Source organism: Rousettus aegyptiacus, unplaced genomic scaffold (genome assembly GCF_014176215.1).
Source record: "Rousettus aegyptiacus isolate mRouAeg1 unplaced genomic scaffold, mRouAeg1.p scaffold_m13_p_15, whole genome shotgun sequence".
Lineage (NCBI taxonomy): Eukaryota > Metazoa > Chordata > Mammalia > Chiroptera > Pteropodidae > Rousettus > Rousettus aegyptiacus.
In genome coordinates, this window is record NW_023416290.1 from 17,818,446 (window position 1) to 17,962,624 (window position 144,179).

The window sequence follows — 144,179 nt, forward strand, 5'->3', positions numbered from 1 at the left end:
GCGTGCTGTGCTCCCGTCTCTTGAGATCTTAACAAACTATCCTTCCAGTAACAGTGGTCTCCTCAACTGTCGGCCTCACAATACCTGAGTAATAGTAAAATCTACGTTTTAAAACACACTGCTGCCCAGCCTCATCCTCTGGACTCTGGATGACACGCCATCTTAGCTCTGCCTTAGCAACCCTCCTTTGTCTTCTTTGCTGTCTCAGCTTTCTCTTTCCTGAGCATAGATCTTCCTTATTTTTCTGCCTTCCACAATTTTCTCTTTCGTCACCCACTCCTATCACCCACTCGTCTGCTGCATTAATTTGCTATGGATGCTGTAACTGAGCGCCACAGACGAGGCGGTTCATGCAACAGAAATCCACCGTCCCACAGTTCCGGAGGCTCGATGTCTGAGAGCGAGATGTCGGCAGAGTTGGTCTCTTCTGGGGGCTGCGAGGGAAGGGCTGTTCCAGGCCTCCGTCGCGGCTGGTAGATGGCCGCCTTCCCCCTGGGTGTCCTCATGCTCTTCCCGGTGTGTGTGTTCTACCTCCCCCATGCTGTTCTTTTCAGGAGGGTGCCAGTTACATTATTAGGAGCCTAGCCACAGTGTCATCTTAGCTTAACTAGTTATATCTGTATCAACACCTCTATTTACAAATAAGGGCACATTCTGATACACTGAAAGTTAGGACTTCAACACGCCAATTTTGGTGGACACAATTCAACCCATAACAACTGCCAACTCTAAAATCTAATTCTCTAGTCGAATTTCTCAGGGTTATAATTTGAATACTTAAATCAGTATCACAAATACAGAGGTTGTTTCACACACACACACACACACACACACACACACACAATTTTTGCACCCCAGCCCAAATCCAGAGAAACCCAGTCTCGGTGTGGGGTCTGTGGCTAGTGTCTCCCACAGCAGGCCTGAGTGCAGTTCGGGAGTTTCTCTTTCCTCTGTCGGATGGCCACTAGCCTCTCGTTGGTTTTCCTGTGCATCACAATCCGACATCATTATGTGCTTTGCGAACATTGCGTTTCATCTAACATCTTGATCAACAAACATCTTAATTTCACATCTTTATTTTACAAACATATTGACTTAACTATGCGCATGGCTCATAATGAGATACCACTGCCTTTCTTCTTCATGACAACTGTAGGAGGTGAGTACTAGTCTCAGCGCCTGGTGAGCAGGACCGGGTGGGGAGCCAGGCAGGCTTCGCAGTCTCTGCGCCGGGCAGGGCTCTGCGCCCGGCTCTCGCAGGTGAGACTCTCGCATGGGCGGTGCCGCCTCCGGTATGGCCTAGTGAAGCCCACATGCCTCCCCTGGGGCCCACGTCTTCTCCAGGAGTGGCTCCCCCAGCTTCACCGGGATCCCCTGTTGCTGTGGCCTGTGCATCTATCTGGTGGGTCTCAAAGGGTGGCCCAGGGTCAGGAAGGCCAATGCTCATTTTCTAGTCCTTTCCCAGACTTACTACCCCAGAACCAGACACTCTGGGGGTAGGAGTGGGGGGCGGGGAGGAGGACGAGGAGGGCGGTGAGCTGTTATAACGAGCCTTCTGGGCGATTCTGGATTCTGGTGCGCATCCCAGCTTGAGAAGCGCAGCCCCAATGCCGCGGGTCTCGGCGGCTCTGTCCTTCCGTGCTGCCCGTACTCTGCGTCCCCCGCGTCCCCCGCGTCCCCCGCTTCCTGCCTTGTTGCGTCCTTTCTCCAAAACTTCTCCCCACAGTCTCCTTTTTGGCCGCCAGCTACCTGTACCCCTTCAAAGCCAATCCCTAATGTCACTTATTCATGAAATCTTGCTTCTTTACCTCCATGCCGGTTCTCGTAATCACCTCTGTGATCTCACCTCAGAATGATCTTCACGGTTTTTCCTTTTCTTGCTCTACCTACATAACCTCTGTACTTGTCCCTTTAAAGCAGGCAATTTGAGACAAAACGATCATATCCCTCACACATCTAGCATAGTTCCTGTATTCAGGGAAGTGTTCGACAAAGCACCGTATTGAATGATTAACCCACAGAGCATCTCATTTAAGTCACATACGTGGACAAAAGAGATTGAGTGATAGTCCACTTTGGAAAAAAAAAAAAAGTCTTACAAAAAAGATTCAAAATATAATTCTTTGACAGACAGGTGTTTTTAAATGCTTTCATTTATCTCTGCCTGTGGTGTGGCTTCCACGGACCGCCCCGACTCCCACGTGGATATGCTCCCAATCCTTCCATGCGCGCCCTATTGCCCATATCAAAGGGACTTTTCAAAGCAGTTAAGATGTGAGCATCTGCCCTCAAGCATTCAGAATTGAATGTAATACTCTCTCATGGTCTGACTTCGTGTTATGAAAGAGCATCTCTTTTTGCTTGTGGCCTTTTTGAGCTGCTAATGTAGCCTACTACTGTATCCCTTAACTATTTTAGTAGTCACAGCTTGCTGGCAGTTCTCGTGGTCAGCTAAAACCACAAGAAACCTTTCCCAACTTGAACTGCTCAGTATCACACCTGCCTCAGGTGTACATGATCAGAGGTTATATTAATGACTCTGTAGTTTTAAAGAGGCACATTAATATTTTGTATCTTGGAATATGCTTCATAATATGGGTTTCAAGTAAGCACAATCCCAAAGTCCTCCGTTTGAATCAGATACCCCGCTGACATGAAAAGTTCTTGCACGTTCTTTTAGCATTTTGAGTCTGTCCCCTAATCCACAATTCCAAAGTCCACAAAACTCTGAAAACCATTTTAGAACTCATTTGGTGGCAAAATCTGACCTGAAGCTATTTATAAGCTAATTCATCCCACTTAGTATGAGTTTAGGCCTTTTTCCGCAGAAAGGTTTTATTTGATTTGTAAAGGTTTTTTTCTCCAGTGTTCACTAAGGTTTTACCGCCAAATTATTCAGTATATTTCTTGTATTAACCTTTTAAGTTAAAATAAAAAATCATGCAAAAAAAAACAAACCGGAAATAAAAAACTCATCTGACCCTAAGGGTAGCAGTTGAGGGATCAAGGATTTGTTGTTCACGCCTAGCATAGCATAATAAAAAATATTCACAGATTTTTTTCTACTTCCGTGACATGGCACCTACTTTTGGCGCTGTAAATAAAAACACCTTTGATTCTAGAAGTTCTGGGTTAACATTGTACATTGGCCAATCCAGATTATTTCTGACTAATACCTTTCCTAGGACCTAGAGATGAAAGCCATTAAGACTGCCCTTATCATTTCCACACTTGAGGGACGTTTCCTCCCTTTTCCTCTTCTACTCCTCCCTTGAGAAACCAAGCCATCAGATGGGAGAGGAGGCTACATCCGAGAATACATTATATCCACCGAGGAAGCTTTTCAAGGATAGTGACATACATTCCTCACCACAAAACAGCAGACTCAGGATCTTGGGGAGTGGGCATTCTATTTTCTGAGTTCTTGATAACGACCTGGGATGTGATGATATAAGCCATTTGACTCCTCATTTTGCTGTTCAGCCAGGAGAAGGCTGGAATCCTACTGCCCAACGAAGAGACCATGCTTCCTATCTACCTAGTACCGCCCGGTAACATGGGCTGGAGCACATGTTAAAAGTGAACGATGTGGCCTGAGCTGATGGAGAAGTGTGGAGGTCAGGACGATATGCTTGACTGAGAAGGAAAATTGAAGAAAAATGGCAAACAAAAAGCTTGAACGTTATTGGGCATGTGTATTAAAATAAAATCAGAAAATTGAAATATTAGGTATATACATGACAGTATAAGCGAAACACGATGTGATATAGCATCTTCCAAGCTTACAGGAGAAAAATTTAGTAAACCAAACCTCTTGTGTTCCCTGCTACAGTGGCTCACTAGAGACTCCTCAGTCACTATTTTCCTTCATATCCTGTATAAATAGTTTCACACACATCTTACACAAGTTAGAAAAGACTGCAGAATCACAAATAGCTCCCAAATACGGCATTACTTTGAGTACAACTAAAATTAATATTTGATCATTAAAATAATGTTCAAATCATCTGAAGCAATAAAGAAAATTCTTAAGTTTTATAAGGTCTAATAAAGTTCTGCAGAGATTAGAATCTTATTGTTCTTCCAAGCTACATTGTCAACAAAAGTCTGTATATAGGGGATTGTAGAATTGAAAACCTAGACCGTTTAAAAATAGTCCTTCTTAAGGCAGAGTGGTTTCTGAGGCTCCTCTCCCCTTCCTGGGAGGTTTGGGCAAGACCCGGCATTCGGTGGGCTCCACGTCGCTTGCTGATCACAACGGCTCTGCATGGCTCTTCAGAGGAGAGACCAGAAAAGCACAGCTGTTCATGTCTGGGGGTTCTGAGCAGCCTCCACGGAAGGAAAATATTTGATAGGCTCAGATCGTGGGGGGAGGAGCGATCATTGAACTCTGGGAAAGGCATTTTTAAGCTTCTGACTTCATCTGCAAAATCTAACAGGTTGGATTAGTAATTTTTAAACAAATAAGCCAAAGCATAGAGAAAATACGAAGTGCCATGATAGGGATCAGGTTATTTTACCTTTATAAATGAGTTTAATTTTGCTACTATTTGGGATTTATTAAAATGGCCTGAACCTTTGAGTCACAAGTGCAATTGTAAATAAGAGGCCAAAGTGGGTGCCTTTTAGATAGAACAGGTGGTTTCTTCTCAGAGGGCCGTATTCAGATGCCAGTCTAGAAAGCAAGATGGCCCGCTAGGAGCAGGCCAAGCCGCAAGCCATGGGCACTGGCCTGTGAGAAGAGGACACTTTTCCATGGAGAGTGCTTCTTCCTGAGTAATTCACCCTCATTTCAGGAAGCAAGGATGGCAGATGACCTTAGCGCATGAAAGCTACTGCAGCCAGCGACTGTCATTTTAATGAGGCGGCCGTCCCTGTGAATGGCCACAAGTCTTCCTGCGCTCTAAGGCTGCTGCTGATACTGGCCTTCTGTGGCTGTGTAGAAGTCATCCAGGACGCTTTGCAAGTAATCAAACGTTGGCCTCTCCTCCGCCTTTTCTTTCCAGCACATTTTCATGATGTCGTAGAGCTCATCGGGGCAGTTCTCCATGCGGGGCATCCTGTAGCCCTGTGACAGCGCGGTCATCACGTCGGCATTAGTTCTCCCTAAAGCAAAGCAAAACAAAACAAACACACACCACTTAGAAACCTGACCAAGGAGTAAGCACTGCAGTGATCCTTTGGCTAACCACATCCTGCACGCGTTACTGCAGCAAGCTCTAGAGGCTGTCGTGGATTGAATTGTGTCCCACTGCAAATTCACATGTGGGTGTCTTAGTCCCCGGGACCTCAGAACGTGGCTGCATTTAGAGATAGGCCTTTCAAGAGGCCATCAAGTTAAAATAAAGCCTGGAGCGTGGGCCCAACCCAATCAGACTGATTTCTTTATAAGAAGAGATCGGGACACAAAGAGACACTAGGGATGTCTAAAGGGGACCTCGTGTGAGGACACAGTGAGAAGATGGCCACGTGTAAGCCCGGAAGCAGCCTTGGAATAAACCAAACCTGCCCACACCCCAACCTCAGACTTCTGGCCTCCAAGGCTGAGATAAAATAAATTTCAGTTGTTTGAGCCACTCAGCTTATGGCATTTTGTTATGGTAGCCCCATAAATCTGATACGAAGGCAAAGGAAATTTCTGTAAGCAACTAAATAATACAAATAATATAAATTTTAGTACAATGGGGCTTGAGACAGCATTCAGTTTGCCAAAACAGGCAAATGTGGTAAGTATAAGACAAAGCAAGTTCTCTGTCATGACAAAAGGATACTGGATTTGATTAACCTTTCGAACGAACTGCTGAAGCCCAGTCCTAGCCCTTAATCTATTTCTTTTGTAGTATTTTTTTCAGCTTTTACTTGTAATACATCTACCAAAAAATCATCTGCACATACATTATCTCATACCAATATATTTTTTAAATCAGCTTTTCATTTTTAATTTACTTAAAAAGTCAGGATTCTTAAATCAACTAGCCCAAATGATTATGTCCCAACCATTAAATTGTCCCAGTCTTCGGCACAAGCCAGAGTCAAAGCTCGAGCTGACTCTGGAAGGATCATATTTTCAACTCCCGGGAGGAAACAAGAATGTTCCTTGTTTCTCCTGAGCCTGAGAGAGGACTGATAATGGAGGATGGCTTTTAATATGGTCAAATGTCTCAGGGTAGTTCAGAAGCTGAACTTCAGATCTTTGTTACTGAGAATATCTTTAAGGGCGGGAGGGGGGGGGGGAGGACCATTTTAATAACATTTCCTCTATTAAAATAGGATGGAGAAATGCGCTCATGTAGGGTTTTAGCAGCACCCACATCTGTGTTTTGCCTATTTTGTATATACTTTATTCTGTAGAGATATGAACTGCTCTACAGAGGAGCTGTATTTCATGCAGAATATTTCCATGTAGGATTTGTACTGTATCTGGCAGTTAAAGAACTCCATTCCTCATAACCAACTTCCTTTCATAGTTATCTCCTTTCCATAGCCATAGATTTTACCACTAGCGATCACTGGAAAAATTCTAAAAGATAGCTAGAAGCTTTAGGAAAAATGTCTCTTACTAGATTTTGCACAGAACTTTCTTTTGAATTTACTCTCTAAGCAGTGTTTTTCAAATTATGGGTCACCACCATTTGGAATTATCAAATTCATTTTTTAGGGAGCTACCAGTTATATGTGGAATCTAGGGGAAAAAAAGAACAAACTAATCGAAACAGACTCACAAATAGAGAAGACAATTTGGTGACTGCCAGGTAGGAGGTGGGGTGAAGTTGGGGGGCTGGGAGAAAGGGGTGAAGGGTTAAAAAAGTAGAAATTAGTACTTGATAGATGGTCACGGGGATGGGGAGCATGGCATTTGGCATAGGGAATGCAGTCAGCGGTAATGTAATGGTGGAGGGCCGGAGGAGAGAAAGAGCAATTAGAGGGATTGCTTCATAAACTATATAAATATCTAACCAATGTATTGTGTACTCGAAACTAATAATAAAATAAAATGCTTAAAAAATCATAACAGAATTGAAAAGTCAGAATGCGCTATACGTAGCAAAAGTGCGGTTTTGTGAAACTTCTGTTTTTAGTCTGGAGTGTGTTTCTATATATTTCTTATTGTAGGCCATGATCAGTGACCTTTGAATTCCACCCTTAACTAACCTTTCTTCTTCTAAGGACACAGTGACTGAAGATCCCTGTCTGGATTTAAACCCCTGAAAGAAGACACGATTGTTTCCATCCTGGAAGAGCCTTTGGTTTTTGAATAGAAAGACCCAAGCCAATTTTAGAATTGTTAAAATCTTTTGAAAGTTGTTTACATGGTTAATTAATTTTGCTCATCTATTTCTTAAATACCATATTCAAATATTTGTGTAACTGGATTGTTCTAACTGTAAGACTCCATTTAATCCTAATTGCTTGAAGCCCAGGGGCCAATTTGCATCACTTTCTTTATTTGGGTTCTGGTCTCCATAAGTTTGGTGGCCCAGCATCGCTCTGGCTTTTATTACTAGCCAAGCTCACTTGGATACATTTCAGAAGGAATATCTGTGTTTCCTTCTACATGGGCACTTGATGAAGGTCTGGGACCCTGGTGGGAAAATCATCTCAGATGCTGGAAAAAGCAGCTAGACCTGCAAACCTGGTTAGGAGTATCTTTATCTCCTCCTTCCTGGAGAACCCTCAAAAGGTCAGGATGTGCCCACAGGAGATAAATTTTTCTAGGGCTTCCTGGCCCCACTGCAGACTTTTCTTCCTTGTCTTTATATGTCCTCCTAATGCTGAAGAACTCTCTCAATGATGCAGATAAAGGCCAGGCATGTTTCCTCCTGCCTGGAGAATTTTATTTGATAAGAGAAATAAAAAGAAGGAAATCTGAAGTATACTTTTTTTATGTACAAGTAGACTAATAAAGAAAATAAGGCTATTAAATGACAAGTCTTATGGAAGAAAGAGAGTGGGAAAGAGACCTCAACCGGACCCTAAGATTAAACCTGATACTTGGTAATCCGTATAGTATTAAGTTAAAGACAGCAAACATCCATTGGCTGGTGATGTTAAAAGGCGAGCACTTTCATATTCCAGCCTTCATTCTTTTAACAAGCATTTATTGAGTACTTACTATGGGTCATGAGATAGCACTAAGCTCTGAGAGATACAAAGATGATTATGATAGAGACTTGCCTGAAATGGCACATAGCCCTGTAGGGAAGATGCCCCCAGGAGAGGAAGGTGGGTGGGAGCAGAAAGTGACTTCTGGAATGGATGAGAATCAGCGGAGACTACAAGTTGGTGAAGGAGCACAGGAAGGAGGAAAATACAATACAACAGAGATTAGAAGGGAATCGGAGGTTAGCGATAGGAGATGGCAGCTCCAGGAACCATGACACTCTTTAAAGACACAGCTGCCCTCTATTGCGTGTGTGTGCGTGTGTGTGTGTGTGTGTGTGAGGGAGGAGGTACCGGCTACCATGGGACCACAGTCGTCCACCCAATAATACTTCCAAAAGGGCCAATTAGTTTTTCCGCTTGTGACCAAGGTAAGTATACACAGCAGAATGAGTTTCCTGGTTCTGATTCACGTATGGCACTAAGATGCTACATATATCTGGTAAGAAATAGCCAGAAAAGACATGATGCTCCAGAATATTTAGTCATTTTGAAACTTCCTTTCTCTTCATAAGAGCAAAGCAAAACAATTCTCCAAACAGGGATCCCTTCTATTTTCTTTAGAAAATTCAGATATAAATATTATTACGGCTTTGCTTTTAAGATAGTGAAATAAGGACTTTTTGTCTTACCTCCTTTTTTTTCCCCTCTTTAATTCATCCCCAAACAAAAAGAGAACAAGAAACAGAAACTTAAACTCTGTCTTCGATGGAACCGGAAGACATTTGTCAGCCAGAGGCAGAAGTGATCCGAGCCAAGAGGAGGAACATGAAACCACAGTGTCTGCCAGAAAGGAACAGGCAAAATGTTTCGTCCCACCAATTCCACTGGGGAAAGCTCCATGTGGAGTTGCCATACATGCAAAGAAAGGGATGAGGTCAGTGGCTGCAGACAGGGCTGTACCTAGGGCCTGCCTGGCAAGTGCCCCGGGTAAAAGCTGGAGAAACTGAAGGAGAGAAGCTCGAAGCTCAGGAACGCCAGGTGCAGTGGGGGCAGGGTGGGGGTGCGGCAGTAAAGTGTGGGAGTAAGGACAGAGGCTGAACATGAAAAAGTGATACACTCACGAGACACGTCACAACATGGGTGAACTCTGAGGCCATTACGTTGAGTGGAATAAGCTAGACACAAAACAACATATATAGACGATATGATTCCACTTATGAGAGTTAGTCAAATTCATAGAGACAGAAACCAAACTAGAGATTACCAGAGGCCAGGGGGTTGGGGGATAAGGAATTATTGTTTAGTGAATACAGCGTTTTAGTTTGGGAAGATGAAAAAGTTCTGGAAATGGATGGCGGTGATGGTTGTACAACAATGCGAATTTACTTAATGCCACTGAACTATACACTGAAAAATAGTTAAGATGATAAATTATATTCTATGTATATTTAACCATAATAAAAATATATCAAAAAAGAAAAAAAACAGAGAGACACTGATGTCCCCTCCCCAGTGAGCCTCCAGAATGCTGACAGCCAGACTCATACCCCCCAGGCAAGGCCTGAAAGATTCTCTTCTGAAGGAACTGAATGGTCTCAGAGAACAGACCTGAACATACTGGCCCAGGAGGATGCTGACAAGTAAGCCTGATGGTCGCGAGACCCTTCTTCCCATGAGATATCTCATCAGAGGAAAGGGAGAAGGTAAACCTGAGGGTAATACAAAGGGACAAAGTGACGGGGACAGAAGAGCAGACGAGACACTCAGAGATTCACCCCAGGAGGTCTACCATCTTACCAGCAAGCGATTCAGAATGAGAACAGAAAATGGAGAGAAGGAAATTTTCAAAGAAGCAATCTATGAAAAATTCTCAGAATTTGTCTCCAAGTTTCCAAATAGAAAAGACAAAACAAGCACCCAACATAACATAAAAATGACAAAAGCGCCACACCAAAGCACACTGTCATGAAATGCCAGGGATAAAGTGAGATCCTCAGTTCTTCCACAGAGGAGATGAAGGCCTAGACAGAGGGCTGCCGTGGAGGCCATCGGCCTCCATCAAGCCACTTCAGAAGGTGGGTTTGCTGGAAGAATTTGTTTAAAATTCTAGGTGAAAGTGTTTCACATTTTAGCATTCATAACAAGCAAATTCGATAACTGTACTTATTTAGCTGCTTAATTTTATGCAGTCATGAGTCTCTCAAGAGAAAGTTCTATTTGGGAATGGATTCTATCTTCAAAGTAGGAATTAGAAGCAGGAGACTAACTTGACACCTTAAATTTTCATGAAGACAAACTCCAAAGTCAAATACACCAACAACCATGATAAACTGCCTTTACTCATGCAGGCTCACTCACCAAGGAGAACAGGAAAATGCCTAGAGAAAACAATTCCTCATGGTTTTGAGTCCATGGAGGCTAAAAACTTTTCAAACACAACAAAAATTTGTGGAAATGGACTAATAGTAATTGAAGATCAAGGATTTTTGCGATTTGCCCAAAATATAATTAATAGGTACAAAACCTTTTTCTAAAAAGCATGGTGCAAAAAATTATTTTCCTGAATTATATTCCGACACGCACAGAAGTCCGTGGTACTAGATGTTCTTGCTTAAAGCATCTATTTCAGTGGGTAGGACCGCAATGGGAAATGACTCTCTGACACTGTGCTCCCACACATTTAGTATCTGACCACTAGAATTTTGGTAACTTTTATTGACAAAATTGTATAATTTATTCTCATGTTCCCAGAGGGTGTTCCATGGTGGCTGAAAGACACACCGTGCGCTTCCTTCACCTTAGACCTCTTTGTAGCTCTTGAATTTGGAACCACGTAGCCATATTCTTAGTTAATAGTAAGTAAGATTGGGGAAAATACTTCACTTAAGAAATAATAGTATAAGTATGATGTTTAGAACTATGGACAGCAAATATTACTAGTTGTCTTTGAAGAGCATCGGCAAGTGTGAGGCCGGGGAGGCAATTTTTCAGAAGCCTTTCTGCACTTCCTGATTTCTTCATGTGCATACAGTACTTAGATGAGTATTAATATCTAATAAAAACATAATTGTAAAACATTAGAAACTTCAGAAATTTAGGAAGAAAATTAATATACCCTCTTATCTCACTGTGCAAGGATAGTAACATTTTGATATATTACACTTTTTAGTCTTTTTTTCCCTCTAAAAATATGTTCACTTTATATGTGGCTTTCTTTTTAGTTTTCCCCCTCCTTTATTTTGTTCCCTTTTTATTTTGCAAAGGTACACATAAAACTTCAAGCCATTAAAAAAAAAAAAAACATTTAACAACATATCCAGCACTATGCCAGGTAAAAAAATATATTTTTAGATAACTCAATTATCAGTGAGTCTCTTCCATGAGCAGTTTTATAACAGTGATGGAAATGGCGAGTTTTGCCAATGTTCACCAATTTCTATGCTATCTGTGATTCAAGTCCTCTGAGACTTAAGTAAATGGGATTGTTTGATCTGCTCACATTTGTTAAAGCTAGAGGCTCTCATAAATGTAACTCTTGTGACTGGAAAACCTCTTCAATACAGAACTCCCGAGGTATGTACTATCCCTAGGCCTTACAAAGGACAAGCTAACTGGGGAATAGACCAGTCATTGGTTTCTGGTTGGTTCTATTGTATTTTACATGTGCGTGTGTGTATGCATGCGTGCATGTGTGTGATTCTCACCATTTTTCTACTGGTCCTTTTATATTTTTTTACGATTTTCACCCTAAACATTTTCAATCCTGGGCATTGAGCTCAGTGGGCAAGAGTGATGTCTTGGGAGACACACAGGCCTGGGGTTCAGAAGCCACGCTGCCAGGGGCTAGCAACACAGTTCTGGGCAAGGGTCTACTTCCCTGAGCCTTAGGCCTCGTCTATACATCGCCGAAGTGTGTCACACATATCACATCATTTCATGAAGTGATATGTTACTATCATTTCATGAGGTGATATGTTTATTTGATCAAGCATCAGATTATCCATATAATCTGAATATATAACCTTTCTAAATAGATAGGTATAGATACAGGTTATAGATATATAATGTTAGACATTAGGATCGATCAAAAAATATTTTCCCTATTTTACAGTAGTGTTATTCGTTAATTTCAGTAGTGCAGGGCGGCAGTCAGCATATGAAATGTTGGTACAAAGGGGAGTTCATGGGAGAGTCAGCGCTCTGTGCGGGCACCCCCCGAGGGCTCTCCCTTCTCACTGGCCCCCATTCCCAGGTCTGTGGCTCATCCTCAAATGCAGTGAGGGTGATCAGGAGCAGACCGCAACCCCGCTTTGTCCGAAAGCCTTCCTTGGTTTCTAAATCGCATGGAGTAAAACGCGAAGCTCTTCGGCGGCCTCTCATCCATTCTGCCCCCTACCCCAAGGTCTCTCACGTCCCGCTTTCTCATCCATAGCGTGGAAACAACCTAGAGATTAAACAGGCTAGGGGCGTCATTCATTCATTCAGCCAATTTTCACCGACACCCAGACCAGGGCCCCCCTGCTCCTGTCCCGGGTCCTGTGTCCTGGCTGTTTCTCCTGTGGGACACTCGGCCCCCCACAGCCCCGTGGCTCCCTTCCTCAGGTCCTGTCACTGCGCCCCTGAAGAATGACCGCATGAAACCAGCAGCAGCCCCCTTCCTCCCCCGGCTAATCCCTAAGCCACTTCAGCTCTCTCCATAGTGTCCTTCAGCCGACAGACTGTCGCCATTTGATTATCATCAGTCTGTCCCTACCAGAATATTAGCTCTCAAGGGCAGGAGCTGTGGCTGCTCCATCTGGTACCTTGAGAGTGCCTGGTACCCCCAGATATTTTTCCTATGAGGAAATGATTTAAACATTAAAGATTTCATTTTAAATTCACCTTATCAGTCAATGTTGTTAAAATCCAAACATTAATAAAAAGGGCTTTGAGAGAAAGCTGTCTCTTGCACATTCCAGCACAGACCCTGGAATGGGGGGTGGGGGTGGGGCAGAAGAATCTGGCGCCAAGGGCTTTAGATGTTAGGAGTCTGGAAATGCTGAATGTCGTTCTCATATCTAGCAAGCGAAAGATCTTTCACTGGTAAGCAGAAGAGGTTGCTCCTTGAAGTGGCAGAGGCTCCAAAATACAAACCTCTCTTTCACATCGATTCAAAAGGAACTGTCAATCCCCATTTCTGTGTGTCCTCCTCCACCAGGTGCGTGGCTTAGCGAGAGCACCTGGGCCTAATCCTCTACTCCACCCTCACATCCACGACACCTACGACGTGCCAGGCACACTCTAGGCATGAAGCAAGTGGGGGGAATTAATTAGTAAGAAAAAGAATATGCATTTAATTAAATAAAAACACAGAGAAGAGTCTGAGCATATTTTAGAGCACTTTCCACTAAAGACAGTCAAAATCAAGTTCTCTCACAAAGGGGCTTATTCTTAACTTTTGGATATGAGATTTTTTTTAAAATGCCTCGTGCTTTGGCTTTTTTTCCTCATATATACCACTTTAATGGAAATAGGTAAGTAAAGGATACCTGGGTAGGGAATTTTCCCATAGGTGACGATTTCATACAGGAGAATTCCGAAGGACCACACATCAGATTTAATAGTGAAACATCCAAAGTTGATTGCTTCTGGAGCTGTCCATTTAATGGGGAATTTAGCACCTACGGAAGAAGACACGGGAGACTTACTTGGGCCTCTGAGCTGAAACCGAGAAGTCGTAGGCACATGACGCGCACTTTCCTTCTTTTCGAGAACATTTTAATTATTTATTTTGAATAGGTAACACACACATAGCACACAACAGAGGGGGTACAAAATGTTATACTTAGAGTGTCTGCCTCTCTCCTCTGTTTCCCTCTTGGGCATTTCCCTGTTAAGAAACAAAGTTTCTCGTGTCTCCTCCCAGAGATATCGTAACCAGCCCACTTTAAACATGAAAGCACATGACGCAGGGTGCAAAGGCATTTATTCTTAGCTTGTGCATACATTTGTCCCTCAGCGCTAGCCTCTAAAGTGTGTGTGTGTGTGTGTGTGTATATATATATATAATCTTGAGTGTTCGAATTTTCTCTAAGGAACCCATACTATGTTTCTATGGAATATAAATATCTGCTCATGTGTACATTCTTGTGGCTAAATCTCTTTAAGCCCATACAGACCAGAATGTCAGATGCTACTCCAAACTTTAATGTCTCGTGCTTTCATTGATAGGACCAAACATTATTACACTTCTAGGAACTGGGCAGGATGATGATCTGCCCAGAACGAGACAGAGATGACACTAGGTTTCTCGTGAGAAGTTGGTGAGGCTAAGGGACACCCAGTCACTGGGTCACATGACAGGCAAACCTGGCCCGAGGAACTCCAGGGTCACCTTGAGGAAAGCAGGGACTTGGGCACAGACTGTCACTCCCACACCCTGGAAGGGCTAGGGGTTTCCACCAACCACTTAAAAAGATTTTAAACCTAATTGCCTTTATTATGTCTTTGCCTTAGATTTTTTTTTTTTTTTTTTTTTTTTTTTGGATGTCAGACCAAAATTGGAAATCCACATAAGGACAATAAGAACGGCAGAAAGCCCGGTGGTGCAGCTATTGTGTGTGAGTGAGCGAGTGTGAGTGTGTGGGTGTGTGTGACACAAGCGCTCACTGTCGCACATTCCAGCATTAAGCCCCCTGCCAGAGGCAGCAGTGAGAGGAACAGGCCGGGGCCCTGCTTGGGGGCCTCTCAGCACAACCCGCTGGGCTTGGAACCCGGGTTCTGCCGATTCCAGCTTGGCGTGACCCTGGCAAGCCAATTACTGTCTTTGTGCCTTCCTGGCACCTTCATCTGTAAAACGAGCCAATAACAGATCCTCCCCAGGTTGCTCTCAGGGGTAAGTGGGTTGACTTGGGTGCTTGACACAGTGTAAATAACAATAAAAGGTAAATCCCCTTGATGATGTCCTGATGGTTTACTGTTCAATTCCAGAGGCCGAGTTCTCCATACTAAGCCACCTGTCTCATATGATAACAGTTATTTTCGTGAGACTCTAGGATTGTCAAATTCAACGAAACCAGTGGAATAAATTCTAGCTCATGTGTTTTGAGGCTAGATCTCCTGGGTTTAATCCTGGCTCTACTACTTACTATGGGGACCTCGGAAGCTGCTAAACCTCTCCGTTTCCTCATCTGTAAGGTGGGAATAATAATAATTGTCACATAGGATTATTGTGAAGATAAACGATATAATATATGAAAAGCACTTAGAAGAGTGCCTGCCATGCTACAAATGCTCACTACATTTTAGGTATTATTATTATTTATTTTTGACTCTTTTTCCTGAAACTGTTCTCTTGCACCTGCCTTTTTAAGTTAGTTAAGGTTAAAAATAAATAATGACCTGCCTAAGAGAATATAAGCTTGAGGTAGGAGGAGAACCACCTTAAACATGATGGATGCAAAAGATGCTAAACAAATCAAAACGATTTGCTCAATCTGTTTGCCACCTCCGTAAGTCCTGTGGACGTCTTTCAGAAATGACACACATGTAGTTAAAAGGAAAATAATCTTTAACGGCTCTTAGGAATGTCAAGAAAGTGCTTGACTCCTTTGAAAGAGTAAAAGCACTGAAAAAATATTCACTCTGCCTTCGTGAGCGAGACCTTCAGAATCCTCAGGTCATAAGCAGAATCCTCAGGTCGTAAGCGACATCGCGTCTCCAACAGGAAAGGCCTGTGTGGCCCCAGATATGGCCGGTCCACAGAACAACGTGGCAGGAACTGAGAGTTTACGCCTCTCTGTGCATTTTTATTATACTGAATGTGGGGAAATAAAGGAGTGTATTTTGTGCGTTATATTTACCTCTATGTCTATAATAATTTCAATGTTTTAATTTGTAATTGGACGGCCACAATATAGAATGTGAAATTAGTGTTGTAAGTAATTTGTCTATATGGCAGTTAAGGAAAGTGTACTTCATCGTTTGGGTGAACAGCTATAACATACAATATAACGAAAAGTCTTGACCTTGCCAAATCTCTTTTTGTTTTGCTTTGCTCAACTGAAATACAAATGATAGCATTTGTAAATGTTATAAAAGTATCAATGGAGTTAATCAAGAGAGTAATTTTTAAAAACAAATATTAGAAGAGAACCACAAACAGCAACTACAGCGCATTTTGAATATTTTGCCGAAGTTCTTTTTTCAGTTGACTCTTGTAATTGCTTTGCTGAAAACAGACAAAAATGAAGTAAAAATGAACACTAACAAAACACCTAAAAGTCGTCAGGGGAACATACCTTCCCTTGCTGTGTACTCATTGTCTTCAATTACTCGAGCAAGGCCAAAATCTGCAATTTTGCACATGAGCGACTCAGAGACCAGGACATTAGCGGCTCGTAGGTCTCTGTGAATGTAGTTCTTCCTCTCGATGTACGCCATTCCCTCTGCGATCTGAAACAGAAAAAATGTTTTTGTTTTCGACAGGGTAGGCGTCTAGAGAGCCATCAGGGAAAATCCAAAAACCGATGAGTTCCTGAAATCCTTTCATGAGTACTAGTCTGATCATTCAAGTTTTAAAAACAGTGGAGAAATTGCAGTCACCATGTTGAGTCCTTTCTGAAATAACTGCCCCCCCAACCTGCCAATGACGGTCCCACATCTCAACGTGATCTTTTAAATAGCTACACGTCTCAACATTTTCTAATGTGTGGAGAATCTTTTTAAGACCCTACTAAATTCTTGTAAGTAGATATAAATGTCATTATCCCAGTTTTTTAAATGAGAAAACAAGAGCTGGAGAAAGCAACATGCTAATACAAATAAGTTATTGGGGTACCAAGGACAGGGTGTCCTTGGTGAGCAGCATCCTCCTCAGGTTTAATCAACAACCCATGGAACTAGTTCCTCAAGTTCTCTCTGCATGGTCCCTCCAGGATGACCAGAAAGATTCACCCTGACAACAAAGCATGACGGCAGGAAAGAATCCGAGGTTTAAACAAAACAATAAAACAGGGGAGGTGAAACTACTATTTGCTGTTCACTAGAAAATCTGGTTGTTAAGGGAATCACAATTAGAATTTTGAGGAAAATGATACCACAGTATATAAAGATAAGGATCTGAAAGAAAGGGAGGGAGGAAAAGAGGAAGGAGGTAAGGAAGGGAGGTAGGGAGGAACCAGGGAAAAAAGGAAGGAATGAAGGAAGGAAGGAAGGAAGAAAGGAAAGAAGAAAAAGAATGAAAGAAAACGGAAGAAAATAAAGAGAAGAAAGAATCAAGTATCTGTATTTGGTGAGCAGTTAGAGAAAAGCTAATTAGGATTATATCACACGAGAATGAATATATTCTACCAAATTCTACTGTGAATTACGGGTGGCTCAGCTGGAAGATCTGACTATCCCCACTCATCCGCAACACTATTCCTCCTGATCACTCAGTTCAAACCCAGGTTTAGCAAGGCCATGCTGCTTAGCAAAGGTTTTGCTCCTTGTGCATCTCCTTGACCTTCATTCACCTGGAATGCCTTTCCCCACTCTCAGCCAACCCCTTGGCTCGCCTTCAGCCCAGATGGCCTTCTCTGAACTTTAGGATAATTTCTCCTGCTCTACACCTGCCATCACTGGTCAGTGGGTAAAAAATCCATTTGCACCTACTGATCACAGCTTCGTCATTATTTTAATGCCGTTTAATGTGCTTATTACCGTTATGTCATCCAGACCGTAAACATCTCCGGAGAAGAAGCCACACGTTATATTTTTCTGTTCTCACTGGGATCTATTAGAACTTTTTATCAAACCCCTCCTCAGCCAAAGAAAGTTCTTTGGAAAATGCGCTGGGTTTTTAATGCCACCAGAATACTATGTTGTTGGCACACTGATGCAGAAATACGGCAGATGATATTTTTGTGGCCACAAGATCAGTTAGCACTAGGTTGGTCTCAAAGTCCTGTCAGCCCAGCAGTTCGAGACTGACCAACACCAAGTAATACTGTCCCGAACAGAGAAAATCATAAATCAGAAAGAATAAAAGCGGTCTGACTTTTGTCTTTAGTAGAAAAGATGATTTAATAAAGCACAGTTTCTATGAGAATAACGGGCGAAGTAGCTCAGGTGACGTGGAGACGACCGGGCTGCTCCGTGACGCTGCTGAGTGAAGTTACGGTCCAGTCACTGCCCAGACAGTTTGGCTGGCCCTCACTTCTGCAAAGGTTTAGGCCACTGCATTTTAATCTTTCGTGTAAATCCAACCAGGTCACTCTCTGCTTAAAACTAGCCTCTAGTGTCCGAATTCCTCAACACCGCTGCCAAGGCCCTGTGTGGCCTGGCCCCGGACTAGCCCTCCTGCCTCCCTCCCGTGACCATCTCCTGTCCCGTATCCTGGCTTTCACACCTGCCTCTGCTTGGAGTGTTTGCTCCCTGTCCGTCTTGCCTGGCCGATTCATACTGCGGGTCTCTTCTGAGGAGGTCACTGCCGAGAAGCCTTGCCTGACTCTCCTCCTCTGTCGTGTGTGATCCCAGAGCTCCCTGCTCCTCACCTGTTTACCTGTCTATGATCACGGCAGGAATGTAAACCCCTTAGGGCAGGTGTAAGGTGACGCACATGCCTGTTCTTGGGAACTCACGTAATGTTCCAATAACTGTGTACAATCTGGGCCAGGAACCCAAAGAAGCCAAAGCTGGCTGCGACCTCAATTTAGGCCCGACGTTGCAGTTGACAGAAGCAGTGTGGAACCTGTGCTGGATGCTCCTCTAAGGATGCTGACTGACCCCACACAGGTGTGCTAGTGGCCCTGACAGAGCCTCTAAGACATGGCACCAGGGACCCACGCGTTTCTCATTGTGGGTAACGGATTGTAATGATCGGCTCGTTAAGAAAAGCATTCTAGGAAGTTGTGGGTAAGGTTTTAATCACACCTATCCCAGTCCTGCATTTACACAGATCTGAATGCATTTTTTAAATTGATTCTCTGAAATAATAGCAGACTTGCCACAAGCCCAGTTTATTTTGGCTTTCTCTTCCATGTCAGAGTGCTTCACGGAGCTCATATTCCAAAGGATAACAGCAGCATTCATCGAGACCAAGATTTGAAACACTAGCATTAGCCAAGTTGAGTAAATACGGATATGGGAGCAAAATAAAAGTTTTCAGATATGACTTGCATTTGAGGTTATAAAAGACTATAGTTCTCTTATTATACAAAATTATTCTTTTCCTGATCTCTATGTATTATTCTTTCTTGGTTTTTTGTTTAAAAAAAACTTAATCTTTTTTTTTTTTTTTCCTGGTTGTATTTATTTTGGCTGAAGTAAATCCGGCTCTATTTCACAATAGCAGGAAGAAATCAGATACCATTTTGGCTAATGGATTCTAGGACCAAATTTTCTTTCATGGGATACCTTCTTTCTCCTCCCGGCCACTTAGTCTAGCAGTTGTCAGCACTGCAGACAGAGCTGTCACATAAATGCATCACACCAAGGCTCAGTTGTCCATGGGGATGCAGAGGGAGAGGGGAGCACTCCTATTCTCCATTAGCTCCAGAAGGCTGATCATAAAGCAGTTATATGCACTCACTCAGGTCTGGTGAGGAAAGGGTCTGAGATTCAGGAGACTACTTTGTGCCTGCAGATATTTTTACCATAATGATGATGATAGGTTGGCAGACCACTGATTGATTGGTAGGTAGATAAACAGGCTTTAACAACCACTATGGCTCCCAACACTAAGTGAGCACTTCTTAACCAGCCACTGCTTTACATCCTTTACACCCAATTCATGTTTCATCTGAATAACAAATCTACCGGCTAAGTTTTATTTCCATTGTATAGATGCAAATGAGGCTTAGAGAGGTAGGAGAACCTGCTGAAAGCCCCAGACTGAAGGAGAGGGCCTGATTTCCACCCAGGGGCCCTGACCTCAGTACCTATGCTTTCAACATCAGATTCCGGAGTGTAATGTCAACAAGGAGCTCATTGCTGGATACAAGACTAGATGTTCCAGGAACTCTAATTTTTTTTTAAATAGGGAGAATACTTTTTCATTGAGAAGAGAGAAAAGTACTTTTGAAGTTTTCTCCCCAAATTCATTATTGTCAAGCCCAAATCTCACCCCTCAAGGCAGGGTATTGTGAACCCTGCCCAAGCACAGCTCAGGATTTCCACATGAGCGGAGTTTCCGTTGTCTTTGTCTAGAACAGTGTTTCATGACTTTTTTTCATTATCATCCCCTAAGGAGAAAAGTTTAAATACTAAAGTTTAATTAAAGTTAACTTATCCTTAACAGAAGAAATTAAACACAAAGGAAGACTTTGTCAGGTAGGTCTGAGCTTCGGAGAGCGCAAACTATCGTAACCTTTAATATTTCCTCATTCCCCGGGAACCAACTTTCACTCCTTTGGGGGCAATTTTGCCCTGATTGCTAAATCGAACAAAGAAGATTTAAAGCCAGTTTTGCCCTGTGACTCAAAAGGGGGAAATAAGGTGAATGATGATAAATGCTTGGCTTGAATAAAGTTAACACTCTGTTAGAATGAAAACCACCAGGTTAAAATTAAGAAGGAACATACTCATTCGTCTTTTTTTAAATGTTGTTAAAAAAAATAAAAGAAAAGCAGTAACTGTCATTCCCTTTGTAACCCTGATGGGATTGAAAGGAAATTACTTTCCCGGAGTCATACCACAGGTTAGTGCAATGGTTCTGCGCATTTAGAGGTAAAAATAAGTTTTGACCCTTATGCCATTATTTCTTAACTCTGGCTGTGTACATGGGGAGCTTTTAAACAATATCACTGCCAGGGCCTCACCCTAAACCAATTAAACCTGAATCTACAGGAGAAGGGGCTCACCAGATGGTTCTAGCATGTAGTCCAATGGAGACCCGCTCTGGCCCTTGCGACAAGCACTATGTGTGGTCCTCAGACCAAAAGCAGCCTTGACATCACCTGGGGGTTCATCGGAAGTGCAGCTTTTTGGACTCTGACCCTGACTTATTGCATCAGAATTCGACTTTTAACAAGATCTCTGGGTGAACGGCATGTACATTAAAGTTCAAGAAGCATGACACTAGATCATATGCTTTTAAACTTAAGCTATTTAGGATTTAAAATTCTAGATAGGTTGGAACACAATCTTGGTCTCAACCTGTTCCTACAAACCACCCCCCCAAGTGGTTTGTTGTCCTCAGAATGCCTGGGAAAGGAAGTCCCAGTGCAATTCAGCTTAAGAGAAAGAGCAAGATGTGCTCAGATGTGAGTCCAGGCCAGGACACGGAGGGGTCACACGGGCACTGGGGAAGGCACAGGGCTAGAGGCAGAGGTGCTGGGAACGGCTTGGCTAAAGGCCGAGTTCATCCACAGTTTGGAACATGTGTCTTGAGCTTCTTTCTTTCCTATAACTTAGGGAGGAGGACTCCTTTGGCCTTATCAGTAGCTCAGAGGCAGGGGACTCTGGTGCCTTTTTTTTCTATGGCACGGCCATGGGACTGGGTCATAACTTAGCTGGTTTGGGAAACTGATTTAACCTTTAGGTTTTAAGTCATCTGAGGGGATTCTCCTCATCTCGGGTCATCCCAGCATCACAATGCCAGGCCCAGTGATGTGCAAACATGAGAAAACCTTGACTTTCTAAACCATCTGCTGATGCTGAAGAAGGAACTAAAAATGTCTCATCTTCGTGTGCTAATTTCTAACTCTGTGTTCGACAGTCAGTGTGTAAACTACTGGAAATTTAAAGCAAAAAGCACCCCCGTTACCTAAAATAAAAATAATCACATAGGATGATAATGTGAGCAATGCTTTAGGACTCCTGGGGTAAGGCAAACTGATGTAGGTTAAGATGTACTTTGCATTTCTCATGCTCGTCAGCTAAAAGAGCATGGTGAACGTACATTTCTTAGTTCCTCTTTTTGTGTCTTCAGTGGAAATATACGATGATGACATTTTCTCCCTCTGATGTTCGTGTGTGCATATGTGTGTGTACGTGTGAGTGTGCATGTGTGTGTGCACATCTGTGTGCACACGTCTGTGTGCATGCGTGTGTGCGTGTGTGTGATGTCCTGGGAGGACAGAGAGGAATCGCTGAGAAACAGAGTGAGCCACTGGGATCCCAACCTGAGCCAGTAACCCAGAGGGGTTCCGGTGAAATTCCAGATATCTAATACCCAGTGAAAGTTCAAGGCACAGGGAAGACACTAAAAGTGATGTTTCCTGAGTTCAAGGATGATCTAACTCTTGTCAGGTGGAACAGACAGACTCTCAGCCTCACACCACGCAGGTCTGCCAGAGAGGCTGACAAATGTGCTCCGAGGAGAGGAGTTGCCGTCAGGTGTCGGTTATCAGCCTCTGCAAGTTGGAAGACTGACGGGGCTAGAAACACGTGTGACCGAAGAGAGAAGTGAAGTATTACCAGACGTCTGACCTCAAATACACAGGCTGCCTCCCCTGCTGCTGGTGTAAAGAAGGAGGTGTCGGCCCTCCTGAAGACGGCCCTCCAGGGCCCACAGCAAATCAGAAAGAAGTACCACTTCCCCCAGGTGACCCAGCTATCTTGGCTGATGGGTGAGCTGGATTGCGGATGGATTTTGGTCCCTCATTGGCATCTCAGAGGGTCATTATAGACACGCTCTATGTGGTTGTGTCACCAGTGCATGTCTACTTTTGTTTCTTTGGTATATCCATGTCTACATGCGTGACTTTACATACACACATCCATGCAAACAGATGGGAAGTTTTCAGAACCCCAACATTTTGTAAAGCATTACTGCTTCTGCTTCTTGTGCTCATCATTTTCTGCATGCACACACACACATGCCTATGCTTACATATGTGTAAGCTCACGATGGGGACAAGGTGTGCACAGAACATGAAATCTGAAGTAAAGATACTTTGCAAATAAATTTTTTTTCCAGGGTATGAGGTCAGAAATGTTAAGTTAGACCAAAGTTTTCAGAAGCATTTGAGTTGGACATAAGTTATTTAAATTCCCTCTCTAACATCGGTGTTTAAATAGAAAGTGTGTGCTCCTATTCCCAAAATGAGTCGTCTTCACACGCCGCTGCCTGGACTACCCTGGGGAAGGCGACAGATCTTCCCCTCTCAATGAACTACAGCTTCACTCAAATACATTTACTAAAAAGTGAGTTTCCAATGACCAGCTGGGGGCTCACAGTACAGTAGGCTCGGGCAGGAAATACTTAACTATGGTGGTTGGATATACATCACTTGAACTTATTTTGTATGGAATACAAATCAAGAGGAAACAAAGCTTAATTTCGTTTGACATGCCAAGGCAGAGCTCTAACAATTATCACTTGCAAGTGACCATCCTTGCTAGTGATGACCACAGAGGTCACGCATCTTTTCCTGTTCATCTCAGAAGCCCAGCGAGGAACCTGTCGACCCCGGCATCCCACACAGTACATTGCAGCTCCCAGCAGGCTTCCTCCTGCTGAGACGCTCAGCCTCTAAGCCGCCAGCAGCCTTCCTTCCCATGCACATGCACTGTGAAGAGTTTGCTCAGCACACAACCTGGGCTGGTTTCACCGGAGAATGTGAGCGATGCTTTAATGAGTAACAAAATGTTCATTAGGATGGCTTTGCCCTGCAAGTCTCACTTGAGCATTCTTGTGTTTATCCTAATGACTATCACTTTTCTGAGAAGTTGGCAAGCAACAGGCCGTCTTGCTTAGTGAGTTTTAATAAGAAACCCACACTTGAGTCAGATGACTGAGGGGCTAAAGGGATGAAAGGGACCTTAAATGAGGGAGCCCAGGGTGACCTCTCACACTCGAGTCTGCCCCAGGAAATCCCAGCCTAAATGAGAAACTGGAACTGAAAATTCAACCTGTCTTAGAATTGGCTGGTTGGAAAACATGTGTCATCTGGACAAGCAGTGACAGAAATTAAACAAGAAACCCTCCAAAAGGCAGGAAAGAATAAAAATCTGGTTTGCTTGTTTTACCTATTCTTTTAGGCATCGTCTGCCTTATTCTTTAGATATTGATTTCCTTCCTATACTTGGGAAAAGTAGAATTCAAATAATTAATTACTTTTAAAAGCCCTACAAAGTTCATGAAATAATGATAATAATGATATTAGTAAGTTGCAATTGAACCAATGAGTAGCAACTGGGTAAAACTTAGAGTCTCTCTGCATGATCTTTCATAACCAGGAGCCTTTAGGTCAGTCGCAAACTGACCTAAAAACACCATTTAATCACAACAGAAAAACAAATGTAAAAAAAAAAAAAAACCAGGAAGTTTGCAGAAATAAAGTTTAAGTAAGAACACATCTCCTCTGTATTCCAAATATATCAGGCAGCATTTGTTTACAGCATGTGACAATTTTCATAGAGGCATTCTCCTAGCTATTAATATTCATCGATCCTCCATACTCCATCCTTATACTCTTTAGTCTATAATTTGGATGGAGGAAGGGAGGGTAAAAAGAGCTCATTCCTTGTTACATTATGGGGTCGAGATTTCTTAGAAGTTTTGTTTTAGCTTCATTGGGTTATTAGAATAGTCTTCTTTAATTCCGATTTTCCCAAACTGCTAAGAAATATTAAAGTCTACTACTTTGATGATGATGGTGATGATGACAGCTACTATGCAGCGGCTGCTTACTACGTCCAGACACCTTGCTCGGCATTTACAATCCTTAAAACAAGCCTATGAAGTAGCCAATATTCATAGTGAAGATAAGGAAGCTGAGCTTAGGAGACGTTAAGAGTTTTCCTTAAATAGACCGGATTCGAATCTAAGTCTGACTGGTTCTACCACTTATGCTTTTAACCACACTGGCCTCTTTCTTTAAAAAGAGGAACAAGCAGTGGAATGCTTTTAAGTTGATGGCAAGAATAAGGAGGGAAAAGATACATAAGGGAAAAGACAAAACCAGGTAATTTCAAAAGTAGCCAAGTAAAAGTCTGCAGTTGATCATACCTACAGAACCCAAAGATGAGCAGAGTTTGGCACATACAAACATAGGGCTAGTGAGGCTTCTGTGACTGGTCAAAATGTAATCAATCCAGCACCATGAAAGGACCCACAACGCCCCAGAGGATATGTTTCCATAAAGACAGCTTTACTGATTAATCGTATTTAAATCCATAAGTGTCTGTTAAAGAGATTCACCTTCTTTAGCAGAAAAGAAAGAAAAATGTGTCAACTAACTCTCATAGACATTCTCTTGCAAAAACTTATTGGACCACTTCACACCCATTAGGGTGGCTATTATGAAACGAGTGTTGGTGAGGATGTGGAGGAATGGAAACCATTGTGCACTGCTGGTGAGAATGTGAAGTGGTGCATTTTACGTCCTGTGTAAAACAGAGCAGGTGTTCCTCAAAAGGTTAAACATAGATCGACCATACAGTCCATCAATTCTACTTCTGGGTATATACCCAAAATAAATGAAAGCAGATATGTGTATGATATTGAACAGATATTTGTACACTCCTGTTCATAGCAGCATTTTCCACAATAGCCAAAAGGTGTAAATAACCTGGGTCCATCAATAAATGAATAAACAGAATATTTTATATACATACAATGGAATATTATTCAGCCATAAAAAGAAATGAAACTTGGACACATGCTGCACATGCGTAAACCCTGAGGATATTATACTAAATGAAATAAATAAGTAACAAAAGGACAAATACTGTATGATTCTACTCATATGAAGTACTTAGAGTAGTTAAATTCATAGACAGAAAATAAAATGGTGATTGCAAAGGGCTGGTGGGAGGGAAAATGGGTTAGTATTTAATGGGTACAGTTAAATTGAGTTAATTTGCAAGATGAAAAGAATTTCGAGGATGGATGGTAATGATGGTTGCAGAACGACGTGAATGTACTTAATGCCACTGGACTGTGCACTTAAAAATGGCTTATTACTCCTACCATTTGCAACGACATGGAGGTTATTATGCTGAGTGAAATAAGTCAGACAGAGAAAGATAAATACTATATGATTTCACTTCCATGCAGAATCTAAGGAACACACACACAAAAAACTAACCGAAAAAGACTCACAAACATAGAGGACAATCTGGTGATGGTCAGAGGGGAGGGGCTGGAAGAATGGGTGAAGTTTAAAGAACTACAAATTTGTAGTTGATGGATGGCCACGGGGTTGGGGACCATGGCATAGGGAATGCAGTTAGCTGTAAGGTAATGGCTATGTGGAGAGCCAGAGGGATCATTTCATAAATGATATAAATGTTTAAGCAATGTACTGCATACTTGAAACTAATAATAAAATTAAATTAAAAAAATAAAAGCATTACCATACGCAGTAGTTCTTAAAAAATATATGGCTGATATGGTAAATGTTATGTTACATACATTTTACTATAATTAAAAAATGTAACTCCTCGGGAAGCTTTCAGCTTCGGGAAAGCGGGAGCAAAACCTAGCAAAGGCTCTTTCCTGCAGGAAGAGCAGCCGGCTCTCACCTGCCACACCTGTGGCAGTGAAGCTTACAATCAAAGAGAGCGTTTGGCAGCTGGAGGTGGCATTCTGGATGTGCGTGCTGATACACACCTGAGCAGGATCTGACCAAACTGAGAAGCGGTCAAAGCTCCTTCCTTATCGCCTCTTCCCCCATGGGCTGCTCCTCAATACAACCTCAAACAAACTTGACCATGGCGTGAATATATAATTAGGGATAGACAGGAAGTGGAGAGATTACTAATGATGTTTCAGAAAATAGTTGGACAGTTATTACTATGGGTCAGACTTTAGAATGAGTCAACTTAGGTTTATATAAAATGGGGTCAAGTTTCTTCTCAAAACCTCAAGTTTTCCACTCTGCAAAATGGTGATAATTATAGTCCTAAAGAAATTGAAAAGGAGAATACTCGAACGCTCAATGCAAGATGCATATTACTACTACTACTACTACTACTACTACTACTATTATTATGAATAATAAAAAAACTAAAATGCAGATTTGGTTCATAATGGTGAGATGACCGACAGTAGAATTTATCTTTTAAAGCTAAGGAACAGTTGGTGAGCTGCTTCATGCAAGTACACAAGTGCAGCCTCAGGCGCGCTGCGTCCTTTTTGCTGAGCGGCTGCCACTCACTGTGGGAGATGAGTTCTGGACTCTGCCTCCACTCAGTGTGGCGAGGCTCCCTTACACCAAGTGCCTACGCGTGTAAAGGGTTTATCTGTCAGTGATCCCCTCTCTTCCCACTCACGAACATCCAGGATAGGACAGCAAATAAATGACACTGGGATTAGAAATCTCCTTCGCTCCTTCGCTCACTATCTCCTCTTCTACATCAATTTCAAGGCTACCACTAGGACCTGGATGACCTACCCCTTAATCTGTGGCTAATGAGCCATGCTTATCATTTTGAAAGGAGAAGGAAGCAAAAAATTGTCAACTTATCCCACTGATGGAGGAAACAAGAGAAAAGTCATCGATTGGCTCTTCTTTCCGTGCTTTTGGCAGGATAGGAGAAGTGACTGGTCACCTGAGGTAGAATACGACCTGATCCAGTACATCCCACAACACCTCAAACTGAGAAACGATTCACTTTACTCAAATGCCAAATTTTGGTCGGTGAAAACAAGCTGTGAATGTCAAGAGACTTAAAAACATTCATACTCTGATCTCATCTGGCTATTGGGGGGTGAGGCAGGAGGAGCGTGTGGGTGAATCTGCGGTAAATAAGGTGAAATAAGTAAAGGCTAGCCTCAGAAATGTTCTACACTGGTATTGATATTGGCAAAAGACTGGAGATTCTCTAAATGCTTATCTATAAGGGAATGTTAAGGAAATCGTGCACAATACAGCCATAAGAATAGATACTATATTGTAATAGTAACATACATGTTTACGGAAAAATTTTAATAAAATGAAAAACTATAACATTTAGCTTGATACACACAAAATAGCACACACAGTACAAACCTGATGTGTAATGAAAGAATAATTTAAAAGGATGAATAGTGTTGAGCTAATAGAAAAAATGGGCAGAGGGCTTAAAGAAAGAGTTCCCAGGAAAAATGCAAAAAAACAACAAAAAAAGAATAAATATAGGAAAAGATGCATGGCCTCATGTTTATTAAACAAACACAAATTAAAATAATGAAATACTCACTTTGACCTATAAGACTGGATTAGTCAGTGTTAATAAGACTCAGTTTGGGCAAGTGATGGAGTAAAAGATACTCTCAGTTTTTGGAAAGACTTTTGGAATAACTATCAAAATTTAAAATGTAGGCATACTTTACGTAAAGTAGATCTACAACCTAGAACTTATCCTTTAAACATATTTGTACAAGTACACAAACATATATAGAAAAGGATGATCACCATACACTATTATAGTAAAACACAAAACAAAACCCTCCAGAAAACATATAAATTGTTCATCAATAAAGGAATGGTTAAATAAATCATAGGGAATCTATACAGGAGAATACTAAGCAGCTTTAAAAGAATGAGAAGGATCATTCTGTATTGATATGAAAATATAGCCAAGATATATTAAGCTATAAAGTTGTAACATGATACATATTGTATAATTCCATCTGTTGGTGGGGAAAAGGCCATAATCTATGCTGGGATCTTGAAGCATCCATTAAAATTGTTCAGAATGGGATCAAGGAGTCAGGGTATAAGGTTTTTAATCTTTAAGCCATAGTGTAATTTGACTTTTTTTCTTTTTTAATCCATTATCATTGTTAATGCTTTAAAAAATCATTAGGCAAATAAAACAAAACATATAGCATGAGAACACGCAATAAAAGCCTGTAATGGTTGTCTTTGGGATCTTAGGATCTGAGTGCCATTTTCTAAATTTTTTCAATAATTCCATAATAAACACACTGAATTCCAGTGAAATAAAATAAATCCTATATTAAAAAACTGAGATCTGAAACAGAGTCACATTTTCCCAGAGCATAAATACTTGTTTTGTGCATGTAGCTTTAAACTTTGAAAGACTTCCAGTCTTATTCACTAAGTATGTATTTACATTTATATAATCATATCAATACATATACATGCCACAGTGAGTTAACAGCTAGGGGTGTAATTTAGGTTTCTGGTCATTTGTAGCTTCATTCACCAGGATGCTATGCCCAGAGGACACTCTTGTATTTAAAAGTCAATGTACTCCTGAGGCAGGGTCTTTCATTAGCCTACAGGACTGTCATTAATTTATTCATGCATTGACACAGTCCTGCCTACCTGCTAGGAGCTCAGCCCTGTTCTTAGGCGTAGCAGGTAACTAACACGGTTCTGCCATGTGAAGTTCACTTTCTAATGGGGCAGAAAGAAAATAACACATCAGCAAACAGATATACATGTCAAACAGCTATGATGTGAAGAAAATACATAGTAGGCATATCCACTATATTTCAGCTCTAGCAAAATACCTTAAAGAACTTAAGTTTTGTTAGGTGGAAAGAATTCCCTTGCAAGGCCCGACCTCTGGCTCTGAAAGTAATCCCTGATATACTCGTCCTGTGACAAATTTAAAGGAAGTCTGTAATAAGATCAGATAAATTCCAAATATACCTGAAACAGATTTGCTATAATTTTTATTTATATTTCAACCCTTGTGAATGGCCCCTGTGCAGGTTTGCTCTCCTTGGGCTGCTCATGCATTTCCCTCTTCCTAAGGATGCAGGGATAGGAGGGGGGTGCAGGGGTGCTCGAAGCGGCTGAGTTGGAGGAAGAGGCGCTGTCAAGCATTTTGCTCATCAGGCGGGATTCTTTCATGCTTAATGATCTGGGAAAACAATTACTGGGCTTCACTGGCTTAAAGGAGCGGGAGAGGAGTTCCTCCCTAGCTGCTGCAGCTTTCGGACCAGGACTACCAGCTTTCCTTTGGGAGATGTGTGACCTAGAAAAATGATGACTCAGTTCGGCACATTCTCAATACCAGTGCTTCCCGCGCTCAGCCAAGCCTTCCAGCACCTGTGCTAGTCCTGGGCCCCAGTCCTTAATTGCTGGTATCAGGATAGGGAGCCACCAATCTATAGGTTTCAAACAGGAGCCCGAGGTGTCTTGTGGTAAGGCAAGTACATGAAACCCTGCAACATAAATTTCCATACATATAAGGGAATAAAAAACATATGAGAAGATGGAACTTTTGAAAGATACTCTATGATGAGATGAACTGTGCGGGCGAACAGCCACCATGGGGCCACCAGGTCATGTTCTGAGTGAGGCGAGAGCAACTGAAGGGCCGAGAGGAGGAGGGTGTTGGTCCGATTTACGTTTTAAAAGCAGCACGAATGGGCTCTGGAAGGAGCAAGGCCTGAGGCACGAGGCTCCTTAGGCGGCTGCTAGGTAATGCATCCCGAGAGTGAGCTCAGCCTGGGTCAGTGCGACAGCGGTGGAGGACTCACGGATGTGGCTCTATTTTAAAGGTACACTCAACCGGGCTTGCTTCAGGATTGGATATGTGACGTAAGAGAAGTCAAGAATGATTCAGGGTCTGAGGCGCGACAGCTAGAAGGATGGAGTTACCGTCAGTAAAAGGGGAGGGGAGAGACTGGGTCAGCGGGTATTGGGAGGAGGACAGCAGTGCTCAGTCTGTGAAGCATTCAGTTCGACAAGACCGATAGGAGTCTGCGGGGAGATGCGGAGGAAGCGGTTAGCTCGGGGGAGCCGTCTGAGCCAGAGACGTCAACTTCGGGGTGGGCAGAGCACAGAGAGTGGTTCTAGATCAAATCGCGTGTTGTCACTGCCTCCTCCCCCCAGCGTCGCCTTCACAACCACCGGCATCCTCAGATGCAGGAAATAGAGTTTTTAATTAGTCAAAACTCTATTAATTAGAGCTTTAATTAGTTAAGGATCTTGAGATGAAATTACATCCTGGATTTAGGATGAGTCCCAGCTCCAACGACCGGTGTCTTTATAAGGGAATGGCATAGGGAGACTGGAGGCCGCAGTACAGGGGGGAGGCCGTGTGCAGAAGGAGGCGGAGGCCGGAGCGATGCCGCCCCAAGCCGAGGACACCAGGGGTCCCAGGGAGGTGGCAGAGGCAAGGAAGGACTCTGTCCTGGAGCCCTGGGAGAGAACTCAGCCCTGCGGATACGTTTAGGACTCCCGGCCTCCAGAACTGTGAGAGAGTAAGTTCCTGCTGTTTTAAGCCACTCAGTTTGTGGTAATTTCTTATGGTCACCCTAGGAAAGTAACACAAAGCTTTCGAAGAGATCACTTAGGAGGGGAAAGTGGAGACAGAGGAGGTCTGAGCACTGAGCCCTGGGACCTTCCAATGTTTAAATTTTGAGAAATGAGGAAGACATGGCCAGTGAGTGAGGTGGGAGGGAAACCAGAGAAGGATGTCCTAGAAGCCAAGCACGGACAGTGTGTCTGGGCGGGGGCACCAACTGCACCAGTCACTGCTGCTGGGCCTGAGAAGGGACCGAGGAATGCCCTTGGACTTCGTTTGTGGGGATCGCCGTTGACTTGTCAAGAGCTGCTTGGTGGAGTGGTGGTGGGTTCAAGAGAGAGATGTGGAGGACAGTGAAGACTTTACGATTCCCATGGGAATGAAACAGGAATGAGGGGGAAAGGCTCACTCAGAATGTCCAGAATGTCGTTAAATACAACAGGACCTGGCGCATAATGCAGATGGCTGTCACAACAGGAAAGAGGGAGCGCAAGCTTTCTGCTGATGGCGTCTCCTTTCTCGGGGAAAGAGACAGCCAGGTGATTCACCAAGAGAGGGAAGGGGAAGGAGGACGTAAGGTTTGGGGACAGAGGAGAAAGAGAAGGCAGGAAACAGTTGGCTGGGAGCAAGTGAGATGACTAGGCACCTTGGTTCCTGGCCTTGAATTAGAAGTGCAAAGAGCCGGTCGCAGCTGTCGTGTGGACACGGGGTGAAAGAGGAAAAGAGCTGGACTCAAGCAAGGCGTGGATGACACAGGGAGAGGGGCAAGTGGGTACACAGAAGCTCGGTAAGGACCACTACGGGCAATGGCAGGGTCTCAGGGGCTGGAGAGGGAGTGAGCTAGAGCTTCCTGCCTGAGCAGCGGGAGGAAGTGCCCAGGGATCCGAGGACACTGGCAGCAGGGACCTCGAGCTGAGGGTCCTGGGATAGAGGACAGAGGTCTGGGAATGAGGAGGATCAAGATCTGGGCTAAGACTCACTATTGGTTCTGCTTGCCAATACTAGTCTAAGTGGGATCTTTATCGATAAATGTGCAGGCATTTCTATAACTGGTGGCATTACCCAGATAATTATGGCATTGACACTGGGGTAGATGCTCGTCGAGTAATTCACAAGAGCTGAAAGTCCTGACTGGTGAAGAACCTGCCAGCCCCATCCCCACCCGGATTCCTGCGGATTCCTGCTTTTTTAAAAGCAGCACAGGCAGGCGCAGAGGTGGGGCTGCCCTGGGCCAAGGAAAAGGCCAAGGCCACAAAAGGACCTGGATTGCATATGGGAGTAACAACTCGTTGGCTTCTGCATTTTCCCCAGGGCAGGAGGCAAGGTGAGGCCCAGGGGGGGGGGCGGTTCCGGCAGTGGGCTGGGGAGAAGCACTAGGACAGGGACCCGCAGCGCAGCGGGATACTGAGGACACGTGCCCAGGTGTGGTGGAGGGCGGGAAGGTGCTCTGCTGGGGGGCGAAGGCACCCAGTTCGGGAGGGGCCTCGAGCAGTTACATTCGGAGACAGAGAATAAATAAGAACAGTGGCTGCCAGGGCAGGAGGCCGGGGAGTTAGTGTTCAGCGAGTGGGGACTTTCAGTTCGGGAAGAGGAAAAAGTCCGGGAAGCAGGTGTTTGCACAACAATGTGGACATACTCAATGCCCTTGCACACTGAAAAATGGTTAAAATGGTAAATTCTGCGCTATGTATGTTTGCCCATAATAAAAATGCAAAAATAAATGTATCAAATTGGTTCTTGCGACTGTGCGACTTGGAAAGAGGGTGCCAAGTAGATGGGGGGGGGGACAGTAAGAACAGGGTGGCAGGTAAAACAGAGGAAACACTTCCACTAAAAAATTACTCATGGCATATCCAAAATTCAAATACAGCTGGGCGCCCTCAACTTCTACTCGCCCAATCCAGCAACACCAGGTGAGAGGCGACTGTCCAGGTGGGAGATGGGCAGGTGAAGGCGAGGAGGAAGGAGACGGTTTGCTTACAAACTAAGGGGAGGAGGATGAAAAGGAGAGAGAACCAAGAAGTCTGCGGGTGCCCCTGGAGTCTGCGGGTGGAGAGGGTGCTGTGGGGAACCATCTTCTCAGGAAGCCTGGCTGGGAGGGCCTTGGGTCCAGGACCTCTGTGAGGACAGCTGTCCCTGCACACTTGGCTCTGGGGGGTGCTGAAGGCTGGGGCCAGGACCTCTTAAGAAGGGGTCTCGGTGCGGGGAGGGAACGAGGCCATGTGGTGGCCCCTGTGGCAGGAGCTCCTAGGGACTCTTGTCACCCTTGGTCAGAACCTCAGGCTGGCTGCAGAGGCAGAGATGAGGTGCCTCACGCAGGGCACCAGGGAGGCTGAAAAGGCAGTTTCCCAGCAGGGGACACTAAATCGGGGCTCTCCTCTGCCGGGTGGTGGCTGTGAATCTACCATGACACCCGGGAAAATGTACCCCAGGTGCCTAACTGCCCTCAGAATGAACCCTGAAGACGCCCTCCTTTGGGTGACCCAATTGAAAACAATTATTATATTGCATTTTATGAAACCCCAGGAGCAGTGTAACACAAAGGTCTTGAAGCACATGTCCCAAGGACTGGGAAGAAAGCTTCTTTCTATAAAAGGCTACCAAGCCATAGTTTTTAAAAGACCAATCATTTAAAAGTCACTCTTTAAGTAATTCTATTTCCTTCTTTTTTCTTCATAGAAAAAAAAAATCATTATGAACCTGCTTTTAAAAATAAGGACTATATAATTCCATTTAAGTAACAATAGAAATAAATTGTTTCAAGAGTGCGGCTTGGAGTGGTTAGGGAAGGACCGAGAGGGCGGAGGAAGCAGAGGAGAAAGAAGGAAAAGGCATGAAGAAGAGCCACCAAAGCTCAGAGAGGAAGCTGTGGAGACAAAGAAGGATTCCAGGCATTGGGAGCAGGGCAGGAGAGCCAGGAAGAGGATGCCAAGAGTTCAGCTTCCACCTAAACCGCTACGCAGAAAATGCGCTGGCCACGTTCTCTCAGGATGTCTTTGTTGCAAAATCCAATGGGAGTTTCTCCTTTCTGAATAAGCCCAGCCTCCTCCTCCAAGCGCTGTCCCCCAGGACCACGCTCCTGGTGTCCCCAGGCTAGCCTCCGCCTGTGTCTCTCTCGGTCTGTTCCCCAGGGTTCTTCCCTGAGCGGCCCTCTGCCAGCTTCACACATTCTCTCCAGGACCTAATCAAACCCCTGAAGTGACTGTCCACAGAGCCAGCCTCCCAGAATTCTCATCAGCTCGCATCCCTCTTCCAAGCCCCAGACCCTTACATTAAAACATCTGACCACCTAGGACATCTTGACCCGCGTGTCCATGGCACTTTGAACCCAGCACAATCAAACCGACTTCCTCAGCCAGCATCCCCTTCGTCCGCCCAGATCCGAGGCTCACGACGCCAGTCGCTCGGCTGCTCACTGCAGGCACCTGAGCCAGCGCCGTTCACCACGGAGCGATGCAGAGCGCCGCCTCCACCCAGCCCAGCCTCCCCACCCCCACCCCCGCTTTCCTCTCTGCTCCTCATGTTGATACACTGTGGCCAGGGCCATCTTTACAGCACAGATCTCACCACATCACATCCCCGCCTAGTCGTTTCGTTGCCCCCATCATTCTCAGAAATAAGGAGAACTGAACGTGGTTCCACAGTGTAGTGGATAGTACGTCTGCTTTACATGCAGAAGGGCCTGGGTTTGTGCCCCAGTTGGGCCCACGGGCCATGGTCTATGGCCACACCGCCCTGAACAATCTTGGAAGCTAAGCAGGGTCAGGCCTGGTTAGTACTTGGATGGGAGACCACTTAGAAAGATGGGGTGCTATAGGCATAAATTAAAAAAAAAAAAAGAAGAAGAAAGAAAAGAAAGAAATAAGGAAAACTCCCACCCTGTAACTCCTAGCAACCCCTGGCAACCTGCCCCAGATTCGCAACTCGGGTCCACACACCTGCCTCATGGGTAACGCAGGGAAGCTATTTGTTTGAAAGGTTTAATTCTCTCGAGAATTGGTGTGAATGCCCTTGAATTTTAGTGTCCTTGACCAAGGTGCTCTTGGGTTTTGGATAGAGCAGGGGTAGGGTGGGGGAGGAGTGGGGGACAGGACTTGGTGCTGAGAAACCTAATTCTGAATCAAAAAATTTTTGAATGAGTCCTGTCCTTTTCAGGATGTAGCCTTTAAAGATGAGCTCTGGACTGGTACACAGACCGTCCCATTTCTCCCCCTCCCCTCTTTCCTAGTCTCAGGTTTAGAAAATAAAACAAACTAAACAAGGAGAAAACAACAACAAAACAAAATTGTAGGAGCAGAAAAGCAGAGCGCCTTGTGGGCCCCCAAGAGTCAAAGCGGACGGGTTCTTAGAGCTCGCCTCTAGGGATGTGTGTGCGCGTGTGCGTGTGTGCGTGTGTGCGCGTGTGTGTGGTGGGCAGGGAGGCATAAATACATACCGCAGTAAATACAAACAGTACCCACTGACTGCTCAATAGTAAGATAAAACTAGAGGAGTGAACTGTAGCTCTCGTCAGACTATTTGCTGAGGATAAGCAGTTTTTGTTTTTCTCAGGTATGTTTTTCAGTTACCTACAAAATAGTGAACCGCTCCTCCTATACAACGCAGGAGTTGACGATACTTCCAGTCTCCATAATGTCCACGTCTCTCAATGTCCCCACTCCCATTCTCCCTACAATACATATCCCCATTAGTACCCCGTGGACCCCTTTTCTGTGCCCTTAAACACTAAGTTCCTTCAAAGACTCCTCTCTACATCCAATTCCTTCCCAGGCTGGCAGGGCTAACCCTGGCTCTTAAAGTTACCTCCTCCAGGAAGCCTACCTCTTGCTGCCATCCTACCCTGCTGGGTTCCATCTTGCTCCATGTGATCTGAAAAGAGCCTGCAGTGCCCGTCCCAGACAGCCCTTGCCACGTTCCTAGTGTGCCGTCCACTGCCCTTGCGTGTTACTTGCTGACCTCCTACACCAAGCCGTGTGCTCCTTGAGGCGGACCCATGTCTTGCGTATCCCATCCTCACAGCACATGCCTGGCTGTGCTAGGTACACGTTTGTAGGCAAAAAAGAGGAATGCGTGCCAGGAGGGTGAGGGGAACACAGGGAAGCGAGCCAAGCGCTCCAGACGGAGGTCAGTTGGAATTTACACTCTGCAGCCCGCTTCGAAGTGTTTGCAACCCACTATTAAATTGTGAGTGCTGGTAAAGAACTCTGCCTGCCCCGAAACCGCTTCAATGTCATTCTAGCCTTTAAGGCTTCCTCGATGACTACCTAAAGAAGAAATTATTTTGAGACTTACAGTAGTGCTGACCAGGAACTGCCACCCCGGACAAAATCACATCAAGCTAAGAGGCAGTGCTGGGACGCAGACCCCGAGTGCCTCCGCCGCCCCTTTACATTGGCTTAAAGCCTCCTGTTGGTGCCAGAAAGTTTTCCGATTGAAATTAAAACAATAACGTCTTCCGCCTAATTCGCTATTTTAAACTGGTTAGTCATGGTTCCTCTGCTTAAATAGACTAACACCTCCTCACCACCACCTACCGAAAAAAAAAAGAAAAGAAAGTTCCTGTTTTATACTATTTTTAAATGATAGTTTCCTATTCTTTCAACTGCCTATGATCCAGGACTGCAATTCTGACAGTAACTCTAGTTTCACTTGTCCATTTTGTAAGTTTTTATGGCCAAGGCTTAAGCCTCAGGTGTAACATTCGTTATATGAAAAAGTAGAGCACTCACATGCCTGTCACCTGGATACCACATTCATGTGACACGTTTATATTCCTTTATTTAGAGGAATGTCAAAATCTTACATCCATGTCATCTGAATACACCCCAAATCATTAATTTACAACTTCTGAGTGATGATCCACATAGATATTCTAAGTAGGAGGGGACCTCCGACTCGCATTAGAGTCAGTAAGTTAGTGGGAGACCTAACCTGTGCCTCTTGTGGCACGGATGAGAACACGGGCCCATCCGGTAGACGATCTTCCCCAGCCAGGAGCAGGTGTTCGGACACTCAGCTCAAAGCTTTCTCCACCATTAACACCATCAACAGCCCCATCTACAAAATGATGGTGATATTTCTCATGTTCTCCAGGAAGAGATAATCACCATGTCTGTCTTTTATACTGGGAATGGCGTCCAAGCAATTGTTTTTTAATGATGCACACCAGGACTCATCACATCCTGATGGCTGTGTGGCGCCTTCAGCCTGAGTGGGGTCCAGCTCAGATTATTTTATGGAATTAAGTATCTCTTTAGTGTTGGACATTTCCCCTTAAGGAGGCTTCTGTGCCTAAAAGTGGAATCGGGAATGTGGGCCCTCAATACAGAGTCAGGTATGAGAATTCCCAAGTCAAAAGGTGAGATTGAATATGAGGTAGGGAGACATGGCCTGGTGTTTCTGGATAAAAAGCAAACCATCTGTCAGCTGATGCTTCTACTTGCTACTGAATCTGACTCAGCGTCTTCTTCCTCAGTGTAGTTCTTCCTCCAGTTTAAGTAAATTAAATGAGATGGCACTATCAATCATGGGTTAATACTAATAAAGGTTTTGAAAACAAAGTTTGTTGCCTTATTATGATATTATTGGGGATCGGGGGTGAAGGACGGCCTTGAACTGGAAAATGAGAAATCTAACTTTCAGGTTCTTTATAAAGAGACAAAATGAAGAGACTCATGTCTGATGGTACTGGCAAATATTCTCGAAAGTCCCCCAAACACTTCCTCCAGACATTTCAGAACTGATTTACCACCAACAGACGGGTGGGTCCAACCGAGAGTGATTATGAGAAATTCCTAATCTACATATTGTTTTCTCAGTTAGTCCACACCCTAATGAGGGAAACCTCAAAAAGCTCTGATGTCAAAAGGCCTACCTCCTGAAAACGGTTGAGAATTACATGGAGGAGGACTGAGGTTTCCTACCTTCCTTGTTTTTACCAATTTCCTACTTAACTATGGCTTAAAATTTAATACTAGGGGACAAAATAGACATTGAGCATAATTACTACGTGATAGAACGATCTATGTCTTGGCAATTGAGATTTCGGGGGGGGGGGAATTAAAAAGCTAATAATATCATTAATTCTGATAAGTAAAATCCATAAAGGGGGAAATGCGTGTCAGGATAGTGTCAGGTGCAAAATGATCACAGTAGCAACTCTGATTATGGAACGACAGTGGGGTGCAGAGCAAAGAACCAGTTTTCTAGAGTCTTAAGACCCAGAATCAAGTCCAGCAATTCTACTTACTCTAGCTCTGTAACTTTAGACAGGCCCAAGGCCATGTCCTCATTTGTAAAATGTTTTAAGTTACAATATAAATGCTTTCAAGATTGTAGGGCTCAAATCAGACGATGGAAGTAGAAGTGCTTTATCAACTAGGAGTTAAAGCAATGTTACCTGTTGCCATGATTGTAACAACTGAGGTTTTTCAGTTTGTACTGCAGTTTTACTCATATGTAACTGTCCATTTCATTTTCCGTAACTGTTGCACTTCAGGGTCGTGGCCACCAAAGAGCCAGAAACGCTGTGATGCACTTGTCCTGAATCACAAGATGACTTATCTGACCTCCCTACTGCAACTGTGAATTTCCCACTTCTTTTTCCTCTCAGTTTTACAAGTCTACAATTTCATTTCAGCCTCAGATGAGGGAAATTAACACAGATTTTAACGCCTTCTCTTTCCAAGTTCTTTTTTTTTTTCTTACATGAGGCAGAGGCTGAAAGGGAATTATGCAAAGTTTCTCTGCTCTGAAAGTATCAAATTTCCTTTGTAAAGAGATAACTTTCCCATTTCAGCACAAAAAGCAGAAAATCGCTTAATTTAATACAAGAAAAGCACTGGGTAAAGCTGCGTCAGCTGGGATTTCCTAATCTTTCAATGAAGAGGAAGGTGAGTGGACTGAGAGACGGATTAAAGAGTGCGGGTTACACTTGGGCTCAGAAGAGCCTTTTAGAACTCATCCTGAGACAGGAAGTGATGAAATCAGCTCTCACATGAACTGAGAGGCTATCATGTGTACTCACCCCGCTTCCTGTCTCGACTGGCAAAGGGGGAGAATGGAAGGGGAAAGCAGAGCATGGGGAAGTAGGTCATGGGGGGAGGGAAGAGGGGGCCAGATGAGAGGCTGTGGGAACAGTCCTGACACTGCCCCTCACCCATTTCCTTAGTCTTTGGAGGCGGATAAATAAACTGGTTTATTTCTAGTCTACATCTTCCATTGTGAATTGAACTATACCCTTTGTGAACACTCGATTTCCCAACTCTTTGATGCTACTGACAATGCTAATGGGAGAAAGTATAAACGTATTTCATAGCATACTAATTGTTTAGAGTTCAAATACAAAGTGGACTTACATAGTTTTCTTCCACTTTACCTAGCTCCACTCTAAATAGTTAGTTTGAGAAACAGTACAGGAAAGGCTATATTATTGCAAATCTGGGCGTCAGGTACCCTCTTACTGCTTTGAGACAGCTTAATTGATATTTACTATCCTCATGTTATTCACGATGGCAAAGTGGCAAAGTTAATTGCTGGCACACGATGAGGAAAAGGAGGAAAATTTCAGAGATGACTTTCTTCGTATAGAGAGGTCATTTCAAAAACCTATGTGGAGGAGAGGAGGGGCGCTGGGTATACCAGTCATAAAGGGAATGGATGGTATGTACCACAGCGGGACCAGTCGTTGGGTGTGGTTAACGGAAAGCAGATGTGTACAGCGTGTGATCTCAGACTGAGGGTCAGGCCCCCTCCTCATATTAGCGACATTACAATAAGAAAAGCCGCAAGCAAATGAAGCAGGTGATAATGGGCAAGGAGACAGGTGGTCCCACTGGCTCCCCCTTGAGGGAAGGACAGGGAAGAGTCTGGGTGAGGTTTGTGCCATGAACAAAGATGAACTCAAAAGGAACCGGTTTTGTGCCGAATCCATTCACTTAGGGACTCCCTGGGTGCTGCTGACTGCTGACTCTCCCACTGACACCTGACACTCCATGCACTTAAACCAGACGGTCCACCAATTCTACCCAGTCTTCACTGCTAGGAAGGAAACCCTGAGACGGAACCAGCATGAGCTAGATTTGGTTCCCTGGCTTAGATAGAGACCAGTGATAGTGGCCTTGATTGCCCTCAGCCCCTCCTGGAACCTACAATTTGAAAGTCATGGTCAGTGCCGGGCTCTGTGCTAATTTACTTTGCAAGCTACAAACGTTTAGAAAACAACTTCTCCCCCCGACTTGTTTCTAAGTTGGAAAAAGTTACCTTCTGTAGAAATAATAGTAATTTATAAGGTTAAAGGGTGCGCAGACCTTGACTTAAAACCATGACTATGTCAAGATAAGGTTTTATGAGATAAGCTATGCAAAGTCAAATACAAAGCATGCATGTGACAAAATTAAGTCCTTCTTCAGGTATAGTGCATACCCCGATGAGCATAATTTCTACCCTACAGAACTGTAGGCACAGGTCAGACCCTCAAGCAGACTGGACCGGCTATAACAGGTGTCCAGGCCACGTGTCCCACTTTTCTATGTCCCCATCAGCCCCTTGCCCTTTCTGAGGAGCAGGTGTGACAAACCTTTACTACACTTCTCAACTTTCTCATCCAACTGGGGACGCCCAAATCACCGCCCTCATTTAGCCGTGTCCCGCGTGACACAAGTTTATCGGACTTCTGCTTTCTCTAGCTCCTGATTCCCCCTCCGCCCAGGATCTAGAGCTGCATCCATCTAAGTCGTCTTTCTTCTTCCTGCAGAGCAGTGGTTTTCAAACTGTGGTCCTGGGACCCTTGCAGTCCCATAGAGCCTCTTGGGAACCAGCCTGGAGACTCTGAGGGGTTAATAAGTCAGGGCAGCTCGACTCTTGCCTTCTTCCATTTCCACTGCAGCAATTCCGCTCCTCTCCACGTTAGATCCTGGAGTTCCAGATGACATTTGAATACTCAGATAAGGAACCTACTAAACTCACCGAGGTCTGGTAGATGAGATAAGGGCTGAGAGGGATGACTTCATCACACACCTTTACTGGAGTGACAGGTACTGTCAACCCAAGATTCTCAGCTTCTACCAGCAGGCTCTGAAGTGCTTGTGTCCCTGCCAGCTCATTTGATTCGACTCGCAAAAACGCCCCCATGAAGCAGGCATTATCATTCCCACTTGACAGACGAATAAACCAACCCAAAGAGGCAAACGACTTCCTGAGCGTGGCACGGCTGAGTGGTGGGTGGAGCCATGACGCAGAGGCCAGTCTTCGGATGTTGCAATCCAGCTCTGCCCACCACACTCTGCTGCAGAGTATCTGTTCTGATCCTACTAGACTTGAATGTACTCATTCATTCCTTTGATCTCATCTCCCAAGGCCATATCAATTTCCTAACTAAAAGAGGGTCTGAGGGAAGAAGTGGGAGTAAGAAATGAAGATCGTAAAAGCCACCCTTTCTTAGAACTTGTAGGAATCTCTTGTGCTACTTTGGGTTTTATGGCACATAGCCTTCCTAACATGAACCACCCATGGCCAATACTGAGAAACAAGCAAATTACTGAACACGACTAATGAATACAATAAAACTATTCAAAGTTAGTAGCCGGCATCATTCAAATGTGCATTTCCTTGATATACCAGGTACATTGCTGTGTTTCTGGCTAACTTCTCTCCACTCTTAAATACACTTCTGAAAATGTATGATTCCAACATAAACAAATTTGCGACTCGTAAGCTAGTTCTAGAAATATTATAAATGAATACATCTCAGAATCCTAAAGACATATCCAATAGGAAAGACTGAAAGGGGGTAGAGTAGAAAGAGGAATACTGTTTCTCTGTTTTCAAGAACACTGAGCACTTAAAAGTATCAGTATGTTAGCTTAGTAACGTGAACACCATACATGCATCATTAGAAGGTGCCGTGTGCTTATACTGCCTGGAATTGCTTCTATAAAATGCAGTGCAAAGTGACCAATTTAGCTACATTTTCTTCTATCGCTTGTGCAGAAACGGACATAAGTATAAAAAGATCGACTTGTATCGATGACACTCAAGTCCAAACTCGACACGTGCACGCACATTCTGTGTGAGACACCCAGTATTGTCTCTAAGGAAGTATACTCATAATCACTACTGGGAAGCAGAAATGTCATCTCCGGAAACAACAATTTCATCATGAATCTGAAGCAGGGAGGGCTTTAGAAATTTACACGAATACTGGCTTTTTCATACTTCACCTGAGCAGAAAAGTCGATTAGCTTGGGGAGCAGCACTTTGCCCCCTTCATCACTCTTCAGGAAATCCAGCAAACTGCCTGTCGACAGATAAACAACAAGTTAGTATCGTTCAAACACAAAAGAAAAAAATCCAAATAAAATTCAAATCATCATTACCATGGTGGGAGGAACTCCATGAAATGACTGGTTTTGAAATTCTATAGGGTCATAGTGCCTTTTCCTGATGTTGGTCAAAACCAGACCCCCCTAACCTGTTTGTTACCTTTGACCTGACGTGAAATGTACCTGTGCTCCAGGTAAGAAAGGGTGATGGCGGACACTTCTTTTCTTGCTACAGGTGTCTGAGAGCAATGCATTTCAGAGCACTTTGTACTTGCCACCAAGGTACAGGTACTGCAGCCACTTGGTCTTTAGAGCTTCTCTGAGACAGAAACCACCAGGCCCTCATAGCAGGCCTGCCCTTAGCTGCTACGCAGCTGGGTTGGCTCTGTCTGTGTCCAGGAAAAGCACAGAACTCAGCACATGCCCTAGGTGCTCAAGGAGTATTTGATGAACAAACTGTGCTTAGAAAAAAGTTACACCTACATAAAAGGGAATGTGCCCACAGAAAACTCTCCTGCTTCCTCTGGCTTCATCTCTAAAACAAGACCTGCTTTTCTCCTTAGAACTTAAAGTGTTGACCTGAGGGCAGCCTTGGAAAGCTACTTACCTGGTCTAAGTCCCTGTAAAGGGGGCACGTCCCAATAATTCTATCAGTCCTTGTGAGGACGGATTAAAGCACCTGCTTGGCAGGTGATTATTGCTCAATAAATGTTCTGCTACCTCATCTACAGCGTGGAACAGGGTACTTAGCTCTCAGACTGCTGAAAAGATTGAGCGAGATCACCGAAGGGAGGTTTCAAGAACAGTGGTATATAGTAAATGCTCAATAAAGTCTGGCATTATTATCAAGAGAAACTCATATTTACATTTATGATTAAGAATACTATTAGTTAATTAATTCAACTAGTATTTACTGAACTCCTATTAAGTGTATAATCCTAAAACTGGTTTCCGAGCTATAATAACCTGAGCCATAGGGGCTAGGTTTTTTCTTTTTTCTTCCTTCTTTCTTGGGAGGGGAGGAAAGGAGGCGATTGGACAAGGAAGGGAAGGAGGGGAAGGCAGAGGGAGGGAGGGAGGGAGGGAGGGAGGGAAGGAGGGAGGGAGGGAGGGGAGGGAGGGAGGGAAGGAAGGAGGAGGAAGAAGGAAGGAGGAAAGGAAGAGGAAGGAAGGAAGGGCAGGAGGAAGGAAGAAGGAAGGGAAGGAAGGAAGGAGGGAGGGAGGAGAGGAAGAACAGACAAGAACGGAAGAAGGCAAGGAAGGAATGTACGATCAGGACTAGCCTTCCTACTTCCTTCATTTGTTTCTTTCTCTTTCTTTCTTTCTTTCTTTCTTTCTTTCTTTCTTTCTTTCTTTCTTTCTTCTTTCCTTTTCTTTTTTTAATTATGTACTTTTTTAGAAGGAATCTGAGAGATTCATAGTCTAGAGTATTAACACATATTAAGAAACTATTCATTTTTCTAACCTATTCAGTGATAACATCACACTATAATCTCCATTATGTATGAAATGGTGGTTAATTCTGGATTACTGCTTATGTTTCTTTTCTACCTTCCTTCCTCCTGAAGATTTTAAAACAATCTTACTAGTATCTCTGGAACTGGAGGAAGAAGGATGATGATTCAAACCCTTTTATCTGATGGTGAAAGCAACATGAGAAAAGATGGTTGCTTGAAAGAGACCTCTTCTGTGATTCTACGATTACGGAGGAATTCAACCTCAACAAGTTTTAACAATGTTAATGTTTTAAAGTGATACCCTAAACATTTAGATAATGCTAAAGAGGAAAACAAACCAGTTTTAGGATTTTGAAAACTCATATTTAAATATATAATAAAAATATTCTTATTTAAAATATATATTTATTTATTTGACAGGTATTTACTGGTGGCCTAGTAGGTATTGGGCGCTGTTTTGGAGGCTAATATAAATACAGAGGTGAATGCACAGAGAATAAGAAAACTATGTATTAATTTTATAACATGGATTACTTACGAGGGGGCGGTTTATGAAATTGCTTTGTTTTCTCATATTTTCTGATTTTTCGGTGGTAAGCATGCTGTTTTGCAATGAAAATTGTTTGAGTTTTACCTGAACATTTAAACATGTTACTTCTCAGGTTTAAGCCTTTTAACAGCACTGGGCTTGGGGGGGGCGCCTCACCCTTGGCCATGTACTCCGTGATGATGTAGATGGGCTCCTCTTTGGTCACCACTGCGTACAGCCTCACCAGCTTGTCGTGCTGCAGGGTCTTCATGAGGTTTGCTTCTTCCAGAAATGCTTGCACAGACATAGTGCCTGGTTTCAGGGTTTTTACGGCTACTTTGGTGCTATTGTTATAGTAACCTAGGAAGAAAGAAGAAGGGAGGACATGCTTTACCACATGGAAAATCCAAAAGCTTCATGTGGAGTTAGAAGAAAATTGTGTTACAGATAGAAAACAACTTACATAAAATTCTATATAGTGTTAACATTAGGGAAGGCTGAGTAAAGGATATATGGGAATTGTCTGAACCACCTTTATAAAAAAAATCTAAAATTATTCCAATAGCTAAAGTTTTTATAAAGCAATAGTTTTTTGTTTTTTTTTTTTTTAAAACTCTGTATGTATTCCATCATGGGGACTAAGATTTTCCCTGAATTAATAAAATGTTCTTTATTCAAGACAGGAAAAACAAAAAGAAACAAAAAAACACCAAAGGTCTATGTACTTTTGCACAAACACACACACATACACACGCACAGACAATAGTTTGGAAGAAAATACATCAAAATATGCCAAATACTGGCTATCTGCAATGGTGGAATAATGGTGGTTTTAATTTTGTTCTCAATACCTTTAACTACTTAACAAATATTCTATGGTGAATATGCATTATTTTTACAATAAAAAAAAAGCTGTGCGCTTAAAAATTAATTGTCTATGCTAACTTTAAAGTATGATATACTGAAATCAGATGAGCATTTCCCAAAGTTTCCAAAGAGAACGGGACTTGGGTGATTCTCCATGGACAAAGGGCGCTGTGCCGAGGCCTGGGAAACACTGCCTGCCAGCGCACCCCACCCCCACCCCGCCCATGCCCAGCAGAGGCAGCAGAAGCATCAGAGCCCTTCAGTGAAGAAACCTGTCTGACTTGGCAAACCTCAGCATTTCCCACACTTTCTTGACCACGGAACACTTTTTCATGAACCTTTCCACACTCCCTGGAACACACTTCGGTAAATACTAACACAGCATGGTTCCCCCAAGGCACCACTTCTCTGGGACCTGCCTCAATCATGTGCTAAATTCTCAGTCTGGTTTTCCTCTGGGAAAGCTTTTCCTCATTGGTTTTTGCAAAGCAGAAATATATATAATCACATTCTCCTTTCCTCTCCTTTCCTCTGTTTTTCTTGGAAGTGAGAAAAATAAAACTGAGCAGAGAGTGGCATTTCATTGCCACCAGGAACCTCCCTGAAGATTAGCTCTACCTGGTGTGTCACAGCTGTATAGTACCTGCTCTAAGAAAAAATGCAACTCTAAAAAAGGGTGAGGTATAGTGTCTGGTCCCCCTTCTTAGGTCACACAGTAATCTGGGTATATATAGCATAGAGAGATGACTAAAATGTGCTCAGTGAGACATCAACAATGACTGTCTCTGAATGGTCGAATTTGGGGTGACATTTACATTCTTCTGTTTTTTCTATTTTGATTAAATTCGTGAATGAATACAGCCATCCCCCCTTATCTGTGGTTGGCTTTCTGTAGTTTCAGGTACCCACAGTTAACTGGGGTCCAAAAATGTTACATAGAAAATTCCAGAAATTAACCATTCATAAGTTTTAAATTTTGCGCTATATTAGTAGCCTGATGAAATCTCACATTGTCCCGTTGTTCACCCCGATGTGACTCATCCCTCTCTCCAGTGCCCCCACGCTGCAGACACTCCTCGCCCATTAGTCACTTAGTAACCATCTTGGTTATCAGATCAACTGTCAATTGTATGGCAGTATCCAAGTCACCCTTATTTTACTTAATAATGGCCCCAAGTGCGAGAGTAGTGATGTTGGCAATTCCAATATGCCAAAGAGAAGCTGCAAGTTGCTTCCTATAAGTGAAAAGATATGAGCGTATAGGAAAAAACGTAGTATGTGTAGGGTCTGGTACTAGCTGCGGTTTCAGGCCTCTCCTGTGGGTAAGGGAGGACTACTGTGTGTGTCCTTTTTTTGTTTTTTTTTACAAAAGGAATTATTTTTAAAAATAAAATAATTGTGTTTCTATTTCTATATCTTCAAAATGGGCAAGAAAAAGTATTAGTTTATAGCTAACAGTCAATTCTAGTAAATATTTTCTGATCATTAACACTGATTTCTCTGTTAAAATTTTTCCTTTTATATTTCACTTTGATTTGTACCTAGTAGTAGCTTGTACTCCAGTAAAACGAAGAATGAGGTATACAAAATAAAATAAGCATTAGAACATGTGAATAAGAAAACTGACAAAATACTGTCCTAGCTCATTTTTAAAAGCCACAACCTACACAAAATAATGAGATTGTGAATAAATTAAATTGATTTTCTAACTAAATGCATAATTATAAACAATATAACCTTTTCCTATGGCTCTTAAGAGTAAATTTAAAGTAAATTTCACTACCAAAAATCTTTTAATATTACATTTTAATCAAGAATATTCCATCATAAATTGGTTTAAAAGTTTATAAACACGTCCTCAGTTACAAGAATATATCTGTGGCAAAGCAGCAAAAAATACATTCTCTTTGATAAATGTAATTGACAAAGACTAGTATTCAGCATATATAAAGAATTCCTACAAATCAATAAGAAAAATATCCGAATGACTAATACACATGTGAAAGGAACTCAATCTTATTAGTAATCACAGAAATGCAAATAAAGCCATTGGGAGAAACCACCACCCACTTGACAAAAAGCAGAAGCGCATGCCCCTTGCTAGGGAAACTGGCAGCTCCCACTGGCCCTTTTCTGTACTTTTTTTGAACATCACTGAAATTCAGCTGTAAAGCTTCTGGCTTTAACAATATTCCCAAGGGGCCCATGAAGGCTGTTGACAGAGCAGCCTCCATTTAAGTGTAATTATCTTGAGTGAACACACTCACACACACAGACACACACACACACGCACACATACACACACACACAGATGGGCTGTGCTCTTGTATGTTGCTGGTGAGGATCTAAACTGGGACAAGCACTTGGGAAACTAAGCTGGCAGTATTTAGTAGACTTGAAGATTCAGACTCCTATGATCTAGCAAGCCCAGTCCTGGTCACCCTAGATGAACTCATGTACCCTTGGCAGCAGCACAGAAATGTTCGTAGCAGCCAAAACCAGAGAAGCACTCCATTCCATCAACAAATAATGGAATCACTGAATAAACTGTTGTACATCTTGAATATAAATTCAACACCATACTATATATAAAATAGGATGAATAAACTTTGCTACACCCCACACATGAATGAGTGAACTCACAAGCATAATGCTGACTAAAAAGAGGCAAGACATAATAAAAGAGTACATTTGGTCTGACTCATTTATATAAAGTTCAAAAACAGGCAAAACTAAACTCTATTGTTTGGGGATGTACACCCCCACATACAAAAGTAGCAGAACTGTAAAGAAAAGCCAGGACATCATCACAAAGGTCAAAAGAGCAGCTGCCTTTGGGGGACAGGCGTGGTGGTGACTGGAAATGGATAAGTGGAGGCTTCTGGGTGCTGACAAGTTTCCACTGCGTGATCTCAGTGGTCACCGCACAGGTGTTCATTTTGTAATTATTTGTGGTGTTGAATATTTGCCTCGTATGCACTTTTCTGTCTGCTTGTTATATTACATACAATAAAAGTGAAAGAACCAAAATGATTCTCCTTTCGTCATAAAAGCAATGGAGCTCTCTGAGGCATTTACATAACATAAAATTATGGGTAAAGGATGAAAAAAATGCTTTCCAAGGGTGGCGGTGGGGAGTTATCAGGAAATACTGCAGCTGCTAAAGATATTTAAAATGTTGATAAGAAGTTCAAGAGGAACAGTGAATAAAACAGCTGTGTCAAACAGCCCACGAAGTGGAAGCAGCTTTCACTTAATGGTGTCTTAGGGCTGTGACATTTAAACAATAGGGCAGATTTTCATCATGATTTTTATTCAGGACTAAGGACAAAATTGTAGTTCCCAGTAACGTGCAGGTTCAATTCACCCAGTCACGGAGATTTTGGTTTGCATTACAGATGAAAAATGATTTCAGAAAACCTTTTGAAGATAGTAAAGTTTACCTGTGGGTGCAACTTTACCACAGTAAAGAAAACTGGTATGAAGATCTGAGCTCAAATTGAGCAAGTCTGACTAAGTTGCTAAAAGGCACCTAAGGAGAATGGGTTTTAAAAGAGATGCGGGTAGTTGATTTTGGAAGTTGGCCGGTCATTAATTTCAATGCTATTGGCTCGAATGAAAATGTATCAAGCAAAATTCAGTTCAAAATAAGTTTCTTTTCTTCCACAAAGTCTCTTCATAGACCAAGTGGTAACAGGAAACATCATCCTCAGCCTCATAGATCAGTCATATCCCTGGGAGTCCAGCAATCCATGGAGGAAAACATGTCACTGTGCCAGAAGTCAAGAGGATCACACCAAGAGGAAACAGCTTGAGGAAGAAACTCTTCTTTCTTTTATCCCCAGCCCCTCCTACCCTGTCCCCTGCCCCAGGACAGGTCACTTCCTAGTATTTGTTCACCGATTTCAGATCAAAATAATTCAAATCATAAAATGTGACTGGGGAGAGAAACTAGCCTGCTAGTCCTTAAGAAATATAAATTTTGACAGCTCTAAACTGCACAGACTTTGCTATTATACCAGCCCCCAGATAGTCAGACAGATGCGCAAACGCACATGGGAGAGGGGCATGCTTTAATCTCTAATTTGTAGCATAACATCACTAATCATTATTTTTTTGTTTTATTCCCAGTATTCCTCTGCTGAATGCATTCAGCATATTGACGTGGATAGCTAAGGAGAAGCTCCCTGACTGACAGCCGAATTCACAGAACTGTATCTGTAAAAGGTCCCGGATCAAAATTTTAAATTTTTTTATTTTCTCTTCTTTCTTCCCCCTTCCCATCCCTCCCCTCCCCTCCCCTCCCTCGCTCTCTCCCTCCCTCCCTCACTCCATTCCTCCATCCCTCACTCCCTTCTCTTCTTTCCTTTCTATACAAGACTAGAAGGAGAAAAGCATAATTAAAAAACAAAAAAAATCAGTGTCAATATCCAGACAGTGATATTGTATTATAGTTTTGCAAGATGTTACTTTTGGGGGAGACAGGGTAAAGGTTACATGGGATCTGTTTGTATTGTTTTACACACACACACACACACACACACGTGTACATATATGTATATGTGTGTGTATATATATATATATATATATGATAGCTTTTTAAAAATATAATTCAAATACTATACCATATACTCATTTAAAGTATACATTTCATTGGTTTTTGTATGCTCGGAGTCATGGAAGCATCACCACAATCAATTATTGGAACATTTTCATCACTCCTAAAAGAAATCTCACACCCACCTATTAACAGTCACTCCCTCATCCTTCATTCTCATACCTGACGCGTTCACTCATCTACTTTAGCTCCATCGATTTACCTATTCTGGACATTTTATATAAATGTAATCATATAATATGTGGTCTTTAGAATATGTGACTGGCTTATTTCCTTTAACATAGTGTTTTCAAGGGCCATCCACGCTGTGGCATGTGTTAGTACTTTACTTATCTTTTTTTTTTTTTTTTGCCGAATGACATTCTATTGTGTGGCTATACCACATTTTGTTCATAGAGTTATCAACTGATGGACATTTGGGGTGTTTACTCTCTTTGGCTATGATGAATAATGCTACTATGAACATTCATGTAAAAGTATTTGTGTGGACATGTGATTATACTTTTGTATTATTTCTTACAATTGTGTGTGAATATATATACTTCAAAATAAAAAGATTAATTTAAAAAACCAAGAAACAACTTGTATTGAGTGAGGAAATCCTGAGTAATTTCTCCTCTCTGTTTCATGAGCTTTGCTCTAACGTTACCATACTTTATTTATAAATATTTAGTAATAACAAGGATTCCCTGAATGCTGCTTACTGGGCCGAATGCTTACTTGCACCACCTCGTTTGATCCTTACACCATCCATACAAGCTAGATTCTATTATAACCCCATTTCAGAAGAGGCTCTGCTGCCTCTCTCTTTTCAAACATTATTAACAAATCAAACAAGTAGCCCAATGAAAAAATGAGCAAAGGACCTGAATAGACATTTCTGCAAAGAATATGCACAGATGGTCAACAAACACATGAAAAGATGTTCAGCATCACTAATCATTAGGGAAATGCAAATCAAAACCACAATGAGATACCACCTCGCACTCACATTATAAAACAAAAACAAAAACAAACCCACCAGAAAACAACAAGTGTTGGTGGAGATGTGGAAAAACTGGAACCTTCACGCACTGTTGCTGGGAATGTAGAATGGAGGTTGGTGGGGGCTGGGAAAATGGGGGGAAGGGGAGCTGTTGTTAAAACAGTATATAGAGTCCCAGTTCCACAAGATGGAGAGTTCTGGAAACTGGTTATACGATGAGAATGTAACAGTACTGAACTATACACTGAAAAGTGGTTAAGGTAGTAAATTTTATATTATGTGTATTTACCACACACGCGGAAAGTTATTAGCAAATCTATTCAAATTATAAATTTTCACAAGATGTTTACCCTCTTTCAAACAGTTTAAATAAAAAGTAACATTCTGGAGAAAATGATTACATATTTCCCAATGCCCCATTCTCCTCTCTTCTAAATCTCAGCTTCTCTCAGGCACCACCTGGGTACATGCTAAATAAAGGTCCTAAAATCAGTGTGAACCTTTAGCACGTGGCCAGATGAAAGCCCATGACCAGGAAAGAGCAAGACATGGTCAGGCAGGAGGACTGATGTATCTAAAATTGGAAGCAAAGAAGTTTTCCAATCCCAGAAAGAACCAGCGTGCTCGAGCTCCAGGTGACAATTTCAGCGCAGGCTTTAGCTACTCATGACTGACCTGTGCTGTGAGCAGGTCTATTCATTCGTGTCCTCCCCACACCCGACCATGCCTCAGCTGCTACCTTGCTCTTAACTTAGCACCAGCTCATCAGTGTTTCGGCATGGACGAGTTGGCTGGCAAATGGCACCTGTGAGCACCACCATTATGCAGCTGGTAAAGAGGTTACCATTCTACTTGCTAGCAGCCCTCAAGCAAATTTTAAGAGAACACAGTTTCTTCCCCCTCAAAGTGATAACTCCCCAGACCAGCAGATCTTATCTCTTGTCTCCTGGGTGCAAAGAGCATGCAATTCGATGCCTTTATCACGGTTTCACAGCTGAACAGAAAGAGTTTGGCACACAACTCCAAACCATGACTTCATACACAGGGCTACTGTCTTAGAGCAGACAAGTACACCCAGTTAAGTTCCCTCTACTTTTCTTTTCATGACAGGTAAGTAATTCCTTTGCTGGCAAATATCCACAGGAAGGTCTAACTGGATTGTTTATAGTTTGTATTCATGAGTAAAATTGGAGAAAGTCTATTGAAATATAGCTTCCACAGCCTCTAGTCAAACTCAGTAAAATGAAAATAATAAAAATAGAGTGCGCAGAGACAGACTCCATAGGAAAGATTTCAGCTACGTAATTCCATTCTTCCTTTCTGCAACTGGTGAGAGTTGTCTGCCCATTTTATTGATGAGGAAACCGGGGTAGGGAGTCAAATTAACTTGTAGAGAGCTTAGCATGCAAGTCCAGGTCTAGAGCGGCTGGCTTCCTCACTGCCTCGAATGACTTTGGGTCAGCTGTTTCTCTGGTTCTCAGTGTCCTCATTTACTGAATGATTACACTAATTCTTATCTGATAGTGACACTGTGATGAGCACAAGAGAAAATCGATGAAGATGTACTCAGAAGGGGGCGCTGGACGCTGTATGGCTGGGACACGCTTTTCTCTCCTCCTCCTCCACCTCTTGTCATCTCCTCCCCACTCAAAGTCAAGGTAAATACCGAGAGGAAGGCACATTCCTTGGGACTCGGAGACCCGCAAGGCAATTAAATGTAATTGTGAACACATTATTTTCCTGCCAATACTCTCGATGAAGACAAAGGGCTGGGAAGGGGAGGCCAGGGAGAGAAGGCAGGGTTCCTGACTGCTGAAGGGAGCCGGTGGGGCTGGAGGAGGCCCGGCCAGGGAATGTGGGAGGACAGGGACGGCTGCAGCTTTTTGGAGAAGTTACGGCTTCTAAGAGGGAAGGGAATTCAAAATGAGCAAATAATGCTGAAACCACTTGAGGGAAGTTCTTTTGGAGACCAGGATAGTTGCACAATCTTAAAAAGTCTCCTCACAGTTGTTATTCAATTAGAAAAGGGAATTAAAAAGTAACATTTAAGATGGAGAAAGCTGGAGAACCTTCTTAAAATTAAAAATAAAAACTCACCAACTAATATTCTGTGCCTCCTGACAGACTCACTGAGCACACAGCATCACTTAGCATTATTCATGCACGAAGGCATAACCAAAGCCAAATCAGAGTAAACATCAACAAACAAACAAATGAAAGCATTCTACAAAACAACTGACCTGTGTTGTGCCAAATGTCAGTGTCATAAAAAATGAAGATGGGCTGAGGGGCTGCTCCAGAGTAAAGAAGACTAGAGCTATGTCAACTAAAAGCAAATACGTGATTCTAGATAGCCACAAGGACATTATTGGGACAATTAGGGAAATTTGAATATAGACTCTGTATTAGATAATATTATGTATCAAAATGCTGTTTCCTGAATATAATCACTGTGTTGTGTAAGATAACGGCCGTGCTATTTAGGGGTGAAGCATCATGTCTGCAACTTACTCTCATGTGGTTCAACAACAACAACAAAATATGTATGTGTGGGTGTGTAATATATAAAAAAGATAAAGAAAATGTAGCAAAATATTAACTGGTGAATCTAGGTGAAGGGTATACAATGTTTATTATACTATTTCTGGCCCTATTCTGTGGATTTTGGGGGAAAAGTATTAAGAAGTAAATACAAATACCTCAGGGGGAAAAAAGGTGGCAACATTTTTTTTTAAACAAGCAGATAAAAAGCTTGATGGTTCCTCAAAAAAGTTAAATGTAGAATTATCATATGGCCCAGCAATTTCACTCCTAAAAGAATGTATATACCCCAGAGAAATGAAAACATTTGTCTGCATAGTAAATCGTACGTGACTGTTCATGGCAGCGTTGTTCATAATAGCCAAAAAGTGGAAACAGCCCAAACGTTTGCCAACACAAAAACAGATAAACAAACTGTGGCATAATGAAATGTCATCCACACAATGAAATGTTATTCAGCTGTAAAACAGAACGAAATTCTGAGACACGGTACAGCATGGATGAACTGTGAAGACACTATGCTAAGTGAAAAGGACCGATAAATAATTCTACTTATACGAGGTACTCAGAAAAGTCAAATGCACAGGGACAGAAGGTAGAATGGTGGCTGCCAGAGGCTGGAGGAGGAGAGGACGGGGCGGGCTGTTAAGGGGTACGCTGTTTCCTAATGATTGATTTTATAGTGCATGAATTTTACCCCAATAGAAAAGAAAAGAGCAGATGGAGAAAGGAGGAGGATAATATTATGATTTAGGCAACAGAGTGAATGAGAGGCCACACCTAGAGCGAGCGAGCGCTCACGCCCAAGAATCTGCTGACTGGAATGGGAAAAGCGCCTGATGCGTGTGCACTGCTGACCAGTCCGGAAACGTGGCAACCAAATGAAGGATGTGAGGTGAGCAGTTATAATTTACCTGAATTCCGTAAATATGTTCTTAAAGACTTAAACAGCACAGTAAGAATTAATTATATGCTGGGTGAGTATCGGCCATATTTAAAAGACACTCTAGCTAAATTAAGCCCGCCAGGAAAAAGTGGGCAAAGCTAGGATCTCGGGGGCCAAGGTTCTAGAGGAAAACTTCTCCCTCCCAGACCCCTGGATGGGGAAGTGAAATGGCCACGTGGCCGCAGCAGGCCAGAAGAGGCTTTCGTTTGTCTGATTGGGGCCGAGCAGTTTTTAAAAGCCGTCCACCCCTTTTTTCCCTTTAGAAATCATGTTTGCTTTCACACGCACAAAGCTGGCACAGAAAGAGTGATCCGGTAAGACGTGCACGACCCAACATGTTATTCTTTCCAGGAATGAGTTTTCAATTAGAACCGTGAAGAATATGTAATGCTTTAAGGAAGAAGGGGGTGTTCTTATCACATTATTCACATTCGCTACACAAATTGTAGAAAAGACAGAGGGCCTAAAGGAATTCCCTGGAGAAAACCACTGCTATGATTCTGCCAGCCTGAGAAGTACTTAATATTAAGGAATAGTTCAGTAATGAAGCTTTCTTGGCAAGAAATTATAATAGATGTGAGGCTTCTTGAAGCCCATGAGCAAGGACTTCCCCTGAGATGGAAGATACTTAAAATGTGTATCCACAGACTCTGGTGATAAGAGAATCATAAAAGAGTAGACAGATCAGGATAAATACCCGCTGCCCTCTGCCTTAAAAAAGAATTACTAAGTCACAAGGAAGAGGAAGAGTCTAGTCAAATAATTTTTCAGGCCAGTTCTTGGTGCCAGGTAGGCAGAGAAAAGCAGAAAAAAAATGATGCTTCTGACACCATTTAGTGTTTGGTTGAGAAAAGTGGTGGAAATTGGCTCGAGCCCTTATTTTCCCTGCTGTCACCTCCAGAATGGACTCTGGCTCCAGAGCCACACACTCACCCATCCAGACTTCCCCAAACTGTCCCGCGCCAAGCCTCTTCACCAACTTAATGGACTCCCGTGCGATCTCCCAGGCATCTTTGTCCCACGGCTTCTGTGGTTTGGGACTAATACATGCCTTCTCCAGTCTTCTGCACAAGCCATCTGACTGCTCTAATTTAAAATAGAAAATGAAGGTTAAAAACGTCACACTTTATATTTTACCAGTATCTATAGAGAGGTTTCGACTATTAGTCTTTTTTTCCAACTTGCCATATTTATGAACCTAAAATGCGCATGGGGTATCTTTTTTACAGTTATGACTTTTGAAACTCTTAAATGGAAAACAATTTAAAACACACTTGATTTTATTCAGTAGTACTGCTAATCTATTAAAACAAACAAACAAAAATAACAGAACAAACAGATAAAGGCTGACAGGCTGTCACACTTAAAATGTAATTTCAGATTGCTGAGCCCATGTAAGCTCAGGGCGGAATGGCAGAGGCTTGGTCATGCCACCAAGAGAGCCCCAGCCCCCAAACAGGGCCAGGGTATGGCAAGCACTCACACACACGCCAAACGAATAAGTGAATGGGGATGACAGAGAAGAAGGAGGGTTCCACCAAATCTGGGGTACCTTGTTCTCCCCATATTTTGAGACCTGAGCAAACCTATGATATGCATTCCCGTCGAGCAGGTTGTAAAAATAAGCAGTACTAACAGCCGCCCACGATGACTGCCTTCAATCACACCAGGAATGAACCTAAAGGCTGGTCATGAGTTCAGCTTGACGGGGCTGGAGAGCGGCATTGGTGACGTAGGACCAATGACTTGCCACTTCTAAATATTTTGGCGTTGCAAAAATATGCACTATGTGAAAATAATATTCATTTTTCTCTTCGTAATTCTGAAACATCAACTGTCAAACAGCAGGAGCTAGGTGCGAAGGACTGGAATAATTATTCACAAAGATCAAATCTGACTTTGAATGTATATTCAATTATAGACAATTCAGAATCAATTATAGAAGATGATCCTCCAACTTTGTCCAAAGGAAATAAGATGCATAAAAAATTTTAACATAAGAGTATTTGACACCATCTATTTACCATCATAAACATATTTTGCCTTATCCAACCTTCAGATTTTACTTACTTTGGTAATGCTTAATCATGTCGCTGATGCAAGGAAAAGTGATTCTCGGAGAGATGTAATAACCCCCATTGTCCAGACTTCTAATTTTGTAGTGCTTAATGACATCGCCGTGCACAGGGTCATAATCTCTGACAGACAGAGAGTAGCTTCCTGTGGGGGAAAAGGACAATCAAAGATTATACCTATGTCTTATAAATAAGATCTGCATTATACAGTACTGGAGTATACCTTTTGCCATAAAAATATGCACAATATAAATTAAGTATATATACAGTGCATAATTTTAAAAGTGCTATAAAACGTCACTTGATAAAAGAAGCTAGCATTTCGTTTGCCTTGCTGTGAAATTTACCAGTTTCCTTATTTTTTGATAGTTTTTAAAATATTTCACTGAATTAAAATTATTTTGATTTTCTTGCTCTTAAAATTTTAAAATTTACTCTAAATAAAAACGTAAGGGATTCAGTAAATATAAAGTGTGATGAGAAATGGCTATAATTTGTCTGTTTTCCGTTATGTTTAGCAGCAAAACTAGTTTGTTATTTGTTATCGAACTATAAAACTTTCACTACCAGAACATAATATATTCTTTTTGAAAAGAATTCTAGAATAGTTTCTAAGAATGATTTCTTAAGTAGCATTTTATTAGAAGCCTTAAGCCACTTACCTTTCAACGTTTCACTTTCTCTGATGAGAAACGCTCCAGCACTGTTCCCGGGCGCCAGAAGCTGCCTTTCTGCGTCCTTCCTGGTTATGTCCTTGAAAAACCACCTGAGAAGACATTTTAACAGTTCATGGTGTTATGCTCCAGGGAAGGTAAAACGGTAACGAATACACAAGAAATCCACCGCAACAAACAGAACCATGGAAGGTGACAATATGTAAGGACTCACTCTTCTGTCTCCAAGGTGTTGACTTTGGCTACGTAGTTGCTAGGGATGAAGCCTTCTCTCTTCGTTGAGAGGGATTTAGCTTTCCACCATTCTCCGTGCCTGGAACAGAAACACACAGCGAAAACTGTTTGTGTCCAGTGACTCAAAACCTACGATAGCAGCTGTCAGCGGGTGTTTGTTTTGTGGGGCAAGGGAGGGTGGAAAAGATGCCTGGAACCTCAGAATCCAGCGGGAAAATTCACTCCTCTTGCTGAAATAAAAATGTTTAAAGACTGAAGTAAAAAAAAACAGTCTCTTAACTGAAGTGTGAGTCACTGTGTCCAGTGCTGCAAGACAAGAGTTGGTGAAAATGGTTCTCATTCTGCAAAATGTTTCTAATCTCCCCCGGGATATCTAAGAAATGCTTTAGGATCCTTATAGGAAAAGAAGTCAAGGGAATAATGAGCCATAGTTCCTCTTTGGTTAAAACATCTAGTTTCCAAATATCTAGATGGACACCATGAAAAAAAGAAGTAGAAAATCATAAAATAATTCCAAGCAGGTAGGTCTCGTCTCTCTTGTCCTTGGCTTTGTGCCAAGGAGGAGGCTGGGGCAGTGGACGAGGGAGGAATGGATGGGTCCCTATGAGCTTCAGTTATGTTCCCCTTCAAATTCCCACATGCAGATGGGATCCTTGTCTCCAAGACACGAAGGACAATTACAACTGGCACTAACTATATGCCTCCACTATGTTTATCCACACACACGTAATCCTCACATCAACGCATGACAGAGGCACTGTCATTTCTATTTTATAAGGGAAGAAAGAAACTAAGGTATAGTGCTGAAGTGATTTGTCAAGGTCACACAGCCATAAGAGGCAGGGCCAGGAATTAGGCTCAAGTTCATGTTCAATCAGTAAGCGATAACTGCTTTGAACCACTTAACACCTTAATGAAGGTGTCCCTCCTCTAATACTGGTTGGCAAGCCAGGGCGACAAGGTGTGCACAATTAACAGGAAAAGCAGGCGAGAATGAAGACTCTCGGAGTTCCTTATTCTCAGTACTGTTCTGAACCCCTGTAGTCTGAATAGGTCACAGGTCTGTGAGTCAGCACGGACGGGGGTCAAGGAAATGATGGTGTCCGAGTGTCTTCACAGAAGTCCACACTGCTAAGTAGGGGCTTTTCCAAGATGGCCACTTCTCGGGCACAGCGCCCTTATAGATCAAACAAACCATTTGGACCCATAAACCTACTCTGAACTTGAGTAATATAACTGAATAAAAATGGCATTAAAATAACATGCAAATTTCACACACACATCCAAACTTCTTATGGTGGCACAGATGGATAAAAAAGAAATGGTGTCTCTCTCCGAAGGGAAACTTTCTGGAGAGTATTCATCGGCAGGCTTCAGAGGAAGATTCCTTTGGCCTTATGCCTCCACCCCCATCCGGGCTACAGCAAGGAGGCTGGGAGGCCTCAGGCCCACGACAAGGGGAGCTGCTACTGCCTCCTGCTGGGAGCGAAACGAGCAGGACATCTGAGGGGTGGTCTGCAGGGCGGTCTGCTGGGGAGTCTGCGGGCCGTCTGTGGGGTGGTCTGTGGGACCTAGCAGCCTGGGTAAAGGGCTGCAGGCGCAGAGCGCCCATATGCACTTACTCCTCCAGGACTTTCATCTTCTCTCCTTTCTTGAAGGACAAGTCATCTGGGTGGATGCCATCGTAGGGGTACAAGGCCACCACAATGTCTCCTTGCTCCTCTGGATCTAAAGAGGGAGAACCAAGCAGGGGTCTGTAAGATCCGTCAGCAGAAGCGCTTAAACAAACCCTCACTGGGCACAAAGGATGAGATGGCGCTGAGAAGAAGGGCCACTGGGATAACGGCATGTGTTTCCTTCCTAGAGGCCCAGGGCCTAGAAAGTCTACAGTAAGTACAAGCTGCGCACAAGTACATAGTGTAAGCAGTACTTGTCATCTCAAATACAGACCTACAACTGGAATTCGAACTCTCTAGTTAAGAAATGAAACACCCATGTTCATAGCAGCATTATTTATAATAGCTAAAAGGAGGAAACAAATGTCCAGTGATAAATGAAGGGATAAACAAAATGTGGTCTATACATACAAGAGAATAGTATTCAGCCTTAAAAAGGGAAGAGATTCTGACACCGGCCACAACATGGATAAACATTGGAGAAATTATGCCGGGTGAAATTAGTCAGTCGCCAAAGGACAAATGTTGTACGATTCCGGTCATATGAGGTACATAGAGTATCAAACTCATAGCGACAGAAAGCGGAGTGGTGGCTGCCAGGCCCCGGGAGCGGCAGTGGTGAGTGTTTAGCGGCGACAGAGTTCTAGTTTGGGACGGACGATGAAGAAGTTCCGAGGATGGATGGTGGGACGACTGTACAACAAACGTGAATGTACTTAATGCCCCTGAACTGTACACTTAAAAATGGTTAAAGTGATACATTTCATGTTATGTGTATTTCGTTTACCACAATAAGAAAATAAATTAAAACACCCAGGACGACTACTTTTGTTAGATTCTCTAACAGTAAAGAAAGGAACCCAGCATCTTGCTATGAAAACATACCTTTAGTTTGAAACCTCTGTCCTGGTAAAAGCTGAGACTCTGTAACCTAGGAGAGAATATTTGTTAGAAAAAAAATTTTTGTTAAGCTTTTTTCATTCACATTTATGTTGTGTGTTATATCATTTTTCTAACAGTAGCAAATGAGGCTTAGAGTTGCTAATTTACTAAAACAGAAAAAAGAGGAAAAATTCTGTAGAGCTATGTCCCAAAGCAATTCCATCTAAAAGTAGCCATTTGCCTGTGGTGGCAGGAAATGAACAGGGCTCAGGGCAGGGGCTGCTCAATGCTTCCCTGATCAATTTCCTCCTCTTTTTTGGTAACAGAACCCTAATATTATTCGGAAGGCAATTTGTCCAGCTAAATGACTACTCTTCCAAATTCTCTAGCACTCTAGACACATGGAGGGAGGGAGTATATCTGAATGAAATGGTCATGTGGGGTTTGGGGGTGACTCCCCCTTTTGACTTGCTTTTCAAGTGAAAGGCTGTGTCTCAGCAACCATGGAAACCAGGGTCAGCAAAGCAAAGATGGAGGGAGCCTGGAGCCCTAGGGACCATGTGGAATTGCCACCCCAGCCCACGACTGCTAATCTCCATGTTTCACAGACTTGCTTAAATAAACTGTAGTCAGGACTCTGAGAACAAGTCCCAACCCATCCAGGCTTCCTATGGCTGATTCTGTTCCTGTCATAGGGACAGATGGCATCCTCTGTTATTTTAGTTGGAGGTGAATTATCAGGAAGAGTCTGGTGACAGAAAAGGCCACCTCAATTACCTTTGAAATCGAATTCTTTTTTCTCTCAGTGACCATGAAGAGGATGTATAAGACCCCTTGGACCCTTGTAAGGAAGGTACTGTCAGAGACCTATACTCACAAATCATGTAACTTTTCTCTTTGATTAAAATGATTTAATGAAATGGGACCAAAATAGCTTGTACTGAAATTAAATTTCTGATGAAGGTTAGCCCATAAAATCTCCAGTTATGGAAGGGATGAAAATTACTATATTTTCTGCTATCAGAAAATCATAGGTCCATATTATCCCTTCAATTATTTCAAAAAGTTTTATACTGGTTTTTAAAAACATTTAGATTTACATACTTAGGATATATGATCAACTTTAAATGACTTAGAAGAAATAATCTGAAGGTGAGAAGCTAACTGAATCGTTTCGAAGCAGCAAGCTGCCTTTCACATAACAGAGTCCTTAATTTGCAAATGTTTTAATACACTTTTTTGTAAGACCAAAACACACATATGCAAGTCATCTACCTTCCCTCTTTTTCTTTAGAATGTCTCTTCCTTAGAGTGCTGTTGAATTTGCACCAGTTCAGCCTTACCCTCTCATCAGAACTCCTCTGTAATCAACCCATGGTGTGCATTTTTGGCACATCTGGCCGGAGCTGAGTGTTATCTGTCGCTATGGAATAAGGCCAGACTAACCGGCTGGTGAAACAAGGGCATCTGTGACCACAGAAGGCACAAGCTAAAATATGGGAATTAAGAGATTTCAAATATGTTTACTACTTCTGCTTTCTAACTTAATTTTTAACCTCCCTTACTTTCAAAAGGAAAATGGTGTATATTATTTTCCTCTGCTTTTCTAAATAAAGAGTATCTTCTATCGCTATTTAAAAAACAAACAAACAAACATGGGTTTTAAAGCATGTAAATCTGGTGTATGTGATCGAGAAAAAGTCAAATCCTTTTCACGAGACTTTTGAAGTCTATAACAGAAAAAACTATTTGTGACTCCAATTTCTTATAACATTTTATTTTCTACTAATCATATTTATGTAATATGTAGTTCTACATCTGTACCCATTTATATAATGTTTTAAATATATTATATGTATTTATCACTAAATTATTAAAGCTGTTAGTAATTTCACACATTTCGAGTTTCCATATAAAATTACAATATTAATTTATCTATCCAGAAACATCATGTGCAATTTATTCATTCTTTGTCTCCACTTCTTTTTAAGGTCAATAGTGACTTATCAGTTTCGACAATGATATGCAACTTTGACATATGTTATACCTGTAGGGTAATGGGGAACAGTGGAGGAGAGGGTGGGCTGAAGGGCTCGATAACAATAATATGCTTCTAGGATACTAAGTCATTTGAAAACATGTCTGATGAGAGAAACTGTAAAACATTTAATAAAGGCATCTGGGCTAATAAGCTGCTTCTAGCTGAAATGCTGAAGGATTCTATAAAAACCAGGCTATGGGAATATATATACAGTGAGTGAATAGATGGAAAACATATAAGAGCTGAGATAAAGCACATTTAAGGCTGTAATTATCCAAAGCTCTGTTCTTCTTTTCCTTAAAATGTGATTGTAGGTCTTCCTTTGCCAAGTATTCTCAAATGCATTGAATAGCACATCCGTCACTCATATATATTTCTGGTAGATATTTGTTCGAGGTTAGTGGGCAGAATTAGCTGTGCTTTAAAAAATTTTTTAATTATAATATGAAAACTTCAGTATCTGTACTATTATGAATTAATTGAAAAATGATGAGATGGGATAAAGTATAATGTGCCAAATGACATATTAGCACCTATTTTAGCATCTAACTTGAATGCAGAATGTCCTTCTGCTTGCAGACCATTGCACTAACCTCACTATCTATCCTAAGTGACACAAGCTCGGGTAAATAGATTGTATATCTTTACATATAAAGAGTGGGTATTTGCACCAGTGAGATGGAAGATGATTTTCTCTAAACATAAAAATGTGCCCAGAGGCCGTTTTATTTTACGATAAGTGACTTTGTAATCCCTCAAATGTTTGCAAGATTTTTAAAGGATTAAGGTACAAAGCATATCAAAAATCCAGGCCCAAGTAACTGATGTGATTTTATGCATGCACATGTTATAGAGTTGGTGTTTAAATTATGCAGCCATGCTTCGATCCTGCTGTGGGAATTCTCCCCTGAGACTATCTACTTACTGGCCTTTGCTGTTTATTGGACGTTGGATCTCTCACATAAATAGTTCGGTCAGTATTACGTACTGGTTGCGTCTTCAAATCTACTCCATCGTCATTCAGATTGTCTTTCCTTTTTGATTTTATACATCCCATATTTCCTGTTGGAATATAAAAGCAATGACATTGTTTTACCATTCTAGAAATGGCTTCAAGCCACCAAAATCTCTCCATTAATGAAAAATAAAAGATTATATTTTTATTCCTTATCATAGATAGTTTAACAAACTCAAATGTGGATATTGTTCACAAACTGGTTGGCTTGTATATTCATTCACTCAACAACTATTTATGGAGAATCAATTTTATGTCAGCAAGACATAATCTCTGCTCTGAAGATGCTCATGTTTTTGTGGCAAAGATGTGTGAATTAAGTTTATAGTAGTGGAGGGCCAATGATATAGAATGCACGAGGCCTAGGAAAAAGCGACTAACTCAGGCAAAGAGGAAAACGTGGTGGTCAGGAGGAGCATTCTGAAAGAATGTTCTGTGAGTCAAAACAGAAATGATGTCAGTCAGGTGGCAAAGTCAGTAAAGGGATTCCAGGAAGAAGGAACTTCATATGCAGAGTACTGACCCTGAGATAACACGGCCCCTTTAAGGAAATGGTTCAGTCTCACCCTTCAGGGAAGTAGTTCAAGCGGATCCCTTCTGGGAACTAGTTCTATGATGCAAAATGCTGTAGCCCATCAGTCCCCAACCTTTTTGACACCAAGGATCTATGAGAATCTAATGCCTAATGATCCAAAGTGGAGCCAAGGCGGTGATGCTAGCACTGGGGAGCAGCATGAATACAGAAGAAGCTTCCGCTTGCTTGTCTGCCACCCACCTCCTGCTGTGCTATCCAGTTCCTAACAGGCCACGGATAGGTACTGGTCCAAGGCCCAGGGGTTGGGGACCCCTGCTGTAGCCAAAGAGCAGGGAGGGAAGGCCAGGAGTTAGGCTGGAGAGGAGAGAGAGGCAGACCTTGGGTGCCATGCTCAGGAATTTATTTATTTGTCTCCTCCCACCTCCAAGATGAATGACACAATGTGAAAGGTGAAGTGAGGAGGCTTGAGGCTTCAAAGGCAAGCATGATTAAGAACAAGAATGCATAGAACCTGGCTTCAACTGAATGCGGCCTGAGGCCTGGGAAAGTGACGGTGGTCCTCACCAAGACTGGAAATAAAAGAGGAGACACAGGTATGGAAGAAAAGATGCTTGTAGGAACATCTAAAGGACTGAATCCAATAGGCTTCCCAGTAAGACACGGGAATGTGGAAGCTAGAAGAGCCTGAGGCATACATCATGGTATCAGCAAGCCATGACTGTGCATAAAACTTCAGAGGAAGAATCGTGAACAGAAAGGGGCTTGTGCTTGACCAGTGCAGAGTGACATAAACATTCTTCTACCTGCTAAACTTTCTTATCTGTTTACTCAATCGATACTAGGATATGTAGGGCACTACACGAAGGACTCTGGGGACTAAAAAATTGATTTTAAAAATTGAAATCAGACATGAATCTCACCTTCTAGTATAGCCTCCTGGTTAAATCTATATATTGAAAAAAAATCTGCTGTGAACTCCCTCCACTGAAAGGTTCCACAGGGCAAGTAATGGTTCCCAAACCTGAAGGAACACCAGAATCACCTAGACCCAATAGAACAGATTTCCCTGGACTCTTTCCAGGAAATTCTCCGGAGACCCAATGTGGACAGGGTGCTCCCATGTGAACTGTGTACTTTTGAAACGCTGCCACTTGGACACCACTGCCTAGGACTTTAGAGAAAAGGTGTATGATTTACAGTTTGAGGAAGGGGGAGTAGTGTGAATTAGGGAGCACTTCTAGGGGGAGGAAATGTTCTAAGAAATCTCAAGAGTCTCCCTCTTAACTGTCACCCACAGGCGTCCTTGCCACAGCGCATCTGTGTGTTTTGTCCTGTAGGCTCCCAGTTGGACCTTCAACTTGTTTATCATTTGTTACAGAGGTAGAAGCCTCTCAGTCACACCTCCTTCTGAAACTAGCCAGCTGTAGTTCCCAAAATAAAGGGGAAGCAAGTACTTCTTTGAGTCAAAACAGAACACTTTTTTCATATGCTTAAGTTTCTGAAATGAAGATGGGTTTTAAAGTCGATCTGGAAATAAGTGAGATGGGTTTTGGAGTTGATCTATAAATAAACAGGCGAGTTCTTTTTTCAGCAGTACCCGCCCCCCGTCCCCCAATCAGTGTCTAACTTGGTCAGCCACTGAAATGGTGCGGTATAAATGAGGAAATACGGTACGTAATAGAACCGGCCTCCCAGCGCGACCCAGCGCTCGGCGAGCTCCAGGGGAGGAGCCCTGGCGGCTCAGCTCGGCGGACCTTCCCGGGTACCACTGCAGGGCCGGGGCTGCCCCGGCGCTTTCCCCGGGCCGCATGGCCTCCCTCGCCTCGCCCTCCTCCTTTCCCTATCTTCCCCCTCTCCAGACCTCTACACAATTTTACCCGCCGCCCCCCGCCCCCCACGACAGAACTTCACTAATCGCCCAACTGAAAAGGTCGCCGCTCTGCCCACCCCTCACGCTTCGCTTCCTGCTCTTATCTTTCTTATTACTTCCTCTGGGCAGCTCCCCAACAGAATGGAAGCTGGTTTCTTCCCGGCTGGATTCCCCGCACCCAGAGCAGGCCCCCCGGACAATGTGTGCGGAAAGAACGGGCCAAGCAACATTCGGGGCTTCCCACTTGCCCATCCGGGCCCCTCTTGCTAAAGGTGGAAAAAGCGAGGAAATGACGCCCCCCCCCCCCGCCCCCCAAGCTGTTTTAAAAGCGACAGAGACAGAGACCTCTATAACTAAATTCTAGTTTATAGGAAATGTGGAGGTTAGAGAAACAAAACGAAAAATCCGTAATGTGCGCTGAAGACAACTAGTCTGGAAACTTCAAAATGTACAGGGGGAGGGACGGGACGGAGCTATTCCTAAGAGACACTAAAGACACAATGTGTGAATCTCAACTGAATCCTAGATAGGGAGGAGGACGGGATGACACGAGCTGAGATAACGGGAAATGTGGATATGTCTAAACAGAATATTAGGGACTTGTGTATATTATAGACATGATAATGGCGTTGTGGCTACACTGAGAATGTCTATCTTAGGAGACACATGACAGGTGTGTGGAGACAAAGGCTCAAGGTGTCTGTGACTTCCAACACTGCGGTCAAGTTGAAAAGAGAAGGGAGGAGGGAGGGAGAGGAAGGGAAAATGTGGCATGATACTAAAGAATTAGTCAATCCAGGTGAAGATATTTTTCCACTTTTTCCTGCAGATTTGAGATTTCTAAAATAAAACAGGGGTGGGAAATAAGAGGTATTATAAATAACTTTACGCAGAAAACTTTTTCAAAATGTTAGAACCCCCTAGTGTGTGTGTGTGTGTGTGCACGCGCGCACACAGGCAGGCAGTGAGATTAGAAAAGTACTTTGTGGAGGTGTTATTTACATGTCACGCCAAGCGCTGCTGGCTTTATTTATTTATAGCGTGGAAAGGTTTTTAACCAGGGACAGGACATCTCTACTTCCAAGAGAGAAGTAGGTAGGAAGCGAGGAAGAAGGGGAAGGGCTGAGGGGTTCTGGGCAAGAGAAGATGGGGATCCCAAGGGCATCGGCCCTGGAAAGGAAGAGGAAGAATGAAAATAAAAGGCAGGTGGGTTAAAGGGAGGGTGGTGTGAGTACACAAATGATCATTTATTTATGCTTAATTCATGTTTTCCCCTCCCCGCCATCACCACAGACAACTGAGCACCAAATGTATGTTTTGTAGATGAAAACAATTACAATACCACTCCACGAGGACAGTGACTGTTGTTCAGGCTGAGCGGGCCTCTGCTGATCACCCACTGACAATCCCTCATGCTGTGGGAAGGTACCAGAAAAGTAGGAAATACAATGCAGTGCCAACAGAGAATGGTTACATGGTTGCAAGTGTCATGAGCTACACTTTACAATGATTTACACCTTAGTGTTTTTTAAACATTTGTAATTTTCTGAGCATTTCATTTAATCCTCGAAGAAACCTTATGAGCCAGGTATTATGAATCCTGCCTTACAGAGGAGTAAATAGAGGATTAGAGAGATGAAAAGACGCGCCCTAAACCACATTTCCAGTGAAGGGTGGCGCTGGGACTCACACAGCTGTAGCCAAAGTCTACGCCTAAAGTCTGTTCTCTTTTGTTTCTCAAACGAGGGCTATTTTGAAACTGATGTTTTATCTATTTAACGATGATGCTAGATGAAGAGATTGTTTTTACAGCTTCCTTCTTTCTCAAAAGGATCTGAAATGCTTTTACAAAAAAGACAATAATGAATTTAATAAAATTAAAACAGAAAACCCAAGCCAAGGAAAAGAGGGGAATGCAAATGTATTAACAGCGGAGGGTACCAGATACACTGTAGCAGATTTCCTGGCAGGAAGAGCCAGAGGGCAGCGTGAATCACTGGCCTTCTCAGCACTCGGGGAGCGGAAGAGGAAGCAGATGGGAAAGTGAGGCCCTGCACAAGAGGTCTAAGTTTTCTTACGATGGACTTTACATAAAGTGTTGCAGATGAAGTAGTTGGCAAGGCCTTTATTTCTTTTCAACAGTAAATTAAGGCACCTTTTGTATGTGGAGACTTTGGGTTAATAATAGTAATAATAACTGAGGGTTTGACATGCAAATGTGACTCTAGGATGTTCATCACAGAAGCTCGACTAGATGGTCTGAAGAGACACAGACGACCGGGCAACCCTTTGCCATGAAAGGACATCCACCAACAACGTATCCGGAAAATGAGAGGCAAGTGACTTTTCTTTCCAAAAATTTCTTTCACTAGAACAAATATCCATTGGGGTGGCTCATTCTCATTTAAAGTCTTCAGAGTACCAAAATCCTTTTTTTAAAAAAACAAACAAAAACCCAACAACCAAAAAACAGACTTGAGGCAAAGACTAAGTATGACTCCTTGTTTACCACCCTGCTGTCTCTGGAAAGATCCGATAATGCCTTACCCACCTGCTCAGCGAAGAAGCAACTGTGCACTTGGACCTGCACTTCTGGGGACTTGTTTTTCCTCCAGCTTTATTGGGATATTTGACATACAACATTGTGTAAGTTTAAGGTATACAATGTGATGTATGTATACATTGTGAACTATAGGGGTTTAGAACGAATCACCCCAAGATGTGCCTCTCTGGTATGCTGATTGTTTTGAACTAAAGGCAACTGAGACATTGTGGGCTCCAGAGAAACTTGTGCCTTCACCTAACTATCTGCAAAATTTAAATTAGGGGCCTTGCCCATAAAAAGAGATTATTGGGGATAACCTTTTGACCTGTCTATGTGGCAGGGGGAACTACTAATTACTGACAACTGCTCTCATCTTCCTAAAATGACCTTTCTCCTCTCTGAAACCCTGGGTACCTTACCTCATCATTAGCTCAGAATGCCGCATATACCTCATTTTAACTTTTGGTCCCTAAACCTCTCATGTATGTGGCATTCCCATATGAATGTATGTAATTGAATTTGGTTATCTGTCTCATACAGATGTAATTGAATCTGTCTCATATAGATTTAATTATTACATAGCCAAAAGAAACTTGAAGGGTAGAGGAGAGTTTCTTCCACCCCCATAGGACTGATTATTACAAAAAAGTTAACACATTCATCACTTCACGTAGTCATCAGGTTTTTCTTATTTGTCTTTATGGTGAGAACTTTTAAAAGACTTGTTCTTTAGATATACTTACACAAGAGCACAAGGGTGTGCATACTAACGTTATTTATATTATAGACAGAGATAATCCAGATGTCCATCATTAGGGGACAGTACATTAAATTAGGTCAAACGGACAGATTATGAGAGTGGGATGGGTTAAAAAAAGGTTTAATTCAGACATTCTTGGCCACCAATCATGATTGATTGAAAAAATTCTAAATATATATATCAATTTATGTAATCAATTAATAATATATGTACACACATATATACACATAGATGTACGCACACATCCATATATACTGTATATTTAATGTGCACAGAAAAAGTCTGAAAGAATACCCACCACCATGCTGGCCAGGTTGTAAAGTCCACTTGTAAGGTATAAGTTCTTATATAGAAGTTTTATCTTAAAAATTCTCAAGGAAGACACTACAAAATATTTCGGAGTAAAGACTGTGGAGTTGGATGGCTAATTTCAAATCCTGGATCCATCGATTATTAACTGTGTGATCTTGAGCAAGTTGTCTAACCTCTCTGTGCCTCTGCTTCCTTTTGAATAAAGGAAGTAACTACCTCATTAGGTTAAAGAGTTAAATTAGTATATTTGTAAAGTGCTCAGAGGCAGACTTAAGGTGGCACACAGTAAGAGCTATACACGTGTTTGTTAAGTGCATAAATAAATGCAGTCAAAATGCTCGTTTTTCCTATAAAATTGTAAGAGAAACAATCCCATGATGAGAAGCACAAGGATAACCTCCAACACCACGCAAAGGGAGAACAGAAGCACGTCTCGCATCTCAGCTTCCGGCTTGTACAGAGGCCACTTGCACCAGCTAAGTGGACATTTTCCCTCTCTCTCCTCTCTTTTGGACAAGGTACCTTATATGCCATGTCACTCTGATATACACTTTTGTATTACGAAATGACCTGAATGTAAATGTATATATTACTCTGTAATTAAGGAGGGGGACATTGCTCAATGAAAGAGTTTCCTGAATTTGGATGTAACATACATTTTGGGTAATATTTTGTTTTTCATCATAGGTTTCATAAGTTTAAAAAGTATTCCATCATATATATTTCAACCTGAAGTTTCCCATCCCTGTCTCCTATTAAAGGTTTTAAATCACTAATTTCTCATATTATCAGAGATTAAAGAAATAGAAAATAGGATATAGGATGCCCTATGAAATCTAAACCCACTTTTTAACAATTACATCACACAATCCTAGAGCTTAAAATTTAAGAATTTACCAGAATCTAACCCCTCAGAATTGTCTTGCCTTTACAAAGTGCTACAAAATAAACTATTTGTGTTGCTACCATGGTTTTGTTTTGTTTTGTTTTTATTATGATATACATTTCCCTACCTTTATTCCAGAAGCCACCAAAAATTAAAAAAAAATAAAAAAATAAAAACTTTTTTAAAAACTTCATTGCAACTTCCCAAATTGAATATTTTAAGTTGCATTGAGTTTTCCCCGGAACAAGTGAATTTCTCATCCAAAGGCTCATTGGGGGTTCTGAAATCTTCCTCCCCTTCCTGACCTTCTCTTGCTTGACCTTGCAATACTAGTGGTCAGTCTGGAGTAATGAGAAATGTCTACAAGGACAGGAAACAAAGCAGGAGAGGAGAGAAAAGGGAGGAGTATGTTATTACCTGCAGACGAGGAAAACAAAGCCCAGAGATGAACCTGTGCCAGGTAATCAGAGGTCTTAGGTAAAACTAGAACTTGGTCCATCAGTTTCAGAGCTGCATTCTTTACCTACTCAAGGCCTTGCTGCCTCTCTGTGATGTGAGCTTCATTGCCAAAAGAGCTTTCTGAATTACGAAGCTCAGAAAGACAAGAGAAAAGAATCCCTGAGGACAGAGAGATGAGTAGTAAGGATCTCAAACAAGTAAGCTGAGCTTCAAAAGTAGGTTGAGTTTGGTTCCAGGGTCATTCGTAGGAATTCATCCCTAAAATAACATCCTCCAGTTCTCATACTTGCATTTCAGGGCCAGTCGTCAACTCAGGAGAGGTACTTTGCTCTCCTCTAAACCGAGACCTTTCAGAAACCCCTGACCGTTTTCCTTCTTACTTCACTTTCAAGAATGAAGCTTTAGAGACTTTTCAGAGAAGCAAAGTCTACAGAAGAGTTGTGTTGTTTTCTCCAAAGTTTCCATCAAAGAAAAGTGGGTGTCCTCGGGAGGGCAGGGGAGGAGAGAGCGCCTCTACTCAACCCCACAGCTCCCTCGACGCCTAGCTCGAGTAGTTGGCTTTTCTTCTGCTGGTTTTCCTAAATTCCTTTGAAAAAGGTAGAATTGAAAAGGGTGTCACTTATATGTGGGATATAAATGTAAAAGCAACAAATGAACAGGACAAACAGAGACTCATGGATATGGACCATAGACTAGTGGTTACCGGAGGGTTGGGGGTGGGGGGAGGGAGAAGGTAGACGGGGTAAAGGGGGTCAAACATGTGGTGACAGAAAGAATTCTAACTATGAGAAGTGAACACACAGTGTAAATATATATATGCCTTACCGTTAAAGTGTACAGGTGAAACATTGGATTTCGTTAACCAATGTCACCATAAAATTAATTAATTAATTAATTAATTTTTTAAAAAGAAAAAAGGGTGTAGCTAGGCTCTCTTTACTTAGGCTACTATGATTTTCTCCTTACTTATCTTGGTAATTACTTTCAATTCTTGATACTTTTCCTCTATAAGATCCCCCAAAAAGCCACTGCTGTCATGGTAAGCCAGTGGTGGCCCAGGCTCTCCTGGCTCCAGAGCCGGGCTTTCTCATTTGACCAGCCTCTAGTGAAAGGCCCGCCCTCAGGTTGAAACGCCATCTGTAAACAGCGTCTCCCGGCAATGTAACCACTGTCGTTAAGGTGTCTGGTAATCCCTACTCCCAGATTTCCTCTGGGTTCTATAACAAGAGCTAGCCCTCGAAGACTTGGGTCATGTAGCTGCTCCTATGGTGTGGGCATCGCCTCCAGTCTGTGACTAAGGCTGAGCACCGGGCTCCCCCTAGAAGAAAGGCATGTGATTTGTAAGGAACCTGAAGGAGTACTGGGAAGAGACTGGGCCAGAACTTGTGTCCCAGGGGCCTGCCACCCTCCATCCACTTTTCCTACTAAAGGCCAACTGGAAAGGAGGGGGGGGGGGTACCCAGAGAGTTTCGGGTTCATATCCCTAGACCTGGGCTGGAGGAGGCTCTAGGTCTGAAGGAGGGGCGGCTTCTCTCTTTGCTTCTGGTTCCACACAGGGTGACACATGAAGGCAAAGGGGCTGTCAAGACAAAACAGCCAGAGTTCTGTCTTGAGGCTCCCTTCACTCCGCCTGTTGAAGGTGTTAAGGGGATTCAGAAGTTTTGAGTATTCCAATGGGGTCCATTCGCTCTCAGGGTAGGTATCAGTATGACGTTCTCCCAAATCAGCAGTAGTACCCCGCCATATCTCCCTGGGCAAACCAAGAGCTGGAAGAGAATCCGTGGCTTCTTTCTCCCCAAAGAGCACAACAGAAACCCTCTTCCTAACCAGGTGCCATCTTGGAAAGGAGTAGGAGGAGAAATGTGAAGGACTAAGCAATGGAGTCATGATGGAAAAGAGGCTCTTTAAACTGGAAAAATTTTGAACTCTGTTGGCAAATGTGAAACAGTTTTACAACTTGTGTTTATTCAGAGAGCTGAAGAGAGACTGTATTAGAGGATGCAAAGGCTTCCTTCCTTCCTTCCTTCCTTCCTTCCTTCCTTCCTTCCTTCCTTCCTTCCTTCCTTCCTTCCTCCCTTCCCCTCCTCCTCCCCCTCCTCTACAAATGAATTGCAGTGTATAAATTTTGCAAGCCTGCTTACATGCAAGATATAGTGGGCTCTGGAATTAGTAATGACGGTTTTATGGCTTTATGATTATACTGCAAACCACTGAATTGTACACTTTAAAAGGGTGAATTTATATATGTGGACACTATCAGTAAAAATTAATTTAAATGTTCTTCCACCTCAAAAAGAGAGAGAGAGAGAGAGAGAGAGAGAGAGAGAGAGAGAGAGAGAGAGAGATGCAGTGGGTATGGTTGGTTTCTCTTTTATTAACTTTATTACTTTGTGATCCAAATCGGATACATTTTAATTTACCTTATGTTTACTGATGTATTTATCTGGTTTAAAACCATTTCTTCATTATACTACAGCATAAGTGAGGACTCAGAAAGACCCAAGGTTTATGTAGTTAACTATAGTATAAATGTGTAGCGTAAAAACATAAAACTAACTTGACACTGAGATATTCTGAAATAATGATGCATAAAAACAACAAATTGACTGTATTTATGGGAAGCTTAATAAATGTGTACAGTTTTAATCACTGCGTTTATTAAAATGAGTCCAGAAAAGAAGCACAAGACAATTAAAGAGGTACATGAGCGTTTCAAAGACCTAGAAGTTTGGAGTCTAGAGCAAAGAAATGAGTAATTTGGCCCTTGCCTGGAAAAGAGCGCAGGCCAGGTGATGAGAGGTATGGGAAGCTAGGCATCAGGAGCCTGGCTGCTGGGTCCAGCCTTGCCAGTCCTCCTACTATGGACAAAACCACTCCCACCTCTGGACTTACATTTCCTTACCATAAAATGAAATTGTTGGGTTTGGCATGAAAGGGTCAATGATACAATCTAACTTGGCAATACACATGAAAGTCCTTAAAAATGTATGTACTTCTTAACCCAACATAACTGCTAGCAGTAAATTGTTTCTAAGAAGATAACTAGGCAGTTACACAAAGCTCTGTATAAAAGGATATTTATTGTGGGACTGTTTGTAATACCATACAATCAGAAATTTACTTGTTTGCCAAATAGGTCTCTGGTTAAATAAATGAAGACCAGCTCTCAAAATTCATTTCATCCAAAGCCAGTTCTCTGAGGATTTTCAATTTATAATATATTTACCAAAAAAAAAAAGATACAATATATTTACATGGAATAAAAGTAAAAATTTACAAGGTGATCAATTTACCAAAACGTGTATCTTTTAGCTATTTGTGATTTTTATGTAATTTAATATTAGACAGGATGCTGTTAACAGCTTAGCTTTACAATAGTTTGTATCAGTTGGGGTGATTTTAATAGCTTCAGGGTATAACAATTCTTATCAAATGAAATTGTTTTAAAAGCTTTTCAAAATTTGTATGATGTTTTTAAAGGAATGTTCTATTTTTAAAAACTAAGGATTATTGAGTCTTCTTAGGACTGTAATAATCTTAGTTACTAGCAACTTACTAGCTTACTATTATTAAAGATAATTATGAGACAATTGAAGAAATATGATCATTTATTGGCTATTTGACAATAAGGAAATGCCGTTATTTTATGTTTAATAATGGTATTAATAATTTATGTTGAAAACATGAGCGTCTATCTTTTAGAGATTAAAATTAAAATATTGATGGATGTAATTTTAAAATGGTAATTAGTAACTTAGGTGTACTATAAAGTATGGTTGTTTAGGTAGTTTCCTAGTTCATTTCTTACTTTACCCATCCTTATATTTTTTATGATTTTAAACTAATTTCTAAAAGTTCTTCAACCGTGGTGACATGTTTTTGTTATTTTCCAGGCTCAAGTCTTTTGCTTCTTTCTAGAAATTTCTCTCCACATCCTCGTTTCCCTTCCACATGTCAGAATGGTCTGTCCTTTCTTGTCAAATGGTTTTGCTAACAACTATCAAATCAGCACACCATAATTTCTCCTTAGAATCTAGAGTTTTAGCATATCATATGTGTTGGGAATATTTTGGTTGCTTCAATTTCTTTCTAATGCTTTTAATTTAAACTTAAACTAAAATTTTAATTTTGTAATTGCAAAAACCTCAAGGTTGTTATACATTTGAAGAACTAGCAGAAAAACATTAAAGATGCATAAAGCTTTTTGAAAAAGAGAAGTAATATTCAAGTAGTTAAAAGAAACAAGTCTGGTAAAATGGATCATTTGATAAAGTCATAAAATTGACTGTCAGGCAATTGGCTTTCAGAAAATTGATCTAGAACTAGATACCTCGACACAAAAGAATACTATATGTAATTAAAATAAAGTGTATATATACATACACATATACATATATACACACATACATATATGTATATATATTTCTTGACATAAAAAGATACAATATGTTTACATGGAATAAAACTAAAAAAAGTACATATAACAATGACATTTTTGTGAGGGGAAAAGATATAAATGTATAGGAAAAAAGTCTAGGAAGAATTATCTTAAAATATAATATTCATGTACAGGTGATTGGATTATAGGTATTCCCGGTTTTGCCTTTCCCAATTTTCAAATTTTCCTATCATATGTATATCAAAGTTTGAACATTATTAAACATAAAACAGCAACAGTTCATGTATTTGGTTTTAAAAACATTTTCCATTTTGTATAAATTATATATACATATGTAAACATACAAGTACTATACAGTATAGTTTTATTATACATGTGTAACATGTAATATATACACAAATATATGTGTGTATATGATCTTGTACAAAAATAGAAATCATTTTTGAAAAATTTAAAACAAAACAAGAGAATCTGAATGCATGGCCTAACCTCTCATTATCTGTGGGAATAAAGAACTTGGAGAAGATGCAGGTGGAGCCATAGTCTTTGCTAAGATTTTAAAAGGAAATGAAATGGAAATTGAAAAATCATGAAAATTTTTACCAGGCATAAAGAAAACTGCTCGATGTCTAAGAGATGCAGTATATTCTGGAGGGACAGTAAGAGCTGTGCCTGGTGACTCAAGAGGTGACAACCAAGCAGGCTGTGAACCAAAGAGGCGCGTCCAATTACTAACCTACAAGTACCCTTCTCTTTGACTCCTAGCAAGGTTGGAAGGTCTAAGGGAAGAGAGTTTGAGGTAGAAGAAATGGGCTATGCAAAAGGCCCATAACTGGAAGGAGGTTTGGGGCAGAAAAGGAGCCAGTATGGGTGGAGTAAAGTGAGAGAGGGCCTGAGTGGCAAGAGAGAAGGCCAAGGTCATGAACGTCTTATGACAAGTGCGCAGCTGACAACAAATACACCAATGATATGGGTGATATTCCCCTGGATCAACATATAGTGAGAACCTCTCCCATATGGCTGCACTCCATTTGCATAACTCTTAGTTGAGCAATTTCATGCAGAGGAAGACAACAGGGGATTGCTGAAACTGTGGGGTTTTGGGTTTTGCTTCTCTTAACAATAAAAAGGAACACTATGAAAACAAGATGAGCTCATGGAAACTGATGTATCATAAGGTAATGTGTCATTTCAAGGACCAGAGAGGAAATTAAAAGCCGAGTTTGACTCATGTACATACAACCAAGAAGTGTATTAAACACCAACTTTGTTTCTAGTCTCAGATTTTTATGATCAAAGATCCGGCCACCTGTATTGAGAAATATACGTAATTATATTTTGATACCTCACTTTTTGGGTTAAGTCAGCTTTACATGAATGCATGTAACATAAGAGAAATCATTATGAAGTCAGTAAAAAGTGACACTAAGCTGAAAGAAACAGACTGTTATAACACATCGTAAGTTTCTGCTCAATTGTTAGATGTGGACTGCAAATCTACAAAAGTGTAGGTTATCTAGGGGCTAAGCAAAGAACGAAAGCTGCCCCTGAATATAAATAAATCTGCTTCTCTGCAACAGGGGTTTCTCAACCTCAGCACCACTGACACTTTGAGCCAAGAAATTATTGGGGTGTCGTGGGCATTGTGAGGCAGCTGGCAGCATCCTTGGGCTCTATCCACTAGATGCTGGTAGCACCCTGCTTCTCATCACCAGTTGTGACAACCAAAAATGTCTCTGGACATTGTGAAATGTCTTCTGATGAAAGCTGCATGGCGGGAACTCTGGTGTTTTAATTACTGGTAATGATCATAAATATTGATACTTTTTGTTACAGATTGTGGCCAAACAATATGCTTTGTTAATCATCAGTGAAAAATAAGTTCAATATCCCATTATAAAACTTAAAGGGCATAGGCAGAAATCTTATCCAATAAATGTATGCCACTCTGCGTGTACACACAAAGACAGACACAGAGACACACACACACAGACCTGCTATCTGTTGGAATACACCCAGAAACTTTTTGTGAGAAAATCATCACCCTGACTCTATATTTAAATATAAACTAGTCTCATGAGATAAAGCTAGAAGAACTAGTAAGAGTGATCTCTTCTACATACTTCCCCTTATTTGGAAACTAAGGCTCTAAGAAGTCAAACCAGGATTAAGTTGCTAATAGATTTTATTTTTACTGAAGGTAAGAAAAACCAAACAACCCACAACAACAACAAAAAACTCATTTAGAAGTATACTGCGAACAAAATAGAGAGCTCAGAAACAGACCCACAAAAATATTGTCAACTGGTCTTTGACAAAGGAGCATAGGCAATTCAATGGAAAAAATAGTCTTTTCAACAGATGGTACTGAAAAAACTGGACATCACCATGCAAATCATCATCATCATCATCATCATCATCATCATCATCATCATCATCATTATCTAGACCCAGATCTTACATCTTTTACAAAAATCAACTCAAAATGGATAACCGAACTAAATATAAAATGCAAAGCTATAAAACTCTTAGAAGATAAGATAGGAGAAAATTTAGATGACCTTGGATTTGGCTTTTTAGATACAATATTGAAAGCATGATCCATGAAAGGAAAATTGGTAAAGCTGGATTTCATTAAAATTAAGAACTTCTGCTCTGAGAAAGACACTGTTAAGAAAATGAAAAGACAAGCCACAGACTGGGAGAAAAATTTTACAAAACACAAATAAAGAACTGGTATCCAAAGTATACAAAGAACTTTTAAAAATCAATAGCAAATAACCCAATTAAAAAATGAGCAAAGATTTGGACACCTCATCAAAGAAGACAGATAGATGGCAGATAAGCATGTGAAAAGATGCTCCATGTCCTATGTCATGAGAGAACTGCAAATTAAAATGAGATATACCACCACATACCTATTAGAATGGCAAAAATCCAAAACACTGACAACACCAAATGCTGGTGAGGATGTGGAGCAACAGGAACTTCTTGGGAAAATATAAAATGGTACAGCTACTTTGAAAGACAGCTAGACAGTTTCTTACAAAAGTAAACATACGCTTAACATATAAGTCGGTAATCATACTCCTTGGTATTTACCCAAATGAATTAAAAATTTAAGTTCATACAAAAAACCTGAATATGGGTATTTATAGCAGCTTTATTCATAACTGCCAAAACTTAGAAGCAACAAACAAGTCTTTCAGTAAGTGAACAGACAAATAAACTGCAGTACATGCAGACAATGGAATATTATTCTGCACTTAAAAGAAATGAGTTATCAAACCACAGGAGGACATAGAGGAACCTTAAATGCATATTGGCAAGTAAAAGAAGCCCATTTAAAAGGCTACATACTATATGATTATGCTATATGACATTCTTGAAAAGTCATCACGTTGGAGACATGAAAAAGTGGTGGTCAGGAGTTCAAGAGGAGAGAGGGAGGCAGGGATGAACAGGGGGAGCACATTGGATTTTCAGGGCCATGAGTTATTCTGCCTGATACTGTAATGGTGGATACATGTCACTACACATTTGTCAAAACTGCAGAATGTACAACACAGAAAGTGAACCCTAATGAAAACTCTGAACTTTAGTTAATAATTAGTGTATCAACATTGGCTCATTCGATTATATAACACATGTACCACACTAATAATGCAAGATGTTAGGAATTAGAGGGAAAATTAAATGGGGGTGGTGAGTGCTATATGGGAAACTTTCTGTACTTTCCACTCAACTTTTCTGTAAACCTAACACTGTTATTAAAAAATAAAGTTTATTAATTTTTTAAGTGTATTGTGACAGAATAGTCCACGTACTTTTGAGTCAATATATCAGAAAACAGATCTTCAATTTGGAAAATACTATTGCCTTGAAATATTTCTGCTGAGAAAAGCTGCACACATCCACTCAATATGCTCCTTCTTAATATTCAATATTCTTTATCGAGGGCGGGCTCTTGTCTGCGCCTACTTAATAATTATGAAGCAAAATACAACAGAATTTCATTAAATTTTCTTGGTCTAATTCTCAAACATCTACAATTTTAGCTTGAGAAAACAACCGGTAAGAGCCGAACCATCTATTAATGTTTAATAATAAAGTTATTATTCCTAACAGTATGCCTGTAGCCATTTATGATAAATGCAAGGTACCATTAAATCAAGCTAATAAAAATGGCAAGGCAAAGTACATTTGATGATGCAACCCTGAAATTTAAACATAAATATTTGCATAGGGAACAGGATTTTATCAGCAATTAATAATCCTGCAGAACTAACCACTCTCAACCAACAGTTCCTTAAGTCAGTTAGCAAAAATAGGATGGAAGCAGGTACATAAACGGTATGGTACCACTCAAGGGACCACTGTAGAGCTGTTGAACTTGAGGATAAGAAAATAGTTGACTCTGGTGAATAAAACTGGGTCAGGGGAGCTAGCAAGGTGGGGCAGGAGTCTGCTGTTTTCTGTTAAAGCTTTTAGTTGTTTTGGTTTTGAAATTATGTGTAACACCTTGAAAGTGATAAGAATCAATATTTTGAGGTTGTGTAAAAGAACTATATAACTAAATAAAAAAACATTTATAATGTAATTGTTTTTTAGAAAAAGCTTTATATACATTATGATTACATTTGTGGAAGTTTGGAAAGAAATATTAAAAGCAAATTAGATGAAAATTCAAATAAAAACACTTGTATGCTTCTGAAGTAAGTCGGTTTTTATTTTTCCCCTCTATTGTCGAAATACCTACAAGCTACAATGTTTTACTTTTACAAAATACAGTTGTAAAATTAAAAACCAAACACAACGAGCAACCTATTTATACCAGTCACTGCCACCCGGAGTGGCCTCTTTGACATTCCCATTAACTGGGAGACAAGCAACACCTGGAGCTGATATTTCTGTCCTTCTGTGATGCCTCTAAGTTATAACCAGTCTCAGTCTCCTCAGACCTGAACGGGGTAATAACAGCGCTCATCCCCATGGGGTGGTAGTGGGGTTTAAATGCATTCGAGGGACGTGCAGCATAGCGAGTCCTTCTTCCCCGCTGCCTGGCACCCACACGAGCTTGTGGTAAAGTAGGATGGTTAAAAGCCAGGCAGTGGTTCGAACCTGGAAGACCAGAGGTCGCAGGGCCAAGATTTTACATGCAAAAGCCTTAAGGTAGAATGAGAACTGGAGACCATTCTTTGGACTAAGATTGATGATAAAACAGTGACTTACCAAGTTAGTGTAAGATGCAAGAAATGGACTGGAGAGAGTCAATTTAAACTTACTCCAGGAGTTTAAACATAAAAAAGAGAAAACTAGAGGACATGGCTGGGTCCAAAGTTTCTTAAAATAGATATGGCCAAGAAGTACCATAAGATTGAGGAGAAGAAATAGAGATGGTAGTGAACAGGCCTGTACAATAATTCCCAAACTGTGGGCCAAGGGACCCCACGGCACCACAGCAAACTCACAGGGGTGCTTGGGGATAGTTCCAAATTTCAAGGGAAACACAATGAATCTATCAGACACTATGAGAACTATCAACTCGAGGCAGGTCAGCTTTAACATTACATTGTGCCGTATTCCTTTCAACAACCTCATACCTGTACGAAACCAAATTTTCTATAGTCACTGTGATAAAAAGCATGTATCCTATGAAGATAAATATGGAACAGAAAGTGAGGACGGTGGTATCCAAATATGATTCTAAGAATTGAGAAGTTGTGTGGCACAGGAATACACATTACATTAGTGTATAGTCATGGCCATTTAAGAATAACACGCAACAACTTTGCTTTCAATGTACGTGAATTATCTTTTCAAATGGTACTAAGTTGTTGTGACGAATATGTACTTTAAGTTGTTTGAACCTAACTACCTTGTGAATGAAACTCTTTGATGTTTCTCCTGCTCTAGGCTTGTCATGAAAAAATTACTGCTCTACTCAAGGTGCTGTGAATTAAGAATGTTTGGGAACCCGTGAGCCCATAATTTTAAAAAGTGAGCAGCAACAGACAGCGGTTAGGACAGAGCAAGTGTGTGCTATCGGCTTGAGCGGTGAGGCAGAAAGACAGCCAAGGGTGGGGTCCCCGGCCAGGTGCATGCTGGGGGGACGTGGCAGGGGGGAGGGGGACAAGAAACGAGGCCGCCTGGCACTGGGAACCCGCTCTCTTTACATTTCACTTTGCCTATACTGTCGTAAGGAGAAACTACTGGTTCTGGTAAGCATTAATATTGTAAAGAATGTCCCCAATTACTTTCGGAAAATTTTAAATCACTTAAGCAGCACGACAGATATTCTGTTGAATTTCCATTTTTCTTAGTGTAAATTTCTCATTTTTCTCACCATCCTAGTTAATTCAGGGTCAAAACCACTGTCATCTTTGTGGCCTCCATATCACAATTCATTAGAATCGGCTCTCCATCGCACCCTGTCAGTTTTATAGCTCTCGGTCTCTAGGCTTAGGAAAAGGCATGGACCAGATACACAGTGTATTCTGATGAATTCTTTTTCCCCATGTGGTTTTTAGTAAAGAAAGTCTTCTTTCTTTGCTAAACCCTACATGGTATTAATTACTAAAAAGTCCATTTTAGATATAACTATTCTGATTGCGGTTGCCTTCTATGCCTCCTCAATGGCCCCTACAACAGCGGTCCTTCCCCGACTCATTGCTCAACTTCGCGAATTATATTTTCATCATGTCACTTTATATTCAAAATTATTCAAAGATTGACTTCTATTATTTACCTGATTAAATAAGTCAATGCCTATACAAAGAACCAAGCTCTTTTCTCTATGTAAGTTCCTTCACAGCATTATTATAAAAATCTAGATTTCAGGGGATTACAAGCCCCGTTTCCGCATCTGTCCGTCTCTCCTCACATGAATGGAGGCCCAGTGAGAGCAGAGACTTCTGCCCGTTCTGTACACTGTTGCAGCACCAGCACAGAGCGGTGCTTGGCACTCGCACGGGCTCTACGAATATTCGCTTGTTGACTAGAGTGCCCAGTAGAATAAACGCTCCATATACCTTAGATATTATTATTATTATTATTACTATTATACCATCATCTCTATTGCTCCCAATACCACTACTCTTGCCAATAGGATAAAATCTCAAATATTCAACTTGCCCCTCATAGCCCCTCACAGCCTGGTTCCAATGCACCTTGCCATCGCCTGTGTTACTCTAAACAGACAGCTTCTGTTGTTAGGTAGCTAGTCAGACATGAATGACAGGAGAACAAAGGAATAGAGCCTGGCCTAGAGACCGCCTAAAGAACACCCTATTGGCAGTCAGAGAATCCCTCCTGCATCCCAGAGACAAAGGAGAGGAGGGCCATAACCTATATAGCTGGTTTAATACGGCCACAGACGGGTGTGCAGAAGGTACTACCTTAACCTGCCCACAGCCTCAGCCTCATTATACTCTCATAATACCATGTTTATACCTGGAAGTTCATGAATCAAATTATAACAGACTGAATTCTGGGTAAGCGTATGTGCACTAGGCCAAGAGTTATATAGCAGCCAAGTGTCAATCAAAAGGACCTCACGTGCCAATCCCGTAGGAACGCCTTTGTAACCACCCGTCATGGCCCGAATATAAGACAGACCTTCCCACTTCTTGGGGGTTATAGCCCTCTTCGCTAAAACCCCATTCTGCCCTTGGAGCGTACTCTGTCTTTCTAAAATATATTTTTAATAAATCTTTTCTAAATCTCACTGACCTGTGATTCTTAGCCGAGTCGGCGGAGAAGAACCGAGGAAAAATGCTACACTTCTGCGTCGTTACCCCCCCACCACGCCACTGAGGTGATACCGAAGTTCAAATTGCCCCCAGTGGTAACACTGTCATAAAGAGACAGCTGTATTTATCGACATGCAGCATCATCTCGCCTTTGCATCTGAGCTCTTCCCCACTTAGGCAAATCTTACCTAATCTCCATAGCCCAACTCACCCCCAGTCTTGCCTGGTCCCCTCCAGCCTACATCCTTCTCTCCCTCTGCTTTCTTCTCTCTACAGTCGATTTGGAACTTAGCCGCAAGCCCAGCACTTCTCTCACAGCACTGTTTCATGCCATCAAGTAACTTCTGAATTGTCCGTCGATGTGACTGGAAACTCCTGAAGGGCAGGCACCGGCTATTCTGCCTCTTTGTAGACCATCCTCTTTCCACGCCAAAACATAAAAGCAACCACCACCCAGTTACCAGGTCAGCAATAAAACGCCATTTGTTGAATTAAAGTTGAACCTAGAAATCCCATGGACTATAGTTTGCAGCCAGAAGCAATTCTATAAGTAGAGCCCATTGTTTTAATAGCCACAATCTATTTGGCTTGTAATAGATGATCAGTAAATGTCAGCTCCCAAAATTGTTCTAGTTTCAGACATGTCTAGACCATGACAACAATCAAACGCCCCCATTATCTGAGAATTTGTGATTGTTCAAAGAATTTGGGCTGAACATCTCTATTTTAAAAAATAATTTTCCCGAAATGAAGTAGCAAAAGACTTCAGGATGAGGAAATTTGGATCCAGTTTGTTTCTTCCATTTATTAATAGCCATATAAACATCAACAAGTTACTTCATTTTACTCATCTGTTGACTGTAGATAATACTCCTCCTTCAAAGGTTACTGTGAGGATTAAATGAAATAGCATGTGTTAAATACTTCACCCAAAACAAGTGAACAATGTCTTACTTCCTGTTTTCCATCCCTGTCCCCCAAAACAAGGGGAGCCAGATTATAGTGATATTATCACACTTAAGTGAAAAAAGGCTCACGTGACCTTTTGCACAAACAAAATTGTTCAATAAAAATCGCTAAGGAATCTTCGAGCATTGATTCCACGAACAACTAAAGCACCCCAGAGAATTTCTAATGAACCCTCCCACACACACATCTCTACCTCAATTCCAGCCCTCCTTTGGGTTTACTGAAATTTAAGTAGCCCAGATTTCAGTCATTTCCCCTACTCATACTGGGCTCCCCTAAATTAATCTGCTAAACCATTTCACCGTATTTACAGCCCACACTCACATATTTGGCAGGAAAATGGTTTCTGTATTTGTGGATGTCTCTTTTTCAATTGGCTTTGACTTTTTTCTCTGATTGTGTCACTGAGTAAAAAAATGAAGAATTCTATTTTTCAGTCTCAAGGCGTTTTAGATTGAAGGACAAAGGAGGCCACGGAGTAGAGAGTGGGGGACACAACACAGTTCCCCAGGCCCTTTCTCTTCCCAGGTGCACACAGGACTATAAAGCTGCCTCTAACCAACTTCTTTGCCTTCAGAGCCATGTTCCAAGCCTTACACCTCGGCCAGTGCGCTTTTCAGTCACTTGGGCAAACTGGCGCATTCTCTCTCCCCATTAGCCATTTGCCTCTTGGATGCCTCCCCAGCCCGACTCACACTGACAGGAAGGGATTCAAGACAGGCAGATTAGGGTTTTCAAGCAGCCCAGGAGGAGGAAGTTATTTGTTCCCACGGGCCTGGGTTTTTCTTTTTGTGGGTGTGTTTTCTCTTTCTGAAACCAGGAAGCTAAATTTGCCTAATGGTTAAACCCAAAAGGATTACAGATTCTTTCTTCAAGAACCCACAGAGGCCTGTCGTCCATCTCTCCCTGTTAAAAGCAATTTGTTCACAAATCACCCTGATAGAGAGAGGCGCGGCTTTCGGGTCTCCGCGGAGCCTATTCCATTCCACTATTTGTATGAAAAGTGCTTTATTAACAGATCACTCAGATTTATGTTCCTCATTCTTCTCACCAAAACTCTAAAAGTGCAAACAGTAAATTATATCTCAATTTCTTAAAAAGACAAAATTCAAATTTCATTCTCCCCTCCTCTATTTCTTTCTTCTGTCTTAACTAAACTGCTTTGAGGTTCAGTCTCTCACACATATCTTCATATTTCTGTTAATTAGCCATGAACGCCCAGCAAATTCTACTTTTTTTGCAACAACTGAGATCCTCTTTCTTGCTATCATGTTTGCTAAAACGTGTTCCCCCTTGGTAACGTGCAGCAGTCTTTCTTGTCAGGGACGGCTTGCCAATCTCATCTGTTACCATTAAAATCACTTCCCCTCATTTTAACCTCCAGACTGTGGGGGATTCTGGCCGCAGCCCCTGTATGGCCCACAAGGGAATCTGTGATTGTTGCTCAGAACACGGCCCACTCAGCCCAATAGTTGTGTTGAGTTTGAATCCCGAACTACTCCTGGTCGACCTTGGGAAGTCACTTAGTCCCTCGGCCTCAGTCAACTCATTTAGAATATAAGGATATTGCTACTACCCACAGGGCCACTAGAAGGGCCACCACATTCACAGTATGGAGCAAATACTCAACCTGGGAGGGCTCTTGTCAAGATCACTTCGGTGTCCTTAGCTACAAATGCCTTACGATTCCTTAATGCTTTTAGATTTGTCATTCTTAATTCTTTTAAACCTATTTCCAGCTGTACTGGTTATAGCAGTACGTTCTGCATTTGTTCTGGCAATTTATAAGGCCATGATTCTTAACCATGGCTGCATATTAGAACAATCTGGGTTTTTTGTTTGTTTGTTTGTTTGTTTGTTTTTAAGAAAAATACATGTATTCCAACTCTACCCCAGACTGGTTAAATCACAGTTTCTGGGGGTTAGGTCTGGGCACAAGTATTTTTTAATCTCCATGGGTAAACAAGTAGAAAACGTTGAGGTGGTGTTAAGTGCAATGAAGAAAAAACAGGGTAACAGGAGAGGGAGGGCTACGAGGGTTGGTCAGCAATGCCTGCGTGAGCAGATCACGCTTAAGGTGAGGTCGCAGACTCGTGTTGGATCTGAAACAGAGTGGTGAGTGGGCTGAGCTGAGACAGCATTGGCAGCCAGAGGCCTGTGAGCTGCCGCTGTCCCCAGCACACTCAGGCTCCTTCCCACTGTGGATTTGCTTGCTCAGCTCTTCCTTCAATTCTGGGCAAGTTTGTGTAATATCTCAGCTTCCTTTCAATAATTCCCCATTTTCGCTTAGGCTAGCCAGAAGTGGTTCCTATGGAAACCCAAATAACTACTAATACAACAGGTAGTTTAGTTTAAATTAGTCTTGTTTACATAGTTGTGTCCAACAAACATGGAACTTCAGGAAATTTAGAGGAACCTATTACGACCTACCTCTGAGTATCCCAAATATATTCCTTAGCTTTTTCTGGGCCTATGTACTTTTCTCACTTGCAAAACAACTGGGTTGAACAAAATATGTCTCTTCCAGCTCAAATTCTATGCACCTGTGAATCTGCGACTATTGTCACTTGTCGAGTGAATTAAAAGAGAGACACTGGAGGTGTGTTCCTACACCTGTAAGGCATGGCCTCTCCTTCAGGAGCGAGCATATTATGTCCTCGTGTTGACAGAGGATAAGTGCCCGGAGGATGCATATTTAGGGAACTCTTTCTTTCCTTCTGTCTTCAGCTTCTATCTCCAGCTCATTAGCACCAGCTTCCCCTTCCTCACTCCCTCAACTGCAAGTTCCACAAAATATGATTAGCATATCAGTATATAAAAACTTTTTTAAAAGAGTTTCAAAATCATAACTCTCCCTGACCTCAGTCCTACTCCAAATTAACAGAAACCTGATTTTTTATTTTTCTGTCTGATGCCACGCACACACGCACTGTCTGAGGCCGCATTTAATTATTCTGTACAGCTTAAAGAGCAGTGTGAGCATTCCCACCTTTCTAGAATAGAACACAGCCAGCTGGAGGTCAGCCTGTGCTCTTCTCTCTGGAGTGGGGACACTGTGACATTTGTACATGATGAGGGATTTATATCTGCCTTCACACCTGGTGCTCGAAATCATCATCGAACACAGGACAGCCGTCTCGAACAACTGTTCCAGTGTGACGGTCTACACCGCCTGCCTGCAGATAGAATAAATACGCGTCTCCACTGCACTGCCGTCTACATTTTGTACACACTCTTCCAGAGTGGTGTCAGGTTTGGCCATCAGGCATAAGTCTTTTGCAGTCATCCAAAAGATTCTGACAAAGACTAGAAAAAGTAGAAGGTTCAGCCTCAGCACTAATTTTAAATGAGAAAATAAGACTGTTTAATTACCTACAACGGTAAACACGACCTCATAAGTTCTACTTCACTGATATGAAAGCACATTAATATTGAACACATCCAACATTTCTCTCCAGTATTCCCTTTTTCTCCCCGCAAAAAGCAAAATAAATGTTTCTTTAAAACCAGTTATTCTTTAACCAATTATCAACTTGGTAATTTTTTTTTTCTGAAGCCTTAGTGAACAAATGGGACTAACACAAGGAATAATTTACCATAAAGTGGAAGTACCAAACTGACTTACTCAAAGTTCTGTATTTTCATGAACCGAAGATACATTATCTTATATACTATGAAAAAAAAAGAAAAAGAATAGCTATACTTTGAAATATTAAGATGACATTAACTATGATTTCAGAGGTATTAAAATGTAAAAAAACACATGTCTTAGAGCTTGCGAAGTATGGTAAGCATATGCTTATGGAATATCCATTCTTTTATTTTAGAAATCATATTCTCTGTTGTTTTATCTTTGTCATTTTATTTGGCAGTGCTGCTTCATATTTTTAAGTAGGGAGAATTTAATTATGATTAAAGCAAGTTTTAATGGACTTGGGTAAGAAGCAGATCTCTCTTTTTTCCCTATTTAATGGTGAAAGTGAGTAGTATTCAAAAAGCCAGGTGCATAACTTATGTAGGGTGATTGTACCATCACCATCTCTCATCCATGCTGAGTTTGCTTAATGATTCAAGCATTGCCCTATTAGCAGCTGATAAAAGCTGACACCTATTTAATACTACTTAACATGGATTGTTTCATGTAATCCTTTAGATACTATTATTACCCCTATTTAACAGATGAGAAAGTTGAGGCCTAGGGAGGTCAAGCAACTTTTCAGAGGTGACAGAGGCAGTAAATGATGGAGCCAGCATTGGGACGTATGTGTGTATGCTCTTAGGTAAGCACCGTTTGCCGGTCAGGGGGTACTGCAGGGAAAGGAAAGCCAGAGCCAACACTTCAGACTTTGCGGCGAAAGTGAGGATGGCCGTCCACCACCGCCCATCCCATAATGGCTCCACATTGTGAGTGGGACGTGACCTGGCCTGCAGAGGCTGACAGATAGAGGGTTCCTTACTGGGTGGCGTGAGCTGTTGGAACAAAAAAACAGGAGCACAGGAATGAGGCTGGAAGAAGGTCGCAAGAGCAAAGAGTGATTCCAGAATACACTGGCGAAAGCTGAGGGCAGAAAGGGGCAGGTACGAACATCTGTGTAGGAAGTGTTATAAGTCCCCCTCTTGATGCTTTACAGAAGAACACAAAATCAAATTTTTTGAGCTGGAGAAGATTGAAGAAGTCATCTAGACCAGCAACCTCAGCATCTTCCGGGAACTGGTTAGAAATGCAAATTCTTAGGCCCCACCCGACTTGCAGAATCAGACTCTCTTCCTGTGGAGCCAGCAGTTCTGGGTTTCAGAAAACTCTCAGGAGATGCTTATGCCTGTGAAAGTTCCAGAACCATGGATGAAGTAGTCCAACCTCCTGATTTCACAGACAAGACAGTTATGCTCAAGGTCCAGCAACATGGATGTGACAAAGTGAAAAAAAAGAATCCCAGACTTCAAGATCTTAGTCCAGAACCTCATATACTTCAGAGGTTGGTTCTGATTTCACAGCAGTATCAATTTTCAAAGGATATAAATTTAATAAACTATATTTAAACAAACTCAGTTAACGTGATTAAGCCTGGACATCAGAGGCTTGAGGATATCCGGAATTACGGTACGTAGGTTCATGAAAGGTCCAGCGAAGAACAGTGAGAGTTGCAATATGGAAAGCAGGCGGCACCCAGTTCCAGAAAGATTACACAGCTGCAACACAGAGTGCCGGAAACTGAAAGGAGGAGGCACGTTTTCAAAAGGAAGAACAGATAATAGATCGGCTTTAGGAAAGAGTGTGGCCTCAGTCATCAACTTATGGTTAATACGATAAGCATAAAATGCAACTTTTTCCTCTGATTAACAAACTCATTTGTACTCTCCCAGTCTAATCAGACACTATTAAATTATCCTAATTCAAAGCAGGTGAAACCTCAGGCACACAAACTGATGGCTAAGAGCCAAGTTCAGGTTTAGCTGGCCCTGAGTCCCACTTGAAACCAATCCATTAGCATTGTTCATCTTTTCTGCATTTGAAACTTGGCTCCACTGTTAAAAACAAAATGAACAAGGACAGGGAGTTAAAAGAATAGCAGCTTCCTTGATCTTCCTTATTTTACCAGGCAGGTAAGTCTACTGGATTTTATTCGGTATGGCATTTTCTCAAGTCTGGAAGGGGAGAACGAGGCTGGTGGAAAGGAGGCACAAGGAATACGGACACCGTGATGGCTTTGTCTGGATTCCCACAAAAATCCTGGAACTGGAGGTCTCCAGGAAAGGTTCCAGAGCTTGGGCTGGTCACTGAGTACACACAGATGGCCGGAAGGGTTGTGGTCACAGCAGCTGATAGGACCTGACCCACCTACATTATCACACCCTGAGCACCAAAGGAACCAAACACCTCTCACACTAGGAAATAGGAACATTCTCTTTATTTCTTCTTCACCCTCATTTTAAGGGAGCATTTGCATCCTAAAGTATGGGGTCATCTCAGTGTATTTCAAGTTAAGTACGGCAAGGCCGGCCTTCTCAGGACGCAGTCACCGTTCCCCCACCCCCTTCCGAGTTAGTGCCCGAACAATCCCAGTCCTCTTCTCCACCCGCTTCAGGACCTCATTATACCGCGCAGAGCTGCGCTAAAACCTCTCCTGCCTCGCCTTCCTGTCTTTTTGCTTTTCCATTACTATTCTGTTTCTCTCTTGCTTGCTCTCACCACACACACACACACACACACACACACACACACACACCCCCCACCACCACCCACTCTTCACCCTGCATACTACTGTTCCAGTTCCAGTTATCTCTCCAAAAACAACCACAATTCTCTCTCCCCTCCATTTCCTCGTTCCTCACATGACAGAGTTTGGCATGTGACGCCCTTCACAACAACCTACATTCCTGGTTTTATTAGCTGCTCATCTCATTCCGACCCGCCCTACAGATCAGCCACGTGGAAACCCAATATCCTAAGACCTCTTGTACCCCCTCCAGAACTTTGCACCTGCTTCCTTCCTGAAATACTGCCCCTATGAACAGCCCTTTCTTGTTTCAAATAACCCATTTTGAGTACCAAGTCCTATGTGGAAAATTGTCTTGAACCTCCAGGCAGAACTGCGCGTCCCTCCTTCCATGTCCCTACCTGTTTCGGGCACTCGTTCATATCATAGTCCACAGTGTCCTCAGCGCCCAGGACACTGCCAAGGCCGTTAGAAGACATGCAACAAATTTGCTGAATTATTTAACTAATAAAATAATCTATGTGCAAGAATTTCTCCTCCAGCCTCTCAAAAGGTGCCTTCACTCATACCTTTAATCTAGTTGTAATTCAACAATTACAACTTTAATCCTTTCATTCAAGCTGGTGTTTTCCATATTTGCTAGTTCACAAGAAAGATCAGCGTATTTGTTAAAAATGCAGATTCTTGGGCCCAGTATGTGACAGATCTCTGAATTGAAATCCATGTGTGAATAGTGGGGTGCGAGCTTTTGTAGCAAACAATACAGATGATTCTTACACTGATTTGACCGAAGCCAATATTTTGTCCCCTACTAAAATGTGAGCACCTTTGGAAAAAAAGCAACATAGTAAACTTTACTGTTTATACTTTAACGTGAATTTTTGGTAAAAATCTTTACTAAGAGATTTTAATAGGAGGGGTGGAGAAAAGGAAAAAAAAATGGAACGCGACCAGTTTTTATTTTTGCAAAGCATTCTTTGGATATAAGGCCACTTTCCATACAAACTTTCTGTAATTAAAATACTTAGCTAATAAAGTGGTTTCAACAGGTATATCTCTCAATAACTATACTATTACATGATTTACAATTTTTTATATGTAGCAACGTCAATTATTCTAATAGTTAAATGCGAATAAGACCAGATTTAGATCTAATTACAGAAATTCATTACTACATAAAAATAAAGTCAAGATGAATAACCTTTTTACACAAGGCCTATTTTTAAAAGTTATATTTGTAGTCTATTTTTAAAAGAGATATATCTTTATAATCAGGAAGTACAATATTGCAACTGTGCTTGTATATTCTTACTTTTCCCTCATAATCAAAGGCTTTCTTATTTGGTCTAAAATTTCAGAAAATACTTAAGTGCAGTCACTGTAAGGTCTAATTGTAATATAGTATTTTTAAAATTTTTGGACTAAAACACTTTGGAGCCTGGTTGATCTTCTCTGTCTTTGTCCACAAAACCACCTCATTGTAAAAATTGTTGTGTTTCATTATGTCTATTAATGGAGCCTTAAAGACACATTGCAAAAGATGAACATAAAAATCTGTTACACAATGAAACAGAAATATTCTTTAGTTCAATTCCTATGAAAAACATTTTCTCCACCATTTCTCTTAGCAGCAGCTTGGCTAGGGTTTAAGTTCATTTAGGAAGTAGCTTATCCCGATCACACTATGGTCTAAATTGCTTCTCTCTCCTGTTTGAGCAGAGAAATATTAGATGAGGGTAGAGGAGAAGTCTGGAAAAGATGGGAATGGATGGGGTACCAAACCAAGATGATTTATAGCTCCCTCAAAATCACACTTCTACATCTCCATACCACGTCATGTCTGCTACACCCTTAAATAAATAAGACTTGTCCATATCACAACACACACTGGACCCAGTCCTCCCATCTCCATCTCTGTAAAGGCATCCTCAGGTGCTGAGGTTGGAAACCTAGAAGCCACCCTTGATTCTTGCTTTTCTCACCCCTCAAATCCAATTCATCAACATGCACAACCTATCCCCAATCTGATCTGTTCTTGGCTCCACCACCGTAGCCTCCTGCACAGGTGCCCCAGCTGCCAGATTAAGTAAAAGACACCCGGTTAGACTGGAATTTCACATAAACAGCGAATCATTTGTTAGTATAAGTATGTTTCAAATATTGCACAAGACATATTTATACTAAGGAATTATTCATTGCTTACCTGAAATGTGAGTTTAACCTAGCATCCCGTATTTTTATTTGCTGTCTCCCACGTTCCCCACACAGCTGAATCTATTGATTAAAGCCCTCCCACAGCTTTCTTCAGAACTTAGAATAAAATTTAAGTTCTTCACTAAAGTCTTCAGGGGCCTTGGTTGGAGAAGGCAGGAGCCTTCTTTCCTCTCTGCAGACGCTCAAGCTCATCCCCACCTCGGGACCTTTGTACTTGCTGTCCCCTCTGCCTAAAATCTGCTCCTCCTCATGCCTTCCACATTATTCAGATCACAGCTAAAAGAGACCCTGGCTAACCTAGCTAAAGAAGCATCCCCCATCACTTACACATCCTCTGTCTCATTACTCAGTCTCATTTTCCTCCGGCCCCTTCATCCAACCTGAAGATATTTATTACTATAGTGTCTTTTTGTCTTCACTGGCAATGCATTAGCATTGGAGCAGAGCCTCGTCTCCTGTTCACTGTCCCAGAGCACCTAGAACTGAACCTGGCATTGAGTAGTCCCTCAACGTCTATTTGCTCATGAATGAATAAATGAGTTTCCCATCTGTGAAATGAGATTCCTTTCAATGTCTAAGCAGTCTTCACTTTTGCATGTTCAACTTTTACAATCATGTGTTGACATCCTTAAACAATCTTTCCTGCATCAAATTTAGAATTTTTCCCATCGAGCAGCAAATGGACATTTCCATCTGTTGCATGGTGGTGCTGCCCACCCCTACAAATTCAGAGTCTTTAGCAGCGGTCTCTTAATCAGTTCAAGGGAATAGTTAGTGCAGTTACTGGAGTGTTTCATTGTATTTTAAACTTGCAATTTTAAACATTTAGTAGAAAGCCAAAAGACCAAGGTGTTGATATGAATACTATAAAAAAAACAGAGATGCCATAAACCTAATTCAACTGCAACACAATGAAAATCAGGAGGGAGGCTGAAAGCAGAGACTCTTTATCCTTAAGCAAAACACTCTCTTTGATGTAAGTTGGCAGCCTTATTTGTGGAGGAAATGCATACAATTAGAGACCAAGGATAAAATGCTGAACATGTAATGAAAATTACGTCTAAACAGGAATGTGCAATTAGGAAAGGTCCAAATTGTTTAGTGGTCTGGGAATGGAAGCCCTTATCACATACAACTCTATTTTTGGTTTTCAGGCTTAAAAGAGAAAGAAGGGGCTGCCTGCAGGACCGTCTGTGGCCCGGCTAAAAAGTCACGTGGCCAGCTCCTTGAACAGCAGCATGTGATAACATCTCCCATTATTTTATCATTCCCTTTATTCCTTGGAATTGTTGGAGTTTCAGAAGAAGAAAAGTGTGAAGTTTTAGTTTCGACGCTTCTGAGCTGCTAGGAAAATGAAGCGTTTGCAGTGGTCGTCCAGGCCCTTTGGTGTTGTCCAGATAGAACACGTGAAGGCAGGACAGGAACCCACAGGGCGCAGGACAAAGGAAAGTGTCTAAGTCACAGGGCAGGGTGCGGGAATCCACAAGCCTCCTCCAGCAAGAAGGAGGAGAGGCGGCAAAGCACACATGTTAAAGAGGCAAAGGGTGCCAAGAATTCATACTAAATGCTCCTCATTTTGGGATTCTAAATTCTCATACGGTGTCTTTAACCATTGTACAGATATAGTTGTCAAAAACATAGATACATATTTTTTTTTTTTTTTCAGAAGACCTTGGAAATGTACCAAGCCAAGTTCTGGATGGGGGCCATTCGGCTAAGCACATTGTCATAAAAGCCTTCCTTACCTGGAAAACGAGGATGAGGAAAGCAGCCTCTGTCATTGGGAGACCAGGGGACAGTGGGAGAACCAGGGAAATGAACGCTTACGCTGACGAGACGTGACCGATGCCACAACGGAGGAATGCTGGGCACATCTCGGAGCCATGGAGAAAAGCAGGCGGCCCTGAGCGTCAGGGTCGGCTTCACAGAGGCACAAGATGGATACCTAGTCATAACTCAATGGACCTCACCGTACGACATTATTTTTAGTTTGCTTTTCTTCCTGAGGTAAAATTTATACCCAGTGTTCTGGAGCTGGATGGTAGTGATGGTTGCGTGACGGTGAGAGTGCCCTTAATGCCGCAGGGCACAGGAAAGTGGTTAAAGACGGTAAATGTCATGTTACGTGTATTTTGCCACAATTTAAAAAAGAAAAACAAATTTCGATTAACCACTACAAAAAATGTACATACGGTGAAATGCACAGATCTTAAAGGCTACGCCAGATCAGACTTCATGTGTCTGCCCCGCATCCTCACCCTCCAAAACCAGATACAGAACATTCCTATCGCCTCCACAGTCTCCTTTCTCTTTCTAAATGACCCTCCCCGTGATCACTGTTTTTAAACTTCATACAAATGAAATCCTACTGTATTATTCTTTTCTACGTGACTTACTTCACTTACTATAATGTTGGAGATCCGGCCAGTGGTCGCATCTATCAGTACCTTTTTAAATTTTTTTTGTCAGAGTAGTATCCCATTTTATGAATATATCATTGAAATTTATTGACCCGCACTTCTGACAATAAATATGAGACATTTCTAGGGTTTTAAAAAAATGTACTATGAAAACATCATCCTACACATCTTTTTGTGGACATACGTTTTCATTTTTCCTGTGTAAATACCTAAAAGTAGAACTACTTGGTGGCGAGATAGATGGATGCTGAATTTTGTAAGAATTTTGTAAGCTGCTGGAGGGTTTCCTGCAGTGTCTGTCTGTCCCTCCTAATACTCCAGTCTTGCCACATCCTCACCAGCATTTTAGTATTGTCTGTCCTTTTTCTTTTTCTTAATGGATCGTATGGGCTCACGAAATCACCATGAATGATGCAGAAAGAGGAAAATACCTCTTGGACAGGGCTGCTGGTTTCCTGAGGACTGCTCCTTCTCCCACGGGCAGGTGGGCGCACACCTGCTCAGTCAGAGTCTGAATGGGGTTCAATTAATTTCTTTCTTTTTGTTTTTTAATAAAGCACTTTCACATACTCTTTCACAATGAATCCTGATACGGAATTCCAACAGATGGCACAAAAGAAGCTCGGAGAGGGGGTCATTTGTCCAGGGTTCATAGAGCAGACCTCACCACCGAGCCCTTTGACAAAATAGGTATCCCATTTCTGAGGGTATCAGCCAATCTGTAGTAGGTAAACAGAAAAACATATAAGGATTTATGACAGATTTGTGCTACTTCATGGTTTCCTACTGCATAATCTTTTCTTACTCACAGGTTGCTTTGCAGAAGCCAAGGTGAATAGGTCACCCTCAGAGCTGCCGGAGTCACGTCCTGGGAGAGCAGACTCCTTCCCCCGGCCCACGCAAGATACTCCAGGCCAGAATGTGGGAATGTGAAGACCCCGGAGCACGAGAAGCTCTGTGCAACCCCACCCAGCTTACAGCACAGCGGAGAGTGAGGCTGTTCCAGCATGTGGTGTGTCCTTGTCCCATTACAGATGCTTCTTAAGCGCAAGGGAGAAACTGAGTGAAGCTAGCGTTTAACCAGGAAACTGTCCACCTTCTAACTGGCACTCACTGTAGTCGCCTTTCCTCAAAGGGGTGCCTTGAGGTGGCCTTTTTGGGTAGGTAGTTATTCGGAGCACATCTCGGCCTAACTCATTTCCCCAAACAGGACAACCTTAATTAATTGATCTAAACATTTTCTTATAACAGTTCAAAGATTCTGTGATGGCTGGGTCTAGTGAAATGGTGCTCAACCTTGGTACACAAGCAGAATCTTTGGGAGAGCTCTAAAAGCTACTGATGTGTGGGTTCTCCCCAATTCCCATTTAATTTGTCGGGGTTCAGCATGGGCATGCGGTGGTGTAAATGCTGTCCATTGATTCTAATGGGCAGCCAAGGCTGAGAACAACCAGAAAAACTCTACACTATCACCTCACCCACTTTTGAAGAAGAAAGTCAAAGTTCAATAGTGTTGGAAACCTTATCAGATGCTGAATTCCACGTGCAATGGAAATGCTGTCGATGGTTTGCCCCAGGCTCCCTGATGGCTAACTACTACAGTAATTGTCCCATATGGCATTATAATTCCATGCCCTGAATCAAGAGTGGGGACTGGAATTTATCCACTGCCAACGTAACCCTATACCGAAACTCGAAACAGAAAAAAATGTTTGGGTTGGGAAGGGGAAACTCTGATTGATAAACAGAGCCCACGATTGCAAATGCATTTGCTGGTGTATAGTAAAGTTGACTTTCATATCATATTTTTGCTTCTGTGAATTTGATTTTTGTTCTCAAACTTGATAGTAAAAAATAGAAAGTCATTTAATACTAAATTTGGTCATACTATAGCCATAAAGAACATGGTAACATTTCCAAAGTATTAGCTTTGCAGAGTATTTTTTTTTTTTAAAACACAACTCACTTATATTTCATCTATTATAAAACTATTGCTATCATTTTCCCTTATTTCAAGAGTCACTCTACCTCATTGTTTATAATCGCCTGTCAGAGAACAAATATTGTATGATTGATAAAACAATTCTACTTCATGTTTAAAACCTCAAGGTCTACGAGAAGGATAAAACACTTGAAATTCTAGATAAACAAACAATAGTCTAATCATAAATAGATAACGAAACACTTTCAAATGGGAGGGTCTCAATAAACTCAATGTATTCAGATTAGATTATAGACACAGAAATAAAAAGAACTTACAGTGAAGGAGAGCTTCCTAGGAAAAATTTTCCCTCGATCTTAAAGGTAAAACTTAGAAATACAGAAAATTTCCAACCTGTTCATTTCATCAAACGTGGGCAGTCAGAAACATTAGAAGTAATTCAGTTCAGTATTCTTCTCTGGCTGAGGTTTAGCTCATCTTTTTCAACTTTACCCCCATAGATCTTGCACATAGAAGCCTAAATAATTTTCCTCGTTTCCCATTAGTTTATGTTGTTCTTTTGATGACTTTAAACAAACCTCTAAAAAGGGCTCCATTCTTTTATCTGCTCTAATGTGAAGATATCTTCCCGTTCATACAAACACAGTAAGTCCTCACTTAAAACCATCTATAGGTTTTTGGAACCTATGACTTTAAGCTAAACAATACATACCAAAATCAATTTTGCCACAGGCTAATTGATATAAACAAGAGTTCAGCCCCTGTAGCATATTTCTGGTCACACAAACATCACTAAACTTCTAAATAAAGACCCCAGACACTTCTAATATTAAACAGCGAAATAAATGTGAGTTATACATACATTTAGAAAAGGTAAATTAAAAAAAAGATCATGATTTTCAAAACCACTTATTCCAGTTTACGGTCACGGTGGCCAGAGTCTCACCTGGTAGCTCCAGGCTCAGGGTGGGACACCCTTCCATCAGAGGGCCACACTCAGACTGGGACAATGTGGACACGCCAGTCACTTTACTTGCACATCTTCAGGACGTGGGAGGAAACCTGAGTCCTCAGAAAAAAAACCCCATAGACGAGGCAAGAATGTGCAAACTCCACACAAACAGTGGCTCTGGCAGGGAACCAATTTTTTTCCTTATCAACACTATAACTAAAGGACATTGAAAGAAGGGGCGTTATTTGAGGACCTGCTGTCCGAGACATTTCTTTAATGATGACACATCATTATTTACTGAACTGGCTTTTCTAACCAGTGTCTGTCCAGTAATGAATCCATTACTACCCTGGGGTAGTAATATTAACCCAAATCACAGTCCTAATACCCTTTTTGGCTCAGGTTCTTCTCATCTGTTTATGTTTGGTTGAGCCAGGAAGTACAACGAGATGACTTAGCTCTCTACTTGCTGTGTCTGGCTCAGTCTCAGAAGGGTTTCACGTGGCCGGTCTAGGATGGCACAGTGGTTCTGTGCTCCGAAGGTTCTTACGGGCCCAGCAACGGGCCCAAACTGTCGGTCAGTGGGGTTTATTTAAGTGTATGCCCCGTGCTCTTTCTAAATCAGCCTGAAAAACATTGACACAAGAGTCCCCATCTTTACCATGAGCCCCATAGAAAGCAAGAGTAACATACCACCTCTGCCCAATGCCAAGCCTTAAGCTACCATATTTAGGGACTATTAGTCCAGGGAAATCACCAGAAGTGGATCCAGTTAGACCACAAGGCATACCAAAAGAGGACCTTGCCTGAGCCCAAGAACGGGCACAAGGACTGACATGGAGATTAAACAGCTTCTTTTATGTTAAAGTTAATGTTAAAATACTTCCACTCATACCGATTTCCTCAAGATGAGAGAAAACTAGGGTTTTGCTTAAAGAGTCACCTGACACTCCAGTAATGAAAGGAAGTAGAGGTGATCCTAACACATTTTTTGAAAGGAGAAGTTGAAATCTCACCCATTTTCCGTTTTACTTCTTTGCAGAAAGCTATCATTCATAAATGGAAACAGCTATTTATAGACCACACAGGAGTCATGGAGTGCCACATACTGAGCAGCGAGCACCCGTAACACAGCTGACACCACTTGCCAGGCTAGTTTACTTCAGGCATCTAAATGCAAGGCTGCAAATGCCACGGAGAGAAGGGAGTGAGCTAAAGACGGCCTTGCGACTCACCTGATCCCTATATTCTTTGCCTATTATCCAGCCCTTCACTACTGGTAATCTGGTCATCTTAACCACTTTTCAAAGTCCCAAGTTTTGTGGCAGCATTTTAAAAAATATGAGAGAATATGAGATATCAAAGAGTTGCTGCTTAATGGGAAGAAAACACAAGCTAAGTAAGTATTTTGCAAAAGAAAAATGTGAGATATGTGCGGAAGAAAAGGCTTGAGCCAATCATGACTCAGTCTTAGCTATTTACTTTGGTTTGCCAGAAGAGGAAAATTATTCTTTCCAGCAAATGGTGGCAACTATAACTGATGTAAACCAAGTTGCTTGCTGAAGTGAATACAGATAAATTCAACTGGTTTAATGATCAAGCTTTAAACTCTTGATTCAATGTTTAAATTTTCAGTGCTATTTCCATTAAAAAAAATGTTTTCTTTTCATCTCTTCAAGCTGTGATCATAGTAAAAATAACGGCAAATTGTCGAAATTGGGGGCTTTCTCTTGCTTTGGCTGTCCTGACTGGTTTTTTGCCTCTGGGCTCTTGCCTCCCCCCAAGACAGGGAGACTGCGCATGGGGTCAGCGCAGTGACAGAGCTGGGCTCGAGAGCCACGTTTCCTGAGTTCAAGTTCCGGCTCTGCCTCACAGAGCGACACGTCGTTGGGCAAGTTAATTAATTTTTCTTTATCTGCACAAAGAGGAATAGTAATCATATCAATATCATAAGGTCGTCATGAGGATTAAATGAATGAAAACTTAGCAAGTGTTTAGAGTAATGAGTGACGCATTGCGCATGCTCCATAACACTCATTACTGGTCCCTCGGCAGCAATCGTGTTTTGCTGTTTACATTTGAGTTAATGTATAAAGTCAATTTGATAAACTAAAGTCAAGGACATTACTTACCTTCCACATGTTATAATTATTATTTTTTGAAAATAACTTTTGAAGTTAAATAAAACACATCGGCTTGACTCAAGCTGGCTCAGATTCCATTTATGTAGTAGCTAAAGGAGCAAAGTATCATTTCTGAGCGTGGGTTTCCTTTATCAATAACAAGAATATCAATAACACACCTCATAAGGAATTAGTCACCTGATAGAGGAAGCACACTCAGTAAGTGACTGCTATTTTATTATATTTTCTGCGAAAGGTAATTATTGCTTGATACAGAAGTGGTGGTGTTATTATAAAACTCTATCAATTAAGGAAGAAACAAGCTTTCCCTTCTATGCCAAAACTAATCATTCCCGACTTCTTTTTCTCTTTGGTCCTCACACATCAGTCTTTTGTCTAAAGAAAACTTCAGATTGGAGCCTGTGGCTCATCATTAGCTGATCTTCAGTCAGACCATCTGGGTTCGAGGCCCTGAAAGCCAGAGAGTTCCTTCAGCTCCCTACAGAGACTTAGCGATGCAGGGAAAACTCAAGTCATCCTGGTGTGGGTTTCTTCTTTGTCCATCGTCCACCCAAACAGTCTTTTCCTTTTAGCAACACATTGTGCTTCTAAGCTTTAAGAAGCATTTCAAAATGTAGTGCTGGCTCTGGTCGAAGTGTGCATCTAAGTTCAGACTACCATAGCCTTTGAAAACTCTTTTCAGTAACTTTCGTATAGTTGTACAAAACAAGCTCCCTAAAGATTATGATGGCTAAAAATCAATTACTTTAGCAAAGAGAAAAGCAAATATTTGTTAAGCTTCTATTATGTTTCAAGTACATCCACATAAATGATCACAGCTAAACTTCGAAAGACCTTCTATTATTCATTGTCACATAGCAGATGGCCGCGGGGAAACAACTGGAAGTTAAGTGACTTGCCCAAGGTAATACCTCTAACAGTGAGAACTCACACCTCCGAATGTAGAGACAGGTCTCGTGACTGGGTCCTCTGTCTATCAACCCTACATGACATTACTTCCCATAAAGAAGAGAACTGCTAAAGAGCACTGGCTCGAATAATCATATTTCACTTGATGCTTATGAGAGCCTATGAGAAGCCATGATCACATCCATTATAGAGGAGAGAAGGGCTCACAGAGAACACTCACCAAAGCAAACCTGGGAGTCAAGAGCCCTGCCATCACTCCCAGGCAGCAGAATGTAGCAGGATAAAATACCCAGTTTACCCTCAGAATTCAAAACTCAGCTTTCTAGGATTCCCTCCCAAATAACTATCATTCCAATGTGACTAACACACCCTTACCATCTTGGAGGATTCTCATGGAGAGGACCTTTATTTTTTTAAGTAGAAGGTCTAAAAGAGAAAAACTATTCTGCGTATCCCTGAGAAAAAAAGACACAATAAAGTTCCCTCCTCACCAATATTAAGCTTTATAGAAATTGCTTTATAAATTACAACGCACAGTTCTGCAAAGTTAAATTAATAAAACTGGAAAAAGTTCAGTCCGAGAAACATCAAAAGTCATGCACAAAATATCACTAAAAACAGTTGCCTGGAATCTATAGAGACAGAAAGCAGATCAGTGGCCGCCTAGGGCAAGGGGCGAGTGGTTGGGAGAAATGGGGAACGATTGCTAAGGCACAGGATTCCGTTCTGGGGCGATGGGGCGATGACAATATTCTCGAATTGATTATAGTGATGGTTGCGCAACTCCGTGAATGTACTAAAAACCGCTGAATAATATACTTTAAATGAGTAGACTGTGGTATGTGAATTATATCTCAATAAAGTCGAATTGTCAAAAAGGTCACATACAGTATGATTCCATTCACATTACATTTGGGAAAAGGCAAAAGTAGAGCAATAGAGAACAGATCGGTGCTTGCCAGAGGGTGGGGAGTTTTTTTTTTTTTTTGGGGGGGGGGTGATAGAATTGTTCTGCACCTTTATGAAGGTGGTTAAATATATCTATAAATCTATTTAAAATGATAGAATTGTATAGCAAATTTTAAAAGTTGACCAAAAAAAACTCCCCCCAAAACAGTTGTTTCTTAAAATCAAATCTACTTTCATTTAATTTTTTGTAACTCTTTTCATAATAAAAAATGTTTACTAATCTTAAAAAATTATTGTGATAGCTTAAAGCGCTATATCTTTTTACTAAAGGAATTTTGAAATATTTCGATGTACATATTACGTAGAAAGTTTTCCATTAAACTAGGGGAGAAACCAAGGTCGAGAGGGAAGATTTAGAGTGAGACCAGGGAATGACTAGCCAGGCTGTTAGAACTCGGGGACAGAAAGCAGATTAGTGGCCGCCTAGGGCAAGCCCCTCATAAACACCACAGGCAAAGTTTGAGGTCTGCTCAGCATCCAAAAAACTAGTTCCCTATCTCAAGATGTTTTTAACTAAGCAAGATTTCAAGCACTGTGTAATTTATTGTAGGGAAGAAGGTAGAGTACCTTTTAAGATACCATAGAGCAAACTTTCCTTAATCTACAACCTGAATTTTCATTTATATGGATGGCATGATAGGAGTCACATGAATCAAAAGTCTAATGAACTCATGTTTGTTCCTCATTTTCTTGTCAGGAAAAATGGGCCAAGCTGCCATGAGGTGAGTCAGAGGACATACATGGATGGAGAGCCTGCACAGAGTCAGCTCTCTGGTCAGTGCGTGGTTCTCCATCCAGCTGATCAGAGCGCAGTTGGGGGTGGGGGTCGGGGTGCGGGGCGGAGAACAAGCATTTGCATGGACGCGAGGGACCCTGGGGACGCATCTCTACCAAATTAGGCAGGGTTTTTAAGGTTTTTATTTACTCTGTTTCCTAATGGAGACTTTTTAAAAACTGCTTTATCTCATATCTCAATAAAGTCGAATTGTCAAAAAGGTCACATACAGTATGCTTCGTGACTGCCTACTAAGGAAAGAAAATGTTTTACCTTTGCCTTTTGCTGGAACACGTTAAGAAGAATGAATTTGCATCTGATGTGTAAACCAAGGCACAGTTTCACTCCGGGGTGGTGGTGAGGCATGAGTGAATCCAACCGCAACAGCTCGGGGATACCATGAATGGGGAGGCAGGCAGGATCCTCCAAAAATTAGGAAAAAAGCTAGGGGTATGAAAGTTTAATCTGAAACAATAGCCCAAAGCGCATCTTGAGTTAGATTTCTCCAAGAACTCTCAGGGATATTACTTCACTTAATTCTTGCAACGGCTGGATGAAATACGAGACAAACACATTGTAATTACTATCTTGTGAATTAGGGAAACAAGGCCTGATGAGCATAAGGAACTTCATCTAATGCCCTAAGACTAGTCGATAACAGAGCATGGCTCAGAGCCCAATTCTTGTCTTTTTGTTGGTAACCGTGACGTCACACTGCTCCTCAGATACCCCAAGGATCAAACCATAGCCGCTTTCCTCAGGAGCTACTCTCCTGTTACGAATGCACACCCTACACTCTTCAGCAGGATCAGTAAGAAATCTAGCTAAATTGTTTTCCCATCTTTTCTTTTTTTCTTCTCTAATGAGGAATGCTCTTCTTCACTTGAAAATTACTTTGCTCAGGCCAGTCATCTTTCTCTAATCCTCCCTTCCCTCCATTCTCAGGATTCACTCCTCGTTCAAACCTTCTGTAGCATCCAGCAGCTGCCAACAGGTAAGCGATAAAAAACCCCAAGCATCAGAAACTGTGATTTAACTGGGGCTGCAGGAGTCAAACCATGGACTCCACGTTCCTTCCTAGTTATTCCTGCCCTTAATCTGAATCACAATTGTGATTTTTTCACAGGAAGATGGCACCTCGGCACTCCACAGCCTGTGTGTGCTCTTTATATTTCATATGACCTAGAAATTTATACTCCTCATTCCAGTTTTTCAAATATTTTAACTTCTTGAGTGTATGTGGAACAAGTCTGCTATTGAGAGCTAAAGGATGTGACTGCAAGTCATATGCATGCATATTCATGACCAGTGAGGATCCGAGAAATGTTTTCTGAATGATGAATAAGTGGAGCATTACTTCATGGATTAATAAATTCCACAGGTCAATCTATGGCTCTCTCTCACCCCCAACAAAAATAAATATCAAAACTACATGAGGCAGAACAAACAGTCAGTAAAAAGGCTGCTATGTTCTTTCACATGAGAAAAATGAGCCCTATTTTACTGAGGAATATCCTACCTGAATATACAAAACCAGTCAGTACTTTTAAATGTCTACGCACAGATTGGCTCTGCATCTTATAGCAGGATGTTTGATTACATGTGGTCACTGGAAACCACCCTATCTCACCCACATTTATAAATTTGCATTTATAAATGTACTTAGCTATGCAGAGATGAGTAGAAAAACAAGCTATATATGGCTAGTACCATCCAATTTTATTAACTAATGGTTGAATGAAAATGTATTTAAATAGGCCTCTGATCAAACTCAACTGTGAGAATTTTAGCAACTGAATAGCCAGGGTGTAAAACAGGACAAGGACCTGTTCTTTGACTGCATTGCAGCAATTCAACTCACAGGGAAATGCCTGTGCCGGCTAAATCCACAGCTTGAAGATTTGTTTATCTGCCAAACCAAATGGCTTTGTACTGCTTTTCGATCTCACACTTTAATGTTATAAAGCCAACATTGGAAACTAAAGTAAAACTGGAAGCAGAATGGCAGCAGCCTTTGGGAAGAGAGGATGTTGTTTGGGGGTGCTCAGGGAGACAGTGGGTAGGAGCACCACTCCGCGTTTTGATCTGGGGGTAGTTACATGAGGGTTTGTTTTGAGCTACATTTGTCTGTTTTCTGTACTTTGCTATATATATGTTATACTTAAAAGAAAAAAAGCACTCCAGCATTGGGAAAACCTTTTAAAAACTCCTCTTCCAGTCTATTGAGAAGAACTTCATTGGAAATACTCTTTCCTAGTTTGTAATTTGGAATCAGTGAGTACATGGCTACAAATAACAGAATTATCAAGTCAGAAAGCATGGTTAGAAGTTTGTAAGCACAGGCTGAGGGAATCCCTTGCAGGACCTTTTAGATGAAAGAGGACTAGATAGTAATAATAACCATGACTACCTCTGGCCATGGCCTCACACATGCTGGCTCTGAATCCACTGTATCCTGGAGTCCTCACGACTCCAGGGTTTAAATATGAGGTCCACGAGGCACCTTGTTCCATTGCTAGGAAAGGACACACCTAGAATTTGAACATGAATGTGATTAAGTTCATTTCCTGTGTTCTAACTGTCCCTTCACTCATTGCCCTCTTTCTTGCTGGAAAAAAACTGGTTTCTGTGCACTGATTCAGGTGCCCAGGGATCCCGTGGGTGAGGTTACTGTCCCATCTACAACCACAGCAAATTAGTTTGTCAGCCTTCTGATCTGTGGACAGCCCAGAGAGAGTAGAGTACAATAAATTCTTCTTAACAATATTTATGTTTGGCCCACAAGCACCCGCCGCAACACCTAACACATAATAATAAATATACATTTAAAAAAATAAATTATGATTACAGAAGCCCAATTTCAGCATTAATGCCACACTAGTCTGTGCGACTAGAAGAAACAAAGTGGACGACCACATCCCACGTGTAATCAGGATCATTCAGTATTTTCCTCCTAATTTCCTGGTTCTCACTTGAGGTCATTTCTTTATCCTTCACTTATCTCTCACTTTCTTCTTTCCTCCCTCCATCACGGCTTTTCTGTTTATATCTTAGGACCATCTGTGGAATATTACTTTGCTTTGCTGATTACTGTCCAAACCAAAGTATACCCATTCATGAAGCAAACACTGGCAAGAATAGGAGCCCTTGACCAGTCACTTCAGGGGAGACTATGGATCCTGAAATAATCCGTGTTCTGTTAGGAAAAGAGGTGAAATAATAGTGCTGAGTGGGCAAGCGGTCAATAGCATCCCTATGCGCCCTGTTCCTACAGCCCACAGTGATGAATAGTTATCCAGCCAATCCAACAGTGGCTGGCTTCAAATGTGTGAAAACTGCCATAGGGCAGAACTAGAATCCAGAGACAGAAACTCTGGAAATAAAATATTGTAGCATGAGAGAAAAAGCTTTCCAACAGCCATAGCTGTCCAAAAATGAAATGGGCCACTTTGGGCAGCAGGAATCTCCCCGTCACAGTGCTTCTCATAATGTGTGTGATTTCCATCACCTGCATTTGAATCACCTGGGGTAAATACTAACATTCGAGACTCAGTATTCAAGAGACTACATTTTAAGGGCTATGTGTAAGGCATGCCATCAAAATCTCCTCCTTCTATAAGATTCTATGATTCTAATGTTGAATACCAAGGTAGAGAGATGATGTCAAGAGCCCAGCAGGTGACACTTAATACCAGAGGTGACAATTCATTTGTTAAAATAGATTGTATACTACTAACTTAGTCGAAGACTTACGACTATAACAACAATGTAAAATTTGAGAGTCATTCACCAAAGCAGTTGAAATTTTTTCTACTAGACTCTTAAAAGATTATCTACTTAGAAAGAAATTCAAGGAAAATCACAATTAAATCCTCATTTAGTGGTTGTCTTAATCCATTTAAAACTTTGAAAATAACAAAACCATAAAGTAAAAGAGCTGCGGGCAGTTATGAAATTTAACTTGGTAATATTTCTTTCTTATATGCATTTGGCATCCATTAAATTTGAAACAATTCAAAAGGTCAATGTGGTCCAATGAGACCAAAACCAGCTCTTATGGTGCCTATTTGATTATACTGATGACCATAAAGTTGGAATTGAAAATATAGTTAAAGCCAGGGATTGTGTCCATTACTACTTTTGCCTGTCACTCTCCATATTACAAAGCTTCTTATTATTTGGGGATGCAGTCCATCCCTGTAGCCCAGGCCAGGGGGCCCTTTACCTTTCTGGGGACACCTCACCTTTCTGGAGTCCCCAGACTCTTTCACACCTTTGCATTTCCCCTTAAGGCCTCCAGCTGGTGAATTCCTTCTCCCCCTACCAGCCCCTGCTCCAGCATTTTGTCCTATCACCTACAGCCCTTCCTTCTGCTCTGTACTCTGCAGCACAGCACTGATCACACTCTGTGAAAATGTCTCCATGCCCCACTATTCCGGGCATCGTTGAATGCAGAGAGCATCCTGCTGACCTCTGTAGCTTCTGGCAATTCCTGGTACCTTGTAAGCAGCTCAGAGCATCCTGCTGACCTCTGTAGCTTCTGGCAATTCCTGGTACCTTGTAAGCAGCTCAGAAGTTCAACAGACCAGACACCTGAGCCTCTGGCAAACACCATGCTAGGTTGGATGATTTATGACTGAGTCACTCACTAGACTCTGAACTTCTCCCGGACTGTGACAGTATATAAACTTCTTACTCAGTCCAACTGTCCCTTGAACAATGCAGGGGTTAGTGCAGTTGAAAATCTACATATAACTTTTGACTCCCGCAAAACTTAACCAGTCACCCCTAGGTATCTGTGGAGGGCTGGTTCCAGGACCTCCGGCAGATGACACTCAAGTCCTTCAAGTAAAATGACACAGAACAATGCACACAGGCGGCCCTCCCCACCCTTGGATCCATAACATCATGACTCTGAGAGTGGACCCATGCAATTCAAACTGCCATCGCTCAGGGGTCAACTGAATTTGGTGATGGAAAGAATGAACAGAGCTCCTCCCCTCTAAGAGAGAAAAGCCAACGTCTAATAGGAAAACAGCTCCCTTTTATTATGTGCCTTCCGGGTTCCAGAAATGATATTAGGAGATTACATATTAGCTCTGTTATCACCACCACAAACCCGAGCAGTGGGTATTATTACTACCACTTCATAAAAGAGGAAATGGTAGGAATAAGTAACTTGCCTTAAGTCGCAAGTGCTGGAGCCCGGATGCGGACTGGGAAGCCCACTTACTTTCCACCATATTATATGCTCTCCCCTCAGGTTTAAAATTAAGAATCAGCACAAATTATTAACTTATCCATATCATTAGTCACTTACCAATTTTATTCATAGTATTGACTATTTATTGTTATTAATTATTGATAATAGACATTAACTACAGTAGATATTCAACATGCTAAATTTGATGATGCAAGGCTGTTACTTGAGTAATTGGTAAATTATACCATTTTGATCAAATATTGCCATTCCTAATTATGGTGATGCTTTTAATAAACTAATCTATCTCGAAAACACAATCCCAACACCAAGCTGCAGCTTTACAACATAGGCGCCTTTTAAGTCAGGGAGGAAACACTGCTAAACCCCACGGAGACCTGGCCCTCCCCTCCAAAGTGCTATTTCTTCAATAGTGTCATCATCACAAAGATCCAGATACGAGTCTGGGCAAGATCATCACTATGTAGGGCAGTTATCAAGTACCTCCTCGCTAGTGACTGCAAGGTCAAACTTTCTGATGTCATGTAAAACAGCAATAAATGTTACTTTCTAGCCCAAATTTAATCTCTGTGGAAGTCCGCGAGTGCGTCAGTTAATCATCCACCTATTCGAAGCAGGACATGCGTGTTCAAAGTCTTTTCATTATTTGGAAACATCATAAATACCTGAAGATGAAAGAGGCTAGGCAAGAGGTTGATTATGATAGAAAAAAATCGGCTTCCTACTAAAAGGCTCCAAGGATTCCCCTTCATTTACACGATAAAGTCCAACATCTAGTTCTGTACGCGGGTCCTCCACGCCTTGAACGGGGGGAGCTGCACGCCATCTGACGACCGCGACCGCGCCGACGGACTTCTACAGCTTCGAACGATCCCTGCGCCAACTTGATCTGTTCCGTTCCAGTGAAGGTCCCTCCTTGGTTCACTGGATCCTGTCCGCCCCCTTCCAAATTTCCAACAATGTCCGCAGGTTTGTGCCTCAGCTCTGACTCTGCCTGACTCGCAGTAGATCCTCAAGAAAGTTGTGCTAGACTCAATACTAAATATAACTAAATACCAGAAGTGAATCCTTCTCCTTCCCTCTGCAGTCACACTGGCTCCCTTGTCACTGTTCATTTTACTGCTGTTTTAAGGTCATCTAAGTGATGTTCGTTCTTAAAAAGATGTATGAAAGAAAAAAAAAAGCACCCATCCTTCTGAAATAATCACTATTAAAACTTCAGTGCAAAAATTATTAATATGAATAGCCTACAGATTATGTGTCCTACATGTGAGTATTTTATTTCAGAAGTGATATCATATATTACCTATCAGTTTGTGTTTGGCTTCTTAAAAACGTCTTTCATATTCGTAAGTACAATTTGTGACTTTTAAAAATATCTACAAGGTATTCCACTGTATGGTTGTATCCTAATTTGTATTCATTTAATAACCGCCCCCCCCCCCTTGGACTGGAGCTTGTAGAATTGCTGGGCCTATCTCCGTGCGTTTTAAACTCTGATAGATGTCTGCCAGTCTCAAATGGTCTGCTCTGAACCCTACTCCCCAACAACCCAGAAGGAGTGGCTCTTTCACCCTTTTTTTTTTTTTTTTTTGGCATAAAGAAAGCCGTGCATTCAGGCACAAGGTCATATGTTTCTTGACATAGGCCATGCTCAAAGAAGTTTAAAAGCCACTACTCTATCCCTAAAATTTAACCAGAGGTTATACCTTAAATACTTTTAAAAATGGCACTGAACCATTGTAGTTAGGATTAAGAAAGTATTATGTTGCCTAAACATTAATAGATTTCAAAACATCTACTTAGAGTTTCGTAATGGTTTCCATGATGGAGAATTTCAAAATATACATCCTTCTATTGCTGAAAACTCAACCATGGCTGCTGAGAAGGCTCTATGCTGATGATTAGATTCATCCTTTTTTCTATCTTCCTCCCGCTCCAACCCTTTCTCAAAGGCAAACCGAAAATGAACAGAGCAGAAGGCAGTAGAAAGAACTCTGAGGAAAAAGCAATGTTGGGTAGTAAGAAAGGTGGGGCTCCAGGCAAATGACCAGGCCTACGGGGCCTTCGGCCTTCGAAGCAGGAGGAAGTATCACTTCCTCGCCAGCTCGCCACCCGCCCCCCCTTCAGGGCCTCCCGCTACAGTTCTGCTCTCCGTGACACAGCTTCCCCGTGGAAAGCAGAAGTGGTCCTCCCTCTCCCTACGTCTCTCTGACACAAGCTTCTCCATTCCACTTGCCCCCGTGGGAGTTAACATTTACAGGAAGAGTGCAGGCACCCAGAAGGCCCAGACACCGAGAAGATATCATCATCACGGGTGCCAAAAAGTAGACCCAGAAAAGTCATTAGCTTCCAACCAGATATTGTACGAACAGACAGAGGATGGAAAATTGGGAAGGAGCTTTCTCTCAGCATGGATTAGTGTCAATAAAGTATAGTGAGAAGGATTTTAGATGCTCACAGGAAGGTGGGAATGCTGGCAGGCCCAGTAACATTTGATTTTGTCTGAAGTATGAACTATAAAAAGGAAATGAGACAAACTAGAAGACCCTCTGGGCTACACGAATGAAGCCTTCTTCCCAGGGTTCTACAGCTCAAAAGATCAGAGTCTAGAGCTTTAAAAAACACCCCCTCAAATGGATTTTGTAAATGTTCTCCTTTTTGTAATTTTATGGAACACTATTTATACATCCTCAGCATTATGAAAACCAAACAGTGTTACAATGAGACTAACCAAAAAAATCTCTTCCCTTATATGGTCAACTCCTATCATGTCAATTTGTGGTTTGAAGGCTTTCAGATGTTGGGGAAAGAGTCGAAGAGGGAATCTAGAGAAGGGAGATTGGAAATAAGCTGAAGGTTGTAAAACACAATTAAATACTCAACACTTTGAAAGAGATCTATACAAATGAAAACTATAATGTGATTGTAAATATAACTTTCAAGAAATTGCCTTGTGGCAAATAAGGAACGTGGAGAGCTTATTCAGTACTAAAGGAAAGTGAAATACAGGGTAAGACTGAAGAAAAAGTCCGAGGATGTGGAACGAAGGCCATTACAGGCCCCTGCGACATCTCAGCACAGATGAACCTTTTTAAAACATCATCCCAAGCAATTATTTAAACTTGCTAATCTAAATTATAAGTGAGCACTTTAAGCCAAAGATATCTAGAAGAAGGTCCCAGTCTTTCAAATGGACTGTTCCAAAAATTCTAATTCTTCAACTGGCAGATTTCCATACTATTTTCTACACTCGGGCTTCTCCCCTAAATGGAAAGTTACTCAAAATAAAGTTTAGAAATGATGATGGAGTGATCTCAACATTTCACAGTTTAAGTATCGGGAAACTAGACAGCTGTAAGAAATCTTTTACTATTTCTAACTGAAGAAAAGAAAAAAAACAGAACCAACTTCCTCTTCTATGTCCTCCTCTTCATTACTAATCTTAAAAGATGGAGGCAATGTCTAGTGCAGGTGCTCATGGCAGATGCTCAGTAAATGGGGTGCATATTTTAATGTGCATCCTATGGACCCTGTCTCCTTAGTTTCTATTTTCACCTTGGCCAATGCTGTCACTGATATAACAACTACATAAGGAGGCTCACTGAGTTCATGGGTAAACACTTTTAGCAGAGACTGGAGGAAATCCCTTTGCAAAGTATTAAGTGAACACTTCTGTATTAACCAATAAGCATCTGATAGCCCCCAAGGCAGTCGGCAGAGCTGCTCTGACAGCAGCCTGTACATGTGTCAGTTATCAGAGATCCCTCCTCCCCAAGGAGGAAGCAGTAAAGAAAGGTGAAGAAGCTCATCTCCCCAGTACAGTGCCCTAGTTGATGGTGCATCTACTCATTTCTCCTGAGTAGTTAGTCACTTAGTTCAGACAATTATCAAGTGATAGAAGAAAATTGCCTTGTGATTCTGTTTTAAAAATGTGTATTAAATGATAAATTAATTTCTTTGCTTTTAAGTAATTGAGTCCCTACTACAGGTCCAAAGGCTGAAAAGTGGGAGAAATTATAAAGTTGGAGCCAGAAAAATATACCTACTCCACCCAACAGTGCCACTTAACCAGGTCTGTGACCTTGGACATGCTACCAAACCTCTTTTTCTGTATCTGTCCCTGCCTACCCTGGGGAGTCATGAGAGTTTCAAACGAAATCAGAATTTAGGAAGGCTTCTGAGCCCTGGCTAAGGAAAAGGTATTAGCACCATCATTGCCAAGAAGTGCCCAGAAGATGCCTGCTGTGTCCCATTGATCAATGTCCCCACTGATGATTGTGGTGACTCTTTAAGGTTAATACTATCTATGCCTGAAGACACAGGTTATTGAGATCAGCAGTGTGAGTGAGCTGTAACAATGTTCCATGTTATAGATGTGTACACACGGTGCTCTTATTATACAGATTTAAAATTAGTATGGGCTTGTTTATGGATAGTACAGTTTATGGACAGCATAGTGTTAAATCACAACTCTATATATTCATTTGAACAATTGGCATCTCAGATGTTTTTGGCGATTTATTTTTGAATACAAATATAATGGAGCTAAAAGGCTTTGAAAATCATTGATCTGCAAAATTGCTGGACTAAAAGAATGTAGAGAGGACATCACAAATTCTCCACATACCTCTGCTTCACCTATGACTAAGATAAAGTGGGTCTTTTGGATAGGGCAAACTACTTTTGCAGGCTACATCTTATACTCCAAATCAAGCCCCCTCTCCGGGTAATACAGCAGAGTAACCAGTTCTGAGTGGAGCTTCCCACTTAGGGCACTACCTCTGGGATAACTTAACAGTCCAAGAAGTCCCTCGCATCCCCATTTCAGAAATCAGGACAGAAGGGCTAGTAGCTTCAAATGCCTTAGGAACCAGCCATGTTTCTTTTGCTTTGCACAGGGACAGACTTCCATTCCTACTTCCAAGTAATCTCAACTATGTGACAGGTACAAGGCTAGTGTTCTGAACAAGACAGACGCAACTGTTGTCATGGAGCTTTCATTGTAGCAGTGAACACAGACTGCACACAATGCAGACAAGTCATAATATAACTCAGGTTACTGCTCTGCAGGAAATGTTAGCAAGTAACATATCCCAAATCACAGCTCTGGTAAATGGTGGAAGAGACCCAAACTCAGGTTTCTGGACTCTCATGTTCTTTTCCCTTACACTGGAGCCCTCTGCCCTTCACTCTGCATCCAAAGAGGCCCTGTCACGGAAAGTCTCTTGTGATCAAATTAAATTTCTTCAAGCCTCATGACGTTCACCTCTACCTTCAACTGAAAACTAGGAACTACCTGAATCTCATCCTTTGCCAGAAGAGCTGACCTTTCAGGAAGGACTTAGAGCACTTAGGAAGCCATTGTACTCTTTCCTTGCCTCCCCTCCTGAACCCTACTGCCAAACAGCCGTACTGGCTAGTTCTTAGTGCGAGCCAGACTGCTGGGCCCTGCTGTGGGAGAGCAAAACTCTGGTTTACTGTATTAAGCAGATATACTAGTAAGGCCAGGTGGCTAAATGGGACAGGTAGTCTTAGGTTTAAAATTATCAAACTGCAAAGGACCAAGGAGCCTCATTTTTTATGGACAGAATTATTTTCAATAAATAATATACAGTACCATTCACGGAATATCTAGGATGTGCTCGGGACTTTACATGCAATAAATAGCTCAGGAGGTAGATAGGTTCTCCCAAAGATGAGGAAGCTCAAATAGGGAATGTCCATCCTGGCTCAAGTTCACACTCAGGAAAGAAGTTGCAAACCCCCCGCCGCCCTCCCCCACCCCGCCCATCCTTTCCCAGCCCCCCCCCCCACCCGTTCAACTCAAGGTTTCTGAGATGGCAAAGAAAGCAAAGTGGGGTTGGGATTACACACACACACGCACACACGAATTGACGACATGACCACAGGACCACGTCGGCTGGTAGAAAGCACATTACAAATGCACAGCATCCAGAACACACCACAGTTGACCAAGATAACGCAGGACAGTGGGAACTGACGCTTACGCCCTCCCCCAAGGCAACCCCTGAATTCTTAAAATAACTCTCGCTTCCTCTCGGCTGGCGGAGGCACGGGACTGCTGCTCTGCCGGCCAAGAGGCGCCGGGCTCAGCAGGAAAGTGCGCGCCAGCCCCCGCCGCACCCCCTCGACGTCACGCTGCTGCCCCTGCTCCCAAAGAGGGCAGCTGCCCGCGAGTCTGGGAGAGGGCCCGGGCCGAGCCCCACACCTCCCTTCCGGGGGCCCAGGGCCCGGCAAGAGCCCAGATTGTGTAACCCGAGGAGTCCCCGCCAGGGTCCCGGCCAGGAGCCCCGCGGCGCCCGCTCCGCGTGGAGGGGGGCTTCCCCGCACCGGCCGGGGCTGAGAGAGCATCCGGCCCTCGGGTCCGCGCCCCAGGACTCCGCGGTGCTTCCCCGCCCCCCGCGCCCTCCCCTCCCACCACGCCCCTGCGCAGCTCCGGGGAGGAGACACCTGCAGAGCTGCACACCCCCGCGTCCTCGCCCCTCGGGGCCCGGTCACCTAAGGCCGAAGACATCTGGGTGCCCTCACCGCCGGGCCGGGCGCCGGGGCAGCCGGGAGGCGGTGCGCGCCCCCTGCTCGCGCGGTGCGCGCCGACCCCGGCCCCCCGCCCCCGGCCCGGGGCCTGCCCGGCGCCAGGGACTGACTGCGGCTAGCGGCACAGCCGCTGTCCCCGCCGGGTCCGCCCTGGCGCCCGCGCCCACTCCCCCGGCTCGCGCCTGGGACTCACCAGCTCGCGGTGAAAGTTGCGGGGCGGCGGGGGCGGCGGCGGCGGCGGCGCTCCACGGTGACTTGAGTTCGGAGCGGGGGGCGCGCGACGGGGCGGCCCAGCGGGACCCGCGGAGAGGGCGGCTGCGGGCCGGGGAGCGCGGACGCGCGGCGAGGGGCTGCGGGCTGCGGGCCGGGCTGGCGCGGCCGCCCCGCCTGCCGCGGGCTGGAGGCTGCGGCGCGTCGGGCCCCGAGGCTCCGCGACCGACCGGGGGCGAGCGGCGGGCGGCCGGGCGCGGCGGGAGAGGAACTGGCTGTCGCTGAGCCTGGCCGAGAGGTCCCAGCTACTTCCTGGTGCTCGGATTTGCATACTGAGCCCGGGGGGCGGGGAAGTGACCGTTTGGCCCCTGCCCAAGGTTTGGATCTTTGTCGGCCGTCGCACGGAGCTTTGACGGCGAAGAAACCTGGCGTCCCAGGGTGCAGCTTGGGAGAGTGGAGCCGTCTCGGCCCAACATTCTCCTGTGGTGACGACAGAAGGATATTTCAGAGAGAACCTCTGGCGTCGATGAAGCATCCCGTGTCTCTTTTCCTTCTCTTCCAGCCTACTCCCCACGGTGTTAGAAAGCGGGGTGTCCCTGGCAGCAAAGGGGGCGTGCTCTGATTCCCGACGTTTGGAGTTCTTTGGAGAGAGGATGAGATGTGCTGATTTGATGCTCCGGGTCTTGGAGTTCTTAATCAGCACAGAGTAAGCCCTTTAAGGGTGTACGCGGGGTGTTCAGGATATTGTTGGGGAGCGGGGGGGGGGGGGCTCTGGAGTTAAATACATGTCACATCATCAGAACGGGACGCCTACCTCGCAGGATTACTGGGAGGATGAAATGCCTTCTGTAAAGGGCTCGCACTGTGCCTGGCACACATTAATGGTCGTTAATTTTTCCGTTCCTACTATCTCCGCGTGTTAACACTGGCACACGGCACGCGCCACCCCAGTGTTTGTTGAAAGGAGGACTGAGTATTCAAGCTCGTGTTCCATGTCGGTGAATGCCACTTACAAATCCAAGGTGCGGCTTTGGTCTCAGTCCCTGTGGATGCCCACTCGTTTTAAGCAAGATTCTGTACACTGGAATTGTAGTGTTGCCCTACACTGTAGAATTTATAAGGAAATACACAACACCCTGCAGAAGACTTGGTCTTCAGACTGATTATCTTTTGTTAACAATATTTTAATAAGCTGGCCCCACCTGAGGAGGCTTTAGCCACAGTCTGGGGTCCAGGTCAGCCACCTTGTAACAAAATCTTATACATCAGTCATTTGTTCTTGGTAAGAGAATAGAAAGGTTTGCAAACTAGTGCCCTAAATGGGAAAAAAAAAAAAAATGCAGGATGGTTTATACCTGTGATGTTCATTGGTATGCAGTGGTTGGTTTCCCACAGAAGAGGAAGGGACAAGTTGTCTCTTGGAAGGTGTTGAACCTGTGAGTGAAATCGGTCACGGATCCTGTGGAGTAATTCACTGCCTGAGGTCCCATTCTTGGACTTTTCTTCAGGATGATCTCTCAAACATATTGGCCTAAATTAAATATTTACTATTACCAGTAAGTCCCTGAGCTCCCGGCTAAAGGCATGTGGCAATAAAGAATGGGGCACAAATGTTTGGTGGTGGTTAACACATCTGGAATGTCCTATGTTTTTCGTAAAATGTTTCTGAGAAACAAAGCTACATCAAACAGAGCTGGCCTTACACTCAGCTGCACCACATCTAACTCCTCACACATAAGCATCCTAGCTAAGTTCATCACTTCATTCATCTAGAGCAACATTCATTTTTAAGTAGACTTAGGTACTTTTAACATGTCTGCCTTTGTTTCACATGTTAATTTTCTCTCAATAGTATATAGAAAAGCTCTCTTTGGAAGACATCGCTTCTAATATTTACTCTTTCCCATTGTACCTCCCTAAAGTCTTTTTAGGTGCTTTAAAATACTTCATTATTATTGATGGATTGGTTCCTTGATTGATGGACTGAGTTGTCTCAATAGTCTTCTCTGTTGAAAACTGAGTATAGAACGGAGTGATCAGAGGCAGGCTGCAAATCAACAAAGAGCCCTTGACAGGGTGAGCAGGTTTTGCAGGTGAGACGAGAGTGAGGAGGACAGAAGGAGGAAAGAATGGAAATGGCATCAACTATGTGCAGTCCATCCTCGTTTTTCTCAGATTTCACATTTGCAAATCCACCTATTCACTAAAATATATTCGTAACCCCCAAATCAGTACTCACAGCACCTCACAGCCATTCATGGACAAGAGCACAGTGGTGAAAATTCGAGTACCTTCTTTAGCGCTGGTACTAGAAACATGTGTCCTTTTTGTGATCTGTGTAGTGCCATGATTTTTGCATTTTTGTGCATTTTGTTGGTGATTTCACTGTTTCCTACCCCCGAGTGTTGTGCTAAGCACAAGAAGGCTGCGAGGTGTCTTACGGAGGAGATCTGTGTATTAGAGAAGCTTTGTGCAGGCTTGCGTTATGGTGCTGTTGGCTGTGAGTTCAGTCTTAGTGAGTCAACAATATCTGTTAAATAAGGTGTCTTTAAGCAGATGTACACATAAAACAAAGTTATCTATAAAGCTCACAGCAACCTAACCCCATCTTCGTCCTAGGAACAATGGTTCAGTATTAGCTAATTCATTGTGGTGACTTATTAGGCCGTAACTACTGCAAATAATGAGAATCAACTGTGCATAAAACCATACTATCTTTCACCCATTGGGAGGAAAATGAAATCCCTGACTTCAAGGAAATTGTGTTTCAATACAGACCTTCATCCTCACATGCCTGGCCATGAACTTGCAGCCGAATTTGGTCCCTCTCTGCACACGCTCTCTCCTTGGCCTACCCACCTCGGCATCTGACCTGCAACCCTTCCCACTACCACAGTATGGACTGTCCCTGGCTCCCCTTCCATTCTTCTGGGAGCTGCCTTCAACCTAAAGTATTTCAATCACTGTCCATATCTCATGTAATGCCACGGTGTTTCTTCATAGCACGAGTACCCTGCTTTGTGTTTCATGTCATCTTTCTTACCTAAACGACACTCATGAAACCTCATATCTGACTTCCCGTTATACCTTTGTGGAAGCAGAAGAAAGGCCTGCAAAGCCGTGCCACCCACAAACTCTTATCTTCAAGCTGCTTCACCCACACCTAATTCACCAGAATTATTTGCTTTTACCATTTACCTGTGACTTTTCAAATATTCAACATGGTTTACATAGAAGCAATGTTTTCACTCATTATTTTAAAGTTTTTATTTAATTAAATTGCCTATTTGTAGTAGCAGGCACATACTGACATAAAAACCACTGGCTTTTGGAAAAGTAAATGTTGTAGAAAGTGAGGGTTCACTTTACTGGAGGGGTGGAGCAATGTTTCATGGAGAAAAATGAGAGTTGGTTCATGCAGAGTTCATTGAGAAGAGAGTGGTTTCTGAGGCTTTCTGTCACAACTACCGTTCAGGAACTGGGCAGGTCATGGTAGTTAAAGCCTCCAGTCTATCCTCACACCAACCAGGTTTTATTTTTTATATTTGATAGATATGGAAAGGGTCTCTGGAGGGGTAGGTGATTTGCCCAAATTCACCTCGCTGAAATGGTCCCTGCTGGATTTGAACCCCTTTCTGTCCATCTGACTGACAGCAAAACCTGAGCTCGTACCCTGAGTTTGTGATGCCTTCTACAAAGTTGGGGCTTCTCAGCCTGACATACCACAGAAACAGGTTGGTGCGCCTGAAAGCAAACAGGGGTACATGCAGGCCACGTTCTTCTCAATTCTTCTACATTATAAAGGAACAGCCAAGCCACCTGAACAAGAAATGGTTAAAGCTGAGGCAAATAATGGTAATAACATCAATAACATAATTAGAACTGAAATCTTATCAAATTTACAACAAAGCTAATTTGTCACTCAGTGATATACAAGATTGTGCCACTTGATAGTTAGACCAAAATGTTAAACTATTCATTAAAAAAAAAAAAATTGTCTCATAGTCACATTGGGGGATTCTGAGGTCTACTGGAGTGTCCAAAAGGTCAGAGGAAGAATTGCTTATGACTTTGTTTCTGTTTTCTCCCTGAGGGAGGCGGCCCCGGTGCCCAATCTCCCTCCTTGCCTACTTTCTGCTCTCCTACTTTTCAATGAGGACACCCAGCCCCTCTAACTGAGCTGGTCGCAGGACCCGAGTACCTGCCCTGCCCTGGTTCTAATTCTTGAGATACCAAATCTATTTTCTAGCTGCTTTTGTGGTATTTAGGACTTCATGTATTTAGCTTTCAGACTAATATAATTTCAGGTTTAGAGAAAAGTTCCAAAAATAGCAGAAAAAACCACCAGGTATCCCTCAGCCAGCTTCTCCCACTGTTAACATTTGACCACATTTGTGTTCTATCTAAGCCTTGTCTGAGAGTAAGTTCCAGATATGATGTCCCTTTACCCCTAAATACTTCAGTGTGTATTTTCTAAAAACAGAAACTTTCTCTTATCTGGAAACTAACATTAATCAACACTTAATTAACCTACAGAACATATTCAAATGTTTGCAATTATCCCAAATATATACTTTATAACAAAAGAAAGTCCCAGGTCATGCTTTGCATTTCATTTTTCTGTGTCCTGGGTCTCTCTTTAATTTAGAAGTTACCCAGTCTTCTTTGTGCTTCACAGTGCTGACTTTTGTTTGTTTTTAAGTACACACCAGTGACTGTAGAATTCTCTAAATTGGGGTTTATGTGATATCTCCTCATAATTAGATTCAGACTATGCATTTTTGGCAAGAGTGTCACTAAAGTGAAATGGTTAAGACTGTGGCAGTTTGGATAAAGGCAGAGGGGTAAGAGGTTGTGTGATACCCAGGATGTCGTGAAGAGAGGTGAGCTTTGGGGGAAGGAAGTCAGTGCACCCTGGAAGCAGGAGCTGGAGCCTGAGGGAGGTGCTGGGTCGGAAAGGGCTGCAGAAGGAGACGTCCCCCTTCTTCCCACCCCTGGCACACCTGCCCTGTTGCTCTGGGAGTGGACAGGTGCCTCCTGCAGACATTGGCCTTGAAAGCTGTTCATATAACTTAATTCATTCTGGAAGATGCTGCTCCACTAGTCACATCCAGGGGTGAACAGAGTCCATCCACCCCAGTCTCAGAAGCTGGACCTGCGTCCTGCTCAGGTGAGCGGAGCCATGGGTGCAGATGCAGTGCTTTGTCTTCTCTTACACTCTCCTTCTCCTCAACTTCTAGAAAGCAAAGGCCACCTGAAGTGGTTATGTACCGTGAGAACGTGAGTTCCGGGAGTCTGGGAGGAGGGCTGGCCCGGTGGACTAGGTTCTGGTCTCAAAGCTGTGGGCAGAGGTCTCTGGCCAGGCTCGCCTGCTTCTTAGGGCCTGAGCAGAGGTTCTCCCCCTTCTTAGAGACAGCGCTGTCCCCCTTCCGTCCCTTCTCCCTCCATCTCTTCTCTACCACTCACACCGGGGACTCAGGCTCATTTCTACTCTCACCATGGGTGCCTCCATCTCCAAGGTTAGGAGAGTCACATATACATCTGCGTGTGTGTAGGTAAAGTGGTAAGATTGAAAAATCAAACCTCTGTTCAGCCAGAGGGGTGGTTATAGATGCCAGGGAATGAATAAGTAAAAAAGGAAAATCATAAAAACCTTTTCAAACTATGGAAAAATGTTAGGAACTCTTACAAATGTTGTTTATGCACAAATGTATCTAAATGTGTATCAAATACTAATAGCTATTATATGGAAAAAGCATTACGGTCAAATTGGTTTGGCAACTCAGGCGCTGTGTAATACAGCGGTGTGGCCGTGGGTGTCCGAGAAGGTATTGAAGTATGTGTGTGTCCAAACTCATGGGCCCAGGTGATAAGTGCGCAGATAGATGCACTTAGCATCTGCTGTCCAAGAGAAAACACCGCTACCCATGTGAGGGAGCCCCCTGCTGCTGCGTGGTGCCAGCCAGCATCGTGTCTGAGGCCCCTGGCACTGTGCTGCTGCCTTGGCCACTGTCACAGACATGACAGCAAAACAGTTAAAATTGTGAACGTGAAAGTGATGCATTGCTTTCCCAGCGTGAAAATAAACCCAGCCTTTCCCCCAGAGCTTTATGTCATTCTACGTGGACAAAATTGTCCATCATAACCTTTTACAGTGAACTGTCAGGGGCCTTGTCTGTCATCTCTTGTTTATCTATTGACTCTTTCTGTTAGCCCATGTCTCTCCATTCACCGAGTACCTCCTGTGGGCCAGAAGCAAGAGGGCGTGCTGAATTCAGTTCCAGAAAGCACTTTGGTAACAGCTGGGGGGTGTGAAAACACAGCCAGATGAGGTTTTTTATGTGAAGTTGATAATGATTTTATGTTCTGGTAACATTCTTTGTCTGAATTGACCAATGTTGGATGATTTTTACGTATGTATGTCTATATTTAGTTTGGTGACCATCTTGGATGTTGTTTTCAGTTTATACTGCCTTCGAATGAATTTTGTCTCACATGCTACTTCTATTTTTTGCCCTAGAAGGAGGTATCAACGGAATCCCTCCATTTCTCTGTAGAGCCAGCCCGATATGTATGTACCTCTTCTTGTGCATACATGCCACTGTTGCTGTGAGATGAGGAGTATTTCATAGGAATCTGTAGGTTCCAGTTATATATGAAGAGGTGTCAGTGTGTTTTAATATGAACCTCATTTCCTTGTCTTCACAGAGCATGTCAGACCCACAAGCCGGTGATGTATTGTGCCCAGCCAAAGCATTAGAGGAGACCTCAACGGCTTCACCGTAGTCATTTTTTACTCCGCTTCTGCCTCCAGAAAAGTCCAGAAAATGCAGAGTATTCTCACAGGTCACTCAGTAAAATCTCAACCATACTTTAAAGGTAGAGTTCATCCGGGGTAGGTTTATGGTTTTCTCTGATTCTGGGTGTGTCTTTCTGTTGATCTAAATAGTTTATGTGTGTCCGTTCCTTAGAAGTCCTGTTTATTTTGATTAGTTATTGTTAAGCTCTGAGCATATTGCTATTCTAAAAATACAACTGTCCTGTGACATATAATATTTGGTTTATACTTAAGGATTCCTCAGATCTGACTGTAGGTAGGATTCAAAATTACAAGAGGAAAAAGTCATGTTAATAAAATTACAATTTAAGACTGTGTATGTTTATTTACCTTACTAGCCAGCAGGAGAGTTTTGACTGAACTGATAAGATTTTGAACCTGAATTGCTCATTTACGTGACTCAAGGAGGCTCTTCTGTGGTTACCGGGTTAACTGTACTCAGTTTGACATCTAGCTCACCAAGCATTGCGAAGGCAGTGAAGACACTCACTTTTCCTAAGCTATGTGTAAAGTGGTGATGGGATGTGGCGGAGGAAGACATGGAAGGAAGAACAAAAGCTCAACTGACAGTCTGAGTACACAGGGTACTGAGGATATTTTTATGCCACTTAAGGCACAGTGACAGATAACTTTATGTCTGTTTCACATGCCCCCTTTCCTTTTATCTTCACATGGCCAATTCTTAACCATCCTTCAAGGACTAGTTCAACTTCCACCTCATCAAGGAAGCCTTTTTAGATACATTACACCTCTTGCTCCCTTGAAAGCCTATGGAAAGTTACCTCTAGTTCCTGTTGAAACTCATCATACATACCTTTATTCTAATATTGTTATTTATCTACATGGAGCTCCTACACCAGATGGCAAACTCCTGAAGAAGGATCCACCTGTTCCTTTTGTTTTGTTTTTGTTTGTTGTTCTTACTCTAAGCACTAAGCACAGTGCACATAAGCAGCAAGCAGGGAGTGGGCAAATTGAGTCTGCCAAACGAAGAGTTAGCGTGGTACAAGAGGCTATTGCTGCTGTGTTGGAACCAGAGAAGCAATGCTTTGCTTTGCTTCATGGGGCGGACCCGTTAGTCATTGTGGCTTGAATTGTGGCCTCTCAAAATACACTGACGTCCTAATCTTCAGTATCTGTGAATGGGACCCTGTTTAGAAACAAATCCAGTTAAGAGAGGTCATGTAGGGGAGTTCCCTGTTCAATATGACCTTGTCCTTATAAAAAATAAAAATTTGAACACAGATAGACTTGCACACAGGGAGAATGCCGTATAAAAATGAAGGCAGAGATCAGAGTAATAACATGTACAAGCCCGAAATGCCACATATTTCAGTACATTGTTATAGCAGCCTTGGGGCGGGGGTGGGGATATATATATATATAAAATCTCCACATGGTAACTATATTCTATATTCTACCTCTTAGTGACTCTGGTCTTTGTATTTTTTGGAAGGTGTTTAGAGTCACACAAATAGGTTTTCTTTAAGCAGTCGGAATGCTTGAGCTGGAAAGAAATAAGGAGTGAGATAGTACTTGTGATAATATTATAATAAAAGAAATATAATACTATTTTAAAAGTTTTTTTCAGAATACATTGTTTTATTCCATCTTACAAGAAGTCTTCGAGGTAGAGAGGGTAGGTGTGACTTCCACTCCCACTTTTCAACAGTGGGAAAGGTAACTAACATTTATCAAGTGCTAGGCATTGTTCAAGGTACATTATATAATTTACGTCATTTAGCCCAAAAGCCACACTGGCGTCGCAGCTACAACCTTCATTCTACGAATGATGAAAGTGTGATAAAGAGAAATTAAAAGACTTGCTTAAGGTCACATAACTAGTGAATGGGGAGCTAGGATTCAACTCAAGTCTGCTGAGGCAGAACCAGGATGCATCCCATTGGTCTCCCTGCCATTGTTTAATGATGACCCACCTCATCTGTGCATCCTCTGCTTCAAATGCAGATGGCATGTGTCCACATCCCAGATCGGTATTCCACTGGCAGTCAAGGAGGACCCAGAGCTTCTTTAGGTTGAGGACAGTGTCTTAGTCACCTTTATATTTTTGTGCCTAGCACAGTGGCACAAAAAAATTATTTTGTCTGTGTATTAAAAATTAATCTTATAACAAAATAATTTTATGTTTTTATGTATAAAAAAAGGCCTAAGTTTTCTGGGATGTCAGCTGGCAATAAAAATGGACTTTCTCTGATAGAATGAACTCTATATAGGAATTATAAGATCTCAAGTTCAGTCCCAGCTCCACTACTAACTAGCTATGAAACCTTGGTTTCCTCATTTTTTAAACTCAAAACTTGATCATCATAGCATCTACAGCAACTTCCAAGTTTCAGATGCAATGCTTCTGACATTAAGGCTTACTCTGAAGACTTTCATTACCAGTTAGGGTGTTTTATCTCAGAAAATAATTCACTGTGACCCGGAGCAGTTAATTGAGCAGTATATGACAACAATTTGCTTAGGACAATCAGAAGCAGCTTTTCGTTTCAATAAGGAAAATTATTTGAGGGGCATTTGCATACAAAAGAATTGGTAAGAAGATTATTAGTATAAAGGAGCTTAAACCTTCACCAACTATTATGGACTTTTATAAACCAGCTGAACAAGATGCTTCTGTTTAATGGAAAGAAAACAAGCTTTACAGTGGTGAGAATCCAATACCAAATCTTCTAAAGTGCTTTACATGTGAACATTTTGTGATCTGAACCTGAAAGTTTAGAATACTGCTAAAGTATATGGCTGGAAAAGGCACCTTTCTGAGAGAGTACGAGTAGTCTTGATAGATAATTTGTTAATTTTTACTTATTCCTCTGGCAGTGCCTGGTTTAACCCTACAGAAAAGATTCCTCAAAGAAATAGGCTCAGAAAATGATTGAGAATTAATAAAGCTATAGTAACTTATCACTTTAGGCTAAAGACAGCTTGAGGAAAAAAAATTCAATTTTAGGACAATTTCTTAAATGCATTTGAAGAGGCCATGCTTGTATATGTGTATGTACGTATGACCTGTGTAATAATATTATGTATGACGTAAGTCTGGAAACAGGAATGAAAAACACTGCCTCCCCCCCTACTCTGTTGAAAGCAGCTGCAGGATTCAGGCTGGATTTGCCAGAGCAGCAGGTTTTAAGTCCAAGATCGTCACTGGCAGAGCCACTCTGTCGAGAAAGAGGAAAATTCAAAGATGCAATGGGCTTTCCGAAAACTGGATTCTGTTTTCCGCTTTTCCATGAATTTACACATCTTGTACACCTTGCAATGCTCTAATCAAGAAACAGTGGCCTAGCTAACAAATGATGTTGAAATGGTTAATAAACTAGCTATAGGATTAATGATAAAATGAAAGAGAAAGCTATAATTACAATTGACCCGACTTGCCAACATCACACAGCCACTATATGGCGGAAAAGAATAATTATCAAAGTCATGCATTATCTTTGTGTAAATATATTAACAACTACAACTAAATGTTTGATTAAATTCAGCTCCTTACATGTTTATCCTTTGGGTTATGCCTTGAGTTCTATTTAACTTGAGTTGTATCATAACCTCTTGGTATGATATATAATGCTTAAGAGATTTGAGAACATTTGTAAAAACCAAATACAGCTTAATTAGTTAATGTTTACTATGGGTCATTGTAATCATCATTAGCTAAAGAAACCATGCATTATGTTCTTTCAGTAAAACCCAAATAATATGTGAGTTTCTTAATTGTTTATTCTTTTTATACATACATGTTCACTGACTTCCACTGTATTTTTGTGAATCCTCATCCATTTAACTGGTGGCCCAGGATGCTGCTGTCTGCTGATCTGAAGCTTCTTTCACCATTCTATTGGGAAGAAAAATAAAATCATTTTAAAGTAGATGTGGGAATTCATTATGAAATAGCATGTCACCAAAACAAAACTGCATATCCTTTAGCCTTTCAAAGAAGTTCCTTATTTCCCAGTGAAAGCAAAAAATAATCACCAAAACCAAGAACATGGCAAGAGTGAGAGTAGGGGGAGAGGAGTACAAATGGAAAAAAGCAATAGAAAGAGGATTTTCCTCTAAAATAAAAATCTATTTTGCAGGGTTGTTATCAGATACAGTATTCTTCCAATGGTGCCTTTAAAGTTTATTTTTGTATACAATTGCAACTATAATTACAGCATGTTTTAGAATTTGGTTAAAATTTGGTTGCTTTTGTATCTCATGCAAAACTCAAGAAAAGAGAAAAAAGAAAAATGAGAAGCATTGGAAAAACTGCACAGCGACTACAGGATGTCCTGTCACATTTATCTGGTTAGACAGACTCATGACTCACTGTAAAGCTTGACACATCGGAAATGGTTTTATTGTGCATGGCACTTTTCTCCTCATAAATATTAAGCACATAGATTTGAGGATAACAAGCTGCATTTGTCCTAATATAAAGGTATCTGCTATAAGTCTTTTTGAAGTGAGAGAAATTTAACTTAGACATGTAGATGATGATAATCCAGATGGTATATGCAAGCATCAAGTCAAGGATGACACCTGAATTCTCAAAACTCTAGTAGTTCCTCCTTCTCAACTTGTTGATAATAAGTGGTCTGAGGAAAATATCTCTTGATTGAATTTCTGTTTTATCATTGTTTTTTCGAAGCTAGGATATACTTGCTCAACTGAAAAAAAGCCTCGTTAGCCTTTGAGCTATACGAAAGTGATGTATTCCAAAAACTCACAAGTAATTGAATAATAATAATAATAATAATAAAAACAGCTTCACATTAAATGGGATGGTAACTTTCTCACTGTTACGATGCAAAACAAATTCCATGTTTTCGATTCCATAATCCTTTAAAAAGCAAAACAAACACATACAAAATGAAGACAGAAAGGTGTCTACTTTTTCCACTTTTTAAAATTGAGATTATTTACACTGTCTTGTTTAGGTTGTCTAAAATGTCTCCACTGCACAAAAACTTCTTGATTACATTACCTCGACTGATCTTTCTCCTCTCAGTATACATTTATTGCCAAATCACATTATTTAAAAATAAAATTTAACAAAGAAAATTTCCCTCAGTCTCATTATTGTAATTATTAAATTATAAAATGTAGTCCTCATTTCTCCCACTTTTCATCCGTGTTCAGATATTGGCCTGGTTGTGTATGTGTGTATAATGTGTGTGTGCATGTATAGGTATGTGTGTATGTACTTAGGGGTGTATGTATAGGAATGATATTTGTGTGTAGGGGTGTGTGTATGTAGGGAAGTGTATGTATAAGGGTATGTATGTATGCATATGTGTGCATGCAGGGTGTATGTGTAAAGACATTTGTATGTGTAGAATGTGTATGTGTGCTCAGGAGTGTGTGGGTAAGGATGTATATGTAGGGGTGTGTTATGTGTACAGATGTTTGTATATGTTTATGCAGGAGTGTGGCTATGCAGGGATGTGTGTGTGTGGTATTTTACATGTGTGTTTATCTGTGTGCATGTAAACGTGTCTGTGTAGGGAGGTGTACGTGTGCGTGTGTAAGAGAGAGTGTACTGTCTGGGGAAGATATTTTGAAAATGCATCAGCCATGGGGAGGGTTTAAGGAAAGTCTAGGAAGTAAAGAAGACAGGCTGGTCGAGGCCAGATTGTGCGGCTTGAACATCCAGGCGAGGAATCGTGACTTCATCTACTGACCAGTGAAGAGGCACTGACCATGTCAGTGGGGCAAGGAGGGGAACACCACAAAGATGCTTTGAGGAGTTCCTGTGGTCAGTCATGCAGGGTCTTGTAGATTGAGGAGCTGGAATTTGATGGTGGGGGCTGGGAAGTGTGGGGCGAAGGAGGGGTGGAGACTGATGGTCAGCATCCGAGCGGGCACGTCTGGCAGGGACAGGGGCCTGGTTATCCCTCAGCAGGAGCTCAAGTTTGGAAAAGTTATTGAATTCACTAAACTTGGCTTCTAGTGGAAAGAATGAGACTTAATAGGACTGGTGTGAGGATTAAATGAGACACTACTCAAAAAGGACTGAAGTCATGGGAAATTCTCAATAGATAATATGAAAGGAGAAGAGGAAGAGGTAGAAGGGGAAGAAGAAAATTCAAGGAAATGCAAGGAATACCTCGTTTTGGTCGAGAAAGGGGAACTATTCTGTTTTTGACCTCTTGAATTCTTTCTAAAACTTTCAACATAACTCAGACTGAGAAGCTGGTGAAGAGAAAGAGAACAATACCTGGGGAGAAAATGCGGTGCATTTTCACTCACTAGAGAAGGTGCCCAGCGGTCGTGTTGTCCCGGGTGGTGTGCCCCACAAACTGCTGCTTCCTGCGATGGCTGACGCGCTGAGATCCAGGAGGAAAGGCAAATACAGCTCCAGGATGATGGCTGGCTTTGAAGACTGGATGTTAGTTACTCCAGTGGGCAAAATCAAATAAAAGGCAAATATGATGGTTTGTGGAATCTCCCATATCAATATGAAGATGTGAGATGGTTTACCCAAAGGGAATAGGTTGAAGTTCCTCTGGTTTTAAACCTAAGTTCTTACACCAATTACTTGATCTTTCACCCTACATATCTATAAGTAGGCATAATAAACCATTTAGTTCTCTTTTCCTAATGCCTTTTCTCTCGATTCTTCTCCTGGGCTAGTAAGTATTGTTGAAGAAGGTTTTGCATCCTTTAAGCACTGTGCTAAAGTATTTGCACACATTTGTTTTGTTTTGTTTTTGATTCTCACACTATTCAACACAAAGTTTTGTTGAGCATTTGCTGTGTGCTAGGTGCTCTGACAGTAGCAATTATCCCCATTTAATAGCAGAGGAAACTGAATCTCAGTGAGATCAGGAGTCTCACCTCAAAAGGCTCAGCGGAAGGCTAGGTGCCTGAACTGTGCATGGTCACTGCCTGAGCTTGTGCGACTCAGCCCATGTGGAGAAACTTTGTGGGAGGCCCACAGGACAAACATAAGTTACCGTTGGCTAGAGGAAGATCAACTGACGCACTCGTGTTATCCAGCATAAAATTTAAGTGAGAATTTAAAAAAATGTCAACTGCAAATAGAGATAGCTTTACTTCCTCAATAAAATAAAATGCAAGTGAGCATGGTGACATCTCAAGTCAATAAGCCACTTTGTTGACCTTATAAAACATCCTTTATCCCAAATGCTGCTTTATCAGAAAACTGAAACCAAAGTGGGAGAGAATATTCTCTGGTCTTTTTCAAACATTGTGCCACATGAAAGAGAAAAGAAAGACTAGGAAGAAAAGAAACAAAATATTGGTTGACCATAAAATCAATGTTAATATTCTTTATAAATTATTTTTTTCTAAAAATAACTTTCTACTTGACTTTGGGATTGCTGGAAAGTTTCAGCCTAATGAATACTAATTTGGAAAAGAGTGAGATGGAAATAAATGAAGAAGAAATTTGTTTCTGTCCCGAACTAGTTTAAATGTTAAAAAATGACAATAATGTCAGATGAAGAATAAAATTTTTGAGAAATGGAAATCTCCCAATACTGCTTTTACTCACCTTGAAGGTCAATCTTAAATAATAAATTGTTAATGAATTAATGAATTAATAAATTCTAAAAGAACATTTTTAGAATATTAAAAGTAAAATTTAAATGATAAATTGAATATAACCGTGTTATAGATATCATGAGAGGTAGAGCTCTGCAGGTCTATGGGAATGGCCTAGAAGGGAAGGAAGTCATGAACTGAGGGCACAATTTAGATTGGGCTTCCCCACTGAATTCCCCACTACAGGGAAGGAATTATGATCTTGCTTGTTTCATTTAAAAATGTTTATTATTATTCATTTGTTTTGTTTAACCCTGATGTCATTGATTTAGAACATAGAGACCCAAATTGCATGATGATTTTTCTGGTAAACTGACTGTCGGTGGTTGAGTTTTATCCCAAACCCCACCCCAACTCATGTTGGAGTTTAATCTTCGGTACCTCAGAATGTGACTGTATTTGGAGATAGGGCCTTTAGAGAGGTATTTAACTTAAAGTTAGGTCATATGAATGGACCCTGTTCTGATATAACTGGTGTCCTTTTAAGAAGTGGAGGTTAGGACATAACACATAGACCAAGAGAAGACCATGTGAGGACACAGGGAGAAGACAGCCCATCTACAATCCAAGGAGAGAGGTCTCAGGAGAAACCAATTCTACTAACACTTTGATTTCGGACTTTTAGCCTCCATGGGTGTGAGAAAATAAATTTATGTTGCTTAAGCCACCCGACCTGGAGTATTTTGTTAGGCTAGCCCTAGCAGATTAAAATACCAACTAAGCAATAAACAAACAAAAACCAGGAAAGAACCAAATCCTCATGATCCCAAACCTAGTGGCAGCATCTACCTTATCATCTCTTTCTCCAATGATAAAATCACATGTAATGGAGCTATAGACAGAGAAATAAATATAAATGTTGCGTGTGTGCGTGCATGTATGCACGCAAGTATATCCTTCCATTCCCTTGTTCTGCTCACCAAGAGGGCCTGAGAACAGCACTACTCCAATAAAAATGAACACATCCATTGCTAGATCTTAACTTCTAAACAGCATTCTCCTTTTTTAAAAAACATACCGTTTTTTTTTTTTTTTTTTTTTTTTTTTTGGACAATTTCCAATTCTAAGGCCAGGGCAAGGAAAATGCAAGATGAAATTGTTGAGACAGAAAGCAAGAAAATGCTCAAAAAATGATGAGATCTGTCAAAAGGCACGGAAGCCACTTTTAAGGAACTCCCACTTGCCAAATCTGGGTCAATTTAAGTATAAAATAAAGAATAAGATTAACATTAAAATGAATTTTAGGTAACAGATTATAAGCCATTGAACAAAATAGAAGTCATGAGTTTATGCTAATATGTAAATTGAAAGTTAGATGAGAAACAGGATATTTATATAGTTATAAATTTTCTCCCCAAAGACAAATTTGTTTTTTATCAGACAAAATAAACTTTAAAACAAAGATTGTAATAAGAGATTGAAAAAGGCATTACATAATGATAAAAGGGTCAATTCAACAAGAAGATATAACATTTGTAAATATTTATGCACCAAACATAGGAGGAACTAAATATATAAAGCAAATATTAACAGACCTAAAGGGAGAAATAGACAGCAATACAAGAGTAGTAGGAGACTAATAGTCAACTTATGACAATGGATAAATCACCAGACAGAAAACCAATAATGAAACATCAGCCTTAAGTGACACATTAGACCAAATGAACTTAGATATTTACAGAACATTCTATCAGAAAACAATAGAATACATATTCCTCTCAAGTGTACATGGAAGATTTTCTAAGATAGGTCATATATTAGGCCTCAAAACACATTTTAACATTTTAAGAGGACTGAAATCATATCAAGCATCTTTTCTGACCACAAGGGTATGAAACTGGAAGTTAATTACACAAAGAAAACTGGAAAATTCACAAATACATGGAGATTAAACAAAGCGCTACTAAACAACCAATAGGTCAAAGGAGCAATCAAAAGAAAAATTTTAAAAAGACCCTGAAACAAAGAAAAATGGAAATGTAACATATCAAAATTTAAGGGGTGCAGCAAAAGCAGTTCTAAGAGGGCAGTTCACAGCAACAAAACCCTCAAGAAATAGGAAAAGTCTCAAATAAACAACCTAACTTTACACCTCAAGAACTAGAAAAAGAACAAATGAAGCTCACAGCTAACAGAAAGAAGGAAATAGCAAAGATTAGAGCAGAAATAAATGAAATAGAGACTGAAAAACAATAGAAAAGATCAATAAAACTACGCTGATTCTTTGGCAAGATATACAAAATTGACACACCTTTAGCGAGATTCACCAAGAAAAAAAAGAGAGGACTCAAACAAACAAAATCAGAAACGAAAGAAGAGAAGTTACAATTGATACTGTGGGAATACAAAGAATCTGACACCAAAAGCAAAAGCAACAAAAGCAAAAATAAACAAGTGCGACTACATCAAAACAAAAAGCTTCTACACAGCTAAGGAAACATCCAAAACAATGAAAAGGTAATCTACTGATTGGGAGAAAATATTTGCAAATCGCATATCTTATAAGGGGCTAATATTAAAAAAATATAAAGAAATTATACAATCCATTAGCAAATAAATATAGATATGCACACACACACACACACACACACACACACACACACACAAATTCTATTAAAAAATAGGAAGATCTGATTAGATATTTTTCCAAAGAAGACATACAAATGACCAACAGGTACATGAAAAGATGTTCAGAATTATTAACTATCAGGGAAATGTAAATCAAAACCATAATAAAATATCACTTCACACCTGTTAGAATGGCTATTATCAAAAAATCAGGAATAACAAATGTGCGGAGGATGTGAAAAAAAGAGAACACTTGTGCACTATTGGTGGGAACATAAACTGGTGCAGCCACTATGAAAAACACTATGGAAGTTCCTCGAAAATGAAAAATAGAACTACCATGTGATACAGCAACTCCGTTTTTGGACACATCTGAAGAAAATGAAAACACTAACTTGAAAAGATATCCGCACCCCATGTTTACTGAAGCATTGTTTACAATGGCTAAGATGTGAAAACAGCCTAAGTGTCCATCGATGGATGAATGGATAAAGAAATTGTGGTATGTATATACAAGGAATTTTAGCCATAACAGAACAAAATCTTGCCATTTTTGACAAGATGAGTGGACATCAGGAGCATTGTGCTAAATGAAATAGTAAGACAGAGAAAGACAAATTCCATATCTCTCTTATATGTGGAATCTAAAAATAAGTAAATAAATAAAACAAGTTCATAGATACAGAAAATGGAGCAGTGGTTGTCAGAGGTGGGAATGGGGGATGGGCGAGAGAAATGGATGAACTGGTTTTTTTTGTTTTTATTTTAGTTTAAATAAACTGAATTAATCTTTCAAAAATTTCTCCCCACAAAATACTTAATAATTATAAAGGGAAGGTTCAGTAACTTAATAATTCAGTAACTTAATACTTAATAATTATAAAGGGAAGGTTCAGTAACTGTTCAGTGGAAAAACCTGGCAAATATCAACTTCATCAAGTGACCAAAATAATGAGTTGAACTGATATTGACACGACCTATTGGAGTATACTGAGAAGGATGTAGCATAACTTCTGTTATGTTCCACCAAAGACGCAGACCCTGAGTCCAATCATGTGACAAAAACATCAGACAGACCCAAATTAAGAAACTTTCTACAAAATAATGACTTGTAATCTTCCAAAGGTCAATTTCATGAAAGCTAAGGAAGAACCGAGGCACTGTGCCAGTCTAAATGATGCTAAGAGACCTAATAACTAAATGTGATGTCTGGTCCTCATCTGGATCTTTTTGTTCTAAATGACATTATTGAGACGACTGGCAAAACTCAAATGGGGTCTGAAGATCAGATAGATGTAATACATTGATGATCATTTCCAAATGTTAATCGTTGTTTTGTGGTCATATAGGAATTAACAGGGAGTGTTCAGAGGTGACTATGGTTTAATAGGTGTTATTATTACTTAGGTATGGTGAGGCCAACAGGTTAGGAGATGCTCGTCATTGAAAAGAGTGTTACAGTTCCCAGAGGAGGGGGCAGGCCACAAGGGAAATCACCAGAAGTTAGGAGGCAGAGGGAGTGAGGGGATAAATGTGGACAAGAGCCTTTTTTTTTGTTTGTTTCCATGGGTGGAAACAGCAAGGCAGGGTGAGCAGGCTTAGGATTGGCTAGTTTGAGTCATTTGGGGCGGGGGGTGGGGGGAGCTCTTGGGTTGTCTGGTATTGACCCTGAGTGATTAGAGCAGGTGAATGGTGACCCAGAGTATGGATTATTGTTTTGCATTGAAAAGCACCTTGCTGGCAAGTTATTTGTAATCTCTGGGAATTGGCTATATGTATTTTTGTATTGTATGGCTTACTCATCTGTAATTTTTGTTTTACATGATGTGAAGTGCAAGCTAACTTTTCAGTTCTGAGAGACACATTGAAGACAAGAGGAGGCGACTGCCAGACCCCTTAGTGGCATGGCCAGTGATAGGAGAGATCGGGTGTCCCACTGGTCTGACCTAGTGACGCACAGTTTATGTTTATGAAGAAAACTCAGGCCTTTCAAGCATTTAAAACAAAACTTTACTCCTGAGATAAAAGTTTGAAAAGATCCGAAAAGTTTCATTTTCTTCAAGCCTTTGGAAAATGAAATAGTTGCTTACTGTGCGTTGTAATCTTTGTCCCTGGGGTGTGTCTGCTTGTACACTATTAATATGAGAGACTATTCCTTGAAATACTTCTTTGGGAAAAGCTATAGCCTCTGGCGACAGGAAACAGACAGCAAGGCAACATGTCCAAGTTCCCACGGCATGGGGACAACGAAGGGCTGGCAGAGGCCCCGTAGACATCTGTCACCGCGGCAGTCCCTCATGTCCCTTGCAATTAGCATGAGGTGTTGTGTGACCTCTGGCATATTCCACGGCCATGCTCAAGTTCTGTGCTCTCCCTGGACGACCTACTGAAGCCTCTCCCAGAACCTGCGCAGATGGTTTGCTCTGTGCTGGGTTCTGGAAATAACACTTTGGGCCACTTGGAAGAAGAGATGGTCGATGGGCAGGAGCCATCTGTATTTGGGTGTTGCTGCCTATTTCCTCACGCTTCCGCCGTCAGGAACTTCCCTTGGACTGTGCTGCGCTCCGTGGTTGGTACAAATCTAGTATCCTACGGCCTTGTCCAATAACTACACCACTTTCCCAAACCTGCAGCTGTCTTTTTATACCAGGGCCACACATTTGAATGAAATGTGAAAACATTTAATTGTTCTTCAGATTTTTTTTTGGCGTGAATGAAACTGACCATTTGGATATTCCCAGGGGCTAGCTCTTCTGTGTCATGTAGACAAATCCTCCGATCCTCTTGTTATTTCTTTCCCTGTCTCTTGTCTTTTATCGGGATTGTATCCCCTAAAAGGCAGGGAAAGTCTTATCCTATGTGTAAGTCTTAGTAAAAGGATTAATATTTATAAGCACTGAGAGACTGCAAAGTTAACTCTCCTCCTTTATAGGCACCAAAGAGATGTAAACTGGGCAGAAATCTAGATAAGATTAGAGCTGAGATGCCTGCTTCTTGGGGTCAGTATTGCTTCCCCCTCAGCTCTGTAGTGTTGGGCATGCTACATCCTCTAGCTATAGAAGAGAAGGTGGTTCCGTGTGACCTGTGATTCTTCCATGTATGTACAGACAGATGCGTTGATTGTCTCAGTAGGAAAGGGCTCTTAACTGTTCAGCAATTAATAGTCATCCTGGTTGTTACGTTTTCTTTGGAAAAGACCTGAGATGGATATGGGGTTATGGTGGGAGGAGATATTATAATTCTTATGTCAGGACCTGGGGATTATTGAATGATAAAGTTAGCTTGTAAGGCCAATGTGTAGAGACTGTTCTTTCTGAAGGGGGTTGATCATGATGGTCTGTTTAGTTAGCTGTGGATGAGGCGACTGTCTCTGAGTGCAGAGCAGAATTGAGTGGCTATGGAAGGCGGGGGATCCAATCAGAGAACTTTTGTTCCAGAAGGTTGCAAGGAAGTAGGCAAGGTCCCTGGAGGAGGCTACCCTGTAAGGCAGGAGATAAGCCCGTCGTTTGAGCAGCAATGTCCAATGTAAATATGCCAGCTGCGTATGTCATTGTTAATGTTCTAATAGCCACGTTAAAAAAAATAAAGTGAAAAGAAGCATGTGAAACTAATTTTAACCATATATTTTGGTTACTTCCAAATACCCAAAATAATATTATTAAACATGTAATTGACATGAAACATTAATATGTTTTGCATTCGTTTTTGGTACTAAGTCTATAAAATCAGTCGTGTGTTTTTTTCTACTTAGAGCGCACCTCGGTTTGGCCCTGTGCAGTTCATAGCCCTGTATGGCTGCAGCTGCCAGACGGGGTGGTAAAGCTCTGCAGACTTGCAAGGAGCTGAGTGGGTGATCCCTGGGACCCTGGACTCGTCCTCCAGAAACAGCCATATCATTAGCGCTATCAGAAGCCTGTTTTGTTTTGTTTTGTTTTGTTTTGTTTTGTTTTGTTTTGTTTTGTTTTGTCTTGGACTGCGACTATCAACTATCCTTATTCTGAGTAGTTTGTTTGTTTGTTTGTTTGTTTGTTTTTGGTCACCCTTCCCTTAGTTTTATAAATGCCAGGCTGGAATCCTGGGAGTTCATTCGTTTGGACCCCTTGGAATACTTAAAATAATGTAAAGAGAAGCGGCCCTAGGGCTGTGGCAGAGAAAATCAGAGAGATACACCGAGTAAAGGGATCCTGCCCACAGGATCCCACCGTCCCTGTCCACTCAGAGTTTTTCCTTCCCGGGTTTTCTGTGGCCGTGGCCAGGAGAGCAGCAGGACCAGTGCTCTTCCAGAGGCTCAGGTAAGTGGGGCCTGGAAATAAATGTAGAGAGAATGAAATCAGTGGTAATGGATGGAAGATACAGATACAGAAACATCAAGCTGTCGTTTGTCACGCAAAGCCTACAGAAGCCATATGCAGGGACTGTCCCTCCATTATTTGTGGCACGAATAATACAGAGTGTGTTGCAAACCTTTGGAAGAAAACGAGAAACGAAGATCAATAAGTACAGCGGAAGAACGTCCCTCGCAGGCCACGCCTTTCACAGGCCGTACAGCACGAGTGCATCCCGGGTGGCCTTAAAATTAAAAGGTTCAGGATCATCACCAGTAATAAAGACAATATTTACACTAATCGAACTGTTTGGGCAAAACTTCTGATATTCCTCTGGTAACCAAAAATAATATCATAGGTAATTTAATGTATAAAAACAAAACAATGATAAAATATAATCCCATTGAGAAGGAGAATCCTCTTCACCCAAACTTCATTGCAGGCCAGGAATTTGAAAAAAGTTTTAAGCTGTGCAGAGCCAGTCACTGAAAGTGCGCCTGGGAAACAAGCGTCGGGATTAGAGCGCTGTTTAGGAAACCAGTAATTTAGAACTGGCAATCTGCTGAGACGTTCCAACCCCGACAGAGCCCTCGGCCGCCCGGCGCCAGTCGAGACTGCCCGGCCGCGGCGCTTGGACCCGCCGACGAGGGTGCGAGCTGAGCGCTTGGGCCCTGCAGAGCCAGCGAAGGTCGCCGAGGCCGACCGATGCGGTCCTGCCTTTGGCCCAGAGAAGTGCCCCGCGGTGCGCAGTTTCCTCCTCTCTGGGTCCCGCAGAACTCTGCCGAGTTCACGTTCACGCGGCACAACAGAGCCTTGTTCTGCGAGTCACAGTGGGGAGCTTGGAGGGAGACTGCGACACCCCACTGTGGTTTTTCCTTTGAAATCGTTTTAGGGTCCGAGATCGCTGGGAGCAGGGGGTGCCACACGAAAGGTATTCAGAGACTTATGCTCATCTTCTCCGGCCTCCACCCTCCCTTGAGGCCATCGGAGCTTCTCCGTGGGAGTGGCTGCTACCCACTCCCACGTGGAGCCACTTCTACCCACCTCGCTGTCTCTCCAACCCTGTCCTGGGCTCCTGTGGCTCAGCCTGAGGCCGCGAGATTAACAACACAGGCTGTGCAAGTACCCTTTCCTTAAAGCAAGTTTCTGCACATTTCAGATATACGTTCATACGGAGTTTACTTGAACTATATAAAATATTGTCCACTTCTCTACATGCAGACTATTCTTAATCTACCCACGCAGACCTTGGAGACAGATGCTGAATGGGAAAGAGTACGGTATCATTTTTTTTTTACACCCCCGCCCCCCAGTTGCATTTCACGTAGACATCTTGCTTAGAAGACTTCATTCATTCAGCGACCTTCACGAGACCGCCTTTGTTGGAGATACCATGCTAGGCATTGGGGACAAGGACACCTGCCAGTTCTACCTGGAGGAAAGCCAGCTCTTCATCAAAATAAGGTCCCCATGAGTTACAGGGTTAAGAAACTTGCAAAGTAGTTAATATCAGATCCTAGAGACTGAACCTTCACACCTAAAAGGCAATTTAATGATAACTTAAATGGCTTCATCCAAATTAGGAACCAAACCAAACCAGACTGGGGGAGGGGACAATGAATCTGATATTCTTCAAAAGCACCAAGGTCATCCTCCTCAAAGTCTTCTCATTCTCGGCCCTCATTGCGCTGATTGCTGATGTACTATTCTGCACTGCTGTTACTTTGAATCACCCGAGAGCTTGTAGGGGTGTGTGGTGTTGGATCTTCTCAGTGACTTGGGGTGGGGGTGGGGGGTGGCTCCTGAAGTCTCATTCCAGGAACTGTGATTTAAGTAATTTATTTAAGTAATTTATTAGAGGAAAAAATCCCTTCCAGCAGCATAGAAATCCTTGTTGCTCCACGGGTTTAGCAGGTATTGCCAGTGTTTACTGAGTCTGTGATGAGGGTTGTAAGAGGGCCTGCAGCCTCAGGGGAAGGACGGACAGACCCAGGAGGGCCGGAGCCTCCAACAGACAGAGCAGTGTTAAGTCCCGTTACAGCGCCTCCCTGCTAGAGTGCCTCTTTGGGTCTACAGAGACCAGGCCAGCTGTCAGCCAGCTGGTCACCCAGGAGGAAGCCTCGGGAATGGAGAAGTGAGACCATTTCAGCAATGTGAGTAAGTGCACAGCCGCCCTGACCGTGGCCGGAAAACCACGAATGGAAAAAGAAAAAGCTGCCCTGAGAAACCTTTGAGAACTTGCAATAAGTGCACAATGTCAGTACCAGGGCTTGATTTCCTTACCGGCATTCAAACGAACATGCACCCTCCTTTTTAATTACAGAGGCCCCTCTCCCTTGCTAATAAGGTTCTGAATCTTACAAAGGGCTCAGCTGAGAAAAGCAATGTTGCACATCCGCTGCAGTTTGGTTTTCAGGGAGGGCGGGCGTTGGTGAGTTTGGTGAGTGTGGTCAGCCCAGCTGAGGAGAGAATCGGGGTCCCTCGGTTTCCTCAGCCGACGCCCCAGAGCCCGCTGTGTTTCCGGATGGCTCCTCTGGTTCTGAGACCTGCCACGTTGTGGGGCGGCTCTCAGCTGTTTCCTAATCTGCAAGGTGTAGCCAGCGGTGGCACTTCTCTCCCAGGCTGCTGCGAAGAGTAAATGAGATTAGGTCCAAGAAAATGACTATGTAAAGCCTGAAAGTACTAGTTCATTCTCTGGTTAATTATCAGTTAAAAGAATCACTCAGAAAGATCAATGTCTACCTCAAACTAACTTTCTCCCTCTCTTTTCTCACTTCTTCTTTTTCACAGAATCAAGTCGCACATTTTGTTATTCAAGTAGGTCATTAAATGTTTATGAGTTCTACAAGGACGTTGAGCTAAATAGGTTTGGGTTGAAACGCCCTCAAGAACCTTACTGTCTAATTGGAAGGAAAAATGTTAATACTTGAAAAGTTTTTAAATGCTACTTGTGTGTCAAATGATAACAGAACAGTGGAAGAGCTCTCTTTTTAGTGCATGATTAATCACCGTATTAGTTTGCGAGGGCCATCATTACAAAGTCGTACACACTGGCTGGCTTTTAAACAACAGAAATTAATTTTCTCACAGTTCTGGAGTCTAGAAGTCCAAAAATCAAGGGGTTGGCAGCTTCTTCTGAGGCCTCTCTCGTTGGCTAGTGGACGGCTGTCCTTTCCCTGTGTCTTCACGTGCTCTTTTCCCAGGGTGTGTCTGTGTTCTAACCTTTTCTTGTAAAGACTGTAGTCCTCTTAAATTACAGCGTGCCCTAAGGGCCTCATTTTACCTTAATTGCCTCTTTAAAGACCGGATCTGCAAATACATTCACATTCTCGGGTACCTGAGACTAGAACTTCCAACATATGAATTTTGGGGGACATAATTCAGTCCATAACAGTCACCGAATAAACAGTGTAAACTAGGGGTCCGGATGCTGCTGGGGAGTCCTCGATGATCCATAAAGGGACTTCTTACAAAAGGCTTGGACAGATCTAAACATGTGAATCCTTCTTTGGTTCTTTTGGTGATAGGCTGCTTACAAATTAATGCTATTTAGATAATTTTCTATCTTCTAGTTAAATAAGTTCAATGATTCCTGGTTTATTTTTAAATCTACAGGTTATTATAGCAAATATTTAGAAGAAATGAAAAAGTTCAAGTAATCATTTGAATGAATAATTTTGCTTGTGAAAAACAGTAAATAAGCCCATTGCAATTTAATTGTGTTAATCTTCTACTCTCTTCTTTCTGTATTGCTCTGGAATAGGGAGCGTCCACAGGCTGTGAATACTTTTGACTATAAGTGGGCCATGGTCACAAGGGAGGTGGACGATAAGTGCTGAACTGTGGGGCAGGAGAGATCGTGGGAAACTTGATGGTTTGGAGCCTCTTCATAGAGGCGGTGGCTTTTAAACTGGGGATATGAGTTGGATCAACATATTGATGGATACAGTTCTACCAGATTGTCATAGTGGCTGCACAAAACATCTCTACTGAATATTAGATATTTCTACAATAGTTCTACATAATTCGAAATAGTATTTCTCTACATGTATGTACCACAATCTATTTAAAGATTCACTGTTTCTGGATACCTAGGCTGTTTTACACAAAAAGAGCACTAAAAAGAACATCTATAGTTTGAGTTTTAATTTTGTGTTTAAATTCTTGCTCTCTGGTGGCTTTTTTTTTTTTTTTTTTTGGTACAAATAAAGTTTTATGTTCTCTGGACCTATAACATTCATGGTTTGCTTTTGATGCTTAGTTATCAAGCTTATCCTGAGCTAGTGAGCTGGTGTGGCTATTACACCCTCTCTCGATACACACACACATACTTCAATGACTGGTTTCCACTGTCAGGGGACACAAGCAGAAAGAGCGAGCAGCAGAATCAGAGGCTAAGAAAACCCTGGAGCTTGGAATTCAATAAGCATGGATTTTATAAAGGAAAGCCTTTGAAATTCTAAGATTTAAGCTAGTCAATGAAATGTAGCCTGCCTTGCCACCAAAATAAAATAGAAGATTAAGGAAATTATTTCAACACCTCTGCTAAAATCTCGAATAATTTAGCTGAAGCCTCTAATTTTGTACAGTATCAATCTCAGCTTAGTGCTTATTCTAGATCAATTGTTTCTTTCCTTTTTGAATAAGTATTTCAGAGACAATCATGGGATATGAAGTGTATATTTGGCACATAGTCTACAGAATAATGATTAAATATAATACTTTTCATCATGGTTTTCCCCTATGTTTGAGTCAATTTGTAAATATTTACAGATTAAATTTGGAAACTAATTTTTGACTCATAGCACTACTGGAAAATCAGAATTTGCCATATTAAAATAGAAGAATTTCTTGTTTTATTTTTCATTTATTGTTGTTAAACTAAATGAAATGGGAACCTCCCAACTAATAGTGAAGCTGCCCATGTAGTTCAAAAGCCACCATAAATAATATGTAAATGAACATGCTGTGTTCCAATAAAACTTTATTTATAGACACAGAAATTTAAATTTTCATTTTCACATGTCACAAAATAAAATATTTTCTCTTAAAAGCTGTTTATGAATGTAAACATTCTTATCTGACAGGTCTTACAAAAAAATGTGGTGGGCCAGACATGGCCCATGAGCCATAGTTTGCTGACCCCTAACCTAGCAGAACTAAAAAATTTCAGAATCACTACTTTCCTTTGGTTAGGTATAGAAAATTGAAGGATGATTGGTGTGCAGTAACTAAGATGAAGTATACCAGACAGTGAATCTTTCTTGCCTTAATGGTTTCTGGGAACCAGCAATGGCCATAGTAAGTCTAGAATTGTTGTTGCCTTCCTTGGTTGCACTGAGTGCTTATTGCATGATGGCTTTCAACAATGCCCACAACAAGTTTTGAGTGAAAAAACACCTGCTTACAATGCTAACCAGACTTAAAGGCAGAAAAGCATAGCAAATAAAATCTTTCTATTCAAGTAGGCTTTTCCGGTAGTGAAACTGAAAAAGCAGCAGCACATACTGATGAATCTGTTTTCACATTTATACTTAAGGGCATGACATGGTGACCAGACCTGGGAACTCTTCCACTCCGTTTCTATACAGTGGAAACCAGCAGACCTCTCAAGTGAGAAAGCTGTCTCATGAATGTTTCATGCAGCGGGACCCTCACTACCTCTCATGTTGAATCCTGGTGGTTCAAATGGATTTTAAATCCCATTTTTAAGAGTTATTTAGGAAGTGACAAAAAATAACCTATAATTTCTTATGATTTTCACAATACCTGCAGCAGCATTATCATCAATATCCTCATAATCTTTCTGAGGCAACGATTGTGAGGTAAAGAGGGTCTGGAAGGATGCTGAGTGCCTTAAGCCCTATAACTCTGAGACCTACTCATCTCCATTTTATTAAAACAAAGGAGGTTCAGGGAGACACTGGGCTATAAACACAAGTGCTAATGACTCTAAGAGCTTTAACCACTGTACTACACTGTCTGTTAATGTATCCCCCTAATTATTTTGTGAAGCCAGAATCGTTATTTCCATTTTAAAGGGCAAAGTGTCAGAGATACTGAATAGTCGACTTGCCGAAAGTGGATCAAATTACCATCTTATGATGTCAAGCCTAATACTGACACTTTAAGATTATAACAACATGATCAGGGAAGTGAGGGTTTTGGTTTAGAACAAGGACATAGTAACTCCAATATTTATGCCTCTACCTTTATTCATTTGTAAAAAGAAGAAAATTCACAAAACTCTTAAGAAGATAGTTTTTATCCATCAAAAATGAACTAGCCTTCATGTTGTAAGCTTCCCCATGGAGAGGCCCAAGTACTGAGGTACTGAAGGCCGCCTTTGGCAAACTGTTAGGGAGGTGCTGAGGCCCTCAGTCCAACAACCTATGAAGAACCGAATCCCATCAGTAAATACGCGAGAGATGTTGGAAGCAGATACTCTTGGACCAGGCATGCCTTGATGTGACCAGCCCTGTTGACACCTGGAATGCAGCTAGTGAGAGTCCCTGAGTCAGAAGACCCAGCCACGCTGCACTCAGATTGCTGGCCCATAAAAGCTACGAGATAATAAATATTGTGTTAAGTTATTAAGTTTTGGGGTAATTCATTATACAGCAATAGATGACTAATATGGATTGCCTATATTTAAATCTCACTCCTTATTAGCTATGTGATCTTGGGCAATTAACTTGAATTTTATGCTTCAGCTAGCTCATCTGTAAAGTATAGACAATAATAACACCATCTGCATAAGGTTATTGTAGAACTAACTAACTATAAATAAATATAAATATATAAATATGTATAAATATACAATTTATATATTTATATATATATATCACCAAATAGTGCCTGGCATACAGAAAACAATTTTTAAAAGATTTCTCATTAATGCTAAGAACCATTTTTTTAAAAGTTGAGATATAATTGATACATAACATTTATTAGTTTTAGGTACATGACATGACCTGAGATATATATATTCCAAAATGATTACCACAATAAGTTCCATCACCAAATGTAGACACAAATTCTTTTTTCACTATAATGAGAACTTTTAAGATCTATTCTCTTAGCAACTTTTTAAAAAGTTTTTAAAAATCGAGATATAATGACTTATAACATTGTATTAGTTTCAGGTGAGAGCATAATGATTCAATATTTGTATATATTGTGAAATGATCACCACAATAAGTCCAGTTAATCTGTCACTATAGTTATGTCATTTTTTTTCTTTCTATGGGAATTTTAAGATCTACTCTTAATAACTTTGAAATATACAATACCATATCGTTAACTACAGCTCTACATTACATCTGTAGGACTAATAATTAGAAGTTTGTACCTTTTGACCACCTTCAGGCATTTCACCTACCTCCACCTCTCACCTCTGGCAACCAACCACCAATCTGTTCTATCTGTGAGTTAGGTTTTTTCAGATTTCACATATAAATGAGAGTATACAGTATGGTCTTTGTCTGACTTATTTCACTTAGCATAATGCACTCAAGAGCTATCCATGTTGTCTCATATGGGCAGGATTTTCTTATTTTTCACGGCTGATTAATATTTGTGTGTATGCGCACATGCACACACATGCATGTATCTCAAATTTTCTTTATCCATTCAACCATTCGTGTCAATGGATGTTTAGGTTGCTTCCATGATTTGGCTATTGTAAATAATGCTGTGAAAAGCATGGAGGTACAGATATCTTTTTGAGATAGTGATTTAATTTCCTTCGGATCATATGGTAAATCAGTTTTCAATTTTTTGAGACACCTTCATATTGTTTTAATAGTGGTTACAGCAATTTACATCCCCACCAACAGTGTATGAGTATTGTCTTTTCTCCACATCCTTGCCAATACTTATTTCTTGCCTTTTCGATAAGGGGCATTCTAACAGGTGTGAGGTGTGTTCTCATTGTGGTTTTGATTTGTATTTCCCTGATGATTCGTGATGTTGAGCACCTTCTCATGAACCTGTTGGCCATTCAGATGTCTTCTTTGGAAAAATGTTGATTCAGATCCTCAGACTAGTTGTTAATAATTTTTTTTTCTTTTGAATTGTATAAGTTCTTCATATATTTAAATATTAACCCCTTATCAAGATATATGATTTATAAATGTCTTCTCCCATTCAGTAGGCTGCCTTTTCATTTCGTTGATGGGTTCCTTTGTTGTACAGCTTTTTAGTTTAATGTAGCTCCACTTGTTTATTTTTGCTTTTGGTATCAAATCCAAAAAATCCAAAAAAATAAAGGTCAAGGAGCTTGATATTCTAGTTTTATTCTAGGAGTTTTATGGTTTCAGGTCTTATGTTTAGCTCTTTAATCCATTTTGAGTTTTTTTCTGGTGTGTGTTATGGTGTAATATAGTGGTCCAGTTTTGTTCATTTGTATGTGGCTGTCCAGTTTTTCCAATAGCATTTATCGAAGAGACTATCCTTTCTCCATTAAATATTCTTGGTTTCTTCACCATAGATAAATTGTCTATAAATGTGTGGATTTATTTCTGGGCTCTTTTTCTGTTCCATTAATTTGTGTGTCTGCATTTGTGCCAATACCATACTGTTTTGATTACTATAGCTTTGTAATAGTTTGAAATCAGGAAATGTGATGTCACCAGCTTTGTTTTTCTTTCTCAAGATTGCTTTGGCTTTTGGGGGTCTTTAGCGGTTGCATACAAATTTTAGGATTGTTTTTTCTATTTCTGTGAAGAATGCCATTGGAACTGTGATAGAGATTGCATTAAATCTGTAC

General features: G+C 41.7%; 1 protein-coding gene across 3 annotated transcripts; it reads right to left on the minus strand.

Annotated features, from left to right (window-relative positions):
- Positions 1-3,675: 3,675 nt before the first annotated feature.
- LYN (LYN proto-oncogene, Src family tyrosine kinase) lies at positions 3,676-114,153 on the minus strand. 3 transcript variants are annotated; one of them, XM_016126190.2, is made up of 13 exons: positions 114,087-114,153; positions 63,059-63,132; positions 60,033-60,078; positions 59,094-59,199; positions 57,452-57,550; positions 57,226-57,329; positions 56,559-56,708; positions 55,422-55,574; positions 44,709-44,891; positions 42,444-42,520; positions 16,383-16,536; positions 13,632-13,763; positions 3,676-5,106 (listed from the first exon to the last, which is right to left on the minus strand). In XM_016126190.2, the coding sequence occupies exons 2-13, from the start codon at positions 63,125-63,127 to the stop codon at positions 4,904-4,906; spliced, it is 1,476 nt and encodes a 491-aa protein (XP_015981676.1). In that variant the 5' UTR covers positions 63,128-63,132; positions 114,087-114,153; the 3' UTR covers positions 3,676-4,903. The 3 variants fall into 3 exon arrangements, with proteins under 3 accessions (XP_015981676.1, XP_015981674.1, XP_015981675.1); XM_016126188.2 differs by having other exon boundaries at positions 62,996-63,132; XM_016126189.2 differs by lacking the exon at positions 114,087-114,153 and adding an exon at positions 82,583-101,357 and having other exon boundaries at positions 62,996-63,132.
- Between the last annotated feature and the right edge of the window lie 30,026 nt (positions 114,154-144,179).

Bases quoted from the DNA above. Each gene is read 5' to 3' on its own strand.
- LYN (XM_016126188.2), bottom strand. From the start codon at position 63,127: ATGGGATGTATAAAATCAAAAAGGAAAGACAATCTGAATGACGATGGA. The intron at 57,551-59,093 runs GTAAGTGCATAT...TTTCTGTTCCAG, and splicing joins AAGATGAAAGTCCTGGAGGA to GCACGGAGAATGGTGGAAAG. The intron at 13,764-16,382 runs GTATGTTCCCCT...CTTCTTCCGTAG, and splicing joins TGAGTACACAGCAAGGGAAG to GTGCTAAATTCCCCATTAAA.